The sequence below is a fragment of the Cnephaeus nilssonii genome, assembly GCF_951640355.1.
Source record: "Cnephaeus nilssonii genome assembly, chromosome: 11".
NCBI classification, from domain to species: Eukaryota; Metazoa; Chordata; class Mammalia; order Chiroptera; family Vespertilionidae; genus Cnephaeus; species Cnephaeus nilssonii.
Window position 1 is genome coordinate 35,198,166 of NC_137082.1, and position 111,911 is coordinate 35,310,076.

The 111,911-nt window shown below is 45.0% G+C and overlaps 1 protein-coding gene across 2 annotated transcripts; it reads left to right on the top strand.

Annotated features, from left to right (window-relative positions):
• Positions 1 to 18,122: 18,122 nt before the first annotated feature.
• Positions 18,123 to 108,052, top strand: RALY (RALY heterogeneous nuclear ribonucleoprotein). Of its 2 annotated transcripts, none has more exons than XM_079784169.1 (9): positions 18,123 to 18,141; positions 100,508 to 100,772; positions 101,745 to 101,817; positions 102,001 to 102,048; positions 104,063 to 104,229; positions 104,931 to 105,044; positions 105,254 to 105,426; positions 106,633 to 106,681; positions 107,916 to 108,052. In XM_079784169.1, the coding sequence occupies exons 2-8, from the start codon at positions 100,517 to 100,519 to the stop codon at positions 106,675 to 106,677; spliced, it is 876 nt and encodes a 291-aa protein (XP_079640295.1). In that variant the 5' UTR covers positions 18,123 to 18,141; positions 100,508 to 100,516; the 3' UTR covers positions 106,678 to 106,681; positions 107,916 to 108,052. The 2 variants fall into 2 exon arrangements, with proteins under 2 accessions (XP_079640295.1, XP_079640294.1); XM_079784168.1 differs by lacking the exon at positions 18,123 to 18,141 and adding an exon at positions 18,314 to 18,524.
• Positions 108,053 to 111,911: the final 3,859 nt, after the last annotated feature.

Consider the following 111,911-nt stretch of genomic DNA (forward strand, 5'->3'; position numbering starts at 1 on the left):
GACTGATGGCTTAGGCCTGCTTCCTAAGCAGTCGGACATCCTTAGCGCTGTAGCGGAGGTGGAAGAGGCTCCCGCCACTGCCATTGTGCTCGCCAGCCATGAGCCGGGCTTCTGGCTGAGCAGCGTTCCCCCTGTGGGAGTGCACTGACCACCAGGGGGCAGCTCCTGTGTTGAGCGACCACCCCCTAGTGGTCAGTGCGCATCATAGCGACCGTTAGTTCCGCCGTTCAGTCAATTTGCATATTAGCCTTTTATTATATAGGATATTTAGAAATTCATCTACCTAAATAGCTCTACTGGTAGGCAATTAAGGTTTTTCCAAATTTCCTCTATTACAGACAATGCTGTGAAGAGCAAACATTCTTGAATGTGTTTCCTGGTGTGCATGTGCAAGAGTTTCTGTAAAAACTTATAAGTAGAATTGTAGGGTCAAAGGGCATGCACATGTTGTACTTCACTAAATAAATATTACCAAATTGCTTTCCAAAGTGGATGTGCCAGTTTTACACTTCCACCAGCAAAGTAGAAGAGTTCCTGTTACGTAGGATTTTAGAAGACTGAATGAAATGCAAACAAACAGAGAAATGGTTACATCAAAGAAATGCAAAGAAGTTCAAAATAACTACTAGGCTTGTCTGTGCTTAAAGGCCCTGCCACTCCACCTCCATGCATATGGACTCAGACCCTCTGGGGTATTCCTGCTGCAGCTTCTACCCATATTGTGCACAGTCACTTACCAATTTTCTCCTTTTCTACTTTTTATGCCTCTACCCCCTTATCTTTCTACCTTCTTCACAGGGTCAAAATATGAATTTTTCCTGTTTTCTCATGGAAAGCTGCTTAATCAATCATTCCTTGTGTTGTTTGGGGCCTGATGCTCCTGCTTCTACGGTTTTACTTTCTATTGTATCTTGTCAAAGTGGTTTCTCAAACACGTTTCTCTCTTGAATCATTTAGGAATTGCTATATAACAAATGCACCCAAAACTTAACTGGCTTAAAACAACACTATTAGCTCATGATATTCTGGCTCAGCAATTTGGGCCAGGCTCAGTTAAGTAGTATGTCTGGTCCTGGCTAAGTTCATTCATGCATTGTGGTCAGCTAGATGGCTCTGCTTCTGCGGGTTGGTAGGCTGTCAGCTGGGGAACAGCGATAACTTGATCATGTCTTTCATGCTCCAGGCAGGTTAGCTAGGGGCATGTGCCAGGTTTTCAGGCTCGATCCCTCTGCAGGAGGCAGCCAATCAGTGATTCTCTCTCATCATTGATGTTTCTATCTCGCCCTCTCTCTCTGTCTGAAATCAATAAAAATATGTTTTAAAAAACAAAACAAAACAAAACAAAACAAAACAGAAGGGAGAAGTCTGAATTACGATGTCAGAACAAAGGCTTCTACTGACCTCATGGGAAATTCTGAAGTTTGTCTCCAAAGTTGTCCTGAGTTGGGGCAAAAGGACCAGGCCTCTCTGCTCCCAAGTTGATCAATCATTGTATACAGGCTGCCTCAAAAAAGCAGCAAAGAGATCCCCAAAGAGGCCTTACGTCTAGGGGCCATCTGCCAACAGTATTCCTAGCAACTAGAGGAATGAGTCCTTCATTCCTCAAGGGTGGTGGTGGTGGAGTATCTGTATGGAATATCAGCGTCCACAACACTGCCACGTCTCCCTGAGAACTGTGTTCTAATTTTTTCATTGTCACTTGTTATATATGTACACATTAATCATTTGTGATCACTTATTAAATGCATTGCCTAAAAACTATGCATAAATTTTATATGAGCACAATGTTAAAAGTCACTCCTTTGAGCTCAGTCTTCATAGTTTCATTGCTCATCTATTTAAGTCATCCACTCAAAACTTTAAAGAATGAGGAGAAACTTTGCTTTTTCCATCAGAAATCTAGGCAAGAACAATTTCAAATCATGCTGGCAGTGGAGTCACCAAAGTGCAATTAAGGTAGAGACATGCTGTTGTTCTTTGCAATAGGAGAGATCTGGGTCACGGAGAAATGATCACTCAAAGGGGAATGTGGGAAGCCAGAATGGGTATTTAGTTGGAGGATCAAGTTGTGAGAGGATAAAGAAACAGCCCATCAAGGTAGCTCTTGAGATCTGGGCAGACATTTTATGCCTTAAAAAGACAAGCTGCTTCTTTATGGAATCTAATGAACAAAATGAATTGACCAACAAAATAAAACCTGAAGCAGGGAGGCATGGAACAGATTGACATACCTCGATGTGTGGTTGGGGGGACGAGAAGAGATAAACAAAGGAACTTATATGCATAGCCCATGGAAACGAGCAATAGGGTAGTGAAGACCTGGGGGTGGGGAGATGGGGACCTAGGGGCTGGTAGGAGTGGGGGAAATGGAAGCTATCTGTAATACTATCAACAATAAAAAGATATATTGAATAAATGGGTGAAAAAAGTTGCTGGTATGGCAAACTTCCAGAGGAGTCACCAAATCAGAATTGGGGGAACTGGATGGAGAACTGTTTCTACCTGCAGCAAAGGAGAATCCCTAAGGCCACATAGAAAAAAGGAGGAAATTACAAGTCAGCAGAAAGACTTGAGAGAACTACAAATTATCAGGGCTCCTCACTTTAAAGTGAAGACACCGGGTCAGAGTAATTAACTGAAAGAACTGAGATCACACCATGGGTTGTAGGCTATTCTGGAGTTCTACAGATCTACTTTGCACACTCTCCCCACTCTCCACCTGGGGAGGCTGTGTCACAGAGGCTCGCCTCTATGAAATATGTCAACAGGATCCTTCATTCTCTAACTTCCATTTGGATTTGCCTGTGGGAGGTACCTGCAGGAGACTAGAGAAATGAGAGTATTTATTCTCCCTAGATCCCTCCACACTGGGGCTATGGATTGGAGTCATTCTAGAAGACCCTCTTTCCACATTCCCATAAGCATCCTCTTTCCTTGCTCCTTCAGGCCTGGAATAATAATGTCCCTCCAAACTCTGGGGTACTTCCCCATCCTTTACTGGTTTCCCTTAATTCTTCTTGCACCTTTATAAGTTCTGTCTTTATTAATTGCTCCTTGATTACTCCATTTGAGTGTGTCATCCCTTTCCCAATGCAATCCTGAATGATATAGCACTTGATTTAGGTAGTTTAAAAGTTTTCATGGATAGTTGTCTCTTTTGGCTGCCCAGACTCAGAAACCCATACTTACGTCTGGAGAATTTCCCACCATGTGAGTCTTCCTGGGAAGTAGAACTCACTTCTCAATGTAGAATGTGTAAGGGCTACTACTACTTGCTTTCCCAGCCTCCCTTGCAGCTAAGGGTTTGGACATGTGACCTGGGCTCAATCAGTCAGAGAATCACACTGGACTTTGAATGAGAAGCCAGTGACATGAAGACACAAGGACCAAGGAGAGGCCAAATCTGATGGTGGCAGCCATAGAAGCAGCAATATCCTGTCTCTGGGGCAGCCCAGGCAGCAAGGCCAGTGGCAGTCCCTAGTGTCCAAGTATGACGTGTTAGCAGGGTCAGAGAGGTGAGCTAAAAGGTCTGGCAGTCTGTGGTGGGGGCAGCGGAGTTCTCACCAGACTAGCCCCAGGTTTCTGCCAGTTTGGCAGCCAGGTCTGGTTCTCCAGCTTTTCCAGCAATTCAAAAGCTCCCCAGTATCTTTTCTACTGATTACTCTTAAATCTACCAGTTTCTACTGCTTGCATTTATGAATCCCAACTGGTGGTTATTTCCTTGGAGTGCAAGTGTGGAGTGCATCTAGGCCTCATAAGGAACCAGAAAACAGCCAGGGACCAAGGGAACCACTCCCTGCCTCCCACTCTGGTGCCTCTTACCCTCTCTGTGCATCTGCCATGTCCTTTTTCAGCTAAATTTTGCCTTAATTCGTGGGAAAGCTGTATAGCCTGTTAGTTGGAAAGTGCCCACTTTGATATCAGAATGCTTGGATTCTAATTCTGTACAGCTTAAAAACTGTGAGGCTTTGGTCAGGTTACTGCACCTCTTGCCTCATCTATACACTGCTCATAGGGCCTTCTTCTTTTTTTGAAGACTAAATAAGATAATGTATGTAAAGCCATCATCATGCTACTTGGCTCATAGTAACCGTTGATAATTGTTGCTGTCGTTATCTTTATCAACAGCATTATTTTCATCATCATGATTCAAGGGTCTAATAGAGGCTAAAGCAGATGTCTTAACTCAGGTGCCTACAGGAGCCAGGCAGGCAGCAGTAATAAGTGGAAGTAGAGCCAGGTGTAAGAATGCACTGGGGCAGGGTGGAAACTATAGAATATGGAAGAGTGTGTGCCTCTCTAGAGAGAATAGCCACATCTCAGCAGCCTTCCTTCATTGCCAAGCCTGGTGATGCCTGACTTTCCACTATTTCCAGAGAAGTCAGAAATCCAGATTTTTATAGAAGTCAGATGTTTTCTAATATTAATAATCTAAAAAAATAATGTACAAGCAAATACCTCCCAGGGCCATGATGGCTGCATTTGCCAGTTTGTGTGTTCTGAATAAATTTCTGGGCCCAGTTAAAATTCTCAGTGTCAGGTTTACCCACTGAATCAATCAGCTGTGGCTGTGGTATACTGCTTCCCAGTAAAAACTCTCTGAGAGGCAGGTATGGACAAGAATGTGGTGATAGGCACAATTCAGAAAAGAGAGGCAAGGACTGAGGAAGTTCACCAAGAGTGGCTTCTCTGTGGATCCCAGGGGTTCGGAAAGCAAATGTATCAGGAGTGCAGTAAGTCCTGATAACTGCAAACTGAAAATGAGGGCTTATTTTTCTTATATCACAACATGTCTGGTACCAAAGCTCAGATACAGCCACATGATTCCAGAATCCTCCCATCTTTTCACACCTCCAGTCTAGCATGCCAGCTTTTGTTTTCATGCTTATCACCTCATGGTTGCAAGATGGCTGCAGCTGTGATCCTCACAACTATGTTCCAGGAAGGAAGAAAAGTGATGGAATTGCAAAGAAGTAAGTGATGGTCCCAGAAATCCCCAACATATTTCTTCTTCTATCTCATTGGCCATAGCTGGTTCACACACCCATACCTAGCCACAAGGAAATTGGGAAGGTATTTTTAGCTTGGTACATTGCATTCCCAAATGATGTCAGGGTTTTGTTCATCGGAAACAAGAAGAGAATAGACATAATGCAGGCAGTAAGCAGCCTCTACCACCACCTCTGAATAGGTACTATGTGCCATGGTGTCCCCAATGCTTACCCTGGCTAAGCATTGGGGACACCAACCTGAAAGCCAACGCTTACACAGCAGAAAGATACAGAAGTGGCTGTGAAATCCAGTGCAGCTGGGTCTGATTCCAAAGTAAAAAAACCAGCTTCTGGTTCATTACTGCTCCTCTATGTCTCCCATCCTTCCTGATCCCTCCCGGCCCTTCTGCTGACAGTGTGGCCCCACCATGGCAAGCATAGTGGGAAGAATGTGTGGTTAATACAAGTAGCAGTTTCAGGAGGCACCCAAGAGATGTTCCAGAGAGAAATATGTAACCGACACATCTGGTTTATAATGTATATTAATCCCTGACATGTAATCTGACTAATATATGTAAAGCAAAAAGTCCAAATGCTGATTTAGAAGCCTTGTTATTACCCTGTCAGCAGAATTCATGTTCTACTTGCACTCTGCTTCAGGGCCTAGCATCTCATCTAGGGCAGCAGGAAGGAGAAGTCAGAAAGACTTCTGTCTGATGCCAGCTGATACTGGAGGCCCCCACTGATGGGTATGGAACATCCATCAAGTGCTTGGAGCCTCCAATAGAGTTGGCAGGAACTCATCTTGGCAAAGAGGACTGTGGAACTAGACCAAGTTTCAGTTTGGTCTAGGGGCAGATCCATCTCCACCCCTCAAAGGAAGAAGTCTAGAAAACTGGGCTTTAGGGTTCAAAGCCTGCTCTGTCACTTTCTTACCATAGGACTTTGGACAAATAGCTTCAGGTCTCTGAGCCTCAATTGCCCCATCTGTAAATGGAAATCATAATAGTATCCATCTAATAGACCCGTTGTGAGGTTTAATTAAAAACAAAAAAACAATAACAACAAAAAAACAAACCAGGTACTGAGCACTGAAAGGTTGCCAGTTGGATTCCCAGTCAGGGCACATGCCTGGGTTGTAGGATCAATCCCTAGTATGAGGCATGCAGGTGGCAGCCAATCAATGACTCTCTGTCTTTGTTGATGTTTCTATCTCCCTCTCCTTCTCCCTTTCTCTCTTAAATCAAATATATATATATATATATATATATATATATATATATATATATATATATAATTTTTTTTTAAAAAAAGAACACTGCTTCTTTAACATGCATGGGAGCAGTGGACTCCAGGATTCTAGACACTGTCACAGGAAGGGGGTGTGGCAGACATGGTCCCTACCATCCTGGAACTGGAACTGGGGGAGAAGGATATTAAACAAGTAACCACTCAATTAATTATTTAATAACACTGAGTATATGCCAATATCACAAGTAATAAAATGGCAGTTAGAGAAAGTGCCTTGGAAGCCCTCAACAGAGAGCAATTAATTGTGAATGGGGCATTAGGAGATGAATTGGTCAGAGAAGCATCCAGAAAGAAGGAATAACTTGAACTTGGTCTTAAGAAGTTGAAGATTGTAAGGGTGAGGTGTGCAGGAAGGGCATTACATGCAGCAGGAACAGCATGGGCAAAGGCACAGAGGTGTGATAATACTTTAAGAGTTCAAACAAAGGAGAGCTTCATGATTCAAGGATCGGTGAGAGGATGAGCCTGGGAAAATCAGCTGGGGACCACACTGTAATATCTTGAACACCATGCTGAGCTGCTAGCCTTTATCCTCGGGTGAAAAGGATTTTAAGCAGAGAGCGGATAGATTTGTTTTAAAAAGCAGGTTAGGCTGCATTAAGAGTGTAGAGCTCTGCTGTTCTCTAACTGGGTGAAGTCTCCTTTTTGGTCTCTTCAGTACAACCCTTGGCCCCTCTAATCCACTCTCCACACAGCAGCTAGAAGAATTTTTTTTGTAGTTTTTCCTATTCAAAAGCCAAGCATTGTATTTACCTCTTCTACCTGCCCCTTCTCCATCTACCTCTTCTCACCTGCAGGGAGTCACTTTAAGTAGTGTCATGTGTATCCTTCCACATTTCTCTATGCATGTACACACTCGCATTCTTTTGACCCCTTTCCTATCACTTAACAGTGATATCTTTCCACATTCATATAGAAAGCATTCTCATTCTTCCTTTTTTATATGAAACTTTTATAGATTTACATGCAGTTATCCTATCTAATAAAAGAGAAACATGCAAATTGACCGTACCTCCACTATGCCCACCAGCCAATCAGAGCAAGTATGCAAATTAACCCAACAAAGATGGTGGCAGCCACGGAGCTGGAGCGAGCAGGAGGCTTGGGTTGCCCCTGGCGATGGAGGAAGCCAAGCTTCCCGCCTGCCCTGGCTGTCCCTGGCCATTCCTGGCCTCCGCTCAAGGCTACAAAGTTTCAATTATAGAAGATAAATAAATCCTAGATACTTGCTTTTAGCTAGCCCTGGCCTCAGCTCAAGGAAGCACTGAAAAAAAGAAAAAAGAAACAAAGGAGGGGCTGGAAGCTTGGGTCACCGGGGGGCGTGGCTAGCCTGCAAACAAACATCAGCCCCTCACCCAGGCTGGCCAGGCACCCCAGCAGGAACCCCCACCCTGAAGGGGGTGTGGCCAGCCTGCAAACAGCCATCAGCCCCTCACCAAGGCTGGCCAGGCACCCCAGCGAAGACCCCCACCCTGAAGGGGGTGTGGCCAGCCTGAAAACAGCCGTCAGCCCCTCACCAAGCCTGGCCACACCCCCAAGAGGTGAGGGTCCCAGCTGGGGGGCTTGGCCAGCCTGAAAACAGCCATAAGCCTCTCACCCAGGCTGGCCAGGCACCCCAGCGGGGACCCCCACCCTGAAGGGGGTGTGGCAAGCTTGAAAACAGCCCTCAGCCCCTCACCCAGGCTGGCTATGCCCTCGCAGCGGGGACCCTCACCCCATGGGGGTGTGGCTGGCCTGCAAACCACCACAGGCCCCTCGCCCAGGCCGCCCCATGCCCCAAAGGAACCCCCACCCTGATCCGGGACACCCTTCAGGGCAAACCAGCTGGCCCCCACCCGTGCACCAGGCCTCTATCTATGCTAATTAGACTGGGAGACCATCCAGGAGACCTTCCGGACGTTCTTCTGGACAAAGCCATGGTGGCAGGGCCAAGGTAGAGGTGGTTTGAGGCCAAGAGGGGAGGGCATTCGTGGGTGATCAGGCTGGTGGGGGGTGGGGCCGTTGGGGGTAAGCAGACCAGCAGGGGGCCAGTTGGGGGTGAGCAGGCCATCAGTGGGGGTCAGTTGGAGGTGGTCAGGATAGTGGGGGGGCAGTTGGGGGCGAGCAGGCCAGTGTGGAGGGCAGGTGGGGGCGAGCAGGCCAGCAGGGGGGTAGTTGGGGGTGAGCAGGCTGGCACGGGGGGCAGTTGGAGGTGATCAGGCTGGCAAGGGGGGCATTTGGGGGTGAGTAGGCCAGCAGCAGGGGGCAGTTGGGGACAAGCAGGCTGGCAGGCAGGTGAGCAGTTAGGAACCAGCAGTCCCGGATTGTGAAAAGGATGTCCAACTGCTGGTTTAGGCCCGATCCCTGTAAACCGGCAGTAGGACATCCTTCGAGCGGGTCTCAGATTGGAGAGGGTGCAGGCTGGACTGAGGAACACCCCCCCATGCACGAATTTCGTGCACCAGGCCACTAGTCTACACTAATAAAAGGGAAACATGCAAATTGACCATCCCTCTGCTACGCCCACCAGCCAATCAGGAGTGAGTATGCAAATTAACCCAACAAAGATGGCAGTGGCCATGGAGCTGGAGTGAGCAGGAGGCTTGGGTTGCCCCCGGCGATGAAGGAAGCCAAGCTTCCAGCCCGCCCTGGCCTCTGCTCAAGGTGTCCCTCAGCCCCTTACCCAGACTGGCTACACCCCCATGGAGTGAGGGTCCCCGCTGGGGGGCTTGGCCAGCCTGCTAACAGCCATAAGCCCCTCACCCAGGCTGGCCAGGCACCTCAGCAGGAACCCCCACCCTGAAGGGGGTGTGGCAAGCTTGAAAACAGCCCTCAGCCCCTCACCGAGGCTGGCCACGCCCCCCCAGCGGGGACCCTCACCCCATGGGGGCGTGGCCAGCCTGCAAACCACCACAGGCCCCTTGCCCAGGCCACCCCACACCCCAAGGGGATCCCCACCCTGATCCGGGACACCCTTCAGGGCAAACCAGCTGGCCCCCACCCGTGCACCAGGCCTCTATCTATACTATTAACCTTTTGCACTCGGATGTCGAGTGTGACTCGACATGGTTAGCATCGGTAGCAGCTCGAGAAAAAAGCAAGCAAGTGCAAAGGGATAAAAGGGTAATATGCTAATTAGACTAGGAGACCTTCCAGGAGACCTTCCAGATGTTCTTCTGGACAAAGCCATGGTGGCGGGGCCAAGGTAGAGGCAGGCAGAGGCCAAGAGGGGAGGGCAGTTGTGGGTGATCAGGTCAGTAGGGGGGGGCTGTTGGGAGTGAGCAGACCAGCAGGGGGGCCAGTTTTGGGTGAGCAGGCCATCAGTGGGGGTCAGTTGGGGGTGATCAGGACAGTGGGGGGGCAATTGGGGCGAGCAGGCCAGTTAGGAGGGCAGGTGGGGGTGAGCAGGCCAGCAGGGAGGGCAGTTGGGGGCAAGCACACTAGCACGGGGGGCAGTTCGGGGCGAGCAGGTCGGCAGGCAGAGTGGTTAGGGGCAATCAGGCAGGCAGGCAGGCAGGTGAGTGGTTAGGAGCCAGCAGTCCTGGATTTTGAGAGGGATGTCTGACTGCCGTTTAGGCCCAATCCCTGTAAACCGGCAGTAGGACATCCTTTGAGGGGTCCCAGATTGGAGAGGGTTCAGGCCAGGCTGAGGAACACCCCTCCCCCTCTGTGCACGAATTTCGTGCACTGGGCAACTAGTCCTATATAATAAAAGCCCAATACACTAAGTGTTGAGTTGACCCTTCGGCCGTTCAACCAATCAAAGCGTAATATTCTAATGATATGCTAAGGCTGCTTAACTGCTTGCTATTATGTGCACTGAACAGCAGGGGGCAGATGCTTAGACTGGTAGGTTAGCTTGCTGCTGGGGCCTGGCTGATCAGGACTGGGCAAGACGGGCTGGACACACCCTGAAGCCCTCCCGCAGTCCCTCCCTAGCTGGCCAACCTCTTGCATCCCTCCCCAGCCCCAATCGTGCACCAGTGGGGTCCTTCATCCTGGTCTGCGCCCTCTTGCAATCCAGGATCCTTTGGGGGATGTCGGAGAGCAGGTTTTGGCCCAATTCCGCAGGCCAGGCCGAGGGACCCCACTGGTGCATGAATTCGTGCACTGGGCCTCTAATGAGAAATAATACTGAGAGATTCCATGTATCATTTATCCAGTTTTCCCAAGGGTGACGTTTTACAAAACTATAGCACAATCTCACAACCAGCATATTGACACCGATACAGTCAACATTCAGAATAGTTCCATCACCCTAAGGATCTCATGTGTTGCCCTTTTATAGCCAAACCTACCTTCTTCCCCACTGCTTTCTCATCCTTATCTTCCCTCACTCCTGGCAAGCACTAATCTGTTCTGCATTTTTATAATTTTTTTGTTTGAAGAATGCTATACAAATGGAATCATACAGTATGTAACCTTTTGGAATTGACTTTTTGTTGTTGTTGTTAATTCTCACCTGAGGATATTTTTTCCATAGATTTTTAGAAAGAGTGGAAGTGGGGGATGGGGGTGGGGAGAGAGAAACATCAATGTGAGAGAGACACTTCGATTGGTTGCCTGCCTCATGCACCCAAATTGGGCTAGGGATTGACCCTGGAACCCAGGTACATACTCCCTCTCTTTTAAAAATATTTTTATTGATTTCAGAGAGGAATCACAGTTTGTTTGATCATTCACACCATTGGGCTAATCAGAACATACTTCTTTCCTGGCGATGGCTAGATTATAAGAGAGCATGCCAAACTCAAGCACATTTCAAGCCCAGTGGCCAAAGCAAATCTCACAGTCAAGCCCAAAGTCAAGGGATGAGGAAATATACTCCATCCATGAAGGTAGAGGGGAACGGAGGAGATGTTCCTGGCAACAATCTAATCTATCGTTTATCAGAAGCCAATGGTTCCTTTTCTCATCATTTTTTTACTCACATAGGACCTCAATAGCCCTTTACAAGTCTTCCCCATGTTCTCCTTTTAATCCCAAAGTATCACAGTATAATTAACCCTCAAATGATGAATATTCATAGGAAATTCATAGGATGGGCTCCTCTCCCACCTCCTAGAACAGGGCGTTAGAAAAACTTACTCTTATTTTCTCAATTACCCAACATTTCTTTCCAATAATTAAAAAGAAATAAAATATTGATCCCAAGTTTATGCCTCTAAGCTCCCTCCTCTACCCACCAGGCAGACCCTGCTCTTGAAGGATCTGACAAATAACCTCAGTGCTTTATGTCAAGCTTTTGCATGCACATGAAGTCTTCTGTTTGAGAGGAGCTAAATACTGTGCAATTCCTCATAAAGAATGGATCTGTTCTAGTTTTAATGGTTACATAAGGTTATAAAAGGTAATAAATTAATTTAGAAATGCTAAAGAAAGGAGAGAGAGAATGAGTCAGAACAATAAAGTGTCTATTTTCTTTTCTGCCTTATATAGTGAGAGAGAATATACCTAGAGCCTGGGCTTTACAGGGGAGTTAAATATTAAGTACTGACTCGGAATGTTGTGTTATGGCAATACCTTTTCTTTAAAGTGCTTTTCCCCTTTATCTCGGGAGAGATAGATAGATCGAGGGAGTCAGGGAAGGAAGGAGGGAGGGAGGGAGGAAAGGAGAGAGAGAGAGAGAGAGAGAGAGAGAGAGAGAGAGAGAGAGAGAGAGAGAGAGAGAAGGAGAACAAGAAAAGAAGAAGAAGGAAAGAAGAAGAAGGAAAGAAGGAGGAGGAAGAGGAGAAGGAGGAGGAGGAAGAGAAGGAGGAGGAGGAGGAGGAGGAGGAAGAGAAGGAGGAGGCAAAAGAAAAAATAAAGCAGGGGATATGTGTATTCCTAGGAGTCTCCAGAAGGTATTTCTTATATGCTTAGTACCAGCTATTGGCAGTCATCCTTATGTGGCCCTTCCTTTCTTGTCCCAGCCTCTGCCTGTGAATATCTATTGCCTGGGAGGCCACTTGAAAGCTCCTCATCTTTTTCATTGCTGGGGATATCTGGGGAAATCACTGTGAATTGTGAAATGAATTTAATTTATATGAATTATAATGGTCCTTATAAGAACTATGAAGTTGGTACCAAGCCCTTTATCCATTCAGTAGCTTAGGAAGCCCATATGTATAATGGCAGGGTTGGGTGATCTGGAAAACCTTTCCAAACAAATATCCTGTGACCCTTTCATAAAATAACACACTATTCTCTCTTTTTAAAAATTAATCCTCACCTGAGGATATTTTTTCAGTTGATTTTTAGAGAGTAGAAGTGTGTGTGTGGGGGGGGGGGGGGAGAGAGAAACATTGATGTGAGGAAGACACATTTATTGGTTGCACCCACACTGACTGGGGCCAGGGTTTGACCTGAAACCCAAGTATGTGCCCTTGACTGGGAATCGAACCCAAGACCCTTTGGTGTGGGGCTAATGCTCTAATCACTGAATAACACAAGCCAGGGCACTTTTCACACTCTCTTTTAGGGGCCCTCTGGATTTGGTCCCTGTGAGTTGATGAGTGGGTCAGGTTTAATGCCACCGAGGTAGCTGGCCTGGGATGTGAAACTGGACAGCAGTTGCCCACTGTCGCTGGGCCCCTGGATGGCTGGTTACTAGCCAGCTTCACCACAATTGTGACTGTTTAAAGCTTGGGGCATTCCAACCTTGACATGAGGATTAGGACAGAGCCTTAAGTTCTAGAGCTGGCTCTGTCATGCCATTGACCAATTCCCTTCTGTCACATCCTTGCCTCTACTTCAAGCTGTCCCCAAGCATATCTCTATTCACCTAGAAGCCTAGTGAGCAATGTGGAATTTTCTGAAGATCGGCCTTCTGGCAAATTATTGGCCCTCTGTCAAAAAGGTTGTCAACTAACTGTGCAATTATTTATTTTAAATTAAACTAAAATGTTTAAGGTATGTATGTATCATATATTATGATTAATCCACATTTGAACTAATATTTTTATTAGTTCAATTACCTGTCTTGATAATATGAATAAAGGGGCTTCTTCCATATTTGTACTTTTTGTTTATTAACCCCTAGTAGAATATATAATGGGTATTATACTTAAAAATATTGAATATGTGATTGGTTTCCTTAGATGCAGGCCTTGAGACCAGAATTTGAGATCAACTAGTTTATTTGAGGGATGATCCCAGGAAACACCATTGGTTGAGTAGGGAGTGAGGCAGGGAAAGAAAAACTGCCAAAAAATTGTCTGTGATCAGGTAACTTACTATTGAGAGCAAATGGAATCTAATCTTACCAAGGAACTCAATGAGGCAATTAAGAATACCCCTCAGAGGTATCCCATATGAGGGAGGAGGACACCGGGGTCACCATCAACTCTCCATTGGTCATTGGCTGAAGGATATTTCTATAGGCATTACATTGCCAGTACTTTTGCCTTGTCCAGTCCATGAGCCAAGTGTGCTCCTGTGGCAAGGGGTTCTCCCACCCTAACATTGATTCAGTGGGGAGGGGAAGGTGGCCCCTATTTGAGTACACATGCTGTCCCCAGCCTTGGTAGGTTAACAGGACAGCACAAGGATTCATATATTGACTGGCTGACACCTGGAAACCATCTTGGATAGAGAAAGGGCACAGAAAGATGAACCTTTTACTTAACAGATATTACAGGCATACCTCTGGGATACTGCAGGTTTAGTTCCAGACCAATAAATCAAGTCACATGATTTTTTTTTTTTTTAGTTTCCAGTGCATATAAAAGTTATGTTTACACAATACTGTAGTCTATTAAGTGTGCAATAGCATTATGTTTAAAAAAAGTACACACTTTAATTTAAAAATACTGTACTACACCCTGGCCAGTGTGGCTCAGTTGGTTGAGTGTCGTCCTATGCACTGAGAGGTTGCTGGCTCAATTCCTGGTCAGGGCACATGCCTCGCTTGCAAGCTCCGTCCCCAGTAGGTAGTGTGGAGGAGGCAGTCAATCAATGTTTCTCTTTCTCTCCCTTCTTCTCTCTCTAAAATCAATAAAACATTTTAAGAAAACAAAACTTTATTGCTAAGAAGTACTAGCCATCATCTGAGCCTTCCAAGAGTTGTATTTTTTCCACTGGTAGAAAGAAAAGCTGCCAATAAATTGCCTCAACTTTGATGAAAACACACCTGTGAAGTGCAGTAAAGTGAGGTATGCTTGTATTTATCTAAGCAAGATCATTTTAAACTGGAAGAGACTAAGTTATTGTTAATAATCAGGTTTATATTTTTCTCAATAATAGGGGGCACAAGAAAAAATGTCAATTATAAAAAAATAAAGAATCTATATATTTTTTGTGTGCCTATGAGTTGTGGAGTAGGTTCCAACCCTATCACAAATATAATCTCCATGAAGACAGGGCCTTTACCTATTTTTGATCATTGCTGTACTTGTAGCTCACAGCTCTATGCTGGGCACAGAGATGCTGAATAAATATTTGTTGCATGAATGTATGCTCTGTATTTTCCTACTAGTGGCCCTTTCCCTTCCCAGATCCAAAACATTTAATTTCAATTAGTTTATTGTAGCTTCACCCAAAATGGGCAGGAGTACTGTTATTTTCTCTTGGACAATTAAGCGCTTTAGTAGAGAGCCAGGGTGTGAGGGTTGCTCTCTGTGCCTCATGCAAGTCCTGCTGGACTCATAGAGAATGGTGAGGCTGTCAGAACACTGGTTGGTAACCAAAGGGCTGCAAGTATCCCTTCAATTTAATGCCCTCTTAACTTGTATAATGGCTGGGTTGTCCCTCACTGCCACTTGACTCTTTGCTTTCTCCAAGGCTCATTATGATCAGGGATGTACAGCCCCCATCTCACCCTTTATGTCCACACAATCATGGAATAGAGCTAGATCCTAGGCATAGCAATGTCCCTTTCTAGTTGGATGACCTTGGGTGAGTCATGTTCCTTCTCCGAGCCTCAGATTCTTCATCTGGATGGCACAGCGACCTTGAGAATGGCTCCAGTCTTTTCTCTCTGCATAGCCTTTCCTCACGGTACAAAAACTGTGACTCTTAAACACTGCCCACAGGGATTCCCTTAATGATATGGATCTGGAGTCAGCCAGACCTGGGTCCAAATCCTGGATTCAAATTCATTACCTCTTCCTGGTTGTATGGCTTTATACAAGTCACTTAGCAACTATGAGCTGCACTTTTTTTCTAATAAAAAAATACATATACACACACATATCCCGATGCCAGACACTGTTCTAAGACTGTTAAGGTTGAGTCCTGGATCTGCTGCTTGTTAACTGTATGACATTGGGCAAGTCACTTAGTCTCTCTAATGTTCAGTTTCTTCATTCTGTTAAATGGGAGTAATAATTGCATTTTCTTCCAAGGTTTCTGTAAGGAGTAAGTGAAATAATATATGTGAAACACTTGAAACTGTGCCAGGAATATAGCAAATGCTGATAAATGTTGGCTGTTATTACGGTTACTCATCTCATTGAAACTTTACAACCCACTCTGGGAAGAAGTCTGACTTTCCCCACTTCTAAACTGAGGATACTGACACCCACAGCATAGGGTAGTTATGATTATAATAAGTAATATAAGCAGAATAACAATAGCTAATATTTATTGAGTACTACAGTGAACCAGATATTATGCTGTATGAGTCAGAAATACTCTTGACAGCAAGAAGCAAAAATCAAAAGTAACAGTGGCACAAATATATGGGGCTTTATCTCACATAAGAAGCCTGGAGGAATCCAGGCTCTTTCTGTCTTTCTGCTGTACCATTCTTATCAAGTCAATACAGTATTTCAAGATGGCTGCTGTGCCTCTGTGCATCACATTTCTGTTCCAGGCAGAACACAGGGGTAAGTGCAAAAGGCTGATGAATGCCAGTTGAGCCTGTATCTTAAAAAACAAACAAAACATTTTTGGCCCAGCCAGCGTGGCTCAGTGGTTGAGTGCCATCTATGAATTAGGAGGTTGATTCTGGTCAGGGCACATGCCCGGGTTGCCTGCTGGATCCAGTCGGGGATGTGCAGGAGGCAGCCAATCAATGATTCTCTCTCTTCATTGATGTTTCTATCGCTCCCCCTCCCTCCTCTCTGAAATCAATAAAGATATATTTTTTAAAAACCTCTTTTGGTTAAGTAACTAAGCAACTTCCACTTGCATATCATGGCCAGAACTCTGTCACCTGCTAGGGAGCCTAGGAAATCAAGCAAGCCTTCATGGCAAGGGAGGCGGTGTTCGGGGAAAGCCTCTTCCAGGAGGTGATATTTAGGCAGAGGCCTGAGGCATAAGGAACCAGAAGTTAGAAGAGGTGGGGGAAGAACGTTCCTGGCTTTGGTCTCAGTGTCACCTTCTCTTATATCTGGTTTCTTTTCCTTTTGAAGCGAGACACTGAGTTCGACAAAAAACACAAGTTGTAGCTATAACTGCTGTTCTCGCAGAGCCGAGGTTCAATTCAAGCTCTGCCAGACTCTCGGGAATCCAGGCTCTTAGGTTCTGGAGACAGCGATGTGAAAAATACAACCACGATATCACATATTGGACGATGCATGGAGAATCTGGACAATTCCCAGCCTTCAGGGAGGTCTATAGCTAAGGACTGAAGGGCAATGGTCCCTGTGTGCTCTTGGAAGACCCCTCTGTCTGAGTCCTGGAGGCTGGAAGTGAAGGTGAGGGTTTCCCACAGGAGAAATATTCAGAAGGGAGGACCACCACCCAGGTCAAGTTATAAAACAGTTCCTGCACCCCAGAAGGATAAAGGTAAACATACTTTGACCTCTTTTTAAAAAATATATTTTTATTAATTTCAAAGAGGAAGAGAGAGGGAGAGAGAGAAACATCAATGATGAGAGAAAATCGTTGATTGGCTGCCTCTTGCACGCCCCCTACTGGGGATCCAGCCCACAACCCCGGGCTTGTATCCCTGACCAGAATCCCCAGGCCCACGCTCTATCCACTGAGCCAAACCGGCTGGGGCAGACCTCTTTTTTTTTTTTAATTTTTTTAAAAAATATATTTTATTGATTTTCCACAGAGAGGAAGGGAGAGGGATAGAGAGCTAGAAATATCAATGAGAGAGAAACATTGACCAGCTGCCTCCTGCACACCCCCCACAGGGGATGTGCCCGCAACCAATGTACATGCCCTTGACCAGAATCGAACCTGGGACCTTTCAGTCCACAGACCGTCGCTCTATCCACTGAGCCAAACCGGTTTCGGCCAGACCTCTTTTTTAGGTGGGGGAAGCACCTCCTCCCAGACCCACCCTCAAGGCGGCTTCTCCGCCCAGTCCCAGCCTAGGCAGTGAGGAGCGATCCTCTCCCAGACGAAGCACTGGGTTCCTTGAAAGTGAAAAAACTCGGTGCTCCTGCCCACTGGGTCTCTCGAGCCTCCCTAGGGCACCGCCCCCGCGGATTTGTTTGGGCCCCTCCCGGCCCCGCCCTCCCAGCACCGCCCCTGCGATCCTCCTTTGGGCTACGCCCCCTTCCCGCTCTCCTCCGGTCTCGCCTCAATCTTTCCTCCCGGGCTGCCTTTTAGCCCAGCCTCGCCCGAGCTTCCCTCCACCCTTGACTCCTCCTCTGGGCACCGCCTCCCCTTAGCCCCGCCCACAGCCCCCCCTTTCAAACACCGGCCGGGCTCCCGCTCTGCGAGAGCCTCCGCGGTCTCCCACACTCGCCCTGTGCTCCCCTCTTTCCCGGCGCCGTCACCCTCTCAGTCCCAGCCCACCTTCGGCGGGTGAGAACGAGCCGCTCCTCCCGCCCCGGCCCCGCCCCCCAGGTTCCCGCCCCGGCCCCGCCCCCTCCTCTCCTCGCCGCGGCTCCGGACCTTTCCAAAGCCTCGCTGAGGCGGCGGAGAGCCCCGCGCCCGGGGAGCCGGGCTGTGCCAGCGCGAGGCTGCGGACTCCCCGAATGTGTGTCACCTCGTCCCTCCCTGGAGGCAGGCAGTGGAGGGGGAGAGGGAGAGCCTGGGGCCAGGGCCCGAGCGGCCGGCGGGCGGACTAGAGGGAAGCCGCTCGGGGCTCCCCTACCCCCGCGCGCCTCGGTGGTACCGGCCGAGGGAAGGGCTCGCGGCTGCGGGGCCCGCGCCGCTGTCAGTGCGGCGGGGCGCGCGCTAGGGGTGCGGGAGCGGGACGGGCAGAGCTGAGAGCTGAGGGGGCGGCGGCGGCGGGAGTGACTCCCGCGCGTGTGCTCAGCTCCCACGCCGCGGCCGGGCCCGCCTCCTCCCTCCCTTCCGCCCCCAAGTGCGGCGGCACCGCCTTCCGCGCCGCGCGGCTGCCTCTAGACCTCGGCACGGGTGAGTGGGAGCCGAGGGCGTCTCCTCAGGGGTGACGAGGGGGGTGTCCCTTGTTCCTTTTTGGTCGCCCACTTCTTGGCGCGGGCCGCTGCCTATTTTTGGAAACTCTTTTTTTTGTTGCCATCCTGGGAGTCCCGCGAGCCGGAGTAACTCCTGGCCCCTCCCTCAGCTCCTACCCTCCCGGGCCCGCCGCCCGGCCCCTCCGCGCCCGCTCCTGGCCGGGGCGCCCCGCGTTCCTTGGCCGCTGCCTGCCCGCGGGCCCGGCCTGGGTCCGGGGTCCGGGGTCCGGAGTTGGCGGGGTGGGCCCGCGCCCGCTAGGAAGTTGGAGTCTTTTGTGCTCGCGCCCCGCCCCGCAAGGGGAGGCGGGGGAGTTAGAGGCCGGCGGGGGAGGCCTCGGGCCGGGTCTGCGGGCTCCCGGCGGCGCGCCAAACTGGACCTGCCTCGCTCCCCACGGGCCCGAGCGCCTCCTCAGCCACCCCTTACGCGGGTCCCGGGCCCGTGACACACCTTGGGCTTGGAGAGGATCAACCACGGGCCCTCGAGCTGAGGCTGGGTTCCGCACGTGACGCCGCCCCCTTCTCGGCCGAGCCTCCGTTTGCCCCTCGGTGAAATGGGGTAAATATAGAAAGTCGCCTCGAAGGGTGTTGGTAGATTCCGGGAGGGAAAGTAATATGTGAGAGAAGTGTTTAACACCAACAGGTACAATGTAATGGACTTGACTCAGGAACTTCACAAGTCTTATTTCACTCAATGCTCACAGCGGCCTTCCTGGGTTATCCCCGATACACCAGGAGAAATCAAGGCGCAGGGAGGTTCAAGAATTGGCTTCAGATCGCAGTTAGTAGCCACAGAAGTGTAAAGCCGTGGTGCTAGTACCTGTTGTTTATGAGGGTGAGCCTCTGCCATCTGTCATTTGACGGAACCCTTGGGTGGCGCCGTTAAACACGTAGCTCCTTTCTCCCTGACTCCCGGGCCAGTGTCCCTGTGCTATGGATGAAATCCCATTCTGGGGCTCCTGGAGGTCCAAGGGAAAGGACGTTACTATGGATTTCCCCCTAGTATTGCCCATTAGAAGTTGATGGATGTAGGAGACTGCAGATCTCCAGCACACTGAGGTTCCCTGGGTTTTTGGCTCAAGGAAAGCTTGTCATTATAAACAGTGAGGTCCATTCTCTCTTTCGTTTATGGCATGTTCTTTCCTCCAACCCTTGAATGTTCTCTATAGTGTTCAGATGTATAATTCCTAGTTGGGGGAGGAGGAGCAGGAAGTGGCTTAAGTCAACTGCTTCAGCTCCCTGCCTTCAAATAGGGTTTTGTTTCTTCTATTTTCATATAAGACCCAGAGGGGTAAAAGGGAACTAAAATTAACTTTGGCAAGTATTTTAATTTTTCAGTGTGTTTGATGGTGGTGTTGGGAGTGTCTAAAAATCAGGCAGGGCAGTTTCTAGGCCAGGTCTTGAGGGGTCTCTCTCTTTTTTTTTTTTAATATATATTTTATTCATTTTTTACAGAGAAGGGATGGGGACAGAGAGCTAGAAACATCGATGAGAGAGAAACATCGACCAGCTGCCTCCTGCACAACCCCCACCGGGGATGTGCCTGCAACTAATGTACATGCCCTTGACCGGAATCGAACCTGGGACCCTTCAGTCCACAGACCGACGCTCTATCCACTGAGCCAAACCGGTTTCGGCTTGAGGGGTCTCTTGATGTTTGCATTAGTTCTTTGGAGTCTGGAGGTCTGCTATGCTCACCCCTTTCCAATATTCTGGATTTAGGAGTTGTGGTGTGTAGGAACTAGAAGGGGTCTTACAGGTCATCTGGTACAGCTTTTCAGCCTGCCCACCCCAACCCGCCTTCCCATTTAACTGAATCTTGGAAAGGGGAAGTAAGTCTAAATTCACAGACAGGCCCTGCCGGGTGGCTTAGTTGTTGAGCGCATCAACCTATGAACCAGGAGGTCACTATTTGAATCCTGGTCAGGGCACATGCACTTAAAAAATAAACAAATAAATAAATTCACAGACTGTCTTAGTGACAGAATCAGAAGTAAAATTCCAAGTCTTCTGCTTCTCAGTCCAGTAGTATTTTTATTTCTACCATACCTTGCTACCTTTTTTATTTTTTAAAAATATATTTCTACTGATTTCAGAGAGGAAGGGAGAGGGGAAGAGAGATAGAAACATCAATGATGAGAGCGAATCATTGATCGGCTGCCTCCTGCACAACCCAAACTGGGGATTGGTCCTGCAACCTGGGCATGTGCCCTGACCTGGAAGTGAACCGTGACCTCCTGGTTCATAGGTTTACACTCAACCACTGAGCCACCTGGCTGGGCCCTTGCTACCTTTTGAAAGGGCATTGAATTACTTATGCAGGCCTTAAGACCAGGAATCCTGAGTATATTGAAATCACAAGGAAGTTTAATCTCAGACACTCTCCATGCTCAAGTTTAGCATTAGAAGGAGACCAGGTTTTGTGCACAGATATGCTAGTTCCCATGAGTCACCAATTTTATTGTTTAGTACTTTATAATACTCTTCTGTTACCATTATCTGATTTCATTTCTAATCCAGTCCTGTGAGGGAGTTAGCGTTTTTACAGCTAAGAGCACTGCCTTACTTAGATCACTGAATAAATGGCGAGGACAGGACAGAAACCTCTCCTGGGCAGAGGATTTGATGTAAAATCATCTAAGCCTTTCATTTTGGCTCTCTGAGCCTCAATTTCCTTATCTGTGAACTCTCACAGGGTTGTGTAGGGACTATGAAACATGTCTGTGAAAGCGCATTGTAGTAGTTGTGAGTAGTAGAAATAGTAGCTAATATTTATTAAGCACTTACCATTTGCCAGTCACTGGACTAAGGACTTTCTGTGGAACATTTCGTTTAATTCTTAGAGGAACTGTGTGACTTAGATATTATTATTATCCCTGTTTTACAGAAGAAAAAACAGGCTTAGAGAGGTTACATGACTTTCTCAGAGACAATCTACACTAATAAAAGAGAAATATGCAAATTGACCATACCTCTGTGATGCCCACCAGCTAAACAGGAGTGAGTATGCAAATCAACCCAAAAAAGATGGTAGGTTAATTTGCATATGCAGGCGTGGGGCAGGACGCCTGCTATGACGGGGAGGGTGGGGGGCGGAGCAGCGCTCTGGCTGGAGTGAAGATTGAAGGCTCCAGCCTGAGCGAAGGCCTGGGTCCCGGGTGCCGGAGGAAAACCAGTGCCAGCAGCCAGGGGAAGGAAGGCCTATTCTGGACGAATCTTCGTGCAACGGGCCTCTAGTATAACTTTAAAGCTGGTATGCTTTATTTTGTGAAAATATACATAAGATAGAATTTACCATTTTAACCATTTTTAAATGTATAGTTCTGTGCATTAAGTACATTTACATTGTAGTGCAACCATCACCACCATCCATTTAGAATTTTTTTGTCTTCCTCAATTGAAACTGTACCTATTAAATACTAACTCCCTATTCCTCCCTTCCCCCAGCTCCTGGCAACCACCAGTCCGTTTTCTGTGTTTATGAATTTGACTGCTCTAGGTACCTCATATAAGTAGAATAATACAATATTTGTCCTTTTGTGATTGGCAAAGCTGGTACTTTTAGTGCTTCCCTTAACCTCAGGGTGCTCTGTAAATACAAAATGATTACTAGTCTGAATTTACAGTAGAATGTGGCATGCAGCCCCAGAGCAGGAACCCAGGCCTGGTTGTACCTCTGGTTAACTTCTTTTCCCCCCAAACTCTGTGAATTTCCCTCTTACTGAAGCGTTTTTCGAGATTTCTACTCACCCCTTCTGTATCTTCCAAAGAGACCTCCTACCCTTGAAATAGAAGCAAGAGGACCCTTGCCTTGTCTGCCTTTCTGACTATAAGGTTTGGGCACATGGGGCTTCAGTGATCATGAATAGCAGTGCTATGACAGCAGTTCAGATCTGAACTACTCAGGACAAGTAAATGGATTACCTTGATGAAATGCTCCCTCTTTGCACTCTCCTCTTTCCATAAAGGCACACAAGAGGGATTAGCTTTTGGGGGTTTCTAGATGGTGTTTATGGATCCTCATTGCTTACAGGTGGTTAAGATGGAGTTAAATGCCATATTTAGCCTCTCACAATTCTCTGTTTCTGTTCCTTTACTTGGGTTGGGATGTGGTGTTTATGTTTGAGATGAGTAGTTGGAATTTTGTCCTGATACCAGCAGGGAAGGGGTGTGTTCCAGAGATGGGTAATAGGGCAATAAACAGATCTGAGCATGTTGCTCTTTCCTTAAAAAAATCTGATGGCCCAACATTTCCTCCATATTGAAGTCCAAACCCCTAAGTGTGATAATGAAGTCAGAGTGTTCTGACTTGTTTATTGGATAGCATCTTGTATTTCAGGGGCTTTAAAGTCATGTAGGCCAGCTAGCCACCTGGGCAACATTTGGATTGGCTACCTGTTGAGATTCTCTTTCATTGGGCACCTCATTCTTGGAAAGATTTTCATTTACTGAACTATTGTTAAGCATGCTAAGCTTAGAGATTTGGGTGTATACAGCCTGGTGGGGAAGACATACAGGCAAGAAAACAGGCAGTGTGAAAAGTATTTTGACAGGGACAAGCACCATGAAAGCTTGGAGGAGTGACAACTAACTCAACCTTGGAGGGTCAGGGAAGGCTTTCTCAGAGAAGTCGGCTAAGCCTACACCTCAGGAGAAGAGATTGGCGAGTCAAGGAGGAGACATAAGACTGTTCTAGGCAGAAGGAATAGCAAGTCTAGAGATGGTAGAGGCAATAGATGAGACTTTTGGCCCCTTTATCTACCAGGTACTATTCTAAGCATTTAACACGTGTTAACTCATTTCTTCTCATACCTTGAGAGGTGCAGTATCTACTATGCAGGCGAAGAAATAGACCCTGGGGTTAAATAAGTTTCTCAAGATTCCTGGGTGGAGCATAAGGCATGGAATGGGTGGATGTGACAAGAGGTGAGACTAGCAAGGTAGGCAGAGCAGAGGCCAAGTTATGAAAGGGCCTTGTAGCCTGGGTTGAGGAGTTTGGACTGCGTTTCAAGGTGAGGGGGGCCATGGTCCTCAGTGCATTTAGAAAGATAACTTTGGCTACCTATTTGGGGAGTGGATTTGAGGGATAGAGCACCATAGTCAAAGAGACCAGTTAGGCTGTTGCAGTAAGAGGTGATGGTGTTTCAAATGAAGATAATGGATGTGTATGTGGCGGTGGGGAGAGAGGGTTGTAGGAAGAAAATGGAATTGAGCAATGAGAATCAAAGATTGTTGGTGTGGATGGTAAGGAAGAGATCAAGGATGACTTCTAGGTTTTTACTTGGTGACGTCATTTATATGGGAATGCTATTTATTGAGGTGAGGACACAGGAGAAGGAGCACATAAGAGAGGGGGGAGGTTTCTCATGCAGGGTCTTCTTACTGCTGATCCTAGTTCTTTGTGGGGATGGTCAGGAGAGCAGAAGTGAGGCAGCAAATCTGGTAACTACTGGATAACTATCCCTGGATAAACTGGATGTAAACACTAGTTTTGGAAGAATGGAAATATTGGATCCTAGACATCCAGGCCCTGCACAGCTCTGAAGACTGCTATGGTTAAGCCAAGGAAACCTTACGTTTTCTCAAGACAGTTTCCTTTGGCACTGTTCTCCATGTACTAGTGTGTACCTCTCTAAGTCAACTCTGTTTACTGTCTGCTAGGCACTGGGAAAACAAAGACCAGTAAAACATAGCTTTACTGGTGTTTTGAGGATCTCACATTCAGAACGGCAGCAGGGTTCAGTAGCTTAGATACAGTGGTGGTGGGAGAGAGTGGGGTGGGCAGGGCAGGATGGGACAGGATGGGGAAGGACTAGGAGGGATTTCATTAGGGACAGGAGTCAGGAGGTCCTGCTCTGTGCTCCAGTCTTTTTGTCAGGTGGCAAAGATCCAGGCTTATTCATTTGAATAATGATAGAAAAGAATTAAGATGACTCCAAGGGTCCCTTCTAGCAATAACATTTTATGATTCTAGATGATGATTTATACAAAATATCTGTTGGGGAGGAATTTTTTTCTCCTTCTCTCTCACTCCCCTCCCCTTCTCTTTTCTCTTTCCTTCCTTTTTCCTCTTTTTTCTTAGGCTATCGTTGGGGGGGGGGGGGGTAAAGGTGGAGATAGGAGGGTTTTCACATGAGTGTCTATAAAAGCCTAGTTTTATTCAACTTTAGATTCATGTATAAAATGTACAACTGGAAGGGAGATGATGACAGCAGTAATGTTAGGATGCTGTCCTGCAACTGCCCACTGTCTACTGTAAGGAAAGTTTCAGATCTGTGATGTGGTATAGCTCATAGACTCTTAGGACTAGAGAGAGAAGGGCAGTGAGATAAATGGTGAGCTTAGCCACGAGCCTAAGGATCATTTGATCTGGTCCCTGCTACTAACTCGGTGTGTGGGCTTGGTAAAGCCCCCTTTCTTCTTTGTCCTGTTTCCTCATAAAACAATCTGGGAGGTCCTGAAATTCTGTATCTGCCCAAAAGGCGGAGGCTGGGGATGGAAAAGGATTGGCGGTTTCTCTCTAGTCACGTTTCCCTCCTCACTCAAGTGAAGAATAGAGTCAGGCATCTGCCAAGTGTCATTGTTATCTTTTCTGACTTGTTTTGATAGCCCTTCCTTTTCCTTCTGAGTTTTAGTATCTTTCTGTCACTTCATAATGGCCTTCTTGTGAATAAATGTGCTGTATCTCCTGAAAGGAGGGTAAGAAGGATGGGATATTCTCCCTAGTCTGCATCCCCAGAGAGCCATCTAGGCTGCCCACTGCACCCTGTTCTCTATGCTGGGACAGGGGTAGAGAGTTTGTGGTTGACTACTCAGATTTTCTGAGGCTCAGACACATGTATGTGGAGTGCTTCACTGACCAAGGTGCCAATCTGGCCATCCTCCCAATATGCCCAGTGCAGTTCCACTGGGGGAAGTAGCATTCAGTGGGCTTTTGATGCTTGCCAAACTCACATTAATTGTAGTTACCTAATACTCTCTAGGATCTCAGTCTTCCTTGTCTGTAAAACAAGGAGGTTGGACTAGATAATCTTGAATGACATTTTTACCTCTTAACAGTCTAAATTTTTGGTTTTATGGAAGTGGCTTAAGAATTCATCACTGGAAGGAGAAAGGGCTTTGCTAGAGCATTGAGAATACCCAGAGGGTTAAATTCTGGGTTCACAGATACCTTTCACTATATCAGCTGATGGATATTGCTTTTTAGAATGAACAGATTGCTGAAAAATTGCTTGTGAGATGAATTTATCAAATTGTCTGCTGAGTTTCATTATAAACTTGGAGCTGTTGTCCCATGGGACGAACTTGGAGTCCAAGACTGTAAAAAAACACACAAACATTTAAATATATAGCGAACTGTTTAAAATCAGATAATAAAGGGAAAGTAAAAAAACACTAATAGAGATTCACAAACAGTACCAGGACTGGAAAAACACTAGACCAGAAATTTGCATTTCCTTGGAGTTTTAGCTTTATGAGGTAGATATCTCTAAATGAGTTTACCTGGCCCTTGAAATGCCATCTGTAGAGACTGAATACTAGTTCTGTTTGTCAAGGTAAGAATCATTGCTTTATTTAAGTATTCTCTTTTAAAGGCCAGGTTTAGAAACTTAATGTTATTGGCTAGGTTTCCTTCATACTAGAGGCATTTATCTGGTATTTATTTGTCTCCTGTTTATTTGTTTTATTAATAAGAATTTTACTAAGCCTAGTTAAAGGTACTGTTTGCATGATGTTTGTTAATTTGTTTAGTTTGCTTTGTAATTCTTTGTGTTAGTGAGAAAGCAAGCTCAGCAGTAGATTTAAAAGTATAATTTTCATAACTCATTGTTTCTCTAGGTCTGCGTTTTTTTTTCTGGAAGGTATGATCATGTTGCACTGAGAAATCAAATGTTGTTCCCTGCTTTCATAGACCATTTTAAAGCTTTGGGACTTTGTTCTTGCAGATAGCTATAAGCTGGCACTGAGGAACGGTACAATCAGTACAATAATGATAGCTGTGCCTTAATCAGTTGAACACAAGAATATCTTTTTTTCAGACCTTAAAGACTCACCCTAAATTGATTTTCACATCAATTACTAAAATTAGGGTTTTAGGTAGAGTTATCATGCTACGTAGGTTGCCTAGCTGTTATAACATGATTATGCTTAGAAGTCCAACTGCTTTTCATTCCTAAGCTTAACCATTTATCCCAGGAATTTGGAGTACCTACTATGTGTTCTCCTTAGGGAGAACATAAAAACTAAGCAAGATATGATTGCTGCCCACAAATTATTTTCAGTCTTGAGAGAGAGACAGATAAGTACAAGAGATCCAAGCTGCTTCGTAACCCTGCTGCCCTGGCTCAGATATTTGAGTTGAAGGTTTAGGCTGGAAATAGCAAAATTGATGGATATATGACTATGCAAGGAGACCTGTTTGAATTCTGACTTCATTGTTTAGATTTATTTTTGGCTTTCCCTTCCCCTCTTCCTTCTGCCTGTTTTCTAGATATTTACTAGCATCCTCTTGCTGAGGTGTCCAACATCCAGTGTGTAAAGTCAAGAATGTTAGGGTAGGAGACAACATTTAGGTTTGGATGTTCAAACATTCGCCTAGTGCTTTCACTATTCTCATATCAGTTCTCTGGCTGAATTACAGAAATATTTAATGTTATCTAGCTTTTTATTTAGGAATGAAGAAAATTAAATTTCTATGGAATTATTTTAAGTTTTATAACTTTTATTATATTTCAGTTTAAAAATAAAATAACTTTTACTTACATGTGTAATTATATGAGGTATAGTTTCTGGCATTTGATCAATTTGTGACTTATCAATTATGATTAAATTGTGGCTCTTAAATTTTTGTTGTTGTTGTTAATTCCCCCCCCCCCCCCCCCCCGGATATTTCCTATTTGTATGAGAGAGAGAGAGAGAGAGAGAGAGAGAGAGAGAGAGAGAGAGAGACATTGATGTGAAAGAAGATACATCAATTGGTTGCTTCCCGCACGCACCCTGCCAGGGCCCAGGATCAAACCTGCAACCCAGGTACATTTCCTTGACTGGGAATCAAACCTGAGACTCTTCCGTCCTTGGGCTGACAGTATAACCACTGAGCACACCAGCCAGGACTACATTGTGGTTCTTTTTTTTTTTTTTTTAAATATATTTTTATTGATTTCAGAGAGGGAGAGAGAGAAACATCAATGATGAGAGAGAACCATTGATTGGCTGCCTCCTGCATGCTCCCTACTGGGGATCAAGCCCACAACCCGGGCATGTGCCCTTGACTGAAATCAAATCCGGGACCCTTCAGTTCGCAGCCCAAAGGTCTGTCTACTGAGCCAAACCGGCTAGGGCTAAATTGTGATTCTTGAAGCCCATTCCTATGGTCTTTGCTAGCCTTCTTTGAATATGTCACAGCATGGAGCCCTAGGAAGTTGAGGGACCGTTGAGCTTACCCTAATCTTTAAAGGTTCTTTTTCTTCCCTTGTCTCTACCCTCAAAAAGAAATGTTAATTTTGGATGCTGTGTTATGTTCATGCTTTCTTCCAACAATTTAGCATTGTCTGTGAGGTCTAGAAAAAAAAGGAAATAATGCTGTTCATCCTCAAAGGTTGTGGATAAGATTGAAATAAATTGGCCAAACTGTATGGAGCCCACTGAGTGCCTTCCTCTGTGCTCTGAAGGATATGCTAGTAAATGTCTAAAGCATATTCATACCTTCAGGGAACCTATGGACTTTGAGGAGGTTAGATAACCATGAAGATGTGGCTCACAGTAAGGCATTTGGTGTAAGGGCTTGGTTCAGAAGCCTAAGGTCTACTCTTGTTCCCTGGAACTAATTTGGCCAAGTAAACTGGATTTTCTCATCTATAAAATGGGGCTAATAGTCTGTATCTTGCACAATGTTATTGTGAGGAGCAAGTTAATAAGGTTACTAAAACTATATTATAAAATCAGATGATGTAATTTATATGTGAAGAATCCATGAGTCATTTGTCAAAGGTAATAGGTAAATGGCAGAGTTTTCCATAGGAGAGCTTTCTGGGCTGGAGTGATGTGAAGAGTGGTCTGAACCAGCCTCTAGGACTGAAAGAAAGAATGATGGAAGTATTTAGACATGGCAGTTTTGGAGCAAAAGTCTGTAGGCAAACTGTTTAGGAGGAACAGTGAGTGAGTGTTCTCCGACCTCATACTCAGTGATAGGATAGTTACGTGTATGTTCAGCTTTAGTAGTTATTTGCAAAGGCATACCAGATTACACTCTTATCAGCTGTGTGTAAGAGAATTCCTGTTGCTCCATGTCCTTGTCAACACTTAGCATTGTCTGTCTTTTTTCATTTTAAGCCGTTCTGGTTAGTGTATAGTTATAGAAGTGATTTTAAAGAACCATAATATGAATTCTCAGGTAGCAGTACAATAAAGGAGTAAAGTGATTGGCGAGTTCAGAGAGGGAGGGATTGTTTCATTTTTTGGGATATGGTGCCCAGGGAACATTTATGGAGGAGTATTTGAGCTGGACTTTGAAGGATTAGCATAGTAACTGTATATTATCCAGGCCATTCAAATTTCTAATATTCTGCCTGGACTTGTGCTTATAAATTATGAAACACCAATATTTCTGTGTCTGGACTATATCTTCTGGACTACCCAGAAGCAACACCCAGATATCTTTTCTTAGTTGCTGTGCTTCTCTCCTACCTTCCCTTTTTCCCAGAAGGTATGTATACAGGAGATTTAGATTGCAGAGATGGAGAGAGGACATTCTGTGCAATGGGAACAGCTGAGCAAAAACACAAATGAGTGACTAGATGATATATTCCTGCTAATGAGCAGGGGGGAGTATGTGACCCATACTTTAGGGGTGGGTGATGCCTTCTCATAGCCTCTTGGGTCAGGTGGAAAAGGTCATACTGTTCTCAAGCCAATTTGTATTTAAACTGGATAGAATTTGAGAATAAGTTTGCCTATAATTACATCATTTCAGGGAAGAAATTAATCCAGGAAATAGTCATACTTGAAGAGTGTCAAAAGAGAGTTTGTCTTCTTTTAAAATGAAAGGGGAGGGAGGAAATGCCAAGACCTAAAGAGCTTAGTCTTTCAGAGCTCATCTATTACATGTGTATTTGCTCAGGGAAAAATAGCCATTTCTTTGTCAGCTTTTACCCTGCCAGGTGGACTCTAGCAGGATGTTTATTTTCTGTAGTTTTACCAAATCATTTTGAAGGCTGGCATGAATATTGATCATGTCTTAGAGCCTTACTCCTTTGTTCTGTCAGCAAATATTAGAAAATGTACCTTAAATTACCTGGTTGGGGGAAATAAGGTGGTTCTGTCTGCTCCCAGAGAGTGTCACTTTCATGTTAAACATTAGTCAGCTCCTGATCCTGTGTCAGAGCCTGGGGTATTTGTCAGGAAAGACCAGCAGGGGTATGTGTGTGTTGCGGGGGGGTGAGGGGGCGCGCGGCGGTGTTAGAGCTGCCATTCACCAGAGGATATCTAGGTTTTCTGTTGAGGACACTAGTCAAGTACTTGATTAAAAATGTGTCCTAGGTTCTACACCTAACTTTGCCTTTCATATTAATAACTAGAGGCCTGGTGCACGAAATTTGTGCACGGTCCCTAGGCCTTGCCGGCGATCAGGGCCGATTGGGCCCTTCCTTCCCCTGGCTGCCGGCTGCCGGCCAGGGCCTTCCTTCATTCCGTGCCGCCCCCTGGTGGTCAGCACACATCATAGCGAGCAGTCAAACTCCCAGTCGGTCAAACTCCCGCGGGGATAATTTGCATGTTAGCCTTTTATTATATAGGACTAGAGGCCCATTACACGAAGATTTGTGCCATAGGCCTTCCTTCACCTGGCTGCCGGCACCGGTTTTACTCCGGCACCCAGGACCCAGGCCTTGGCTCTGGCCGCTGCCTTCCGCCTTCGCTCTGGCCGGAGCACCACTCCTGTAGCTCCCTCCGCCCCCCGCCTTCTCCCTCATAGCAGGCATCCTGCCCCACCAGCTGCTCTGCGCCTGGAGTGGCTGGGGGATGGGGCCGCTGCCATCTTTGTCCTGCTAATTTGCATATTCCCCCTGATTGGCTGGTGGGCATCGTGGAGGGATGGTCAATTTACATATTTCTATTTTATTAGTGTAGATTATTATATAGGATAGCTACCATGAATTGAGTGCCTACTCTGGCAAGATAGCATAGTTAGTACCTTGTGTTCATACTAATAGAGCTGATTCATACTGAAGGTTACTATATTATATATACATTTTATATAAAATATATTATGTCTATAAATTTGTAAGTATATCCTATCTAATAAAAACAATATGCAAATTAACCGTCACTCCGCAACAAAATGGCGGCGCCCATAGCGGCCAGGGCAGATGCTGGCAGCGGTGCCCCGGCAACGCAAGCCCAGTGCCCGCTCCTTGTCGTGGAGGGAGGGGAGGGGCCTCTGGCCAGAGGACTGGGCGCGGGATGCTGAGCTCATGTTGTCCCCTGCGAAGCGAGCCCAGCGTCTGTGCCCCAGCTGCGAGGAGGGAGGGAAGGGGCCTCTGGCCTGAGGCCAGGGTGAGCGACGCTGGGCTTGCACGGAGGGAGGGGAAGACCCAGAAAAATGGATCTTCCCAGTTCCTGACACTGACGGAGCCCTATGGGTGCCGGGTCCTCCACCTGCAGCCCCCAGTCGCAGCCCGACAGCTCCAGTCGCAGACTGGAAGCCCCCTGCCCGCAGTGCGGACGCGGCCAGCATGGCACTGCAGCAGGGAGGGGGGCCAGCGGGCGTGCTACAGACATCAAGTTGCTGCAGCCACGGCCACCCCCGCCCCCCGCGCTTGCAAGTAGTACGGTCCAAGGGGGCGACTCCTGAGGCGCGGCTCCCATGGCAGCTGATGCGCACCATGCTAACGGGGAAGTGGGACCTGGGAGCCCGGGAAGAGGGACCTGGGAGCCCAAGCCCCCGAGTACCTGAGCCACCGGGCATCGTGGGCCAGGGCCCTGAGGAGGCCCCAAGACAAGCATCTTCCCAGAGGCTGTGCGGAGGGAGGGGAGGAGCCTCTGGCTAGAGGCCGGGGTGAGGGATGCTGGCATCGTTGCAGGCCGGGCTGAGGGACACACCCTCCCCCCCGCACCTCCCATGCACGAATTTTGTGCACCGGGCCTCTAGTTTATATATAAAACTCTTATATTTTATATAAATCTTTATTCTCACCTCAACCCTAAGAATTAGATTCTGTTGATCCTTACCATATAGATAGGGAACTAAGAAATAAGGAAGTTAAGAAATATGCCCATAGTCACACTGCTAGTAAATGGAATTGCTAGGATTTGAACCTAACCAATTCTTCTTTATTTTTAATAGGGAAAATTTCAAACATATGTAAAGTAGGCAGAATAGGTTAATGAAGCATCACTCAGCTTCAACAGTTATAAGTTCACAAACTTACTTCATTTATACCCTGACCTTCTTCTCATCCTGTGCTCTGAAGAAAATCTCAGCCATCACTTTATCTTTAAACTAGAGGTCTGGTGCACTAAGCCTCTCCCTCAGCCCGGCCTGTGCCCTCTCACAGTCTGGGAGCCGTCAGTAGGACATCTTTGGCGCTGCCATGGAGGCGGGAGCCTGCGCTCGCCACCTGTGAGCCGGCTTCTGGCTCAGAGGTGCTCCTGCATTGAGTGTCTGCCCCCTGCTGGTCAGTGCTCATCATAGCGACCAGTTGTTCAGTCGTTCTGCCATTCGGTCAATTTGCATATTAGCCTTTTATTATATAGGATATTTCCTACTATATTTCTAAAAGATGACTAAAAAACATAACCACAATGCCATGATCATACCTTATGAAATTTAACAATTCCATAATACCATCAAAATTCAGATTGTATTCAAATTTCCAGTTGTCTCATAAATGTCACACTCTTATTTTTATAGTTTGTTTGGTTAGGATTCATGTAAGCTTTACACATGTAATTGGTTGTTAGAGCTTTTAAATCTATTTTAATTTATAAGTTTATTTTTTCCTTTTATTTATTGAAGAAACTGGTCATTTTTCCTCTAGAGTTTTCCATGTTCTGAATTTTGCTCATTGCATCTTGGTGTGTTTAATGTTTCTCTATCCTCTGTATTTCCTGAAAATTGGTGGTTGTAGCTACAGGTCAGTATCTTCTAATTCTCATGGAAACCCAACAAAAATAGGTATTATTTGTATTTTGCAGTTGAGAAAATAGACTGAGAAAGGTTGGATGACTTGCCTAAGGCCTCATAGCAATCTTGGATTTCAACACAGATCTTATCTCCAAAGCCTTTGATTTTTCCTTTTCACCACTCACCCGTTCTGTGAGCTTGGGCAAATCATTTTAAGTTTGCTGGGCCTTAGTTTCTATGATATGTACACTGAGAGTTCTTACAGGAGTAGTATTCTATGTGTCTGACCATTTGAGTGCCTACCATGGCATGGTACTGATACTCATATGCATGAGACTGTCTTCAAGGAGCATTTAGTCAGATAGGGATCATACCTGGTTTCAGACATGGAGCCCCTATTGGTCATAATGAGACATAAGACCATTAATTTTCCCATACAGGCTTCCCTACTAGCTTCCTTGCATCCTGTCTTGATTTCTTTTATGCCATTCTACTCACTGCAACCAGGCACCTCTTCCTAAAAACTGTTTTTGTTGTGTTCTCCCTGCTCATAAATCTAGCTTGAGGACCTGGTAAATAAAAAACAAAGTTTTCCCAGCAATAAACCTTTTCTCCTTGGACTGAGTTAATATTTCAAGGGCAATAAGTTTTCTGTTTGGCAAAGGTGTTACTGATTTTATGGAAATGCTGAGGGAATCTGGAGATGATAGTATAATGATGGAGTGAAGCATGGGGAATGCCATCTTGATTCAGGGGAAAGCATAGGTTTATCATTGTACTGTTCACTCCTAAGGACATCTGACTGTAATGCGGCAATTATATATGCTCTTTTGTAAAGAAAAGGAACTTTTAGTTGTGGAGTCCAGGGAGAAGAGTTTAATTGTATCCCTTTTGGAGGGAAACCAAGCTGCTGAACCTTTATCTCGCTGGCTAGCCAAGACATTAAAATGAATGTGGTATATAGGAGTGAAGTCAAGCAGAGAAGTGTTTTGGGTCTATAGTAACTTGGGTGACAGGCAGGTGGCACTGGGGTCTAGGCTGACATACAACTACTAAAGTCAAAAGTCAAGAGAAGGTTCAGGCATTTGTATCCCTATAGTGCTTTGCATATAATAGATGTCTTCTTATATCTTTCTTTTTCTAAAAAAATATTTTTACAGAGAAGGCAACTGTGGAATCATGGTTCCTAAAGTTCAGGATCCAAATGATATAGGACCCTGGATAGCTCCTTGGAAAAGCAGCTCCTCTAACCAAAGTTAGTGTCCTTAGGGTCAGTTCCAGATCTTTTCAGAGGATCTTACCCTCTAGATCAGAGGTTGAAAACTGGCAGCCACCAATTTTCAGGAAATACAGAGGATAGAGAAACATTAAACACACCAAGATGCAGTGAGCAACATGTGTTCTCAAGTTTATCCAAGTTCACAACATTTCCTATTGCCTCTTTGCTATCCATTTATCAGTACCGTTTGCCATTTATCATCAGGCTAGCACTTTTTTCTTTGAAACACTTGGTCAGCTGTACTAAGTTTTGCTACCTGCTTGGTTGGGATGGAGTGGGGGGAGGGCTCTAAATGGAACTTGCTAACATTGAAGGGACTTTACCCAGTTACAATGTAGTGCTCTTAGTCTCCTGGGACTAGATGAATTATCTTCATTTTACTATGAACTTTTGGTGCACCTGTTGGCTAGTAAGTCTTTCTGGCTTGTTTTAGAACTTCACAAGGACAGCAAACTAGTCAAGGCTCAGTGAACCTTGGCTTTGTAAAATTGGCAGTTTTTAGCAGCCTGTAACACCCACAAAGTGTGTGTGTGGGGGGTGGAAGTGGTTCTGATGCCTCATGGAAGAAATCATGACATATAATACAAATCAAAACTGTTTTACTTATGAGTCTGTACCTAGTCTTTTTACCCCCGCCCCCCATTCCCCCGTCCCCTGCTTAAATGAACAGCAGCTCCTATATGTTGAAAGTAGGTGACTTTCTGAGTAAGTAACCAACTCTTTTTTGCTGCCTGTTCCATTTGGCTTCTTTTAATTACTGTAATATCGTCATATAGAATGTGGAGCACCATGGTAATTTTCATGACAACTGATCATTATTTCCCAGATAAAAGGAGGAAACTAATAAGTATTAGGAACTCAAAAAACGATATTGGGCTAAGTTCTTGTGATGCTAGTAGAATGTTGTACTGGAAAGGACTGTTTTGGAGCAACTGTCTAATTAAGTCTTTTCCTTTTTGCAGACAAGGAAACAGAGGTCCAGAGAGGTTAAACAACTTGCTTAAGGGGTCACTATGTTGTGAAATAAATTCAAGATCCTCAGTTTAGTGTTTCTTTGTGCTTCCTCTTCTATATGGCTTCTTTCTATTATAGCCCACTGGACCATAAGCTCCATGGAGGAACCATGTTTGTCCTGTTAATTAATGTTACCCTAGTGCCTACCATAGGACCTAAGTATTTTTTTGAGTGAATAGATAAACTGTTGGAGTTTCTAAAACTGGGATATATGGCTGCATATCATATGATACATGAAGTCACAAGATAAAACATATCTTCCTAAAGTGTCAGTGTACTCAGATTTTTTGAAGTTGGATTGGTTTAAATATTATAACTAATAATTAAAAAATTTACTCTTATTATCATGTTATGGAATGGATAATGTTAGCATGAACTTTTATTAATAAAATGAGAAAACATCAAATAAATTACAGGATTATAGTAAGCCCTTTGACCTTTACTACAGAGGGTCTAGTGTTGCCAGATCGCTGATATTTTTAAGAGAAGCTAGAAGTTTAAAAATGAGATCTGATTTTAAATGTTGGCAGTTAACTTAAGGGTTATTTATTATTTATTTTTAATCTTCACCCAGGGATATTTTTTCCATTGATTTTTAGAGAGAAGGGAAGTGAGGGAGGTTGGGGAGAGAGAAACATTGATGTGAGAGAGACACATTGATTGGTTGCCTCCTCGCTCACCCTTACCCAGGCTGGGGAACCTGCAACCGAGGTACATGCCCTTGAGGAATCGAACCTGTGACCCCTTCGGTCTTCAGGCTAACACTCCAACCACTGAAGCAAAACCAGCTAGGGCTTAATAGTTTTTATTATTATTATTTTAAATATATTTTTATTGGTTTCAGAGAGAAAGGGAGAGAGAGAGAAACATCAATGATGAGAGAGAATCATTGATTGGCTGTCTCCTGCATGTCCCCCACTGGGGATTGAGCCCACAACCAGGGCATGTGCCCTTGACTGAAATCAAACCTGTGACCCTTCAGTCCGCAGGCCAATGCTCTATTCACTGAGCCACCGAGCCAAACCAGCTAGGGCCTTAAGAGGTTTTTAAATAAACTTGTGTGAGTCAGACAAAACACATCTTTGGGCCTGAGCATCTGTTCATGACCTATGAAATAAACAGGTCAGGGCAGGAACTAGACTTTGGACAGGGCCAAATGGATGATGGTGTCAGGGATGGCTGCCATTCTGGGTCTGGCTCCTCTCTAGCTTTAGACTGGCCATATAGCTCGGAGTGGAAAGAGTGAAGTTAAGAGTTGAAAAGTTAGGATAATTCCCACATTAAACATTCAGTAGGAAGCATCTACTGAACTCACAGGCTATCTCAGCCCTTAGAGAGCTTCTCATTTACTCCCCTTGTTTTGAAGATGAACTAAGGTCCAAAGAAGGAAGTAGAGTTGTTCTCTATGACCCCAGCCCCACTTTAAACTCCATACCTTTGGTACTCCTATCTCACATGCTCCTACGGTATGGGGAAAGGGGCTTCCGTGGCATACTTTGGGATGGAGAACTTTACTTCTTGATACAGTCCCATCATTGTGAGCAAAGGGAGGGTAGAGGTGGCAGTTAGTAGCATGCTCAGCCTCATCTTGGTGCAATGGGTCTATTTCTGTCACTAGCGTCAGATTCATCTTATTTTTTCTACCTAGAAAGATGTAGAAGACAGCTAAGCAAAGGAGCTTCAGTGCCAAGCTAGATCTGTCCCACCTTTGCCTTCCTTGCATCTTCCCCTCTTCTGTTTCCTCCCCTCCAGCTTTTTCCTCCTTGAGCCCTACTACCCTTCCCTTCTGCATCAACCCCTCCTCCATCCTTGATCTTTTGTTTTTCTCTCACTGTTGCCCTTCTCCTCACTGTGAAATTCTTATAATGCCAGTGCAATAGGTGCAATCTGGGATTGGACATGTTTTCCACATTTTTTGAGGAGACTTGCTCTAAGTAGGGCAACTAAATAAGGAAGATTAGATGTCTTTAAATTGCTGCTTCTTTACCCTCACCCCAGGTTGGAAAGGATAAAATCTCAATTCTGGACTTGGCTACAGGACTCATACAGTCTGGTGCCACCTGGTTTGCTGCCTTCTGTCAGCTGCCTGGTGCTTAACACCCACTGTTTCCTTGTGCTCCTGCTCAGTGGAATGACTTTGTTTTAACAATTGCCTCTGGCCCTGGCCGGCTTGGCTCAGTGGATAGAGCGTCGGCCTGCGGACTGGGGGGTCCCGGGTTCGATTCCGGCCAAGGGCACATGCCTGGGTTGCGGGCTCAATCCCCGGTGGGGGATGTGCAGGAGGCAGCAGATCAATGATTCTCTCTCATCATTGATGTTTCTATCTCTCTCTCCTTCTCCCTTCCTCTCTGAAATCAATAAAGAAATATATTTATAAAAAAAAACCAAACAAACAATTGCCTCTGAGTAGAAAGTTCTAGTAACTCCATTTCCTTTTTAAAAAAAAGTTTTTATTGATTTTGAGAGAGAGAGGAAGGGAGAGGGATAGAGAGATAGAAACATTGATGAGAGAGAAAAACATTGCTTGGCTGCCTCCTGCATGCCCCCTACTGGGGATTGAGCCAAAACCCAGGCATGTGCCCTGACCAGAATGGAACTCATGACCTCTTGGTTCATGGGTCAATGCTTAACCACTGAGTCACACTGGCTGGGCAACTCCCTTTCCTCTTTATGTGACAAACTCCTACTCATCTTTCATACATTTCAATTGCTACCTCCTCAATAAAGCTTTCCCTGATTGCTCTATAAGCAGAATTAATTTTTTTAAAGTATATTTTTATTGATTTTAGAGAGGAAGGGAGAGGGATAGAGAGATAGAAACATCAATGATGAGAGAGAATCATTGATCTGCTGCCTCCTGCACACCCCGCTTCTGGGGATTGAGCCCGCAACCCAGGCATGTGCCCTTGGCCGGAATCGAACCTGGGACCTATCAGTCTGCAGGCCAACGCTCTATCCACTGAGCCAAACAAGCTAGGGCCAGAATTAATTTTGATCTTTGTATTTGCTTCTACTTTTATGGTTGTATTTTGGAGTTCTATCACACTCATAACTGCTGTTATTTATAGTATAGAACAGCAATTTTCAACCAGTGTGCTGCAAGAATTTTTAAAACATTCGGTACCTGACTGTTTAGTCAGGGCGGCATCAACCTCTTTTCCCTTAGATTATCAAATTTAAAAAATGACATCCAACACAACAGTAGTCATTAGTGTAAATGGATAAAAACTATACCCATTTTTTTTGTCAGATTGGCAAAAAATGTGCCACAGAATTTTTAGTTTACATGTGACATGAGATGAAAAAGGTTGAAAATCACTGGTATAGAGACCATATGAGCCAGGGGACAGTGTGTGTGCTACTTACCCCTGTTTTCCTTGTGTCTCTGTAATAGGCCTGGCAGAATGAATGACAGTAGCCACCATATAAAGTTGAATGTTAAATGCTACAGATGAAATATGAAAAAGTGCTTTGGAGATTTACGGGAATTATATTTTGTTTATTAATTATAAAAATTATTTATTTCTGCTCCTTTCATACACCTGTTTAGGAAACAGTCTTACATACACATCTGAAGTAATGTACTGCCACATACTCTGTTTAAAGGTAAAGCTGATCAGCTGTCCTGAGTTCTCAGCTTATAGATCTTGTTTCCTGATTTTACATTAATTTCTGAAAGAAATGTCATCTCCATAACATGTTGAGGCTTATTAAAAAAATCACTATTTAATATTATCGGTGTAGAAATGGAGTATATTTTCTTTAAGAAATTAAAAACTGAGAAGAAAATGCCACTTAACATCATTGGTATGTCAGTGTAGGTCAGCAGGAAAAAAAACACTGTGATAAGCTTGTCTCTGATACCAAGAAAATATTGTAGTCTGAGCCTTAATATGCTCCCATGTTTCTACTATATGCTTCTCTGATGCTTTTCATCCTTTTCCATATTTCATATCAGAGGTTTGGTACAGCCTTTAAAACTTCATTAACAGGAACACTTCCAGTATCCACAGATTTCTTCTCAAAAAGCATGCTACCCATTAGATAGCCCAGTAGTTTCACTCTGATACTCTAGCCATGAAAAAACTCAGTACGATACAGATTAATCCAATGAATAGAAGAAGAAATCTATTGAGTTTTGGAATGTTTGGAGCACTGTATCAGTCTAGGATTATGAAACCTAAACCTCCCATTGTAAACAGGAAGCTGGATGCGAGTCCTACCATAATATATTGTCCATTTACCCATTAGGCCAAGAAAGCCAGTGGTCTCTGATGCCCATGTTTATCAGTCATAGAGCCAGCACTTGGAGGTTCACCAATAGCATCATAAATTATTCCTCTGTGAAGAGGAAGTAAGACACCACTAGCAGAGCCTACACTGTCATGGCCTAGAGCAGTGGTCAGCAAACTCATTCGTCAACAGAGCCAAATATCAACAGTACAACGATTGAAATTTCTTTTGAGAGCCAAATTTTTTAAACTTGAACTTCTAACGCCACTTCTTCAAAATAGACTTGCCCAGGCCGTGGTATTTTGTGGAAGAGCCACACTCAAGGGGCCAAAGAGCCGCATGTGGCTCGCGAGCCACGGTTTGCCGACCACTGGCCTAGAGCATGTGTATCCAGGGCGGCTTCAGCTTCAGGTTGGGGCATTCCAAAGTCTCCATGTTGGTGGTGGCAAGGGCAGCTCTTGGTCCTTAAGAGATACCTTCTAACTGGTAGAAATCTTGGAAGCTTCTAGAAGCTGGTAGCATTTGAATATGCCCTTTGGCAAAGATGGTAGGATGAACATTCCAGATGGACGAAATAATTGGAGTAAAAAACAATGAGGAAGTACAGAGGTCCCCACCTACTAATTTATACATCCCTCAGCCAGATTCGTGCTAGAATGTGTGCTAAATTCTAGGCCAGCCTAAATGAAATCCTCTTTTTCTCCTGTCTTTTCTACCTTTTTTCTTTCTGTTCTTCTTTCCTTTTGTTCTCCTTATCTCTTGAGACCCATTTGCCTTTTACTTTGGTTTCTTCTCAATACTTGCCTTTCTTTCATCTTCCCCATTCTCCAGTCCTTTTGAAAGAAAAAGTATGTTTGGTTTATCTCTATCTAGCTACTTTCTTTCTTGCCCTCTTCCCCAGGTTATGCAGGAAATCTAGGCCTTTGGGTTAAGATGTGAATCAGCTATACAATATTTAACTCCTGGCAACACCTCACCTTGTGAAACTCAGAAGTAATAATGGCATAGTTGTTTCTCATCTGTCTCATCCCTCTCACCCCCAGTTCTGGGAGTGTCATTGTTATTATTTTTGTAGTAGTTGTCAAAATGTCAATTTTAATGAGAAATTTCTGCAGACAGGCCTACTCTTAAGTGGTATGAGCCTTCAGGCAAAACCAGGGCTTAGATGAGTCAGAAATGCTCATGATTTGTTTTCTTATTCATATAGGTGTTTAGGCCACACAGAGACACATTCCCTCCTATCCCTATCGGTTGGTATCACACACAATTGAGTCACAAAGGTGCACACATTTCTTCCATACACATCCATACTATCTCCCTTATACCTTTAAATCATTTACTCCCTCCTGCCATGTACCTACACAGTTATTCTATCCATTTCCATTGTTTTCTACCCAAATACCCAGAATTGTGTGTGACATGAGAGTATCTGCAAGCCTGTCTTACAGACACCACACTGTCTACTCCCTTACATATCCACACAAGTCCTCCCCTACACAGACACACCCCAGGTCCCACACATTCAATACCACACCACCTCCCATTATTCCTTAGATTTAAGTATTTCTCATCTTCATAAGAGACATTTTAGTTTCAGTTTAGTTTTTAAAGGAAATGTCTTTGCTGACAGCTAAGCCTGTGAACCTTTAGGAAGTCTGATAAGGCCCATTGAATAAAATAACCCTGTTATGGTGGGGGAAGGACAGGGCTGGATCAGAGAGTAGTGAGTTGCTTCTAAATGGCACTTTTATGACACAGTGTGGATTTGAACTTATGTTCAAACTTGATACTGTATTTTAAGGTTCCCTTCTATATATATACTAGAGGCCCGGTGCATGAAAGTACATGCACTGGAGAGGGGGGTCTCTCAACCCAGCCTGCCTCTTCTCACAGTCCAGGAGCCCTCAGGGCGGGAGGCGATCTGGCACACCTCTGCTGCTGCTACTGCTGGCAGCTCAAGCCTAGGCAGGCACTGGATACCTAAGCCTCAGGTGGCCCTGGGCAGCTGGGCAGCCGACATCCGAGGCTTGCCTGCGCCTCGGGACAGCCCTGGGGGGCTGAGGGGACTGGGGGACTCTGGAGGCAGGCATGCGGAGCAGCCGAATCCGCCTGGGGTCGGGCCCAGATGTGCCGTGCACCTGCCGCCTCGGCGGGGCTGAGGGGACTGGGTGCAGCTATCTTGTGGCTGTGGGTGCCACCATCTTTGAGGGTGTGACAGTCAATTAACATATTACCTCTTTATTGTATAGGATATGCTAGAGGCCCGGTGCGTGAAATTCATGCATGGGGGGAGGGGGTCACCTCAGCCCAGCCTGCACCCTCTCCAATCTGGGACCCCTTGGGGGATCTCCGACTGCCGGTTTCAGCCCGATCCCTGGGATTGGGCCGAAACCGGCAGTAAGACATTCCTCTCACAATCCGGGACCGCTGGCTCCTAACTGCTCATCTGCCTGTCTGATTGCCACTAACTGCGCTCCCCCCCGCCAGCCTGATCACCCCTAACTGCTTCTGCCTGCCAGCCTGATCGCCCCTAACTGCCCCCCCACCGGCCTGGTCACCCCCAACTGGCCCTCCCTGCCGGCCTAGTTGCCCCTAACTGCCCTGCCCACCACTGGCCTGGTCTCCCCTTAGTGCCTCCCCCCCCTGCTGTCCTGGTTGCCCCTCACTGTCCCCCTCTGCCGGCCTGGTCACCCCTCACTGCCCCCCTCTGCCAGCCTGATTGCCGCTCACGCCCCCCCCTCCCCCCCCCCCCCGTCGGCCTGTTCAGTCGTTTGGTTGTCCCTCGCTAACCCCCCTGCTGGCCTGGTCGCCCCACACAGCCTGCTGGTCAGTCGTTTGGTCGTCCCTCGCTAACCCCCTGTCGGCCTGGTTGCCCCACGCAGCCTGCTGATCAGTCGTTTGGTCAGCCCTCACCCCCCTGCCAACCTAGTCGTCCCACGCAGCCTGTTGGTCAGTTGTTTGGTCATCCCTCGCTAACCCCCCTGCCGGCCTGGTCGCCCCACGCAGCCCGCTGTTCGGTTGTTACTGTGAGAGCGTTGTGACCAATTTGCATATTACCCTTTTATTAGTGTGTGTGTATATGTGTGTGTGTGTGTGTGTATACATATACATTTAATTGATTTCAGAGAGGAAGGGACAGGGCAAGAGAGATAGAAACATCAATGATGAGAAAGGATCATTGATCAGCTGCCTCCTACACTCCTCCCACTGGGGATTGAACCGGAAACCTGGGCATGTATCCTGATCGGGAATTGAACTGTTCATAGGTCGACACTGAACCACTGAGCCACGCCGGCTGGGCAAACTGTATTTTTAACAAGTTCCCTGAATCTCTGTTGTATAGCCAGATTGGAAACTTGTAATCGAGAGGAAAGAACTAAAAGTAAGATCTGTATTATCTTCCTGTATCACCTTGGATAAGTTATCTTTTCTGGACCTCAATTTCTTTTTTTTTTTTATGTTCTTATTTATTTTTTTAATTTATATTTTTATTGATTTCAGAGAGGAAGGGAGAGGGAGAGAGAAATAGAAACATCAATGAGAGAGAATCATTGATTGGCTGTCTCCTGCACGCCCCCTACTGGGGATCGAGCCCACAACCCAGGCATGTGCCCTTGACTGGAATCAAACCCTGGACCCTTCAGCCCACAGGCCGACGCTCTATTGGCCGACGCTCTATCCACTGAGCCAAGCCGTCAAGGGCTGGACCTCAACTTTTTCAGCTGTATTATAACAAAGCTCATTCTCATAAAGGACCCTTTCAGCTCTAAAATTTTAGGCTGCTTTATGATAAGATCAGTCTGGGCTCCTTTTCTATAAAAAATGTCTTCCTTCTCTGGGCCTACTCTGAGCAGGGCATTTCAGTCTGGCCAGAGGCCAGCAAAGGCAATCTAGGCCCTGACCTCCTGTCAGAAGCACTGATTTGGCTCCTAATTAGAAGTGGATCGATATGGGCCTGCATCCAGGCCTGGGGAGTTTGTGAGGAGGCCTGAGGAGAGCTCCTAGCTAGGGAGAATCTGATTACCATTAAATGGATCTGGTTACACTTGTCAACACAACAGTTCTGCTGGTGTAGACTTCCTCCGGTGGGACCCGCAGGCTCTGAGCAAATGGGGAAATGGTTAACTTGTGTCCATCTCCCTTTGATATGTATTCCCCACCTTTATAAACTATACAACATGATCTTATCGAATACCTACTAAGTGTTAAATATTGGGTTAAGCTGCTTTTATTTTTCCTAACAACCTATTGAATAGGCTGGAAAAGGAAACTGAAGCTCAGATAAGTGAAGTGACTTGGCTGCCCTATGTATCACACAGCGTGTTCTCTGTTGTACTACACTACAACATTTATGATTATTTACAACACTGATTCCAAATGGATGTACTGTTCTCAACTAGGATCATACTTATCCTTCTAGGCTAGGGCCCTTCAAAGATTGGAGGAAATTCTTTAAAACCAGTTGTGAGGAGGGTGGGGGATAGGCTTTGCTTGCTTTTGCTTTTTCATCTCCTTTCCAAGGCCCCTAAGGAATGAGCAGGCTCTAATGGGAGAGATCAATCATCATTTGGGATCAATGGGAAGGCTTCCTCCTGCATGCAGTGCAGAGTCAGGTTTCTGAACTGGCCCTGTGGGAGGCGGGGGAAGGGACTCATGGATATTTCTAGGCGTTGTAGAACCCGCATGCTTAACACACTCAGCTACCAGTGTGGTCAGACCAAATTCCCCCTATAGTTGTGTCATTCAACAAATATTTGTTGAGTATCTCCTATGTGTCAGAGCACGCTAGTGGTAAGGATTCCCAGATGAAGACCCAGTCTCTGCCCTGAAAGACCTCACTATCTAACATCAGAGTCAAAAAGGAAACAAATCACAATATTCTGTGTGTGCCTTAATAGAGGCCTGTGCAAGGGACTCTGGGATTACAGAGGCATGAAGGTGGGTTTTCTTGGAGGAGATAACTTTGATCTGTATTTTGAAGGAAAAGAGTTGAGACAGACAAGGCAAGGAGGGTACTTCAGACCAAGGAACTAGCATAAAGATGTGTCCAGGAACTCTTGATAATGGAGTGGACATTAGAGCAATCTCTATCATGGAACAAATCATATTAACAGCCCTAAGCCCTAGCCCCTTGCCAGATTTAGGGCTGTAATAGTAACCACTGACTGTCAGTAACACAGGTGGGGAGAAGGAGGTGAATTTATTAGTAGGTGCCAACTGATACTTGGTTTCAGGGAGGAAACTAAGGGAGGAAGCTGATGAGCAGCAGCTCTCTGTCCTCTGAGCCAAACTTGCCAAGGTGCTGGATGGGGTTTTTGGCAGTGGTTTGAAAGCTCATCTAGCCCAGGCACATGACTTTGCTTCTCTGATGGCAAAATCCTCTGTTCCACTCAGCCTGCCCCTCCTTTCTCTGTTCTTTTAAAAGAAGAAATTAATGGGATCAGTTCAAAATACCCCTGAAGTGAAATTACATTTTTAACTCTAATTACTCTAATTAAACCTTGACAGCTGTAATCCTAGAATGGCAGATATGCTAAGTACCCCATGCCTGTGACAAGCTCACCTACCCAGATGGGATGTTGTTCTGTTCTGGGCTTGGGAGAATAATTCTTTTATGTGTTTGTTTTGTTTCCCCCCTTAGCATTTTAGTCTGGCCTCACAGCTTCCCCAAGCTAGGATAGTCATACTTGTGGGCTACAGGCTTGCTCAGGACCTCTAATCTCAATAGAGGTCCCTTTGCATTCAGAGATGATGCCCCTGATGGTTCCTCTCACATAACTTTGTGTACTCTTTTCAATTGAGGTCAGACTGCATTGTATACCTGAGCCTTTCCTTGGGTGAAATACCCTGCCTTTGGGAACCTGCTCTTATTAGAAGGCTGTCTGCTGTTCTAGGGCTAAATCTGGATCTAGGTTCAGTTTATGGCTGATATTAAAGATACAATTTGAGGTCAGGGACAAGGAGCTCTGAAAATAGTATATTTTCTTTGCACATCTCAGCACAGGCTAGAGTCATCTAGAGAAATGCCTGATCTTTACCCTTAACTAGTTACCTGTCCAGACCCAAGGAACATGAGGAGGGAGAGGGGGCAGCCCTTGAAGCAGATTGAAGTCCTGTTAATGCTGTGAGTCATTAGTTCTGTTGAACCAACTATCCCTATGTTCTAGTGACCTCTGCTCAGCCTAGAAGCAGACACTGGGTGCTATGTTAGGTACTGCAAGAGATACAGAATTGAGTAAGATACTACCCCTGCCCCTGAGAAGCTTAGAATTGTGGAGAAGTGGGGAGGCGGTGGTGAGTGAGTGACAGTCATATAAGTATGACTAATTATGTAAAGCAGAACAAGCAAAGACGTCTCACAGGTGTTGGCATTTGAGTTTGTCACTGAATAGGCAGGCAGTATTGGCAGAGGAAGGGAGAAGGACATTGCAGGTGTTAGGGAACAGCATGGGTAAAGGTAAAAAATTGGAGTACAGTGTGCAGGGAAGGATATGGTAGAGGATGAGGGTAGAGTTTAAACTTTATCCTGTAGGCAGAGGGTATCCAGTGAGGGTGCAGGGCTGTGATAGGGTGTATAATGCATTGGGAGACAGTGATTGGAAACAGTACATTAGAACAGGTGTCAGCAAATTGTAGGCTGTTGGCTCAATTCAGCTTGATGCCTCTTTCCGTAAAGTTGTTCTGAAATACAGCCACTCATTTGTTCTTCCATGATTGCTTTCATACTACAGTGGTAGAGTTGACTCTACAGAGACTGATATAAGCCCACAAAATCTAAAATATTTACTATTTGGTTCTTTACAGAAAAAGTTTGCTGACCTCTGAGTTAGAAGTAAGTTACGAAAGTTCTGTAAGAGACGATAAATATCAGGACTAGGCCTGAAATGGATTGGAGGTGTCAAATGAGACTTTAGAAGAAGAGACAGCATAACTAATCAGAGTACATCAATCCCATCTGCCTCTCAAAACTTTGTAAAGGTCAAATATGCTGAAAGTCACCATGGTCACAAAAGGCACAGGATACAGGCAAGTCCTGATTTGCTCTTTTTAGCTGTGTGACCTTGGGTAATCACTTAAATTCCCAGAAGTTCAGGTGAATATAGTGAATAGGATGACAACAGCAAAAAGAATCAATCGGATTCTTCCTCATGTCACAGAGCTCTTAGTCTGCCACTTCTCTATACTTCACCCCAGTTTAAAAATCTGAGGGCTTTCTAATGGGAAAGAGCCATCCTAGAAAACCTGTAACATAGTTTGAGTTGAGAAGTTGGGGATGGATATGCAGCGTGTTTTCATCACCTAGAGCAGTTGGTGGTGTGGAGAGGGGCTCATGATAATTTTAAGGACACCCTGTACCCTTTCCCTCTCCCTTCCCTAATTACTGGTACTTGTTCTGGCCAAATTGAATTTATTCCTAGCCTTCAACCTCCAGAGCATATTAGGCCCCTGCAAAACTAAAGGCTGGATCACCTCTCCCAGCCAAAAACTGTATACGTACCCCTTAATATCTCCTATGTGCTTCTTCCTGCCAACTACACTGTATCCCCTATGCTTTACTCCTTTTCCCCAGAACATTGTGCATCTATCCTGTAGAATAGAAAAAACAAAAAAACACTGGATGAGGAGACCACAGTGGTAGGTTCCAAACTCATTTCTCCCTTAAGCTTACTATGTGATCTCAACCAACTTGTTTCAAGGTCCTGGCCCTTCTGTAGACTCCAGTACAAATTATTTTAGCCACTTCTTGGGATTTGAGATTTCTTCCCTAAGACCCAACTTCAGAGGACAGCCTTTTTCCTTTTCCTTTTCCCTATGTTTTTTTTTTTCCTTTTTTCTTTACCCCTTCCCTTTCAATTAAGAATAATAGTATAGCTGAAACCGGTTTGGCTCAGTGGATAGAGCGTTGGTCTGCGGACTGAAAGGTCCCAGGTTCGATTCCGGTCAAGGGCATGTACAGTGGTTGCAGGCACATCCCCGGTAGGGGGTGTGCAGGAGGCAGCTGGTCAATGTTTCTCTCTCATCGATGTTTCTAGCTCTCTATCCCTCTCCCTTCCTCTCTGTAAAAACTCAATAAAATATATATATTTTTAAAAAAGAATAGTAGTATAAACCCACACCTCATTTACTTGAAATTCACTACCTTCTAGTCATATCTCTAGCTATTTTTACTAGTATGGTTTCAGGAACTGGCACTAAATCTAATTATTATAATGAAACACACCCTGGGGGTTAGGTTCAGCTGACCCTAGAGGTGTTCAGCAAGGCATGATGTCTCTAGGATGAGCAGTCTGTTTCAGTACAGGCAAACATTGGGCCCTGGGCATCCGTGATACACTAGAGGAAGGAAGGGCCAGGCACTGATCTAGGCAAGTTACATACTTTCCCCATCCTTTCATCTCATAACTTACGATATGGGTGATATTATCCTGTTTTACAGATGTGGGAACTCAGTGACTGACTCATGGTGGATACAGGGAAACAACTAAATATTCCCTGTTCCCAAGTAGGGGAGAGTGGTAGAGGAGATAGACAAGTAAACAGAGTGGTCAAAGCTCTAAGAGGATACAGTTAAGTAACAAGGATACCCAGAGCCAGGGCTCAAGCCCATGTCTGTCTGCATTATATTTCTACTATACCATGCTGCCTTCCCCTGCAAAAGAGTAGGGAGAGTTGGCTAACTCAAGTGCAAGTCCGGGTTGGCAGGCAGTCTGGAGTGTGGCCACTAGTGGGGAGGCTTGGCCTTGGGAGTCAGAACTGGACTTTAGTCGTAGGAGGCCTGAGTGTTAGGCAGATGACAAAGGTAGAGGCTTTCACATGGACCTGGGCCCATTTATAGAAGGAGCACATGATTTTGTGCCCTCTAGAAGTAAGGCCTGGTGGTCAGCACTGGCAATATCACGAATACCACAAGGAACCACAGAGTCAACTCTGTGGTACAGGAGAACAGGGAGGAATGGTTGATATCCAGGGACTATGGGTAGGGGATGGGAGTTACAGCTAAGACTTTCAAATATTTCCTGCCTGGCCCTGCTGGTGTGGTTCAGTGATTGAGTGTCAACCTATGAACCAGGAGGTCATGGTTTCGATTTCTGGTCAGAGCACATGCCCGGCTTGTAGGCTGGATTCTAGTAGGGGTTGTGCAAGAGGCAGCCAATCAGTGATTCTCTGTCATCATTGATGTTTCTATCTCTCTCTCCCTCTCCCTTCCTCTCTGAAATCAATAAAAATATATTAAAAATAAATATTTCCTGCCTGTAGTCAAAATTATTTTGAGGACTGGATTTGAGTTGCTGAATCCCACCTTGAAATGATAGAGTTAGGATAAATAGTGAGAAGGAAGGGAAGAGATTTTAGAGACTGACAGGAGCCAGTCTCCAGGTTAAAAAAATAAGCCTTGTTAGATTCTACAAATTATTCCAGCTTAAAAAATTTGAACCATTTTCTTCTCAGCACAGCCTTTGCAAATGTTCATTCCTTGCCCCAGAGACCCTGTCTTCTTTTTTCTCTGAGCCTGGCTAGGCGGGCAGGCTGTGGCTAGCTCTGGGTCATAGCATCCTTCAGTCTTGCTCTTTCACCTTGGGTCCTCTTCTGTGAAGCCCCTGATAGTGTTAGGTCCATTGATTTTTAGAGAGACCGGGGCCAGGTACATGTCCCTGACCAGGAACCGAACCTGTTGAGCAATACTGGCCAAAGCCTGAAGTTCATTCTTAAGGCTAACACCAGCCCCCACCCTTGGTATCTGATAGTCTTCACATAACAACTGAATTTCCACTAGAATTCACAGATTCCTTTTTTTTTTTTTTTTTGCCTGACCATCTACTTGTGATTTTAATTTTGGGGTAAAATTGTCATTATCTCCCAGATACTGGAACTGAGGTTCTTGGGTTGAGTCCAAATCTGCAGAGCATGGTCATTGCTTTTTTTTTTTTTTTTTTTTAAATTCTCACTTGAGGACATGTTTTTGCTTTATTTTTAAATTTTATTTTAGGGAGAGAGGAAAACATTGATGGGAGAGAGAAACATCAATCGGTCGCCTCCCGCATGCACCCGACCAGGAATCAAACCCACAACCCAGGTATGTGCCCTGACTGGGTGTCTTTTGGTGCAGGGGATGACTTCCAAGTGAGCCATCAACCAGAGCTGCATTGTCTTTGCTTTTTAAGGACCTATTCAAAAAACGATATGTGAACTTGAAACTTCGAGTTCCATGTTCCACATTGAGGATACTTCCAAAGTCATTCTCTACTGTCAGAAGTCTGGGTGATGTGGGAAGTGCCCTGACTGGGAGTAAGCAGACTGATTCTGGCCCTGCCACTGCTTTTCTTTTATGACTTTGAAGAGATTCTCTCCCCACTTTGGTCTTACCACCCCTTCTGTAAAGTGGTGGGTCCTCTTCCAGCTCTGGTCTTATCAGGGGCAGAAAGCAATCTTCTACACAGTTCAGTTTGCAGAGCACTATCTGGCCCAAGCTTTGGTGTGTTGGTTATAGATTGTAAAGGCTTAGATTCTTGCTCCCAACTCAGGAGGGGGAAGGGAAACCATCTGACTATCTCATTAGCATGGAGAAAAGAAAACAGTAATTACTTGTGCCTCCCTTGATGATTCCTGTGGGTTGGCTCTTCTAGGGAAGGAGGAGGGAGAAATTGGAGACAGTTTTAGCCGAGGAAGGAGAAATGCTGTTCACTGCTCAGAAAATGCAAAGGCAAGAATTATTGTCTTGCACATCTGTTATATTCTCTGGATATTCCTCCAGGCAGCCTGGAGACTGCCTGGATTGAGTTTCATCTATTTATGGCATGCATAATGTTCTCAGACATGAACATGGATTGGGCTTAAGAGTCCTAATGTCTGTCTCTTGTCATTAAGAAGTCAGCTGCCCTCCAGGGCTTCCTTTTGTAATTTTCTGGTATCCTGAGACCTGTCTTTCTTGGGGAGTAGAGGAGGGTTTTACTGAGCCATTTTGTGACTGGCTGCATTTTTATTATGTTGTGAGGTCATATTTTTAATACCCATGGCAACACAACTAGTTGGTTTATTATACCAGGGCACAGGCAACCACACAGTAGAGCCAGTCACACGAGTCAAGGTCAGGTATCCTTGTGAGTGGGAGGAGTGTGGTAGGACTGCAAGACAATGGGGTTTGGTCAAGGCTGGGAAAGCAGGCCTCATGAAGGTTGAGGCAGTTAGAGCTTTGAGGTTAGGGGCAGCTGGAACAGAACTAACAAATAGATTGGCAAGTGGGGCTCCTGGGACAAGGGCTATTTGCTCTATGTCCAGTCTTGTACTCCTTGATGGATGTGGGCAGTTGTGCATCTTCAAGTGCTCACTACAGTAGAAGTCAGTCTGAGGCCACCTGTAGGTGAGCCCTGCCTGATTGAGCCTTGGAGCTATTATGCCCTCAACTGTCCCCCCCCCCCCCCCTGCTGGCCTGGTCGCCTCTCCCGACCCCCCCCCCCCCCCCCCCCCCCCCCCCGCGCGCCAGCCTGGTTGCCCCACGCAGCCTGTTCAGTCGTTTGGTCATCCCTCGCTAACACCCCCGCCCCCCCCCCCCCCCCCCCCGCAGGCCTGGTCATAGGCAGCCATCTTGTGAGGGTTAATTTGCATATTACCTCTTTATTATATAGGATTGCTTTTTTACAGAGAGGAAGGGAGAGGGATAGAGTTAGAAACATCGATCAGCTGCCTCCTGCACACCTCCTACTGGGGATGTGCCTGCAACCAAGGTACATGCCCTGACTGGAATCGAGCCTGGGACCTTTCAGTCCGCAGACCGACTCTCTATCCACTGAGCCAAACTGGTTAGGGCGACATGCTATTTTTTTTAAAATGTGCTTTACAAGTGTAGGAGATAACTTCTTTTGTCAGAATCTCTCCTTAGCCCCCTGAAGCACTCTTTCTCTTTTCCCAGGCCTTTTGATTGGTTCCTCACCTACCAAAAGCCTTTCATGTCCAGACCCCAGTTCTTCCCAGTATTTTCTCCTAATTCACTTCCTGGCTTCTTTCCTCTAGTCACCAGTTGTAGATTCCTGGTTTCCATATATTCCTGTAGAACCTGCCCTATTATTATTTTTTTTTTTATGAAGTGCTCCAAAATAATAGCCTGGTCCATGGGAAGGAGTGCTTTTTCCAGGCTAACTTGCAGTCATCTGGGGCATAGTAAATTGCTTCCCAGAAATAGAGACAGTATACATACCCAAGGATACAGTTCATGCCGATTCTTGCAAAGGTGTTCATAGCATCGTATTTCCTTCCAGTATAAGGTATTTTGATCAGGTTTAACCCAGGTACCTCTCATGACTTCTTGAGTGTTTGTTAGATTGTCTTAGAATATTTTGTCCTTAAGGGCATGGTATCCAGTTCTGTAAAAGCCCAGCTCTTCTCTTACTGCAACAATGAGCTGAGAGCCCCTTGGGGAGAGCCTGGTAAGTCAAGTCCTGCATCGCTGGAACTTGATATGCACTTGCATTCTATCCCTGCCCATCTTTTAACCAGGCATGCAAAACTAGCAGTTGCTTCATTAACTACAAAATGGGAGAATTTGGTCCATTTCCTAAAATTTTATTATTGGTACCTGCTTTGATATGCGCGGACTCCTTTATTTTTGAGCACGAGAAAGTGCAATGTATCTAATAGAAAAAACACAGTCCTTGGAGTCAGATCTGGGTTCCAGTAAGTTCTCTATCTTAGCAGAGTTATTTTAGACAAGTTGCTTTATTTCCAAGACTCAGTTTCCTCCTGTAAAATGGGGATAATTCTACTGACCTCAAAAGGTTATTAGGAATAAATGAGAATAAATAAGGCTTTGGGCATAGGGTATGATAGGAAGGGCAAATGTACATTTCTTTCCTTTTTCCTATGCCTTTTTATTGCTTCTTATACTTTTGTGGTACTTAAATGGAATAACAATTCCTGTCATTGAGTCACTTTTGCCAAGCCCTGAGCTAAGGGCTTTCCTATGCTATCTCATTTCTCCCAATAACACATTTATGACGCAGGAACCATTTTAAACAAATAAAGGAAACTGAAGCACAGAAGGTAAGTACTTTGCCTAAGGTCACAAAGCTAGTAGAGACAAAGCTGGGATTCAAACCCAGGTGTCTGATTCTAGAGCCTGAGCTCTTCAACCCTAAATTGGTCATTACTACTTTTCTGTTACTTTCCCTGAGCAATTCTCTCTCTACTTGGATCTGCTGGGATTTGTGTGCATGTAGTTCTTGAGCTTTTTAAGTCACAGTTAATACCTGACTGTCTTGGAGGTACAGATAGTGACATTGTGTAAGCCACAGCTTTTCTTAATTCTTCCACTCAGAGCAGATCCCTTTAACTGAAAGATGGTATAGCTACCACCTTTTTAAAAAGAGAGAATCCCATCATTACTTCTTTTACTGTTCACATCAAACCAAATAGTTTTATCAACCTTGTTTGACCCATCAGCAGATCCTTCAAAAGAGTAGGTTCTATTATCCTCATTTTACAGATATGGAGACTACGGTCCAGAAGGTGAAATGATTTGTTCAGGGTTACATGGTGAATTGAGGTAAAGCTGAAACTAGCCTTCAGGTTTTCTGATTCTTAGCCCAGTGCTCTCTCCACTAATTTAGTTAAGAAGGAAAAGTACTTGTGTACAATATGCAGATGAGACCTAGTCTTTCTCCACTTTTATGGCACTCTGAACTGTTAGATCTGCCTAAAGAGGGTTGATCTGTACTAGGACCTAGGATCTAGAGCAGTGATGGGCAACCTTTTGAACTTGGTGTGTCAAACTTCTCCAAAAAACTGAGCATAACTCGGGTAGTGTGTCACTTTGAGGAAAAAACATTATTTCGCGATATTTATAGTTTAAATAACATAAATGTATAATTGTTATATATAATTGTATTTAATAAATCAAAAACTAAATATTTAGTGCTGACACGCGTGTCATAGGTTCACCATCACTGTCCTAGTTCATTTACAAACATTTAAGGAATTCAGCAGATAAGGAGAGACATTTTCCTTTTATGGTTCAGTAAAGTTTTTATGGCAGGGAGTTGTGGGGAAGGGTCCCGAGGATGTCCGTATCCCTTTATCCATAGGCAGGTTAGACTCCCAGGGCTTATTAGCCTGGAGTAACCCTTGTAGAAGAAGCAGAGGAATAGCGGGAGAACCTGTATGTCTTCTGACCTCTGCAGGCTTCAACCTAAAACAGGTGAGGGGTGGGCTCCGGCAGGACAGTGGTGAGAACTGAGGATTGGAACCCCGAGGAGCTTTACTTTATTTTTGCCTATCTCTTTAGTCTGAGGTTTAGACAAGTAAGTTCCCTTCATTTAAAATTTATGACGAGGAATTCCTACTGCTGCTTTTAAAAAACAAACCAAAAAAAATCCTTGGTTCTGGAACCAGAAGGAAAAATAAATCTTTCCCAAAGTCTAGGCTTCAGACATTTCAATCCTGCCTAGGCATCCTCTTCCTTTTTGTCTCCTCCTTTACTTTTTCTGCTTTCACCACTTTCTTCTCCCTTTCTCTTTTTTTTAAACCCTTACCCAAGGACATCCTTGGAGGAAGGTGGGGAGGGGGGAGAGAGAGAGGTAATGAGAGGGAGAGAGGCAGAGGAATATCATTGTGAGAAGGAAACATCGATCGGTTCCCTTCCGTACATGCCCCAACCAGGGTTCGAACCTGCAACCCCAGGTGTGTGCCCTGACTAGGAATCTAACTGGCAACCTTTTGGTGCACAGGATGACACTCAACTAACTAAGCCACTCCAGCTTTTGCTGCACAGGATGACACTCAACTAACTAAGCCACTCTTTTCTCTGTTAACTGCCCATCTTTCCTTCTTATCCCTTCCTCTCCTTGCCTCTCCCCAACTCCTGAAAACAAGAATGAGAAAAGCGCACCTTTAGCTAACAGATTAGGAAATACTGATATTATAGGTACTGGGGCTGAGAGTCAGAACATGGAGCTTGAGATATTGGACTTTACTTTTAGACCTCAGAACCAAGGTGCTGGGGCAGGTGTTTATTCATTCATTTATTCATTCACATGTTCCCCAAATACTTAGTGTCTCATACCTGCCAGGCTCTCTGCCAGATACTTGGACTATTCCCGTTAATAAGACCCTAAACCTGCCATAAGATCAGTCTTATGGGGAAGACATAGCAGCCGTAAACCTCCTTTCCCTCCTCTCCCCATTCAAAGAATTGGATTTTGAGGTAGAAAGGACCTTATCTGTTCTTCTTTTCATGTTGCTACATAATGAAGTAAGGCAGACCATAAACTAAGTAAGAAGCACATAGGCTTTCAAGTGAAGCAAAGCAGACCTAGGTTCAAATCCTGGCTCTGCTACTTACTAGCTGTTTGACCTTGAATGACAAACTTAGCCTTACCCATCTTCAGTTACCTTGGCTATAAAATGGACATGCCATCACCTGCTTCACAGAGTATCATGGGGGTTAATAGCATAATGCCTAGTTCAGTGCTTGGTGCAGAGTAGCCCAAGCCTTTCTATCACCTTGCATCAAGACCTGGCTTACGTAAGTCCTTATTCCTTCTGTGAAGCTTCTGAGGCCACATCCAGTCAGACATTTCTTTCTCCACTTTTATGGCACTCTGAACTGTTAGATCTGCCTAATATTGTTAGTAGTTCTTTGCCGGAAGTTGACACAGTCTCACCCTGAACTGCAAGGAGCCCAATAATAAGGACTGTTATTCATCCCTGCACTCTCAGTATCCCTTAAGCCAGAGCTATGGCCATGGCCAACTAGGCCCAGGAAATATTTTTGATTGATTGGATAGAAGGCTTTTATATACATTCAGTGTATTGCAGCTGACAGAAAGAGCTATTAAATAAAGATCTGGCTGGGAGTCTTCCATCCTGACTTTTCCCCTTTTCTATTACCACATTGATTCTCACAAAATCCCTCCGATACAGGCAGGATGGGAATTATATCTCTATTTGTAGCTGAGGAATCTGAGGCTCAAATTAGAATCCAGGTCTCTTGTTAAGAGATAGCTCCAGTATAAGTTAGGAGTAACAGGAATGAGAATAGAAATCCTAACTGACTAGGTTTCCATTCTTTGGAAGAGGTACAAATCATTATAAGCAAGAAGGAACCAGGGGGACTATAGTTCTGAGGCCTTAGCTAATGGTGAGGCCAGAGGCAGATGTAGAGATGTTTCAAGAACATGACAGGAAGTGGTGAGAAAGGGTTTAGGATAACTTCATTGATTTTCTAGGCTTTGAAGATTAAGGATTTAAATCTGTACAAAGTACATAGTACATGTACAAAGCGCACAAAAAAATGCCCGAAGACAAGCATCCCAGGTGAGACAATGGCATGGATAAAAGAATATACGAGAGCTTGGAAGGCCCAAGGCAGATGTAAGGCAGATGATGACTCGATCATGGCATACCTGTGGAGTGAGTCTGAGGTGGTTGGAGCCACGACCTTTTTTTTTTTTTTGAGCAGGAGAGTAGCATTACGAACATTAGTCTGACAGTGTGTGCCCAATGGATTGGAACAGGAGGAGTGAAGGGAGACTAGTGAAATAAGGACCAGGGAAGAGGCTACTATTAACAGTCTGTCTTTATAATGTCAGCACATTTTAAGAAATACTCTAGCCTTGCAGGCAAGAGGTAATGAGATCCTGAACCAAGAGGAAGTTGACACAGTAGGGAATAATGAAGAACAGTGTGGATGTAGAGCTCTTAGAGCAAAAAAAAAAAAAAAAAAAAAAAAAACCCACAAGGACTTCGCAATTGTGAGAATGGGGAATGAAGGAAGGAGGAGTTGGAGAATATGAACATTTGGAGTCTTAATTCTTGGAGAATAGTTATTCTACTTGCTGAATCATGGAGGTGGGAAACAGGTGATGAGTTCAGTCTACTGACATGTTGAATTGAAGGTGCTAATAGTCTATGCCCTTGCCACCAATCCCTTAATGCCTCTGCCCTAGTTCTTTTACCCAGGCCTACAGAGATTCTTCAGTCCCATGTGTTTTCTTCTTTGTTTCAAGCCTAGAGTCCCTCACAGATCCCTCTACCTATGTCTTAGAACAATTCTTTTTCCCCTCGCTGAAATAAGATAGTACATGTAAGGTGCTTAGCCTAGTACCTCGTCTAATTTCAAAATGTGTGTTAAATGTTAGTAGCTATGAAGTGACTATTTTTGTGGTTATCATCATAGCTTTGTGATTACAGTAGCTACAGAATTAGAGAAGCCTCTGGAACTAATTGGCTGAAGGACTCAGGAGTCATTCAGCTGGTATTCAGTAAAAAGCCTGGACTGCAAGTAAATGGAGGCGATCTCAGGCTTGGCTATAAATGGGGTCTTTGAGCCATGTCAGCTAGGACTAGAGAACATGTTTCCTGACTTATTTCTTCTATTTTTGAGAATTGGCATAGTGTGTGGTTAGAAGGGCAAGACTTAGATGCTGGATTTCCTGGGTTCATGTCCCAACTCTACCATCTACTAGTATTGGCTTTGTAACCTGGGCACATTTATTTAATTTCTCTGTACCTCAGTTTCCCCATTAGTAAAATGGGAAATATAACAACACTCCAACCTTACAAAATTGTTGTAATACAAATAAAGGGTTTACAACAATGCTTGGCATGTGCTCCTGTTCTCCTTATCCCAAAGTCATGTTTATTCCACATTCCAGGTAATGTATAGGGTTTCTCTGTTCTTCAAGCCTCCTCACCCAGGAGAGGAGGGGATGATCAGAGAAACCTGAAACTTATCTAAGTAATCTCAGAGTACTTAAAAGTTTGTCCCAGCTTGGTTCTAGGCTATCTGAACCTGGCCCAGGAGTGAGATAGAGTTAGAGTTGTTCCAAAGACCTGAGTTCCATTCCCAGTTCTGTCACTGACATCCTTTCTGAGCCTCAGTTTTCTCATATGTAAAATAAGGAGAATGAGTAATTTCTCCATGTGTATCTAGTATGTCATTCTTCCCATCACTACATTCTAGCTATATTGACTTACTTGCTCCTTAAGCATAATAAACTTACTTTTGCCTATTGCCTCGGGGCCTTTGTACTTGTTATTTCCCCCCCTCTTTAAAACACTCTTCCCTTAGAGCTTTGCAAATTTTACCCCATACTTATTCAGATCTCTGTCTAGTAGTCAACTCTTGAAGAAGCCTTTCCTGACCATTTTACCTAAAATAGACCTCATTAACCACTTGGAGGGACCTGGAGGTCATTATGCTAAGCAAAAGAAACCAGTCAGAGAAAGACAAATATCACATGATCATATCACTTATATGTGGAATCTAATGAACAAAATAAACACGAAAAAAATAGATCCAGAGATACTGGAAGCATGGAACAGACTGATGAATCTTAGAGGGAACAGGGGTGGGGGGGTGGGGGAGTGAAAAGAGATTAACCAAAGCATTTATATTCATACTAGAGGCCCAGCGCATAAAATTCGTGCATGTGTACAGTCCCTAGGCCTGGCCTGCGATCAGGGCCATCTTCCCCGGTTGCCCGCAGCTGGTCCCGCCCCCTGCCACCACCCACCCCCAGTTCCCCGTTCGCCATCAGGTGATCAGAGCTTGCCGGCCAGGGGGAGGAACCAAGAGATCGGCTGTTCTGCCCACCCCCGCCACAGGTTGCCCTCTGTGTGTGGGGCGAGTGGTAGGGTGGGGGTCTTGGCCTGGTGCCACCTGTGTCCCCTGCCACCCACCCCTGGTTCCCTGTTCGCCATCAGGCGATCAGAGCCTGCCGCCTGGGGGAAGGAACCGAGAGGTGGTCAGTGCGCCTCGTAGTGACTGGTTGAGCAGTTGTTCTGGTTGTTCTGCCGTTAGGGTCAATTTGCATATTATCCTTTTATTATATAGGATTATGTAGGATATGCATAACCTGTGTACTCAGACAATAGTGCAGTGAAGGCCTGGGGGTGGGTGGAGGGCGTCACTGGGAGAAAAAGGACATCTGTAATACTTTCAGCAGTAAAGGTAAATTTTTAAAAAATAGACTTCATTCTCATTCTTTCTTTTACTCTGCTTTTTTTTAAAAAATATATTTTATTGATTTTTTACAGAGAAGAAGGGAGAGGGATAGAGAGTTAGAAACATCGGTGAGAGAGAAACATCAATCAGCTGCCTCCTGCACACTCCCTACTGGGTATGTGCCCGCAACCAAGATACATGCCCTTGACCGGAATCGAACCTGGGACCCTTGAGTCCACAGGCTGACGCTCTATCCACTGAGCCAAACTGGTTAGGGCTGCATTTTTTTTTTTTTTAATCACACTTATCATGACCTGCAATGATATATTTAATTATTAACCTATCTTTTGCTATGATACAAGACATGTGAGGGCAGGGACTTTGTTTATTTTATATCTTTTAATCCTCACCCAAGGACATTTTCATTGATTTTCAGAGAGTGGGGGAGAGAGAGAGAGAGAGAAAGAAACATTCATCAGTTGCCTTCCGCCCTCCCCACCCCCCAACTGCACAGGCCCCACCAACCAGGGCTATGGATCAAACCTAGGTATATGCCCCAACTTGGAATCGAACCCACGGCTCTTTGGTGTACTGGACGATGCTCCTACCAACTGAGCCACACCAACCAGGGTGAGGGCAAAGACTTTGAATGCCTGCACATACCTAAATTCTGAGCAGGACCCTGACTGAATTCCCTCTCTGTTATAGGTGAGCCCTGTTCCCAGAGGCAGCTGGTGCTGATTCTGTAATCGCAGACTGAGCTCAGCCTCGGTGAGTGAGGCAATCTCTGGCAAGCTTGGGCTAAGGTACAGAGTAACTAGTTTGGGGCTTATTTTTACGCTTACTACAGATAACTTATAGGTGATTACTCTCCTATTCCATGTCTAAGAGATTGACATAGGTAGCCTCCTGTATTGAAAGGAAAACTGAACTTCCTTTACTGGAGTTGTCATGAGATGGTCTTTTCCCATGAATAAGGCAAAGCAGATTCAATGCTTTCTGGCTTCCACCAGCTGCTTTGTGCTGCAGGTCTTCTGAACCTGGCAGTTCCCACAAGATCTCTTAACAAGACCTTGTAGCCCTTAGAGACTTTCCTGATTCCAGTCTTGACTGTGCCCTACCAAGCCTATAAGTCAGCTTTAGAAAATGCTGTAGTTTTATCAGCCCTGCAAAGTGTGATCGTGAACAGTGGTGAGGGTGGAGTGATCGAGTAGAGCTGTGTGAAGGGGAAGTCAGGGGAAGCTTAGAGGGAAGACAGCAGATAATGAAATGGGAAGGGAAATCAATCTCTCTCTCTCTTTTTTTAAAGATTTTTATTGATGTTTAGAGAGAGGAAGGGAGAGAGAAACATTGATAATGAGCGAGACACATCAATTGGTTGCCTCTTGCATGCCCCCTACCAAGGATCGAGCCCCAAACCTGGGCATGTGCCCTTCCCGGGATCACAGCAACCATGCTTTGCACGGGACGATGGCCACACTGGTCAGGGCGGGAAATCTACATCTTAAGAACCAATTGTGTTATGGATCTTATTTACTCTAGACAAAACCCCATTTTGTAGATGAGGGAATGGAGGCTCAGGAAGCTAAAATAATTTGCCTAGGGTTCATACCTGGGCAAAGCTGATGTTAGAACCTAGGTCAGTCTAACTCTAAATACCATTGTTCTCCCTGACTTGGCAGGCTTTCTTTGCGTTGCTAATCTCCCTGGAATACTGATTTTTCTTATAAATTCAAGAAGACAGACCTCCTTAGAGATTCAGAAAGGAGGTCTAGTTATTTGAGGGGGCCCAGCAGGGCAGGTAGCAGTTGGGGGTGTCTTCTGAACAATGGCATTGCTATTGAGGGGATAAGAGGCTAAAAATGATAAGAAGAACCCTTCAAACAGGCAGAGGCCTAGGCTAAATACAGAAGAAAATACCTGTTACACATTGGGTCCTATAAACACTTGGACCAGAACAGACAGGAATCTGGAGAGCTGGGTTGGAGCTGAGAATCGTGGGTTTTTACCTTCTCTCTCAACATCTGCCCTTGGACAATCTCCATTATCCTATTTGTAAAATTGGAGTGCTCCCCACACCCCACGTCTATTGTGTGTACCGTAACCATGCAGGATGTTATAGAGAATCAAATGAGAAATGCAAGTTGGAAAGCTTTGTGAATTGTAAAGCAGCATGACCGAAATGAGAGAAAGTAAAGAAAACATAAGTGTTCCTTACATCTCAGTCCCTGACCTATTTGCCATTCCGTTCCCCGAAGGTAAAGGGGAGGGTTTTCCTTTGGAAATCTGCACTGTAAATCTTTTCCCATGTCCTTCTGTCCTTCTGTAGGCCCTACCCAAAGCTCAATCTTTTCAGAAGGGAAGGGATCTCAGGGCACAGAGACAAAGCCAGGCAGCATCAGCCATGATTTGCAGCATGTTGGTTGCCGAATGCAGGTTTAAATGCACTTACACAGCCTGGCTCCAAGGCCACTGCCGGCACAGATATTAAAGCATTCTTCAAGAGCTCATTCCCAGCGTGTGTTTGCACTCAACCACTAGTTCTACTAATATGTTGCCTTGTTCCCTACTGTCATCTCAGAAGAGGAAGGCTATTCTTATTTTGGCTATAGGTTCTAGGCACCGCCCTCCCCACCCCCCAACTGCTAGTGAGAAAGGCACTTACACATGTAGCCTCATAACTTATCAGAGGTCGTGTTTCCCACCATCTCTTTCTCACCCTTGGCCAGTGATGTAGGCTACTTTCTTAATACTATGTAACAATGGGCATTCTGTCCTTCCCTCTGTGTGCCTGAGGGTGCACAGAGGGGTCTGTCCCCTACCTGGTGCTCTTGGTTGGCCAACCTTCCTTCCTATTCTGAATCTCCAGACTCTTGTTTGCCACCTCTTTTTGTCTGGTTAATCTAAAGTTTTATAGCTTCTGGCTTTTTCATGTCTTGGTTGCCAAGTTTGGATCTTTATTTGTTTGTCTTTAAGAATAGTTTATTGATTTTTAGAGAGAGAGGAAGGAAGAAGAGAGAAACATCAATGTGAGAGCGCAACATATATTGGCTGCCTCCTGCTCCTATCCCCGCCGCCTCCCCCCCCCCGCCCCGCCCGCCCCCCGCAAGGCAACCTAGGCATGTGCCTAACCTAGAATTGAACTAGCAACCTTTTGTTGCAACTGAGCCACAGCAGCCAGGGCCCAAATTTGGATCTTATTGTTCTTATAATAACTACCCTGTGAAGAAGTTCCACCGTTGACTATTTTAAAATTTGAATGATTCCACATTAAAAAGTATATAAAATACTGATATCCATATAGTAGGGTATTTATCTAACATCCTCAATTTTGTAGAGCCCAACTAAAGAACAAGGAGGAGGCAAGTCATTTTCATCCTTAAGCCCTTGCACAGCACTAATTCTTACTGTTACATGTTACTATAACAAGTTTAGCAGTTTAGTTTCTATACCCCCATAAAATTAAAAGCAGCATATAAAAAAGCAGGGAGGAACTGCTCTGTTAACAGAAGCTAGTGGTGAGAGCTGAGAACCAACAGTAAGGGAGGAGGTGAAAGAAGAATGATAAGAAAGAGGCTAAAATGAGTATGGAGGCCATTTAATTTAGGGGCAACAGCCCTACGGACATATCTGTGCTTCAGTAAGTGGTAATTTTTAAGGTAATTTTAGGTTACTCTTAAAGGCCAGAGGTATCAGAAAATGTTAATTATAATGTCTATTATGTGCTATATATAAATTGATTTCATTTTCATAGCAACTTAGGAGTTAGGTGGTGATGTTCTCATTTTATAAATTACGGAGACTTAGAGAGGGACACAATAGACAGTGCTTGGAAGAGATAAGCTTAGAACCCAGAAGACTCTGGCTTCAGAGAACCACGTTTTTCTGCTATCCTATGTTCGCTCATTCCCTGTGATCCAAAACCCTGGTCCTTTTCAGCCTCTTGGGCTAGTCATTCTTTCCCCCTTTCTTTTATTCATTCTCCTATATAACGTTTTCTTTTTAAAGACATTCATTCAGTCAGTGAGTATTTATTGAGTTTCCACCATGTACCAGGCACAGTTTTAAGAGTTTGAAATATAGCAGTGAAGAAAATATTCTTCTCTCTTGTAGTTTACATTCTAGTGAAGGAAAATAGATAAATGAATACTATGAAGAAAAATAAAGCTGGGTAAGGGGCTAGGGACCGTGTGATGAAAGAAGGCTTCTGTGAGAAAATAAAATCTGTGCAAAAATATGCAGTAACTGAAGTAGTAAGCTGTGTATATTGTATATCTTGGAGAATAACATTTCAGGCAACAAGTTCAGAGGCCCTGAAACAGGAGTATGCTTATTGTGTTTGATAAAAGGAAGTCAGTGTGGCTAGAGATGAAGTAAGCAAGGGTGTAGGTATGAGTGGATTATGGAGAAGTCACAAGGTTAGACAGGGACCCAGATCATGTAGGGTTTTATATTGAGTGAAATAGGAAGTCACTGGAGAGTTTTGAGTAGAATGACATACTCTAATGTCCATTAAAAACAAAAACAAAAACAAAAATCCCTCTGCCTGATTGTACCAGCTAGGACCTCCAGTACAATGTTGGATATAATTGGTGAAAACAGACACTTCTCCAATTTCAGGGAGAAGTATTCAGTCTTTCCCCATTAAGTATGGTGTTAGCTGTATTTTGTATATAACTTTTATCAGGCTAAGTTCCCTTCTGTTCCTAGTTTATGGAGAGGTTTTATTATGTATGGATGTTGGATTTTGTTGTGTGGTTTTTGTCCTTTATTGTACTAACATGGCAATACATTGATTTTTTTTATATTAAAGCAACCTTATATTCCTAGAATAAATTCCACTTGATCATAGTGTATAATCCTTTTTATTTTTATATGATGTTGGACTTGGTTTGCTAATATTTTTTTTTCAGATTTTTATCTATATTCATAAGAGATATTAGTAGCTTTCTCTTAATTACTAATTCAGTAATTTTTTACTTGTTTTAGGTGTACTTAGATTTTCTATTTCATTTTGTGTCACGTTTAATCATTTGTATCTTTCTCATAATATGTTTGTTTTGTCTAACCTGCCTAATCCTTTTAACTTCTGTAAGGTCAATAGTGATATCACCTTTTCATTCCTGGTTTTGGCAATTTGTACCTTCTCTCTTTTTCTTGGTCAGTTTTGCTACAGTTTTGTTAATTTTGTTGATCTCAAATAACCAACTTTTGGTTTCATTTTTTATTCCATTTCTTTAGAAAAAAGATTTTTTTTCTTTTTTTTTTTTTTTTAGAGAGAGAGAGAGAGAAGAAGAAGGGAGAGGAAGAGAGAAAAACATTGATATGAGAGTGAAACATCTATTGGCTGCCTCCTTCATGTCTCCTACCAGGGATCGAGCTCGAAACCCTGGCCTATGCCCTGACTGGAAATTGAACCGGCAACCTTTTGGTGCATGGGACAACACTCAAACAATTGAGCCATATTAGTCAGGGCTATTGATTTCTTATTTTAATCTTAATTATTTTCTAACTTTAGCTTGCTTTGGATTTAGTTTGCTCTTCTTTTTTTTTTTAGTTTCTTAAGGCTTAATTAATTTTTTTTAAGGCACTGTGCAGTCCAGATGAACTTTTCTTCAGCTGGACTTACCTGTGGGCTGGCAGTTTGCTCTTGATGTCTCTGGAGAAGAGACACTGTCTTCCCCACTCAGCAACAGTGGGGAAGACAGTGGTCTGTAGTGTATGCCTTACCAACAAGGAGTGGGCTGGGGCTCAACCCATAGTGCTGGGCAGCCTGTATCCTGCCTGCCTGTCAGCACTGGGCAGGCCTGAGCTCTGTGTAGGAGACGGAGGCAGTGCAGCACAAGTCAGGTGACACATGGAAAGCCTGTCTCCCAGGCTTCTGAGGAGATTTTGCCTGGTGCATGGCTGGAGGAGACAGCTGCCCACCTCACAGACTTCAGAGGCTTCAAGATGGTTTTGGAGGCCTTGCAGAACACTTCTGTTGCCTGTTAATGACTAAGATTCAAAGGAGAGATTTGATTCCATTAAAGAAATAAGGCTTAGTGGTTTCTGTGTTCAGAGTGGTAGCACATATATATATAAAATTATAGGCTGTGGTTTTCAGAGACTAGCTGATTGATTAAGAATGGACTGGGGAAGAGCATAGAAAATCTAAGCCTCTGCCTGGGCAGGTGACATGACTCAGAAGCTCCTTTGATGTATGTATACCCCACCTAATGTGAAAGATTAATGTAAGAGAGTTTAGAATTCACTGATTCAGTCTTGGGAACTGATGCTATTTGATGTGTAGAGCCTCAAAGTAGAAGAAATAACTTTTTAAGGTACATAATTTGTGAATTTGCCTTTTTCTCCCATTTAAATAGTATGTAGTACAAGTAGTATTTGGCAATATTTTTGTGAAATAAAGGCCACTTGGGAATATTTGGGGGGAAAGGGGGAGGAGAGAAATAAGTCTTACATATAGATCCCATAGGGTAACATTGAAGTAGCAAGAGCTCTGAGCAATGCCTGAGCTTACTGCGTACATATTTGTGGCCTTTAGTTTTTTTATCTATAAACAATGAGCAGCTTTAACCCAGCCTACTGTATAAGGCACATCTCAAATAACTGCTGTATATAAATCTAAAGGACTATTAATGTTAGTAACTATCATGACAGGGACCTAGGCAGAGTCAGGTCTGGGAGTAGTAGCAGTGCCTCATCATCCTTTAAGGTGTGGGGATGTATGTCTGCCCAAAGTGGACCTTGTGGCTTAATAAGGAGGTTCATTGTCTGCTAGTGTAGTCATCCTATTGCCCCAAGAGAATTCAGTTGAGAAAATCTGGGGAGGCTGACAGAGTGGCTCATATAAGAAACAGCTGTCCTGGTTCTCTCCTCACCCAGGAATTTTGCCCGCATTTTATTACTTTGTTTCTCAGCTGGCTTTCTTGAGGGTTGCTGTCACAGAAAAGCAATAAGGCCCAGCTCACTTATGGGGAAGGAATGGTGTGCAAAGGGCTCTGGGCCCCCTTGGGCCCTGTGTCTCCCTCCTTCCTTTCCCAGTTTTCATTAAAACTAAAGAGGATTTTCCTGTCCTACTGGAGCATCAGGCCAGAGAGAAGAGGTACTGATAGGTCCTATAGGTCAGCAATCAGAGGGCAGTTCTGAGGCTGTTGTCCGTGGCAGAGAAGCAGAGTCCTGAGCCTAAAGTGTTAGAACCCTGAGAAGAGTAGGACATGAATAAACAGGATTTATGATTTTATGATGGGCAAATGTAGAAAAATAAAACTATCCTACAGAATACCATGTTAACACAAAAGCAAAAATTGCTTCTTTTGAATTATCTGTCATTTTGTATTTTCTGAATCTCCACTCACCTCCCTTACCCTCATCCCCCTCTCCATTTTCCCAATTTGCATATCAGTCAAGAGTTATGATAATAAGTGCATAGGCCAAGGGATAAAAGTTACTTATAGTATAACTGACCTTTTGGGAGATTAATTAACTGTTTCTTTTCCACCATTGCATATAGTTTTAAAAACCTTAGGCCATATGATACTGGGGAAAGAGAGGAGGCCTTAAAGCCAAAGGTTTGAGTCCTTGCTCTGGCATTTATTTCCTGTGTGACTAATCTCTCTGAGCTGTAGTTTTCTCATCTGCAAAATGGGGACAATAATGCCTATGTGGTTATTGTGATGCTAATAGGAGATGATGAAAAAAATGCCTGGCCTAGATTGTTGTTCAATCAGGTAATTGAAGTAAATTCTGATACCATGTGTTCATTGACAGATTGTAGTAGAAGGTATTACAATCCAGGCTTTTAACCCTGTTCTACTAACTCAACCTTGGGAAAGCATTTAATACCTTTAGGCCACAATTTCCTCAGCTCTAAAAAGAGGGAATGAGGTAAAAAGTTGATCTATAATTGCTGATGTCCCTTCCAGTTCTGTGCCTTTAAAGGCATATTGGGCCCTGGCCAGTTTAGCTCAATGGGTGGAACGTTGGCCTGAAGACTGAAGGGTCCCAGGTTTGATTCAGGCCAAGGGCACATGCCCAGGTTTCGGCTCAATCCCCAGTCGGGGGTGTGTAGGAGGCAGTCAAGCCATGATTCTCTCTCATTGTTTCTATCTCTTTCTCCCTCTCCCTTCCTCTCTGAAATCAATAAAAATATATTAAAGGCATATTGGTCTGTGGTTCAAAGACATCAAAGAGTTAAAAGGGGGAAAAAAAGTCAAGTGGAGGCCAAAGGAGAAGCCTTAGCCTCAGTCCTGCTGAGGCCACATCAGGGACAGTTAAAAAGAAAGAGCCCTTATCTACAAAGAGAAGGTGTTGGAAGTGTCTGGGAGTCTGCTGCTGGAGCATTGAATGCCTGTCACCCAGCATTTGGAAAAGAAATATCAAAGAGAAGATGAGAATAGCCTAGGACAATGGTCGGCAAACTCATTAGTCAACAGAGCCAAATATCAACAGTACAACGATTGAAATTTCTTTTGAGAGCCAAATTTTTTAAACTTAAACTTCTTCTAACGCCACTTCTTCAAAATAGACTCGCCCAGGCCGTGGTATTTTGTGGAAGAGGCACACTCAAGGGGCCAAAGAGCCGCATGTGGCTCGCGAGCCGCAGTTTGCCGACCACTGGCCTAGGAGGTTGGAGACTGAGTACAAAGCAAGTATGAGAGAGACCATGAGGCATAGAACCTTGTTTGTGCTCCATTACCCACTTTCTGGGTGTTCCCAGTCAAGCTATTTCTCTTTCTGCAGCCTCTATATCTTCATCTATAATATATTCTCCATCAGGTGATATATTCTCCAAGGGCCTCTTCAGGGCTTTCTAAAATTTCACTGTCCACTCTCTTCTGGCTCTTAAATTGTTTGTACCTAGTTTTTGCTGATGTTGAGTGTATCATTCATATGAGAAAGGTTCCTTAACCAGCCAGGCTTTATCTAGCCCTGGAGTATTTAGAATGCTCTTGAAACCACAATTTCAGGCCACTAAGATCATAAGTTTTCAGGTCGAGAAATACCTTGGTCCACCTGGTTCAATCCACTTATTTATGCAGCAGAGTAGAAAGACTACAGGCTTTGACAGCAGACCTTGAATTCAAATTTCTGCCAGTACTAACTTAATCTCTCTGAGTTATAGTATCATCATCTGAAAATTAGGATATTGATAATACAGCAGGCACATAGAGAATTATTATGTGGAGGAGGAAAAAAACAACAACACGCCGGAGAGGTGAAGTCATCTGCTCAGGGTGGAGCTCAGACCAAAACCTAGGTTTTATTGTGTCTTAGTCCAGGGTTTTCTTCTCCTCTGGAGCCAAGGTCAGTTGTACCCACACAAATGTGTTAGCAAAGATTGGAACTGAAAGCATGTCAGCTTTCTTAACATCTCTGCCAACAGCCTTCTCAATTCCCCTGTGGCGTGTGTCAATAACACAGCCCGAACTTGTTTTAGAAACAAGCGCTCCATAAGCACTCCTGTTTGATTTGCTTTGGCTGGAACAGGATCCAGATGCTCTTAGAAGAGCACAACAGACTCTCCAAATCAGCCCATTTCCATTCTGAGCCACTCGTAGTTCTGATCTGCAGCTGGCTGGGGTTTGTCCCCAAGTCCTCCCTAACTGTCATGTGAGTCACATTTAGTAGTCATGCTATTTGCCTTTTCCCTCTTGATGGAAGTAACATTTATTGAATGTCCACCATGTGCAGGTATTGTAATAGGTACTTTAAATTTATTATCTCCCTTAATTAAAAAATAAATAAGGAAGGGAGAGGGAGAGAGAGATAGAAGCATCAATGATGAGAGAGAATCATAGATCAGCTGCCTTCCTGCATGCCCCTACTGGGGATTGAGCTCACAACCTAGGCAGGTGCTCTGACCTGGAATCGAACCGTGACCTCCTGGTTCATAGGTCGATGCTCAACCACTGAGCCACACCCCTCTCATCCTTGATGTTTCTATCTCCCTCTCCCTTCTTCTCTTTGACATCAATAAAAACAACAACAAACAAACAAAAAAAAAAACAGAGCTCTCCGCCCTGGAAGGGTGGCTTGGTCAGTTGGAGCGTTGTCCCACACATCAAAAAGTTGAGGGTTTGATACTGGTCAGGGCACATACCTAAATTGCTGGTTCAATACCTGGTCAGTTACTTCCATCAAGAGGGAAAGGGCAAATAGTAAGACTACTGAATGTGACTTACATGGCAGGCAGGGAGGATGTGGGGACAATCACATCGATGTTTCTCTGTTTCTCTCCCTCCCTCCCTTCCACTCTCTCCAAAAAGCAACAGAGAAAGTATCCTGGTGTGAGGATTAACCAACCAACCAAACAAACAAACAGCTGCTCTGTTTGAAGTGGGGGTAGGGAAGTGCTGTGATGTTAGAACCTGTTCAGCTTTCCCCTTACCCTCACCAAAAATAGCCCCTGCCTTAAACCTCCAGGGTTCCCAGGACCCTGACCAACTGACGCAGACCAACTTTCCCATTTTATAACTGTGGAATTGAGACCCAGCAAGGGGGCAGTAAAAATATGTCTAAGGCTGCACAGTGAATTAGTGGTAGGTCTCCTGACTCTTAGTCTGGTGCCCTGTTCGTAAGTGACCACCTGTTCCACTTCACTAGCATCCTGTGCTTGGCTGTCAGGCTTCTCTTGCCTCCTGGCATCTGGTTCCTGTGAAGCAGGCAAGCCTATGGATGGGAGTAATTCTTATACATATGGTGAGCATGTTTCAAGTTTTGTTTAACTCATTAATGTGGGAAACAGCAGAAAGAGAATAGCTGAGAAACTAGATTTATGTTGTTGGTGGAAAAAGGATTGCTGAAATTAAATTGCTAAATTAGATCCAACATTGATTAATGTCCTAATGAAATGAGGCTTTGGTGTTATCCTCTCTGCTTTAAAAAAGTGTACCATCTCAGTTTTCTACACATTAACCTCTAACTTTACAGTTTTTAAACACTTGGTCGTTAACCACTTGTGAACAGTAAGTCAAAGAAACTTCCATACTCCAGTTGTGTCAGATGACTCTTAGGTACATATTTTAAAATGTTCTAACATGACTTTGAAAGGTCACACAATAATTTTTGGCCTTACTTCCAAGTTTTGGATACTTTTTTTAAAATTATTTTTTTATTGATTTTTTACAGAGAGGAAGGGAGAGGAGGGATAGAAAGTTAGAAACATCCATGAGAGAGAAACATCAATCAGCTGCCTCCTGCAGACCCCCTACTGGGGATGTGCCCGCAACCAAGGTACATGACCTTGACCGGAATTGAACCTGGGACCCTTGAGTCCGAAGGCCTATGCTCTATCCACTGAGCCAAACCGGTCAGGGCTGGGTACTTTTCTTTAACATATCCTATTGAAAGTGATCAGAGCCTATTATGTTAAAGAGCTAGAACAGGCCTAGCCCAGGAAATTACCTTTCTGCTCAGTTGTAGAGTTCCGACTTCTTTGCTAAAACTTCTGCAGGTAGCAGCCATCAGCAAGATGTTGAGCTCTCCTGCAGCTCTGCTCACTGGCCTGAAGTTTGGCTTTTGTTAATCCTAGACTTGCTTCTTCTCTGGTCAAGGAGGTGTTTTTTCCTGCCTCTAGTTATTCTCAGGATCATCTTGGATGAAAAGTGGTTACCGAGTTACTTGTGGAGGAAGTTTATTTTTGTTTTGAGCACACAGTTCTACTCAGGTAAAGTAGGTAACTGCTTTTTCATTATATGGTTTTATCTCCGAACATTCTGCCCATCTCTCATCCCCACTGTTACTACCCCAGGCAAGATCTTAATCATCTCTCTCTTGGACTGTTTTAATTGTCAACTAATTCATCTCCCCACCTCCAGTCTTTGTTCCTAAAATATAACTTCCTTTCTTTCTCCATAGGTTTTAAGATACAGATCTTATTCCTACCACTTCCCTGCTCATAAAACTTCTAGAATAAATCTAATCCCCTTAGCATGACCTTCAAGGGTCTGCAAAGACTATTTCTCTTCATTCTTTGAAGCCTTTCCTCCCCCTCTTCCTCAGGCTTTCAGTTCCATAGGGGTTCATATTAGTGGATAAAAATATTAGGGAAACCAACTGTTTTGTATAATATGAAGAAAGATCTAACAACCTGATCAAATCTGCCAATGAAGATTAGGAAGCATTCTTAACTGATAAACATTCCAATTTGATAAACATTTGTGCCACACACCACGGGTAGGTACTTAGGAGTAAGGAGAAGCCAAACACACAGTCAAGGCCTTTGAAGCCATGTTGATCAAGGAAGACAGGCAAGTAAAATAAGTAGACGGCAGTGATGATCAGTATTATGGAAACGTGTAGTGTTTTGGGAACATGGAGGAGAGGGGGACACTAACTTCCTGGGAGATCAAGGAAGGCTTCACAGAAGAGGTGATATTTGAGTTAGACCTCAAAGATGAGGTATTTATTTGGCAATTGTGAAGGGTAATCTGTAGCTTCCACAGAAAGAGACCCAGTGAGGACAAAGGCACAGAAGCTTGCACGTGTGTCTTAGAGAAGGGTAAACAGTTCAGTGTAGCAAGAGTATAGGATTTCAGGAATGGAGTGTGGTTAGGGTTAAAGTTATCAAAGAAAGTTAGGGCTAAACTGTTAGGCCTAACATTCCAGGCTTAAGGAATTAGTGATGTATATTGTGTTTCACACATAACATGAGATAATGATTCTTGAATTAAGTGATATGTATTTGTCTATTTGTGCATGTGTGTTAGGATGTATGTGTTACATTTGGAGATCATTTTTTAAGATCACTGAAGCAAAGCAAATATCAAAAATTAGAGCCAAAAGAACAGGTTTGACTTATGCTCACCTGGGCTTGAACTTCTTAGTTCCACAAGTCCCCAAATCATAGCATTAGAATTGGAAGTGATCTTAGGGACCAGTAGTTCAGACATCTATCCATTCAACAAATGCCTGCTATTACTCTTGGAGCTGCGTTAAAGTAGTGAACAAAGCAGACTGCCTTTATGGAAATTCTTGTAGTGGGAGACAGAAAATGAGTAAAACAGTTATTATATCATTTATTATGTCATTTCATAGGTGTTGCAAAGAAAGATAAGCGGGGGTAAAGGGTTAAAAAGTGGCCAGGGACTGGCTTTTCTGAGGAGGAAGATTATTTCCAGCTGAGAGAGGAGCAGGTGAAAAGGCCTCAAGGCAAGAATGTGTTTGCAGCGGGGGAGGGAGGGACACAAAAAACTAGAAGGCAGAAAGTGTGGCTGGAACAGTACCCTGAGGGGGAAAGAAGCAGGAGGGTAAGGTTGGAGAGGGAGCAGCTGAGGCCAGAACTTACAGGGCCCTTGAGGTCTTTTCGGCCAGTAGCCAGTGAGAAAATGAGGGTGACGAATACCACGGCTACATAGCAAGTTAGTAGCAAGGTCAGGACTGGTACCATCCTGCTTCAGCCTCCCTTCCTTTACCTCCCCGATGTCTTCTGGCTTTTACCCAAGATTAACTTGAACCCCATTTAATTTCTTCAATCTCCTCTTCCTCTCTCAATTATCTTTCCCTTCCCCTGTGCCCAGGACTTCTGTCACACAGCACAGAAGTTTAGTTTTGTTTTCCCAGGCTTCTTTGCTTAATCACAGCATTAGCATTTCCCACACTCAAATTTGTACACATGACCTGGTAATAGAGTGATTTCTGGAAGGTGAAGGTCTTTTAGTTCAGCCTCCAACATGAAAAACCCAGGGAGGACAAGTGACTTGCCCAAGGCCACTTATCTAATTAGTGGCAGAACTTGATTTTCTTTGTCTCCTATTCTCTGGCTCTTCATTTTATTCATGCTACTACTATCTTTAATGTCCAGCTAAAGGGAGTCAAGTTGTGATCCATATAACTGAGCTCACATTCAGTGGCCCTCTTCCCCCTGCCCTTACGTTAGCATTTTATTTGGCTTTTGTCACGTGAATTTACTGTTTTATTCTGTCCAGGGTCTTTAAACTACCCTTTGCAAAGACAGCATGTCTGTAAATTGCTCACCCTTGTTCATGCTGTCCTCATACTTGAACTGGCAGCCTGCTCTTAACCTCCAGTCTGTATCCAGGCTTGTCTTTGAACCCAGCCCCAGCTTCTCTAGAGAAGCAATGTAGAAAGGATATACAGTGGTAACTCGGTTCTGTTTTGTTTTGTTTTAATATGTTTTTATTTCAGAGAGGGAGAGAGAGAGATAGAAACATTGGTGAGAAATAATCATTGATCGACTGCCTCCTGCATGCCCCCTACTGAGGATGGAGCCCACAACCCAGGCATGTGCTCTTGCTTGGAATCCAACCCGGGATCCTTCAGTCTGCAGGCCTATGCTCTACCCACTGAGCCAAACCATCTAGGGCGTACCTCAGTTCTTGAACTTAATTGGTTCTTGAAGGCTGTTCAAGAAGTGATTTGTTTGAAAACCGAATCATTTTTTTCCATTAGAAAGAATGTAAATTGAATTAATCCAATCCAGACCCCCAAATGATTCCGTTTTAACCTTTCTATACAGTACATATCTAATGTACTGTTTAATCTATAAATAAACACTTTTCTTAAGTTTATCAAACCACCCCCTACTCGCCTTAAAGGAATCACTTTCAGCATTCATTCCAGGGTGTCTTTCAGGTCATTATGCAGTATCTTTGCTTGTTCATATATCACTGTCTCTGAAATGCTGTCACTGGCTAACTGCTTTTTGTTTATCCAAATCAACAACAGTTTTTCTACCTCTTCAATTGCTGTGATCATTGCTTCTTTCACAACCTTAGCAACATTAGCACTCTTGATGGGCCTCTTTGTGTTTTAAAATTGTGCTAATCCTTGATTTCACCAGCAACAAAAGCATTCTCTCCTTTGTTTTTTGTTTGTGTTTTGTGTGTGTGTGTGTGTGTGTGTGTGTGTGCCCTCAGATGCTTTTTGTCATGCTGAGGTATCAGTATGAAAGGGTTGTTAGGTTGAAAGCTGAAGTTGGTTCAACAACGGAGACATTTTCTGTGAACAACTTTGGTTGAGAACCGAATTATCATTGGTCCAGAAACAAGGTTTGATTGTACCTGGATTTGAATCCCACTTTGGGCAAATACTAGAACAAAGTAATCTTGGACAAGTAACTAAACCTGAGAGCAGTTTTCTCATCTGTAAAATGGAATGTTAATACCTGCTTGATGGGGTCATTAGAAAGATTATTTAAGGTATTATATGTGTACACCTCAGGCATTTTATAAAGTGAAGCTAACTCTTCCTTGAAGGCCTATCTTGAACTGCCCTCTCTCTTTTTCCTAATTACCTAATAGGTAACACTTATTGAGTGGGTTTCTGTGTGCTAGGCGACGTGCCAAGTGCTTTAAAAAAGTGTTTATTACTACATGTGAATCTACAATTATCTCAAAATAAAAAGTTATGTAGATAGATGTGAGATTAGGATTCAGTACGTACCTATGTCCCAGTTGTTGCTATTTTCTAGCTATGTAAATTTGGACAAGCCTCTTGACCTCACTCTTAAGTGTTTGTCCCACTAGAGCCCTAAAATTCCATTCCAGAACCATTTGGAAACCTGACTTGCTTACCTGTTCTCCTTGGAAAACGTTCCTGTGTTGATGACAGAGCAGCAGCCACTGGGCTGGCCCTGTGTGACTTGGAGAGGACAGGACAGGAGGCAAAGAACTAGGTGCCTGGGAGCCTTTAGATCAAGAACTGGCAACTCATCACAAATCAAATAAATCAAAAGATTTCTGAGGTATGGGCCTGGGGGTTGTCTGCTTAGATTATGTTCTGGGAATAAGGGGGATTGCAAACTCCACTGAATAGATGACCAACAATGCACAATTACTAATTGTGCTCCTTAGGCTAATTCTTTTTAAAAAAAATATATTTTATTGATTTTTTTACAGAGAGGAAGGGAGAGGGATAGAAAGTTAGAAACATCGATGAGAGAGAAAAATCGACCAGCTGCCTCCTACACACTCCCTACTGGGTATGTTCCCACAACCAAGGTACATGCCCTTGACCGGAATTGAACATGGGACCCTTGAGTCCGCAGGCCGACGCTCTATCCACTGAGCCAAACCAGTTAGGCCAGGCTAATTCTTATTTTACCTCTCAGAGCCTCAGTTTCTCTGTCTATATGTATATTTTTTTATTTTAACTTTTTATTAATCTTCACCCGAGAATATTTTCCCATTGATTTTTTGAGAGAGTAGAAGGGAGATACATTGGACTCTGAAAAACTTGGACTGAGAGAAACACATTGATTGGTTGCTTCCCACACGTGGCCTAACCAGGGCTAGGGATTGAGCCTGCAACCAAGGTACGTGCCCTTGCTTGGAATCCAACCTGGGACTCTTAAGTCCACAGGCTGACACTCTATCCATTGAACCAAACTGGCTAGGGCATCCCTGTCTATAAAGTAGTGCTATTGGTACCTACTTTTGGGGTTGAGACTTCAAAATATCTTAGTTAAATAGGTGTCACACCTGATACTTAGATGGGTGAATGGCATATTATCTCTTTGGAGACCAGTATCTTTAGGAGGTGGCATTAAAGTCTCAGCTACTCTGATTCTCTGACCACCCCACTGCCTCCAAATACCCTGGACCCCTCCTTTTTCTTAAGTTCAGGCCCCAGAAATGTTGGGCATTCCTATCTGACCTCCCAAACTATCTCTATCTGACCAGGTGAAATATCTGAGTAAGCAGGATTGTTACATATCAGACATACAGGGCCAGGGCAGGTAGCTCAGGCAGCAGCTAATGAACAAAAGGCTTCTCTCTGTTCCCAATAAATTGGTCCTTGGGGATCCTAGCTTTGAAATTCTAATTGACACAGGAAGGAAAAGATTCATTAGACTCTGGACTCATTAAAATGCTCTGCTGCTCACCTACGATTTATTCTTGGCAGTTCATCAAGAGGAATTAAGTAAACCAACAGGCTGGGAGGCTGCTGACAACAGAGTCCAATGTGCCTGGTGCTGCTTGTGGGGTGGGAATGTTGGGTTTCCCATACTGTGGAGCACACAGCTGGCTTCAGAAGTTCCTCACCCCTATGAATTCAAGTCTCATATACTGTCAGTGCTGAAAGGACCTTTTGAGATCATTCATAGATGATAGCTCATTATGGATGGTTCAAACAAATGGGGCTTGGCCAAGATCACCCAGCACAATAGTAGTGGAGCTAGCATTAAAATCAATCAGGCCTCCAGACTTCCAGGCCAGTAATATTTTCCCCTGTGACACCCTTGGGTTTCTAGATTCAGTATTTCATTCAGCTTCCAGTAGGTAATTTTGACACATGCTGTGTGCCAGGGTTTTGTGATAAACAAAGCAGATACAGAGGGAGCCCTAATATTAGGGGAGATTAGAAAGACCTGAGGGGTGAATAGGAATTATTAGCTTGGCAAAGAAGTCAATGAGCCGTGTTCAAGGACCAGTGCCTACAAAGAACCAGACTCTACAGGAATGGAAAGTTGAGTGTTGCTGAGTGGAGGAATTGTGGAAGAGATGAAAAGTTAAGATAAGTCAAATCTATGAGGTTTAGTCCACTTTCTCTGGATATAAGAACCCTAGACCTGGGATTAGGAGTTCTGGGTTTAGATGTGTTAGTCACCACTCAGGTAACATTTACAGGCAGTCCTCGGGTTATGTCGGACTCGACGTACGTCGTTTCGTGGTTATGTCACCATCTCCCATTTATTTATAAAAAAAAAAGTTCCGTCATTTTGACGTATGTACATATGTGCTTTATGTTTTTTATTATTTATTTACCACAAGAAAAGGTCAGGAATTGTTATCTTTCTTTAAATTTTTTTTTTTTTTTTTTTTTTTTTTTACTGTTTCACTTCATTACTGCCGTGTATGTGCTGCATGTGAGTGACGTAGATGCTTATGTAGGTGGGTTCCAACTTACGGCAAAAATCGCGTTACATCACGCTGTAGGAACGGATCTCCGAAGTAACCCGAGGACCTACTGTATTTAAGATCTTTTAAGTGTGCCATGCTGGGCATTGGGCGATGTAAGGTATATGTAGTCCCCTCCCCCAGATCTGTCAGTTTAATGAGGCAAACACACCAATAAACAACTTCTATAATAAATCAAAGGAATAATTACCTCTGCTGGAGGAAGTCAGAATTGAACTGTATGTTACTGTCATTATTTTCTCAAGGCTTTGATGATTCCTCCTGTCAAATGGTGATAACTACTGTCCTATGTAGCTCATGAGCTCATGGGAAGACAGCTTTGTAATGATGTATTTGTGTGGCATTTTGTGGTTTACAAAACACTTTTCTATCATCAATTAATTGAATCTTAACTATAATATTAAGACTTAGGAAATTTCCCAATTTACAGATGAGGAAACCAAGTGTCAGAAAGGTTGAGGCTTATTCATGGTTTTATAGCTTTTGATTAACAAAAGTTAAGATTGTAATTCCAAATCCTGTGCTGTGTTTTGCAGTACAGTGGTTCAAACAAACTTTGAAAAGAAGACAGATGACAACCTTTCTTTCCCCTACTTGAGTAACAAATTTCCTTTTCCCTTCACTAGAAATGCAAAAAACATCTCCAGTGTGAGAAAAGCAAACCTAAGTTGCCTAGGGAGAAAGAAAGGAAGTTTATTTATTTATTTATTTCCTCTGGGAGTTTATTTTAAGTCTTCCACAGACTGGGCTCTGAGCTTTTAGGACCATGCGCCCCAGTGCTCCTTCAGCTCCCGCTGTTCCGTCTCATGCCATTTACAGAGTGCTCTCTCAACCATCACCTCATTGGCTACACATAGCAACTTGTGGGATAGACAGAGCCTGTTATACAGATGGGTAAACCGAGATCCACAGAGGTAAGTAATTTGCCCATAGCCACTGAATTATTCATGCCAGAATCCAGAGCTCCTGACACCAAACAGGTGCTAAGTCATAGAATGTAGGTTCTGTTGATTCATTTCACTTCACACAATTCTTGAATATATCCCATGAAGTAGACACTTTGCTGTACAAGAGAGGCTCTGGTTAGGCTCAAACCATTTGGGTACAGTGCTTTCTTTAAGAGCAAGGACTTTTGTTATTTACTTCTCTGTCCCTAACCAAGGCCCAGTTCCAAGAATGTCTTGTTGTTGTTTTTGGCCTCAGTCTGCCAGAAGCTGGAGGGAGCAGATGGCCACAGCAATGTGATCATGAGGGTGTGATCCCAGACAAGACTAGAGGATGAGTTGAGAGCCCTAGACTCATCTATTGCTGCCAAGGTATTTTTTATTCCAGAACAATGTGAAGCTGGCCAACCCTGCTCCCCAATCTCCCACCACCTCCTCCTGCTACCCGCCATATCATTTCTCTCTCTTGTTGGTCACCTGGATAGATTTCATACAAAGGCTTCTAGGACCTGCTGTCCAAGGCATGTTCTGAGATTAAGGAGTCTCACCCCATAGCCAGTCTGGCTTCTCCTCTATCTACAGGCCTTCTGCCAGGCTCCTGCCCACTCTGCTGCTTTTACTCCTGACTCCTTAAGCAGAGTGGTTGTTTAATATGACTCTGACAAACAGCCTAAAGAGCAATCAGTGCTGATACTGAGAAACCAACATGTTTCCTGTTTATCCAAAATCCTAACTGGAAAATGTTAAGAAGCTCTACTTGAGGGGGGTGTCTGGGATAAGGACAATTGACTTCCATGATGGGAAGCCTGCAAGACCTCAAGTACCTTATAAACTATGAAAGGAAATACGCACAATGTTTCAGATGTCCTTCATATTTATATCTTTATACATTACAGAGCTCTTTCATACCTGTTGTCGCCTTTGAATCTTAGAGCAACTCTGTGAGAGAAGCAATGTGAGGATTACTATTCCCACTTGATACTTGATACCAGGGAAGGTTAATCATAGTGGCAGAGCCCCAAGCAGAGCCACGATTTGGGAGATTAATAGTCCTAGGTTTGAAATCTGGTGCTCACCGCTTTTTGGCTGCATAATCTTAAGCAAGTTATTCAGCCTATCCAAGCCTCAGTTTCCTTCTCTATATTAGGATGATAATGATATTCTTATGGTTGTCTGAAGATCAAATGATATAGGGAAAATGCTGGCACAATATAGATTAAATATTAGAAGCTCAGTAACTGTAGGTTTTCCCCTTAGTGTTTTAAATGTCTTGTATTCTGAGTTTTCGAAAATTACTACTCTTGATTACAGTAAAATGAACCACACATAATAAATTCCTATTGACCAGAGTATCATTTAAGTGCCATAGTGGGTTAAGAGAACTGGATTAGTGGAAAGAACGGGTATCCCAGGCACTAGCTAAGTACTTTTGATACAAATCACAGTGGGTTTGAGCTGATAGGGACACTAGAGATTTATTCCAATGTATCTTTCTCAGAATAGATATTAATAATCCAGGAAAAAGTCAGATCAAAATAATGCAAAGTACACTTCTTTATTGCTGACGTCTTAGAGCCTTTAGTGTGCATGCGACTTGGAGAGGGGGTGGGTGAATGGAGTGTGCCAACTTTCCTGTCTTTGACCTTAGAGCCTCTTTTCTGAGAACTCTTACTAACATCTTGAGCACTGGTCTTCCACAGAAGAGTTCATGCAACACGGATCTGGTCCAGTTTCTCCATTTCTAGATGAGGCACCTGAGGTCTGTAACCAAGTTTATAGAGGCAGCCCACAGTAGAACCAAGTTCAGAGTGCCTCACTCCCTTTTGGGCCACAGCATTATTTGCACTCCACTATTTTTTCCATTTCTAGTCAGCAAATCATAAAATTACAGAGCATTCTGCAAACCACTAATCAGAGAGCATTGTTAGAGTCGAGCTCTCTGTTTTGATGTGTTTATCCCAGAAAATAGGAAAATTAGGAAAAAAACAGGCTTAATGGCCAACAAATGTTTCCAAACAATGGAAGGAGCAGGGGTTAGGTAATTATCTCAGTGTCTAGAAAGGTTCTCTATCCGGCCTGCGGGCTGTGGCCAAGAAATCATTTGGTCTGGCCCTGCCAACGCGTTAGGGATGAGTTAATTAAATGTTTGACCAATATAGCAGGCTAATTTTGTTGTTGTTGTTATTATTAATCTTCACTGGAGGGTATTTTGTCATTGGTTTTTAGAGAGAGTGGAAGGGAGAGGGAAAGACAGAAACATCAATGTGAGAGACACACATCAATTGGTTGCCTCTGCACGCTCCCCAACCATGGCTGGGGATTGAGCCTGCAACTGAGGTACATGCCCTTGACCGGAATTGAACCTGGGACCCTTCAGTCCACAGGCTGTGCTCTGTCCACTGAGCAAAACCGGCTAGGGAAGTAGCCTAATTTTTAAGTTGATAAATCTGTATGGCCTGTGAATGATGTTATAAATATCCAAATAGCCCTCAGCAGAGTAAAGGTTCCCCACCTCTGCTTTTCCACACAGTTTAAAGTATGTTCTTGCTTTCAGAAGTTTCCATTGCGCATGGCTGGCATGGCTCCATGGTTGAGGGTCGACCTATGAACCAGGAGGTCATGGTTCGATTCCCAATTAGGGCATATGCCTGGGTTTCGGGCTTGATCCCCAGTGTGGGGCATGCAGGAGGCAGCCGGTCAATGATTCTCTCTCATCATTGATGTTTCTATCTTTCCCTCTCCCTTCCTCTCTGAAATCAACATATATATATATATTTTTTTCAGTTGCAACCTTGCAACCACAGGCTCATCTAAGAAGCCCACAGTGCAGTTCCCAATGATAAGCAGTAACTATGGAAATGATCCTGAGAGGGGTCTGAAAAGAATATATCAAACTTCTGCTTCTCCATCAGCATCTTCATCATTGAATTCAGTGGTTAGGGATATGCTACTGGATTTCTATCCAGACCCTGGCAGAGGGAGTTGTCCTTGGCATTTGGTGAGGGCTACCTTTGCGTTTTATTAAGCCTTCTATTTCAGCTCTAGTAAAAATATTACCTTTACATTTGCAAAGTTGTACAGTAGACTTTTTTAAGAATACAGAAGTATTTTTATTTTTTTCATTTAATGATACAAATGCTGACAACATATTCACAATAACTTTTTCTCACGTTTACAACTGAATAAATAGATTGAAACTGCTTTAATTGCTATAGAACATACTGTATTAGTGTTTTAAAAGTTTATTCCAACCCATTTTTTCTTTTATACTCTAAAACATCTTTATTATGTTCTTTGTTGAGATCGATTGAGATAAATCCACGAGAAGACTGGGCCCAAGGTCAATCCAACTTTCAACCAGTCTGAGGAGCTGCTCGGGAGCCTGGCTAGGCTCCCTACAGTAGACTTTTCAAAACACATCTGATACAACCCTGTAGCATAGAGTTTATTTTCCATGTGCCATATGAGGACTCTAAGCCTGAGAGGAGGTGTGGTGACTTGTCCAAGGTCTGACAGCAAGTTAGTGATATGTTCATTGTTGTATTACGGGTGTCCAGCGTAAGCCTGACATAGTAGATCCTTAAGAAATAAATCAGTTAAATAATTAGTACATTCTCAGGAATGAACTTCAGGTCTTCGAACTTTTTATCTAGTGTTTTTTCCATTAAGCTAGGATGGTGGGGCATAGTGGTTGGGCTCATCTCAGGGTCATCGATAATTCAGAGCGGGAGGGCTGGGTCTGTCTCCCTTGCTGTTTTTTACTGACAAGGATGGTGGTTTCTAGGCTTTGCTGCGCTCTTCTTGGTAAGGACCTTGTACATCTTCCTCACCACAGGAAGCCCAGATTCTGCAGTTTCTGGGCTGCAGATTCAACCTCTTTGAGCCTCTGTTCCCTGTAGTCCACTGAACAAGAAGACACCAGTGTTCTCCAGCTTCTCACTCTGTCCCTCATTTGTTTTCTCTCTCATCACTGTCTTGCCTGTCCTTCAGTTCTGTTGATGGGTGAGGAATGTGGGCTCATCTCATAAACACTATACAGTTCACTTTTAAGAAGTTGCCATGTCATGGAGTCATGGAACAGAGTGTGGAATCTCCGAGGGAAGGCAGGGGAGGGTGGGTGGAAAGTAATCAACCAAGAACATTGTATGCATATATGCATGACCCCTGGCCACAGACAATGGGGTGGGGGAAGGAGACAGGGGGAGAGCAGGCTAGAGGGGGTCAATGGGAAAAAAGGGGACATATGTAATACTTTCAACAATAAGAATTACTTAAAAAATAAATAAAAAAAACTGTTCTAAGACAGTACATTTCATTAACTTAGTTGGGGAAAAAAAAAAAAAGAAGTTGCTGTGTCAGGCACATTGAGAAACCATTTACTGAAACAATGCCCACCTGGACTTCTTTCCCCTATTAGTTAGCTGAAATTCACTGAGCATCTACTGGTTACCAGGGCAGTGTTGGTGACTGGGATTACAAAGATTAATAAAATAATCTACCTTCAAGGAGTTCAGAGTCTAATGGGGAGAGACAAGTATGTGAATACAAATGTGCAGCAAATAATTGCTGCATCAGAAGTCTGTAGAGGATATGGGGCCCATAGGAGGGAGTGACCGGATCTGCCTAACTGATGGGAAACAAAAGGCTTTCCTAAGAGTTTTTATCAGGGCACCACATCAATGGATTTGTGCTCAGGAAACTTGCCCCCAGCCTCCATCACTAAATCAGAAATTGGTTCTAGCGCTGCTTAATTGATGCAGCAATCTGTCATAACCTTGCTCAATGGTAAGAGTGTGATATTTGAAGCCGTCTATTGAATGGAGCCAATAGTAATAATACTTTTATTTATAAAATTCTTGAATGCTTAACTTACTGGTACATTATCTCATTGAATTCTCAAAACAACCTCGTGGGAAAGGTACTGTAATATTATTCCCATTTTACAAATGAGAAAACTAAGGCACATATAGGTTAAGTCATTTAGCCTGGATCATATAGCAGATACGTAACAGAGCTGGAATTTGAACCTATGCAGTCTGACTTCAGAGTCAGTCTAAAAGGGCCTCAAAAGACCACGTGACCTTGATATAATTCTTAGCTCAAAGGATTATTGTAAAAACTAGAGGCCCAGTGCATGACATTCGTGCACTGGGGGAGGGTCCCCCAGCCCTCGCAGTCCGGGACTCCTCAGGGGATGTCTGACTGCCGGCTTAGGACCCCCTGAAGGATCCTTAGCACTGCAGTGGAGGTGGGAGAGTCTCCCACCACTGCCACTGCACTCGCCAGCCATGAGCCCAGCTTCTGGCTGAGTGGCACTCCCCCTGTGGGAGCGCACTGACCACCAGGGGGCAGCTCCTGCGTTGAGTGTCTGCCCCCTGGTGGTCAGTGTGCGTCATAGAGACTGGTTGTTCTGCCATTCGGTCAATTTGCATATTAGCCTTTTATTATATAGGATGAGAAATAATATACTTAGTAGTAATACATCTACCAAATGATAAGCAATTAGTAAATCATAATGATTATTTATTATATTACAAAACAGCCTTTCCTAAAGGCTTGGGTGGATTGGGCCTTTGCAAAGATGCCTCCTACCTTTCTCTCCTGGCTTTATCTGTACAGCCTACTTCTTTGTTTTTTTTAAAGAATGGATGGGGCAGGGGACAGTGGTACATGGTGTTCAGTTCAGCAGATACTTTCCTGAGCTCCTATCCTGGGTCAGGACCTATTTTGAAAGGCAAGGGGGAATGCCAAGATGAAATAGATTGTGGTCCCTACCACCCAGGAATTCACAGTCTAAGTGGGGAGATGACACAAAAACAGATCATTTTAATACAGTGACCTCAGATGGATCTTAGGCAGCACATCAGATTCCACTGCCCATAGCTCATTCCACAGCTAGGAGAATGATTTGCTGTTACATTAATTGTTGAAATAATCATCCTATTAATATCCTTCTCATCATTAAAGCATCATTTTTAATGTGGAAAGTAGTAATACCTTAGAGAAGGTCAGCAGTTTCTCAAAGGAGACCTTTAACATGTTCAATTTTATTTGTATGGGAGGGAGGTAGTGGTGTTCTTAAACTGCTGGTAGGGCTAGTGAGTCCTTGGCTTGAGGAACATACTATGGGGAAGGATTTATAGCCCTCTGGCCACCCAATGTGCTCCTTAGTGATCACTTATTTTATAGCTGCTTTACCCAGGCACTTTTTTTTTAATTTGGTAGAATGAGCAAGAAGGGGGAGGTAGCTTTCTGAGGCAGGACAATCTGCCAAGAGAAGCAGTGACTTTGCATCTGCTGAGATTGGCAGGGGCTATGCCAAGGCAGCAAAGACTTCATGAATATATGTATTATTGCATGAGGTACCTTCAATTAATAGATTAATGAGCTTTATTGGAGCTCCTGCCATGCGCCTAGCAATTGTAAGATGTGAAAAAGCCCCAAAGTTCGCCTAACACAGACAAGAGGAGTCAACACAGATAGGATGCTTTGATCAGGCATTGACTTGTGGGGCTCAGACTCTCAGGAGCTATAGGAACGCATGAGTGCCTCCTTACTGATCACTGCCCTGCATATGACAAAAGAGTGGTCAATTCCCATGAAGTTCAGGCTCTTCAGTGGCCCACAAGGCCCTTTCTGATCCGGCCTTTGCCAGGCTCTCTGCTGTTGTCTCCTGTGTCATCCACTCTACACTCCAGCCGAAACCACAATACATATTATTCCCTAAATATGGAAGCTCTGTCCAGCTTTCACAGCTTTGCTCATGTTGTTTCCTCTTTTCTAAATGTTACCTCATCCGTGTGTGGGCTCATTTCAACTTTATACAAGATCAGAACTTGATGATCCCTCTTCTTTGATTCCCTCCGTTCCCTTCTCTCCTGTGCCTTTGGTAAGTGACATGCCCCCTAGTTCCCAAGTCTTCCTGGCATAGCCCCTCTCAAAATGACACACAGGTTTGGTTTTGTTAAGATCTCTACCACTGGACTGTGAACTTCTCTGGGGTAGGGTTGTATTTTGTTCATTTCTATCCTTTGTACAGTCACTTTGGCAGTAATAGGTGCTTAATAAATTATTTTTGGATAAATGAGTAAATAACTAAAAATTTCAGCATATTATTCCTCTACGATAACTTCTTTGTTATAGACTCAAAAATGAGTAAACACAGGATACTATTACCTTCATATATACATGAAAACACAATGAAGATTTGCTTTCTTCCTGCTAATTAACATCCCCACCCCCACACAATATGATAATACACAATTCTGGTGAGGTTGCCATGAAAGTGGCATTTATTGGTGATAGCAGTGTAAATTGGTACAGCACTTTTGAAAAGCAATTACGCAGTGTATCTCAAGAGCCATGAAAATGTTTATATGTTTTGACACAGTAATTTTACTTCTGGGAATCTGTCTTAAGGAAATAATCCAATATATAGAATAACTTTCCCTCAAGTGCTATTAATTGTAATAGTGAGGAGTTGGAAAAAAACAAAATGACCACCTAGACTTATGACCAGTGTCTAAGCAGCTCACTGACAGGAAGGGTTCGCCTAAGCCATACACTGCCCCATCCCCATGTGTGACACATAAAGACTAGTCCAAGAAAAGGTGGGGTCAAACTTGAATCCATACTTTGTTCAGGAAGAACTGAGTTCATACTGACTTGCTCACTGTGTGATCTTGGGCAACTGACTTTGCCTCTCTGCACTAGGGTTTACTCATCTGTAAAGTGAGTGTGACTTATAATCCCTCAGAGAATTGTTGTGTGTGGATTTGGTAGCCTTAACTCATGAAGGGATTTGTAAGCCGCATTAAAGGAGTTGGACTTGGTTCTTGGTGGTGGGAAGCTACTTCACTGATGGGTCTTAAACAGGAGGTGAAAGCTCAGTCCCTCAAGAGGCTCATGCTTAGTAGTGTTTGTGGAGTTAATGTTACCAGAGGGATGAAGGCAACGTGGCTATGACTCTGGTATTAGTCTTGGTCATCTTTGGGCCAAACATATGGCACTGTGAGATGATGCTTTGAGCTGAGCCCTAAGTTATGTTTAGATTAGAATCCTGGAGAGAGGTCAGCTTCTTCCCTTCTCCTATCTGAATGTGGGAAATTAAATATATATACATATAAATACAGGGTGTTCAAAATAAATGTATACACACTTTGAATGACTATAAAGTCAGTATTCATTAGCATATAGTTCATTTTCAAAATTTAAAAGGATCTACAGAAATTAGTAATTTTTTTGTCAACGCCCGTTTTCAAACTGGTGGCCATGCTGGTCCAGGCACTGCTGATAACACGAAGCAGTGGCGTCACAGAACATCAAGAATCATTTTGTGTGGTATTTTTGCACATTCTCATTCAATAGCTGCCCTGAATTTGTCGACTGTTGCCTGTTTTGTACAGTAAACTTTGTTTTTTATGTATTCCCATAAGAAAGAGTCTAGTGGATAAATTTTTTTTGTTCGAAGCTTAGTCTGGCCTCACCCATTATTTCAAATCAGTTAAACCTGAAAAGGAGTGAAAATTACCTGCATTAGCAGCTGTTCAAGAGTGTATACATTTTTTGGGGACACCCTGTATATTTGCTAGTGCATATGCTGTTTGCAGGATCAAGCCTTTGTGGGGCTGTGAGGGGTGGCATTTTGCTGTTTTCAAAGAGAAGGATTGTTGTAATGAGGAAAATATTGGTTTCATGTGAAAGGATTTTCATCAACTGCCCTTACACCTGAGGGGCACAATGCTTGGTTGCAGTGCCAGGCTGTATACCCTCTACCTCCTGCTTTCAGCCAACTGGCTTACTGCCTGGGTGCCTCTGTCTCAGAAGACCTGCAGCAGCTGTCCATCCTGGGGATTTATGTTGTACAGCCCAGGTAACAGTACATTTCCTTCTGTATGTTATCTCTCTTGACCCTCCCAACAACCTGCACTGCAAGTGGGCAGGGCAGGGATTGTTTCCTCATTTTACAGAAGGGGAGCCTGGAACCTCAGAGGAGTGAAGTGCCTAAGTTCACACAGCTAGCGTGTGTGTGTGTGTGTGTGTGTGTGTGTGTGTGTGTGTGTGTGTGGTGGGGGCCGGGGGTAGGACCCAGAGTTCCACAGGTAATCAGGAATCCAAAGCTAATAATACCCTATTACTATTTTTACTTATGGTGAGGCCTGCCATGGGAGAAGTTAGGCCTCCCTATCTGTTCCTCAGAGAGTTCCTTGCTTTTCTAATATAGGCTGGAAATTGGGGACACATGCACACAGCCTTTTGCAGCCTTATTCTAGAATAGCCACTGAATGTGGAGTTTCCATCAGACACAGAACAGTGAGCAAACAGGTTTCTTACAATACCTGTTGCCCAGAAGTGGAGCCCAGCATGCCTTCTGTGTCCTCAAGGTACAGAGTCCTTTCTGGAAAAGGACTTAGGGGCTCTCTTTCTGCCCCCTTCTCAAGTGGTATTCTCAGGAGGCTGCTTTATTCTAGAGACCCTTCCTTCCTTCCTTCCTTCCTTCCTTCCTTCCTTCCTTCCTTCCTTCCTTCCTTCCTTCCTTCCATCCATCCATCCATTCAATTCAACACTTAATGAGTGCCTACTCCTGTGATTCATTTTGGGTTCAAGGCACATTTTTAAATACTAGAAGTTTGGTGACACGCTTGAAAAGACTTTATTGAATCCACAGTGATAGTATTCTTTCCTTGACCACAGTTCACCTCTAGGTTAGTGTTATAGTAGAACTCACCACCTTCCCTTTTATACTCACAAGGAAAAGTTCTTGCAGGTTCCAACAATAATAATAGTAGCTAATATTTGCATACTTTTTAATATGCCATACACTGTTCTAAACACTTACATGACTTAAATTATTTTATCCTCAGGAACCATAGAGATATATATACTGCTATCCTCATTTTACATGTGAGACAATTGAAGCATAAAGAACTTAAGATACTTCCCAAAGATCATGTCACATAGCTGGTTCAGTGGCAGAATGAAGGCATTTTGGCTTCAGAATTTACTCTCTTGACCATATGGCATATGGCCTCTTACATGAGAGTAAACATTTAGTCTTTAGCTCCTGCTTGATGGCAGGTCCCTGTTCATAGCTGCAGGTTCTCCCTCCCTCTCCGCCATGTCATATGACCCTCTCATCTCTGGGTTGTGCTGAAAGATAGCACCACATAAGCTCAGAACAAAAAGAAGTTTGTACACTGACATACTTGGCTAAACACCTGGAAGATTCAAGGTACACTACTTTGTCTTGGCACATTGGTTACTCATCTGCCCCATCCAGTGACACAGTGGCAATCAGGAGTGAATCTGATGCCCATCTTGTTCTCAATAAATTCCCTAGAAGGGGTGAGAAAACTGCTTTGTAAACAGCTATGATACAAAACTGAAAATTAGAAATACCAAAAAGAAAAGTCCTAATATGCCTCCCCTTCCTGGCTGGTTTCCTCACATCTTCTAATGTGAGGAGAGAGGGTCTAGGACAGTGATGGGCAACCTTTTGAGCTTGGTGTGTCAAACTTCGCCAAAAAACTGAGCATAACTTGGATAGTGTGTCACTTTGAGGAAAAAACTAACTCCAAGACTCTAGTCGCAAATGTTTCATCCTCAGGAGCAGCAAATGTTTCATCCTCGGCATGCGGCCGCATGTCATCAGAAATGGCTACGCGTGTCAGTGCTGACACACATGTCATAGGTTCGCCATCACTGGGCTAGGAGTACGAGCCTCTTCAGGAATGTACCTTCCTCTCAGAACCCCGGGCCTCAATCCCTATTAGGCCTATATCATCTTCCCTTGAAGGATATGGCATGACCTAGAGCAGATTAGTAAGATAAATCACCTCCTGAAGTGTTTGGAGGCAAATTCCTGAACTCATCCTTGGCCTATTTATCCTCTTCTCTTTTTCTTGAAGGAAGTGAAAAGGAAAAAGATTAGGTAAATTTTAGTAAATCAGTTTAACACCAAAGTCTGAAAGAAGTCAGGCTAAAGGACTTGAAAGAAGTTTAATAAACTCTGTTTTTTGTTTGCTTTGATTTTTATAGAGGTTGATAGGATGGGTGAGAGGCTTAGAGCTGTGCTACTCCAAGTGTAGCCCATTGAATGATGCCAGTTCACAAACTGTTGATGGTTTGTGATAAGTATATAAGTGCTTAGAAACTGTTACAGTAAAATTTGACATTTTTATTATATTTTATAATTGTGTTTATAATGGGTTGGAGATTTAAAAAGCAAAACAAACAAAAAAACTGGCCCTTCCCTAAAAATGGTAAATAGTTTTGAGAAATACTGGCTTATTTAGTGTGACAGAATGAAAAAGAGCTTCAGTCTTCTTGTCTGTAAAATCCTATATTATAAAAAGCCTGTGGTCGAGACGCCCTCATGCCATAATGACCGATCACCAGGAGGCTGCGTGCAAGGCAGGGGCACACAGGTGGGCGGGGTTGCATGCACAGCGAGGCGCACACAGGTGGGCGGGGACTTGACGCTGCGTCCCCGTAGGCGGGACTCCGGGAATCAGGGGAGTCCCACACAATGTCTGCAGGGGCTTGATGCTGCATCCCCGCAGGTCTGGGTCTTGCACGATTTCGAGGTGCACGTGGATGAGCGGGGCTGCGTGTGCAGCAAGGCGGGTGTGGGTGTGCCGGGACTTGACTCTGGGTCTTGTGGTGCCGGTGGGTCTTGATGCTGTCCCAGACTCTGACAGGAGGGAGGAGGGAGCCAGATATCCACAATATTAAAATACTAGAGGCCCAGCCGCTCGAGGAGGTGCCACACCTCCCGCCATGTGAGGAGGCACCCCGCGGGCTGCCATGGGAGTCAGGCCAGACCCACCGCGGGCGGCCAGGACCCGTGCCTGACTTCAGCCCCAGGCCCCCCCTGCCCCCCTGCCTGTGTCTGCTCCGGGGCTGCCTGAGCCGGTGCAGCGGCTCAGCCAGCCCCAGGCCCGCCCCCACCCCCGGCCCCCCTGCCTGTGTCTGCTCCGGGCCGCCGCGCCAGCTTGGGCAGGACCCCGTCTCTGTCTCCGTCTCCGCCCCGGGCCTCACCTGCACACACAACCTCCTCCTGTCTGGTCGTCTCGTTACAGCGTCCCAGCCTAATTTGCATATTACCTCTTTATATATTAAGATTTCCTCTAATTAATAATTCCCTTTTAATGTGCATGAATTTCATGCACCAGGCCACTAGTGAGATTAATAATACCTCAAATTATTATTTTTGGAATTACTTGATTGTAAATAAAATTTTGGGACACATAATATTTGCCTGCCACTGTACATTTATTGTACACTAGAGGCCCGATGCACAAAATTCGTGCAAGGGGCTCAGCCCTTGCAGCCGCGGCTTCGTCCAGAAGGTCGTCCGGAATGACATCTGGGAGGTTATTTAGCTGTCTGGTCTAATTACCATATTACGCTTTTATTATTATAGATGTATTATCTTATTTAATCCTCACCACAACTCTGAAATAAGTTTTGTTATCATCCCCATTTTTCTGAGACTTGGATAGGTTAAGGGACTTGCCAGAAGTTAAACATATAGTAAGTGTGTATGTGGAACTTGAATGGGAATTGGTACTCTTAACTGTATTGTACCATGTTCTGCATGAAAACCCTGGCACACAGGAGGGCTCCCTGTCATTCCATTTTCTCAACTTTACTAGAGATCTGGAGACCTGCTTTCTCATTTCATCACTGACCCTAACTGATTTTGCGACCTTGGGCAAGTCACATCTTTATACCATAACTAGAGGCCCAGTGCATGAATTTGTGCACCAGTGGGGTCCCTCAGCCTGGCATGAGGGATCAGGCCAAAACTGGCTCTCCAACATCTCCCAAGGGGTCCCAGATTGCAAGAGGGCACAGGCCAGGCCAAGGGACCCCACCGGTGCATGATCCGGGCCAGGGAGGGACGTGGGAGGACTCCAGGTCTTGTCCTGCCAGTCTTGCTCAGTCCTGATCAGCCGGACCCCAGCAGCAAGCTAACCTACCGGTCTGAGCGTCTGCCTCCTGGTGGTCAGTGCATGTCACAGCGACTGGTCGACCAATCGACTGTCTGCCCCCTGGTAGTCAGTGCACATCATAGCAAACAGTTGAGCGGCCTTACATATTATGCTTTGATTGGTTGAATGGACAACCGGACACTTAGCATATTAGGCTTTTATATATAGGATTATCTCATCTATCCTCAGTAGTGGGACTATGTTATATTCATCTTTGGTTCCCCAGCATTTAGCTGAATAGGGCTTGATATATAATGGATATTGAGTACTGATATAATTGATTACACTAGTACAACGATTGAAATTTCTTTTGAGAGCCAAATTTTTTAAACTTAAACTTCTTCTAATGCCACTTCTTCAAAATAGACTCGCCCAGGCCGTGGTATTTTGTGGAAGAGCCACACTCAAGGGGCCAAAGAGCCGCATGTGGCTCGCGAGCTGCAGTTTGTTGACCACGGCACTAGATGATCTCTAAGCATTCTTTCAGTCTCTACTTTCTCTGAAAATCCTAGGTACTTTATCCTCTTCCCTCCCTCCTGAGCACCATATTTCCACCTACTCCACCTAGCAGCATGATCTTATTTTCTCATGTCTGTTTGTCTTAGCCAGCCTTGTTCATGGGTACTTTGAGACAGCCCACATAGTGCCCATGGTTTTACTCGTTTGTGAAATGTGTCTAGACTAAACTCACCAGGGATAATAAAGTACAGAGTGGAAGGGGCTGGATCACAAAGTCAGAAACATGCTCTTACTCCATTCTTATCCAGTGGGGCCTGAGCCTAGGGCAGCTCTGCTGGCAGCCCTGCCAGGCCTGAGTAATGGCTGCAGCCTGGAGCAGGGTTTTCCATGAGCTCCATCGGGGTCTCCGTAATTGGAACATGGCACCTTCCGACTTGTAATAGATGGCAGAACGAGAGGGGCATTTGTCACTGCCCGACTTCCCTGCGGGAAAGAGGCTCATAAGTCACAGCTGATAAACCCTTTGATGACTTTTAAACTTCATTTACAGAAAAGAATAGCTATAATCAACCAACAGCAAGCAGTGACTAATCTTGCCACATTATCACAGTGAGGAGCCAGCCCTTAAGGCATGGGAAAGGGGGGGAGGGGCATCCCCCAGGCTTACAGCAAATACTTATTGGCTCTTGGAGTTGAAAGTATGCTCTTAGCAAGGCCCCATGAGTTTATACTGAAAAGGATCAGAAAGTGTTAGAAGCTGATCTCCTGGAAGGTACAGGGTCTGCTTAGCATGAAGCCACTCTGGGCCAAGGTTAAGAGCACCAGCTCTGGTTTCTTATGGACTGGTCCCAGTGCTGGCATTGCATGGCTTACGTAGAACTAAGCTCCAACCCTGTTTCCTCATGTGAAGGGGGCATTATACATACCGTCACCTCATAGCAGGAGACTTAGTGCAGTTCCTGGCACCTAAGTAAATGTTGGTAATGATAATCACGATCACACATTTAATCCTGGAAGGGTCCTTTGTGGTCACATGTTTCAGAACCCAAGGTCATGTTGCAAATCAGCAGCAAAGCCAGGACCAGTCCTGTTGGAGGGGGAGGGGTTAGTGGGAGCAATTTTGTGAAGTGGGAAGTGCACAAGCTTTAGAACTAGGCAAGCTTGGGGCTCTTTTATCCTAATCATGCCACTTAATGTGACTTGGAAAATTATTTAAGCTCTCTCTGAGCCTCAGTTTCTTCATCTGTAGAATGAAGATGATACTACTTATTTTTCATTAGGTTGTGATCAGAATTATATAAGACTAGAGGCCTGGTGCACGAAATTTGTGCACTGGGGGGGGGGGGTTGTCCCTCAGCCCAGCCTGCACCCTCTCCAATCTGGGACCCCTCGGGGGATGTCTGACTGCCCGTTTAAGTGGCAGTCGGACATCCCGCTCACAATCCGGGACTGCTGGCTCCTTACCACTCGCCTGCCTGGCTGCCTGATTGCCCCTAACCACTCTGCCTGCCAGCCTGATAGCCCCCTAACCGCTCCCCTGCCAGGCTGATTGACATCTAACCGCTACCCTGCCAGCATGATTGAGACCTAACTGCTCCCCTACTGGCCTGATCACCCCCAACTGCCCTCCCCTGCAGGCCTGGTCACCCCCAGCTGCCCTCCCCTGCTGGCCATCTTGTGACACTGTGGGGTCTCCACCTAGCAGCATGATCTTATTTTCTCATGTCTGTTTGTCTGCCATCTTGTGGTGGCCATCTTGTGACAACATGGGGCGGCCATCTTGTGATGACGTGGAGGCAGCCATCTTGTGACGATGTGGGGACGGCCATCCTGTGACAATGGGGGTGCCCATCTTGTGACAATGTGGGGTTGGCCATCTTGTGACGACATGGGACGCCCATCTTGTGACGACATGGGGGCGGCTATCTTGTGACAACGTGGAGGCGGTCATCTTGTGATGCGAGGGCGTGAGGGCCGATTTGCATATACCTCTTTATTATATAGGATTATGCCTGAAAAGCTTCCAACACAGTGCCTGACATAAAGAAGTTGTGTGTTTAGAAGCATCGAACAGACTGTATAACCTATGAGGGAAGGCGTGGGGTGAGGAGGAAAGAGGTCAACCAAAGGACTTGTATGCATGCATATGAGCATAACCAATGGACACAGACAGTAGGGGGGTAGGGGCTTGTGCTGGGGGGTAGGGGTGGCCGGGGAGAGGTCACTGGGGGAAAAGGAGACTCATGTAATACTTTAAACAATAAATAATTTAAATTAAAAAAGAAAAAAGAAGTTGTGTGTTCCCTTTTTGTTCTCCCTCAAGACAAGAATTAGTATGCAGCTATCAAGGGAAGAGGAGACAGCATTAAAGAAATGCTCTTATTTCAATAAACCAAGAGAAAGGGCAGAATTGAAGGAGCAAAGAGGAGAAAGGAGCATGTTTTATATTTTGTTCCTCCTGCCAGGTATTGCCTTTCCCCATGTCACCACTCAATGGGAATTCACCTTAAACATGTTCTCTTTTTTGTAAAGCCTTCTATAATGCTCATACCCCTTCTCTGATATCTCTGGCTGTTTTGCATTGGGTTGCTTCTGGTCAGTGGACTCCAGCCCAGGTGACATGTGCTTTGTGGCTGTGGTAAGTGTCCCCTCCTGGGCTGGGAGCTCTTTGAGATCAGGTAGCAGACCAATAGCTGGATGAATGAATGAACAATTCATTTGTTAATTAACACCTGGCCCATAGTTGGCCCAATGAGTATTTGGATATCTGTAATTATGATTGAATGAGTAGGTAGGTGCTTAGATAACTTCTTTGGCAAATATATTTTTTTAAATATATTTTATTGATTTTTTACAGAGAGCAAGGGAGAGGGATAGAGAGCTAGAAACATCGATGAGAGAGAAACACCAATCAGCTGCCTCCTGCACACTCCTCACTGGGGATGTGCCCGCAACCAAAGTACATGCCCTTGACCGGAATCGAGCCTGGGACCCTTGAGTCTGCAGGCCGACGCTCTATCCACTGAGCCAAACCGACTAAGGCTTCTTTGGCAAATATTTTTAAAAAGAGGTTGGCCCTAGACGGTTTGGCTCAGTGGACAGAGCATCGGCTTGTGACCGAAGGGTCCTGGTTTCAATTCCGGTCAAGGGCACATGCCCGAGTTGCAGGCTCATCCCCAGAAGGGGGCGTACAGGAGGCAGTCGATCAACGATTCTCATCATTGATATTTCTATCTCCCTCTCCCTTCCTCTTTGAAATCAATTAAAAATATATATTTAAAAAGTAAGTAGCCCTAGCTGGTTTGGCTCAGTGGATAGAGCGTCGGCCTGTGGACTGAAAGGTCCTAGGTTCGATTCTGGTCAATTGTACCTTGGTTGCGGTCACATCCCCAGTAGGGGGTGTACAGGAGGCAGCTGATCGATGTTTCTCTCTCATCGATATTTCTAACTCTCTACCCCTCTCCCTTCCTCTCTGTAAAAAATCAATAAAATATTTTAAAAAATAAAAAATTTAAAAAGTAAATAAATAAAAATAAAAAAAGAGGTTGCCAATAATTTGTGGGTCCCTTACTCTAACTCAGTATTGGGATTGTAGGGCCAAAGTTGCACCTATTCATTCCTTGTTACCTCTCTCCCTGTATCTATAAGAGCTGCTTGTAAGCCTCAACCTAAGGCCACAGTCAGGGGTAGAGTTAGGGTGCAAGGTGCAGGGAAGGTAAGGCATATACATATACCCAGACCATATTATGGGGAGAGATGACTGAGGCCCCAGTTCTGCCTTCTTCTGTTTCTGTTTTGGGGTCTCCTTTCTGGGCCTATCGTATGCTGACACCAATGTTACATAGTTTAGGACTAAAGAACTCATGGTATAGCTGAGGGTGAGTCCGTAGCTCAGCAAGGCCTAGAACTCCTCCCAGCCAGTGTTCTTTCCTCTCCCAGTCTCATACATGCCTGATTTGACAGGAATGGGGAGGAGGACACCTTTATGAAGTTTCTAGGTTTGGCTCCAAATACTAGGATGGGAAAAGCATGCATAGACCTACTAGCTCTGACCCCCTTAATAGGTAAAGTGTGGAGCATTGTGAGATGATATGATAAAGAAAATTAGGGCTGGAATATGGAGGGTTTCTGTTTTCAAAGGGCATAGGACATTTTAGTTTCTTACATAACTACCTACTGGTCCCAGCCATTATACTGGGCACTTTACACACTTTATCTTTAATCCTTACCCTAATCCTGGGAGGTTTACATAATTTCCATTTTGTAGTTGAGGCACCTGAGGTGCTCAGTGAGGTTAAGGGACCTGTTCAAGGTTACATCTCACAAGTAGTACGACTGGGATTGGAACTCAGCCCTGTCTGACTTCAAAGCCTGTGCTCTTTCTACCATTTCCTGTGCATTTTTCCTTTGTTGTTAAGAAATGGTCAAGAAACAGGTTCCTGGGGAGAGGGCTGTCTTGAAAAACAAGTGGGGGACAAGGCCCATGAGCACTGTTTTCAGCATCTTCACACTGCCAGCACCGAGGAGAAAAAGCAAGAAATGGTTGTTGAATGAATGAAGGGGAAAGGTGTTGGGTAATAATAGAAATAGTTTAAAGCCCCTGTTCTTGTATAGTATGTTATAGATGCAACATAATACTTTCACATTGATTAGCCTATTTGATTTTTATATCAAATCTGAAAGGTAATCAGGAAAAAAATGTCTGTTTTCAGAATAAGGATGATAAGGCTCAGACAAATTATATGACTTGTTGCAGGTCACATAACAGTAGAGCCAGGTCCAAGCTTCCTGGACCCATAGCCTGTATCCCTTATACTCCCACCCACCCCTGGGTCCCTCAGGGTTCAGAATGCTCAAGCTGGGGTTTCTCATGGGAATGGGAATGGTCAGGAACTAAAAGAGCACGCCTGGGAAAATTAGTTCTATCTGGCCAGTAATGATCATTTTGGCAATGCTAATGAGCTGGGGCCAGGTGAGTTTAATGAGATTAATAGATGTTTTGTCATCCCTGACCTCCTGGTAACCAGGAGCCTCTGGACCAAGGAGGCCCCGGGCACTGATCAGTATAATTGCTTGGCTTTCTTCAGAAATAGCCTCCTCATCTCTGATAGCTATTTTCCTTTAAAACCGCCCGAATGTCCCCAGGGTTATTTAAGAGCAGAGGTCAAGCCACAGACTGGTGTGACCCTCATTCCATGCTGGACACTGAGGTCAGAGATGTCCAGCAGATGGTGTTGGTGGTAAATCATTAAGGCCAAGAGCAGCAGCTCCTCTTTTGAAACGAGCATTTCAAGGAAAAGATCCAGTGCTGCGGAGGGTTTACCTATTTTCTGAGACTGGGATGCAGAATGTTGGACAAAAAGCCTGGATTCAAGTCCCCTAGCTACTTTCTTCACTACCTAGGTGACCTTAAATAAGTCACTTATCTTTGCTGATCCTCGGCTTTTTTTATCTATAAAATAGGACCAACAATGTCAGGATCAAGGGTATATACTGGCTTTGTCTACTAAAATCCTGTGCAAGTGTGTGTGAGGCGTTATAGTAGAAAATAGGAACAGGTGAGGACCAAGGAGAGGGTGTGACGGCTCAGGTTGACACATTCTCATCATGGGAATAAGTACCCCAAACATCTCTATGCATAGGGTTTGGAGTTAAACAGACGGGGTCCCAGGTCTGGCTTTGCTCTATTAATCAACTATTTTGCCTCTCTGAGCTTCTGTGTCCCTATTTAAAATACCTCCTCATTGGGCTGTTGTGAGGATTAAATAAGATGAGGTATGTAAAAGTCTCTGACTTATTGTTAGCAGTCAGTAATTTGAGGCTATTCTTACTGGGATGGGCCTCTGTGGGTCTCATTTACCTAGAGTTCAGGGATGGAGGTACCTTTTAGGACTTTTCTACCTTTACAAAACCCTGTTACTTCATCCCATGTTTAGGTTTGGTTCTTGATTTTCAAAACATAGCTTCCATCTGAAATGTTTCAACTGGGAAAATGATTTGTTTTTGCCCAATTTCTTCTATTCCTATTAATCTGAAGAAGCTAGCCCATCCTTTTGAGCTGTAAATTGCATTTCAAAGACTGTGTCCCTGGTGTGCTTTAATTAGCTTAAGGACCCAGTTTTCTGCAGCAGTTGTTTTTCTAGCAGGTAAAGGTATGGACACTTACTTGGGAGCTAGACCCTGGTTTTCTTAAACATAGCATATCTACACTCACCCCCTCCCAGCTCTTCATTGTCCTGGGGGCTTGTCTCGTATCAGCCCAAAAGGAAAAATGGAATATAAGGACCCTAGATTTAGTCAGAGGACCCATGGGTTTCTTGACGCTACTACTCATGGCTGTGGCATTCTCTCTATTCCTCAGAGTGGGGACATATAAGCTTCATGCTCACTAAGGTCCCTGCTAATCTGACATTTCAAGTCTCTGGAGCCCTAACCGGTTTGGCTCAGTGGATAGAGCGACAGCCTGCGGACTGAAGGGTCCCAGGTTCGATTCTGGTCAAGGGCATGTACCTTGGTTGCGGGCACATTCCCAGTAGCAGGTGTGCAGGAGGCAGCTGATCGATGTTTCTCTCTCATCAATGTTTCTAATTCTCTATCCTTCTCTTACCCTCTATAAAAAAATCAATAAAATATATTTTTGTAAAAAGTCTCTGGAAACAAGTCTGGTTCTCTCTCCCCCTCCCCTGTTTTACCTCCCCTCCTCACCACCACCACCAAGAACAGTCCCTCTACTGACCTCTCCTTAGCTCATTGCTAAGCGTGGGGCCTCTGGGGGCTGCAGATACCTTGCTCTCAATTACATAGCTAATCTGTGAGGCAGAGTTTAGCCCAGGAGGGAAAATAGCTTATCAAGTTAAGCAACTTCTGCTGAGTAGGATGTCAATATTTTCTAGGGCTCCCACTCTAAGCTAGGGGGAAGCCTGGAAGAACCAAAAAAGAATTACTTGGAAAGATTGAGTTGAGGATGGTTGGTCTGTGGAGGGCGGTGTTTGGGTCAGAGACCAGAGAAAGTGCCTGGGATCTCAGCCCTCCGTGGTCCCACTTATGGCAGGGCCATCAGCTAGCCCTTCTCACCTCACCTCCTCACCTCTCTCTAACATTTATTGAGCACTCACTGTGCCCCAGGCTTTGTCAGTCCTGTCTCTAACTTTTGGAAGGCAGAGCAAGAGGATAGATGGAGACCAACATACCATATGTCTAAATATTTGAAAGTTTTAAGTAAAGCTAACAAATATGTTTTCTTCCTAACAACCCGGAAGACCGTGTCTGGATTTAGAATTTTTTACTCTTTGGGACTCTGCACTGGAACCTAGCAGTTCTGGGAGAATTAGTCTGGGTATGCTTCCTTTCCACTTCCCACCCCCAATCCCATCCCTCCCTACTAGGAGCTTCATGGACATGAATGTAGACACTTGAGCTTTTCTCTATCCCCATAGATATATCCCCTTATACTTAGGGGATACACACAGCAGTAGCACAGCCTGCCTCCAAGGAATGTGCAGGCTTTGAAAGCGGATTGGAGGCTGTTTAGACGGGAAAGTATAGAGGTTGGGTGCCTGGAGCATGCTTCAGGTGGACATTTCTCCTTGGCTCTGCAGATTCCTCACCCAGAGCGGCCACATATATACACTTCCCAAGTCTCTTCTCTACAGATCAGAAAACTGACCTTCATTGTGACATGGCTTCTGGCTGTCTCTCCTTGGTATCATTCAGAATGTGCTCTAGTCTGACCTTGACCCTCATCTAGAATAGGCCCAAAATGGTAGTGTTAGTAGAACAGAGAAGTTGAACCTAGTCAAAATAGTTATTAGATCTCGCAAAAAGCTTCGCAGCTTGCAAAGTCCTTTTATGTGCATTGTCTAAACCCTAGGTGATGAGAGAAAAGACTGGACAGGGCCAGGGCTAAAGTGAAAGGACTGTGCTCACCAGCCAAGCAGCAAGTACTGATCCCGCTATCTGTTGTACCAAGAGCAGTTGCACAGTGGTGGTAGAGGGTTCTGGCAGAGGTCTGAGGAAACGCAGCAACTGTCATGTCCCTACCAGATCAGTGGTAGAGCCAGCAGTCATCAACAGATCTCTGAACCATAATCCCCCTCTCCTCTTTCTATCTCAGTCCACACCCCAGGCCTGGTTGGTCCCCTCCAGCCAAAGCAGGTAGCATCTCCCTGGGCCAAAACTTAATGGTTTTGAGCTGAACCAACCAGAAGAGAGTTAACTGATTACCATGGAGAAGTTCCACAAATTTCTTGTATACCCACAGATGGGCAAAGGAATTCACCTTTGAGTGGCTTGTTATCCAGGTAGGAAAAAGCATGTCAGAATTGTGAGGAATGGGGAGTCCAAAGAAAACCACAAATATCGAGCATTTCCTCCTGCGAATGGACAGTGTATTGTGTGTTTTCATGGGTCTCTGTTGTGTCCCTCACTGCTCAATAAATGTTGATGACTGGATGTAAAGGGAAACTGAGTAACAAAAAATAATCTGTCCCTCCCAGGCCATTTCCAAGGCTGGCACCAGCCCCTTCATCAACAGCAGTGCCCTCTCAGACTTTCTTACTTAGGATGGCACACTTGACCCCACTATATCCTTGGAGCTACTGCAAGCTCATCCTAGGAGCAGGTTCTCCAGAATGCTCCGGTCCAGCCTATGGTTCCCTTGCAAACAATGCCATCTGTTGGTCAGAAATGCCAGCTTCCAGGCTAGGAGAATTGTGGACTCTAACCCTGATGGAACAAAGAATACAGATTTTCCAGCTTACACCTAGCTCTTCTCTATTTTACTAAAAAGAAGCCCCCTCTGTCCAAATATATTAGGTAATTAGGTAGGAGTTTGCGGTTAGCTTACACTGGTGAGAGTTTTATACATATGGCTTGGGGTCTTTAGCACCTTTTTTTCTTTTTAGCACCTTCTGAAATAACTCCAGGATGGGGTATTGAGATAGGCATGCTCTAGAAGGGAGTTACATCAACCCATGCCAATGAACAGAAGACTGAGCCAAGAAGCATAAATGCCAAGGCTTAACATTAGCCCTTTCTACTGAAATTGAGCTTCCTTTTCCCTTTCACGCTGTAGCTTGTGCCCAGCTGTAACCTGTCTATGGAAGGGGGTAGCAGAGATATTTATACAGCCCTTTGGGGTAAAAGACATTGCCAGAGTGTAGAGAGCAAAGAGTAGGTACGGTATATCTAGCAAAGAGAACTAAATTTGAATGAGTACATATAAAAATAGTTAACTCTAAAAAAGTTATTTAAAAACAATTCTCAGATAAATATGCTGACTTAACTGTAGTGTTTACATGGGCTTGAGCTCTGGGAAGGACTGTAATAAAGTTGAAAGAAATGGGCTTTTTAGGGACTAACTGACATGGGTTTGAATGACCATTCTTGGCAAGTTAATGAAGTTATTGAAGTGTGTTTCTGGTAAAATATTAGTAATACTCATGGGTTAGGCATTCTCCAAAGGGAGTTGCACCAATGAGCAGAAGACTGAGCCCACACTGAGTGTTGAGTGAGACTTATTTTCAAAATGGCGGATACCAATAAGGACAGCAATAGCTAGGTCCATGTCTGGATCAGACTGAGCAATACGCATAATATGGTATTTTTCTGGAGCAGACATTACTTGTAATTACCATGTGACTTTTTGTCCATGGTTTTACATTGAAGGAACAGAAGCTGTGGCAGGTCTTCAAATTTAGATCCTGTGTGGGGTGGTAACCTTTGAGATGAGCATTAAAGATGGAGTGGGTTTAACAGAATTAGAATCAAGCAGACCAGGGTTCAGATCCCAGCCGTGCCACTCACTAGCATTGTGACCTCTGAATGTGCGTTCTCTTCTTTGTAAAATATCCTGCTTCTGCTTGTCCGTACCAAATGAGAGAACATATGTAAAGCACCTGGCATGAGCTCATCAGCCAATAAGATGAGCAAAAATGGGGAGCTGGATGCTGTGGGGTGGGGGGATGTAGGAAAGCATAAAAAATCCATTTAGCTATGATGTGGGCCATGGGCAGCCCTTGAGCCCAACCCGTGGACCCAGCCTCACAGTGGCTCTCTCTTCAGGTGCCCACCATGTCCTTGAAGATCCAGACAAGCAACGTAACCAACAAGAATGACCCCAAGTCCATCAACTCTCGGGTCTTCATCGGAAACCTCAACACAGCTGTGGTGAAGAAGTCAGATGTGGAGACCATCTTCTCCAAGTATGGCCGTGTGGCCGGCTGTTCCGTGCACAAGGGCTATGCCTTTGTCCAGTATGCCAACGAGCGCCATGCCCGAGCAGCTGTGCTGGGAGAGAATGGGCGGGTGCTGGCAGGGCAGACCCTGGGTAAGCTCCCAGTATTCTCCTGAGTAGGTGCTGGCCACTCTCCAGCTTCCCTTTTAATCCCTTTTATGTTACCCCTACTACTACTCACTATCCCCGTTGGAGATGTTATAACTTAGTTATAAATTTAGTAGTTACAAATCAATGCATTAGGCTACAGATTGCTTAGGTTAGAACCCTTTCTGAGAGCCAGGAGGAGGTGCTAGGAGCACAGTTGAAGCAAGCAGGTACCCTTGGCCTTGGTGTTATATACATGTGATGTGGTCATGCTGGTGGTCTAGTGTGGAGTGTGTATTGTGTATATGTGTATGTTTGATAGGGGATATTTGTATATGTATTCCTGAGTATGTGGTATGTGGATATAACTGAATACGTGGACATATACCTATGGTGGATATGTATGTAGTATGTGTCAGAATATATATGAGTGTGTAAGCAGATATGCATATACTCATTTACCAAATATTTGTTGAGATCCCATTACGTGCTAAGCACTCCTCTAGGCATAAATATGTTTGTTAGATTGTTTGTATGAATGCACATTAGATCTTTTGTATATGGTATTGGAACCAAGTCTGAATGTACTTGAGAGTATATATATATATTGTGTGTGTCTGTGTGACCTTATTACCTGTGTATGTGAACATGTGTGAGGGTGTTATCTGTTTGTGTTTACATGAGTGTACTTGAGAATGCATATGTGTGTGATGTACATGAAGTATGTGTGAGTGATATGTTTATGAGCTTGCATGCATGTGTCTGAATGTATATGAATATGTAAAGAGGTGTTTCCATGTGTTGTGTGGGTATGAGTCTAATGTGTGAGGACATCTGTTGGGTTGGCTGTGTTAGTGACTAAAGTTCATGGGTATATCATATGAACACATAAATTGCTGCACACTTGCATGAGGGTGATATGTGTATGGGCACCTGCTGTCCTGCCAGCATCTGACTCTGCCTTTTCCCTTCACACAGACATCAACATGGCTGGTGAGCCCAAGCCCAACAGACCCAAGGGGTTAAAGAGAGCAGCATCTGCCATTTACAGGTGGGGCACTCTGCCTTGTCTGTCTGTCTGGGTGGGATTGGTCCCCCTTCCACAGAGGGAGTAAGCACTGGGGATTGCTGTGCTGAGCCTAGAATTTGGGAGGGTGTTTGGAGATGAGGGCCTGTGAAGAGTGGGCTGAGTGGCTGTCCCTAAGCCCCTGCCCTCTCCCCTTTGTTTCCCCAGTGGCTACAGCTTTGACTATGATTACTACCGGGACGACTTCTACGACAGGTGAGCAGGGAAGGGGCGTGCCCAGGCATGAAGCAGCCAAGCTGGAAGGGTCCTGAGAGATTGCTGGTGCAGCCCATTCAGCCATCAAAGTGGAACCTAAGCCCAGAGATGTGGACAGGCATTTGCCCAAGGCTGCTCCACAAGTTGGTGGCAGAGCGGGGACTAGACTTAAGTTTGCAGGTGCCCAGGCTAGAGCTCCCCCACCCCACATTGTCTCCCACTCTCTGCCTGCCCGTCTTCCTCCTAAATCCAGGGTGGGGCTCAGTGGGACTGGACAGCCAAGGGACACATAAATGCAGCAAGTTGGAGTACAAAACGGTACAGGGCCCAGGGCAGGGAGTTTGGGCTCTTATGCTTCTGCTGTTCCATCTAAGGTACCCAGCCAGCAGGAAGGGACCTCAGAGCTCAGTCTGAGCTGCTGGGCCTTATTTTTATAGCCAAGAGTTAACGGCCCTTTTAGAGATGTGAATCAGTCCCCGGTGGGCTCTGGCCCAGCCTACCCAGACCCCAGACTTGAGGCTGTGGCCTCCACTCCATGGCTCCATCCACATTCTTGAGTGGAAATCATGGTGGAAGCTGGCCCAAACTTCCCTCTGCTTCTCTCCCTCTATCTTTTCCTCCCTCCCTCTTGGCCTGCCCCAGGCTGTCCAAGAAGAACAGAAACTTTCTGAGCCTTGGTTTTCTCACCTGTGAATTGTCTCAGGAGACAGTGCAGTGTAGTTGAAAGTGCCCTAGCCTGGGAGTCAGAATACCTGGGTGCTAATCTCAGCTCTGCCACTGAATGGATTGCATGAATTCATTTGGGTAAATTCCCTCCCAGTCTGTGAAATAGGCTTGCACCAAATGATCCCTCAGGGCTCCTCCCGCTCTGGGATTCTGTGGTTCAGTGATTCTGACCAAGGCCAGAGCCGCCGCCTCCCCTTTGGGGCAGAAATGCAGTGTCTGGGACTGGATCCATTCCCAGAGACTTTCCATCTCCAGTCATCACCAACGCAGGGCAGGGGCTCCCTGAACAAAGGAGTGCCAAGGCATGGGGCACTGAATTGCCCATTGATGTCCGGTTTCCTGGTCGTCATCAGGAAAGTGATCCTACAGTGTACCCCTGAGGCTGCCATTCCCTGCAGAAGGTGGTGGCAGCAGATGTGATGGCAGAGACTCCTCCTCGGCCTACTGAGCTGCATGACAGGAAAAGAGGCCTTCCTGGGAGGGCTGGGTAATGGTGTTGGGGGGGAGGGGGGCAGGCAGCACATAGTCTGGGCACCTGGGGATCTGATTGAGTTGCCCAACCTTGATACTCTGCTGGGTCTCCTGCCCTCCATCTCTGAAGTGGATTAAGAAGGAGAAAGTGACTGAGGGGGTCCAGAATGAGGAAAGGCCCTCATGCTTCTCTTAGTACCCTGGCCATTCATCAGTCACACCTTCTAACATGGGTTTTAACCACGTTCTCTTGTGCGTTACCTCACAGCAGTTTTGGGGGGCACAGGGGCTCAGAATTTGGGATAGCCATCCTCATTAGGCAGATGGGGAAACTGAGGCTCAGGCAGACTTAGGGATTGCCCTCCAGTCCCACAGCTCTCTGTTCCCAGCTGAAGGTTTGTGCTGCTTTGGCGAAGTTTACAAACTCTGACCAGGGATTGGGGTGGCAGTTGATTGAGCAGAATGTAGGTCAGAAATAGAGCAGGCCTGGGTGTCAGGGTGGCTCTATCTAGGGAAGGCTCCTTTCTGGGGCTGGTCTCAGTTTACTGCTCTATTGAATGGGGCAGTAACTATTACCACCTGCAACCTCACCTGCCCTTAAGCAGCTGGCTGGTAGGAAAAGTGAACATAGTGAGGATCCCAGCAGCTCTTAGGGTTCTGAACACCCTTTCTCTTCACCCCAGGGCTTGTTGGGAGCAAGCAGAGGTGTGTATTGCAGGCCAGCCCGTCACCACTTACACACATTTCAGTGTAAAGTTACAGTGACCCTTGGTGGCCACAGGCCATGCTGCAGCCTCTGGCCCATTTGCCCTCACAGGCTGTTCGACCATCGGGGCCGCCTTTCGCCGGTGCCTGTGCCCAGGGCTGTCCCTGTGAAGCGACCCCGGGTCACAGTCCCTTTGGTCCGGCGTGTCAAAACCACCATTCCCGTCAAGCTCTTTGCCCGCTCCACAGCCATCTCCACCAGCTCAGTCAAAATTAAGTGTGAGTGACTTACTTTCTTCCTAAATAACTTTTTTTTGTCATTAGCAAAATAATAGAATTACATTTTTTTACATTGGAAAATAGATAAAGGAACAAATCTCCCACAGTTCTGCAGCTCTAACAACCAAGTGAGTATTTTCGTGTATTTCTAAGAGAAAAAGGCTGACGTTTCAGGCGGAGGGGCTTGGGTTGGGCAGAGTCCAGTGCTGTGACATGGAGCCCAGTGAGGAGATGGGGTCATCTTTCCTCTAGTAAGGACAGGACAGGTCTACACAGGCCCACTACTCACATCCACTCTAGTGTGCAAACGCTGTGGTCAGGCGCCCAGGAAATCTGATTGTAAAACACCCACATTTACACACCTTGAAAGGCAGAAACCACTCTATATCACCAGCAAAGACACATGCTTGCTCAGGAACACCTCCTTCTGATCCAGCCCCAGTCCCTTTCAGAATTGAGAGGTTGGGTGGGGGAAAGATACAGGTTCAGAAGGGCAGTCTGGTCGCTCTAAGAATGGCTTTCAGAAAGTCTCAAGGGAAGCCACGGGCAGCCTCAGCCTCTCCCCTGGCCAGAAGAAGAGCTGCAGACAAGGACAGTTCCTGCCATTGGCCTGGCTTCCTAATGTCAGAATGGGGCTAGGGTCTTGTGTTAGTAGAGCTCCCAGTCCCCAGGTGACAGCCCTGTACTCCCTCCACTCCCAGTAAAGAGCAGTGAGCTGCAGGCCATCAAGACAGAGCTGACGCAGATCAAGTCCAACATTGACGCCCTGCTGGGCCGCTTGGAACAGATTGCTGAGGAGCAGAAGGCCAACCCAGGTCAGCTTCCAAGGGTCCTTCCCTGGTTCAAGTGACCAGGGGCCCAAGGCAAAGGGTGGGGGGAGGACAGTGCATGGTACAGAGAGGGACTGTGGCCTCTCATCCCACCTGGACCCACTGTGTTGAGGCCTAGCTTCTGCTGAAGGGTTGCCCAGGAAGCTGTCCCAGGCTGAGTTTTATTCCCCTTTTCACCACCCTTTTCCCTCAAGATGGCAAGAAGAAAGGCGACAGCGGCAGCGGCAGCGGCAATAGTGGTGGCAGTAGCCGACCACTGGCCCCCCAAGAGGACACAGCTTCTGAGGCAGGCACACCCCAGGGAGAAGCACAGGCTCGAGATGACGGCGATGAGGAGGGGCTGCTGACACACAGCGAGGAAGAGCTGGTGAGGGCATGGTTGGAGGGGCTGAGACTGGGCTTTTCACTCCTAGTCGCCGCAAGGGAAGGGGAACCTCTGAGCTGGTTCCTTTTCCCAGGGGCTCCAGTCCTGTGAGGAAAGTGGGGAATGAGCAGGAAGTAGTTGCCTATTTCAGCCACCAGTCAGAGAAGTCCCACAGAGGTCTGAGGCAGACCTCTCTTGAGCCCAGGGCCCATTCGAGACTCGGTTTTCCACATGGGGACAGAAGAGTCAGGAGCTCATGAAGCACATACGGTGTGCAGAGTTGCAGGGGGCAGGACTGGGATTTCCTGGGGAAGCCACAGGGAAGTAGGTATCCATTCTACCTGATGATTTTCTAAAAGCCTTTGTTGCCTGAGCATGAAATAGGCTGTCTTATGAGGGATCAAGGGAGTTCCCCATCTGTGAGGGTGGAAAGCCATTTGGCAAGGAGCTTACATTAAGTGGAAGGTAAACCAGATTCTGAGCCAATAAGGTATTTGTTGTGTGCTTACTACTTGTTTACCTAAGGAACACTCAGTTGAGCACCAGGCCCTACAGTCCATACTTGCTAACTTCATTTAACCTTAACAATAGCCCTGCATTGTGCAAAGTATTACTCTTCCACATTTTACCCTGTGAGGAAACTGAGGCTCAGAGGAGTTGAGTAGTTTGCTCAGGGCCTTATAGCTAATAAGGGTCAAGCCAGGATTGGAGCCAGACTTCTTCACTTAGGTCCGGAACTTCCTCTTTTCATCCCTGCTGGGCTCTGATGTGAGGACAGATGGACTTAAGAACTCCTCCTCATGTCCAGCTCATTTCTTCTTTGCACCTAGTCTGGTAATTCAGCTCACTCTTTGGGGCATAGGAGTCTTCATAAAGGCTGTAACAAAGGCTTAGATGTCCCAAGATGGGGAGCTCACCGGTATTGTAGGCTATTAGCCCGCTCCAATCTGAGAAGGTCTTTCTATGCAGAAACGTGCCCCCTGCCACACATAGAACTTCCTTGACTGGTCGCTTCTCTCTCCTGAGGGGCCCTCAGCCCACCCTGATGCAATCCCACATCAGCCTTGTTTAGACTGGTCCCACAGTCATTTCCTTCGGCTGTCCCTCTCGCTTCCTGAGTGTGGCCTCCAGCTGTGCTCTGGGCCTCAGGGCAGGACTCAGAGCTTGCAGTGAGTGATGTGTGGTCTCTTGTTGCCTCCTCCCTATCAGGAGCACAGCCAGGACACAGATGCAGAGGAAGGGGCCTTGCAGTAAGCAGGTACGGCGGTCCTGGTGGGCAAGGGGTGAAGTGAAGTGGAGGGCATGCCATGAGGCCGACTTGGCAGGGTAGTGCTGTGTCCAGCAATGAAGGCCCCTCTATCCCAGCCATCTCACCACCCCTCTTTGTGGTCGGGGTTTGGTAGGCTATGGGAGCAGGAGCCAAGGATGGGCTAGCCAAGTTCGTCCAGCAGAGGTTTCCTCGGCACACTGAGCCATGGTACCCATCTGTACCCTTGAGGATCTCTGAGAATCCTCTCTTCTAGAGGAAGACACGAACTATTACCATCCAGTGTGAGCAGGAACACAGGCTGAAGAACTGGGGGGGCGGGGTGTCAAAGAGGGCTGTGGTGGAAGAGGTGATACGCAGCTGAGCCTGTTCAGGATTGAGGGAGAAGCATCCGAGGGACACCCTGAGCAGAGGCACAGAGTGCTGGTAGTCCTCAGTGTGTGGGAAATGCCCAGGGATCTCCTGGGCTGCAGTCCCAGCTCTGCATAGTAGGGAGAGGGAGCTGCTCATCATCAGAGGGTGAGGTTGTGCCAGGCTTAGGGTCTGGGGCTTGATCCTCGCAGGTGGAAATGCTCTGTGTGCCAGGAGGTGCCCCACAGCTTGTGATTGTGCTAATACCATAACAGATGTGGAAACTGAGGCACTGAACGGGAGGGCAGGGAAATAAACCACATATCTCATAAGATCTCAAGGGTGGTAATTGTTGGGGCCTAGATTTGAACCCAGTGGTGTGTGACTTCAAAGCCCACTCTCGCCAGTGCTCACCACCTAGCTCTGCCACTCTGCCCTATTCCTTTGGGGGCCGTGCTCAGAGTTAGACAGGTTTGGATGGAGGAAGACCTCAAACAACAGGAAGCACCTTAGGGAACATTCATGCTGTGAGATGCTTCACCAGCAAGGGCTTCCCTGACAGTTTAGTTTACGAAATTCCATACATGCAGTTTTTTCTCTTGGAGCCTCATGGTTGGTTTTACCAGAGAGAGTAAGTTTTACCGTGTTAAGCCAGTTTACAGGTGAAGTGCAGGGGCCAAATGGAGGCTCAGGAAGGGGGAAGAGACTTGGCCAAAGTTCCATGGCCAGAAAATTAGGAGGCCAGAGCCAGAGCACAGGCATACGTCTGTCTGCAAGTAGCAAATACCATGCTACCCTTGCTTTTTCCCAACCCGTTTTCAAGAGCACAGGGACTTTTCTTCTCAGCCTTAGTCTCTATTTGTCTCTTTCTCAGTCTGACAGGAGCGATGGCCACTGGAAGGCGAAGGGCGTGCACTGTACCAGGCCTCAGGCTGGGCACCCACCCCTGGATGCCACCCCAGCAGGTCCCAGAGGAGAACTGGCAGCAGGCACCTCATCCCCCATGCATCCCAGCCAGTGCCACATCCTCTGCAGGTGGAGTTATCGGTCCCTCCTCCCCACACACCCTCCCTATTGGCACTGCCCAGGCCAGAGGACAGAGCACAGAGTTTTCTCCACTCTGTCCAGGACACTCCCAGGCTTGGGGTTTTTCTATAGGTTTGGAGAGGGGAGGGGTGGGGGGCACAGGGAGGAGACCCTGACAATAAAGAGATTGGATTCCAACTTTCTCTGAAATGGGATGGTTTGCATTTTCTCATGAAGGTACCCTGGCCCTCTTGCCCAGCCAGAAAGCAAGGGGTATCTGCTGTACCCCCTTCACTCTAACCTGTCAGGGGCCATTGTCTAGGGCAGCGGTTGCCAACCCATGGTCCTCGGACCAGTTGTGGTCTGTGAGGTCTGAAAGGTTGGCGACCGCTGGTCTAGGGTGTATAATATTGATCCACCTGGGCCTTAATTTCCACAGCTAAAATGGAGATAAAAATAGCCAGCAGGGTTGTTGGGGAGGGTCAGATGTGCCAGTACCTTGGTGGCTGAGTGCCAATTGTGAGCCACTTGGTCAGGCAGCAGTAGGTCCAGGCCCCAGCTTCTCACTAGGTCTGGTTTTTCCCAGCTCTAAAGCAATCCGAGAACCTGCTGTTCCTTCCCCTTCTCTGTCCTGGTTTAGGACACTAGTTTTTATTCACTTGGACTTTGTCCTCTCACCAGCCTCCCCGTCTCCAGCTTCTCCCTGCCCCATTTCTCATTGGCCACCACAGTGTTACCTCTGAATTATATCCCTTCCCTGTACAAAACCCTTTCTGACTGGCTTCTCACCATCTAGACAAAATGCCAGCTCCTGAATATGGGGTACATGATCCTGGTCTCCCCTGTTCTTTTGACACCACACACACAAACCTTAGACTGCAACTGCACAAAACAAGTCCTTCACACCCATCAGCAGCAAAAAATAGAGCCCCACTCCTGTTACCTCACACAGTAGGGGTTTGGCATCAGGATACATGTGGCCTATCTGCACTTATCTCTGTTCTTTAACAGGCCAGGTTCCTTCAACCTCCACTTCTGTCCTAACGTCCCCTCCCTCCCCTTCCCTATATTCCCCATAAATTGTCCAATTTCTCCACATTCACATTCCCAGTGGAGAATTAACTGCCACAGCAGTATATTTTGAGTTAGTCATAGATTACAGATATCTCCTCTGGTCCAGTGAACCGGGTGATTCACGTGTGGCCACTTAGGCTGGTCTCATTGGTTTAGGGCTGTGGGTGGGCAGGCACTCATAAACATACTCTTGCTCCTACTTTTTCTACCTGGGAAGTATCCACTCATTATTAAGCTGCTATTCTAGTCCTCACCTCTGAGAAATGTCAGAGATCCAGACCTGGGGTAAAAGCCCCTTGGAACCGGGATGGCCCTTGCCCAGCTTGGTCAAAACAAAAGGCTTCAGTTTGGAGAGATGAGGAAGAGACTAGGTCCACAAGGAATGTCCTTTTCCCCCTAAAAAGCCCTCAGTGAAACACACCTCTACCATCCTTGAACCCACAATCTTTCCTTACTGCCAGAAGGCCAGAGCCCAGCTCTGGCAGACCTGCTTGCATACCTGGGCAGATGTTTGTGTCCCCACCTATACAAGATGGGGAACTACTACTCTGTATTGGAGCTTGGGCAAAGTCTAAAGAAGGGGTTTGGGAGCCTGATGAACCTCACACTGAGGGCTGGCACTGTATTCCTTTGTTCCCAGAGCCTAGTGCTATATGCCCATTGCACAGTAACAACATTCCCAGACTCTACAAGTCTCTACTTGGCTGAGATACTTTTCAGAGCTTGGGGGACAGCTAGAACAGCAGGGGCTATGGGCTTCCGTAGTATGTCAGGCATAGAGAACCATGAGAAGAGCAGGAAGCATCTGCTCTACCCAGAGGCCTGCCTAATCGCCTTGGCACCAGAACATATCCTGGACAGAGAATGGGATCCCTGTCCTGGCATTACAGGAACAGTTACAGTTGTATCCTTGAGCGGGAGGTTCATAACCATAAAACCCTGCATACATATGCCTGCCCTCCCCATGTCTGGGGTTAGGAAAGTCATCTCCCATTCCATGCTCAACAGTTTTCAATTTGCTGTCTTAACCTCTGAAAACCGAAAAGAGATGGTGAAGAAATGTGATACCAGATTGTGCCCAAAGGACCAATCTCTCTAGATCCGTGGTCGGCAGACTGCGGCTCGCGAGCCACATGCGGCTCTTTGGCCCCTTGAGTGTGGCTCTTCCACAAAATACCACGGCCTGGGCGAGTCTATTTTGAAGAAGTGGCGTTAGAAGTTTAAAAAATTTGGCTCTCAAAAGAAATTTCAATCGTTGTCTGTTGATATTTGGCTCTGTTGACTAATGAGTTTGCCGACCACTGCTCTAGATGTTTTTAAGATCTGAAACCTCATTTGTGATTCTAGCAGCCATCTTGAAGGAGTATCTCAGCCAGTGGGTTTACTGGGTTGTGACCCTAGGCAAGTCTTTCCTTGCCAGGTCTGTTTCCTCGTCTGTATGAGGGGTTGGCCTCGACCGGGGATAGTATGGGCCTTCTATCAGTTATTAACTGTTATATAACAACTACCCTGAAATTTAGTACCTTTCCATAAACATTAGCTTCTGATTCTGTGGCTTAGCAATTTGCATTGTGCTCAACTGGGTGGGTCTACTTACCTGGGCTCTCGTGTGAGTGAAGTGAGCTGGCAGATCACCGGGGGCTGGTTGGTCCCAGATAACCTCACTCACTTGTCAAGGGTTGGCTGGGCAACAGGGGCAACTGGTCACACGTTCCCAGCATCTAGGAAGAGTAAGCCCCAATACACTAGTGCTCTTCAAGTTTGTGTCATGTGGGTAAGGTTCCATTGATCAAAGCAAGGCATGTGGTTAAGCCCAAATTCCTCTTAATTTGAAGAGCTTCAAAATATGGCCATAATTTGTGTTTAGTCTATCTTAGGCCTCATTTCACTTGCTGCTTCAAAACATTAGTAGCTGCTAAGTACTTCTTGAGGATTTAGAGCAGTTTTTAGACTATTAGGAAATAATAACATGGCAGTTTAGTTTTTTTTTATTGAAAGGAGTTGAAATGTGGGTATGTTAGCCAACCCTGGCTGGGTCATAGAGACCACAGAAATACAGGAGGAGCATGGCCAAAGCTTCTGAGCCAGGTAGCCTGGGTTTGAATCACAGTTGGGACATTAAGTCAAAACTCCTCCACCTATGGCCACATTCTTCATGATAACATTATTCCATAGTGAAGGTAAACTGTTTCCTGAATATCTGCTGTGTAAAAGGCACATTTTACACTTATTTAACCTCCACAACCATCTTTAAGTGGATGTAGTGTGACCTTTTGGTTACAAGTTATAGAAACTGAACTCAAACCTCCTGAGGAAGAAGTTTAGTTTCACAAATTGAGAAGTCCAGGGCATGAGAGGGTGGAAAGGGAGGAGAGGGAACCCACAAAAGGGAAACAAGAGTTCTATTGCTGGAAAAAGGGAGGCTTGGGCTGACAGAAACAATGTCTTCATTGTGTAGATGCCCATTTTATAGATTGTATAATGTGAAGGTTTTAAGCATGGCCCCATTGACAAGTAGTGTCTATATACTCTCCCTTTCATCTGGATTGTGACTGATAAAGAGTACAGTGATGGTAATGCTATCCCAGTCTCCTAAGCAGTATGCACCTAGCAGTGTGTCTCGGGAACCAGCCATCATGCTATGAAGAAGCCCAGGTCACATGGAGAGGCCATCTCAGACTCCAACCCAGCCACTGTCTGTCTGAAAACTGAGTAAGAACTGCCTCACAGCCCTAGCTGGTTTGGCTCAATGGATAGAGGGTCCCGGGTT

What these genes read in the sequence shown, in the direction of transcription:
- RALY (XM_079784169.1), top strand. Translation starts at nt 100,517, where the DNA reads ATGTCCTTGAAGATCCAGACAAGCAACGTAACCAACAAGAATGACCCC. An exon ending in CAGCTCAGTCAAAATTAAGT is followed by an intron (nt 104,230 to 104,930) that starts GTGAGTGACTTA and finishes CTCCACTCCCAG; the next exon opens with TAAAGAGCAGTGAGCTGCAG. An exon ending in CACACAGCGAGGAAGAGCTG is followed by an intron (nt 105,427 to 106,632) that starts GTGAGGGCATGG and finishes CCTCCCTATCAG; the next exon opens with GAGCACAGCCAGGACACAGA.